Source organism: Ursus arctos, unplaced genomic scaffold (genome assembly GCF_023065955.2).
Source record: "Ursus arctos isolate Adak ecotype North America unplaced genomic scaffold, UrsArc2.0 scaffold_7, whole genome shotgun sequence".
Classification (NCBI taxonomy): domain Eukaryota; kingdom Metazoa; phylum Chordata; class Mammalia; order Carnivora; family Ursidae; genus Ursus; species Ursus arctos.
This window is the reverse complement of record NW_026623089.1, coordinates 78,066,918-78,211,096: the sequence shown is the minus strand read 5'-3', so window position 1 is coordinate 78,211,096 and position 144,179 is coordinate 78,066,918. Positions and strand designations below refer to the sequence as shown.

At 38.8% G+C, this 144,179-nt stretch overlaps 2 protein-coding genes across 3 annotated transcripts; one reads left to right on the top strand and one right to left on the bottom strand.

Annotated features, from left to right (window-relative positions):
• Positions 1-42,943: 42,943 nt before the first annotated feature.
• Positions 42,944-132,997, bottom strand: PTEN (phosphatase and tensin homolog). 2 transcript variants are annotated; one of them, XM_057308849.1, is made up of 8 exons: positions 132,220-132,996; positions 108,246-108,330; positions 76,575-76,618; positions 74,519-74,757; positions 57,151-57,292; positions 52,223-52,389; positions 48,986-49,210; positions 42,944-46,417 (listed from the first exon to the last, which is right to left on the bottom strand). In XM_057308849.1, the coding sequence occupies exons 1-8, from the start codon at positions 132,296-132,298 to the stop codon at positions 46,232-46,234; spliced, it is 1,167 nt and encodes a 388-aa protein (XP_057164832.1). In that variant the 5' UTR covers positions 132,299-132,996; the 3' UTR covers positions 42,944-46,231. The 2 variants fall into 2 exon arrangements, with proteins under 2 accessions (XP_057164832.1, XP_057164833.1); XM_057308850.1 differs by adding an exon at positions 82,422-82,466 and having other exon boundaries at positions 45,924-49,210; positions 132,220-132,997.
• A 1,222-nt stretch (positions 132,998-134,219) lies between these two features.
• Positions 134,220-135,791, top strand: KLLN (killin, p53 regulated DNA replication inhibitor; the record flags this gene model as incomplete). The annotated part of the gene is given in 4 exon segments (XM_057308831.1): positions 134,220-134,339; positions 134,342-134,441; positions 134,444-134,561; positions 134,563-135,791. Coding segments are annotated over 4 exon segments (768 nt in total), but the record flags the coding sequence as incomplete, so codon positions are not given.
• Between the last annotated feature and the right edge of the window lie 8,388 nt (positions 135,792-144,179).

The following is a 144,179-nucleotide window of genomic DNA, read 5'->3' as shown; positions in this document are numbered from 1 at the left end:
AACATACCAGAATCCTAGAACAAGTGTACATAGAATGTTCCCAGAGCAGAAATGTATGTTGATTTACTGCTAGATCGATGCATCATTATTTCTTGAGCTCCTAGTATGTATCTGATATTATAGATAACGTTGCAATGAACCATTTCAAGCACATAGCTTTTTTTTCTTTTTTTTCCTGAATAAATTCCATGGGATAAATTTCCAGGCATGGGATAAGCGTGTGGGGAAAAAAGAATAGGGGCGTCTTTATAGTTCTCGATGCTCGCTGCCATGCTGCTTTCTGAATGGCTTTGTCCTCAAATGATGCCATCTGTCCTGTGAGCGGGTGTTTCATCACCAACTTCCCCACGCAGGGCGCAACCTTCTATGTTTATGTGTTTAAAATATTGCCTCGAGGCGGCTCAATGTTACTTTCTTTGTTTTCTAATGAGGTCGTCGATTTTTCCCATGTGTTTCTTTAATAATTGCACTGTCTCTTGTCTGCGTCGTCTGTGGATGGTTTCTTGATTAGCAGAGATATCACTTGAACAAATACTCAAGAACTCCCTCGTAGACTCTGGGAACGGAACCATGTCCCAGGTTTGTTCTCAGCACATGAAAGCGTGGAGTTAAGCATCAGAAAGAATAAGGAATCCCTCATCTGAGCCATTGGTAGAGCTTCTGTAGAAGTCTCTGTTTGAGTTTTTCCCGGGCTGCTTCTAGCCCATATGGAGTATGTCTGCACGAATCAGAAAGAAAAGATGTCTCTTGCTGGGGTTGCAGTCCCACGGCCCCGGGGATGAGGCCTGATGCGCGGAGAGTTTCTGTCTTCACTGGCTCCCGAGCCCACATGCCCCTGTGTAGTGAACGGTCTGCTCAGCTTCATCCTACTGCCCTGGGTCTATCATCCCCTGTTCCTGTGCAGAACTCCTGATATTCTGAAAACCACAACAAAACAAGGAGAATTCTGCTAATTCCCCTCCTTTTATGGCCTAAGTTTTTTGCATGATGGTTTTCGGATTTGAGGATGGCCCCAGCACTTCCAGTTGTCTTTTCCATTGTTTGGAAGGAAGCCTTGGGCTTAAACAGGTGGGACCCTAAGAAGGACCCAGGAGTTGGAGGCCCTGTCCTGCCAGGGCTCGTGGAAGGAAGTGCTGTGTGTGCCACTGTTTCTTATTAGTGAGAAGGGGGGAGGGCATGTTGCTGAAGTCATTTTAGTGGCGTCTAAGGCAATTCCCTGCAGGACTCTCTCCCCATCGGCTTTGGCCTGTTCAAAGAACTTTCTGGCTCTACCTCGCCTTGGACCCGACCATTGAACTCTTAGAAACTCTCCTTGTTCTTCCATATGTTGACACTCATTTGCACCATCAGCATAATGCACTCAAGCCCTTCCCAGCTTACGAGAAAAATCCTTTGTTCCATGCAGTCCTTCCTCTAGCTACAGCACGTTCTCCTTCACTTGACAGCCCAACTTCTAAATGAATCCCTCACGAGAGTCTGTACTCCTTCACCTCCCATGCACCGCTGAGCCCATGGAGCCGGTCTGCACGCCAGCAAGCCCTCTAGAGCTGTTCTCGCAAGCCTACCAGCTTAACTCTTTACTTGACGAGCCCAATGGACATTATCCAGTCCTTATTGCCAGTGGCCTTGAAGTTCTCCCCTCAGTTTCCCTGACTGCAGTCTATAGACCTTAGTAGGAGTGTGGCTCAAATAACCAAATGATAAAATAAATATACATGTATATGTATGAACATTTACATGGCAATATACTCAATGGTCAAGGAAATGTTAATATTGGCCAGATTTGGGGTTCCGTTAAGAAAATACTGTTGATTTTTCAGGTGTGAAAATAGTCCTTATTTTTAGAAATATCTGTTGAAATGCTAAATACTAACATGGTGCAGTGTTGAGGATGTTTCAAAACAATCTAGGCAAGGGGCCATGGGCTGGGGATATAGAGGGAACAAGACTGGCTCTGAGCGATATGGTCACCAGCCTCCAAGATGGCCCCGGGGCAGGCACCTCTCAGTATTCATGTTCTTGTGTACTCTCCTCCCACGCGGAATAGAGTTGACCTGTGTCACCACAAGAAATAGTGGAAATAAAGGTGTCTGACTTCCAAGGATAGGTCACGTACATCTCTAAGAGCACTCACTTTGTGGAGGAGCCAGCTAACATGCCATGAAGACACTTGAGCAAATCTTTGGAGAGATCTACATGGAGAGAAAGTAAGACCTCTGCCAACGACCGGCACTAACTTGCCAAGCATGTGAGTGAACCACCTTGGAAGACGATCTTCAAGCCCCAGTCCAGCCTCTGATGACCACAGTTCTGAATCCACGTGGCTAAGCCACTCCTGGATTTATGACCCACCAAAATGGCATGCGATAATAAATGCTGTATCGAGTTGCTAAGTTTGGGGGTGGTTTGTTACCTGCAATAGATAACTGGTACGAGTGAAATCGCTGAAACATGGTAATAGGTGAGAACTTTGTGACACCATTCTCTCAATTTTACACATATCTGAAGTTCATTATCAAAATATTTGAAGGCCAATATTTTAAAAAATCGAGGTGTTTCATAGAATTCCATTATCTATCCTCTTCTCTACACTCTACATTGCTGCTTAAATGAATGATTTCGTACCTTCATAACTTTTTGCCGCCCAAATATCTATCTAACTCCCAGACCTCTTCACTAAGCCAGATCCACACACCTAACACCAAATATGTCCTCCCAAACCTGCTCCTCTTATGGGTCTATCGTGAATGTTACCATCATCCGACCAGTTACCCACGTCGGGAACCAGAAGTCATGTTGGACCGCTCTCACCCCCTAAGCCACCACTTTTCAGGTTCTGCTCTTTCCATCTGCTTACTTCCTCCCCATCCCCCTTGTCCACCCCCACTTCCATGGCCCTAGCCAAGACTCATTTTCTTCACACCAACCTCTGATGTCACTGTGTATGCGGAGGGTAGCGAAGCTGTGGAAATACATCCAAATACACAATGACTCAACACAATAAATGTTTATTTCTGGCTCACATAACGGTCCAGGGTGTGTTTCCAGAAAGGAGGAAGGTCTGTGCTGATGGCAGCACCAGGATCTTCCTGACTTGGTTTCCAACTCCGTTGGCCAGTAGGAGGAAAAGCATAAAGCCCAGCACAGGGGAGGTCTCAAAGGCCCCCGCTGGGATGGAGCACAATTCCCTTCTGCACACACTGTGTAGATTGGAATAAGGACACACGGCCACACGTAGCAGCAAGGCAGACAGAGAAATGCGCTCTAGCTCCGTATCCACGCAGAAGACGTACATTTTGGAAAACAGCTGGTGTTCTCTGCTAATCATCTTTTATTTGTTCATCCTTTAGCATGGAGTGGTCCAGCATGGAACTTGGGTAATATTTGGTGAGTGAGGGAGAGAATGGCATCTGTAAAGATTCTCCTCAAAGTTCCCCAATGTCTCCCCATCAGTTACAGGGCAAAGACCGTCACTTCCTATCATTGCCTCAAGGCCCTTCCTGCTCTGCCCCCGATTTCCTTCCCAGCTTCGTTTCACACATTCCCTCCTTCTCACACTAGCATTCGACTGCATTGGGCCATTTGCCGTTGCCCAAATTCACCATGTTCTCTCCTATGCTATGTCTTTACCCACTTTTCATCTTACTTTTCCACCCACAGAACTCCCACGCATCCCTCAAGCCTCAGTTCAAGAGTCGCTTCCTCTTGGAAGCCCTCACTAATGTCCAACCTCCACCCCCACCCAGGCAGAGTTAGAGGCTGGCTGCCCCCCTCGGCTCCTTAGCAGCTTGGACCCACCTCTAGCCCACAGCTATCAGATGATGTCATTCGTTATTCTGCACTGGCACACGTGTCTCTCCTGCAGGAACTGAGCTGGCTCTTGGGCTGTTCTATCTACTCTCTTCCTATCATCAATAGGGCAGCAATCCATCAGCCATCTTTAGCTTTCTCCATTTCAAATTCCACTAGCAGCCAAAAATAAGCATCAGCATATAGAGAAAATATCAGAGGGGTAAGTAAGAAGTTCCCTCCTGCTGTTGGGTAAAGGGTACCACCAGCGTCCGATGGGGCTTGCTTCATCTCCCCTCACCATTTACATTGAAATCACCAACTCCTATCCATTCCACATTCTTTTTTTTTTAAGATTTTATTTATTTATTTGACACAGAGACAGCCAGTGAGAGAGACAGCCAGCGAGAGAGGGGAGAGGGGAGACAGCAGGGGGAGTGGGAGAGGAAGAAGCAGGCTCCCAGCAGAGGATCCCGATGCGGGGCTTGATCCCAGAACGTGGGGATCACGCCCTGAACCGAAGGCAGACACTTCCATTCCACATTCTTAATGTCATTGGTCCCCCTTCTCGTGGTGCGCTCTGCCCCGGCCAGTCTGGCCCCCCCTCACTCTCTCCTCCTCCTAACTGACCTCCGTCTCCTCAGTCTCCCCCTTCCCCCACAGTCTCAAGCTGGTGCGGGTCCAGGAGGGAGCTCTCAGTGACACTCTCCCATCCCAGCACACAGAAGTCCGTACAACCTGCTCACATAGGATTTACCAGAGAGCTACTCCAGCGCCCAGCACATGACAGTCCTTGTTCATGCATCTTGCTCCCTGTGCCCCGCAGTGGCCCTGCTCGTCCCTGGCTTACTCTGTATTCTCAAGGATCTGTTCCCCTTTCCTCCAGTTCTAGACAGGGTTGGCCGGTGAAGAAAGACACCAGTGAAAGATTAGAAAGCTGGAAACCCAAAGGAGTCAACATCACTCTCCCCTCACCTCAGCTTCCAGTGATGCTCCTGACAATGTTTCTTGACACCCTTCTGTCCCCACCCCACCTCCACCCCCCCGCAGAAGACCAGCTCCCCGAGGTCAGGTGCCCCATGCTTCCTGCCCCCACCACACATCCGCAGCCCTGGGCAATGGCAGTTCCCTGCTCTTGCTAATCCCTGCGTTGCCCTACCATCCCCTTTGGCATCTGTTTTCCCCTCATCAGCTAACCAAGTCTCTGTATTAAATTCCCTCTGATTTAACATGTAGAGTGATTCTGTTTTACTGAGTGGGTCCCGACGCAGACATACCACCTCTAAATCAAGAGCCTCAAAGGCAGAAACCACGTATGCAACCAGTGCTTAATAAATGTTCATTTCGAGAACGAAAAGAGCCCTATTAAGCTCTCCCTTCAGTTAAGCAATGTAGAGGAAAAAAAGGAACCCTTTCTCTCGACGTGTGAACGGCTCCCGCAGGTAAGGAAACCTTCCAAGGAAACCTTCCAAGCCGGCCAAGAAAGAAGCGTCCATGAGGAGGGACCTCTACAGAAAGAGGCAGGAAATTCTCCCAAACTGACCCTGACCCCTGGCCTTCTTCACTAAAATCAACCAGTATTCCATTAAAAAGTTTCAGCCACAAAACGGGGCATTCTTTCCCTGTGATTCACATTACCCAGAAGTCTCTGGTTTCCCGGAATTTGTGTTAAGTAGTAGCTTTCAAAGATGACAATATTTGCCAACAGTCCCTGGGGCACCACTTTACATTTTCCTAAAACAAAAAGGGGATTATTTTGTCCGTATTTCTCATTTCTACAAGCTTTTGCATATAGTAGCTCTTCCCCGTCTGGCATTAAGTAGCAATACGCTCCCGTGAAATTATGAGAATTACGCTTTGTCTTTAAACATCAGTCGTCAATTAAGGTTGACAAACAAGCTTCCTGACATTCTCAGGAACATCTTGCCCAGCATGTGGTTACGAATTTCTCACTCCTTTTTTGAAACACTGGTCACAGGCAAGCAGGCAGAAATAAATATGTGAGCATTTGATTTTTACCAGCCTCCCGGCCCCACCTTCTCGATTCTCCGTGCCTGCATTGACCTCCCAACCAATGAGTTTTGAAGATTCATAGAAAAAACTGATTAGATGATCTGTCCAGTGCTGAGAGTAGAGTGTTAAAATCTTCTACTATTAATGTATTATTGTCGATCTGATTCTTTATTTTGGTTAACAGCTGGCTTATATAGTTGGCCGCTCCCATGTTAAGGGCATAGATATTTATAATTGCTAGATTTTTCTTGTTGGATAGACCCTTTAAGAATGACATAGTGTCCCTCTGGATCTGTTATTACAGCCTTTGGTTTAAATTCTCATTTGTCTGATATAAGAATTAGCTACCCCAGCTTTCTTTTGAGGTTCATTGGCATGAGAAATGGTTCTCCATCCCCTCACTTTCAGTCTGGTGGTGTCTTTAGGTTCAAAATGAGTCTCTTGTAGACAGCATATGGATGGGTCCTGTCATACGCAAACAATGAATCATGGAACACTACATCAAAAACTAATGATGGGGGCGCCTGGGTGGCACAGCGGTTAAGCATCTGCCCTCGGCTGAGGGCGTGATCCCGGCGTTGTGGGATCGAGCCCCACATCAGGCTCCTCCGCTGTGAGCCTGCTTCTTCCTCTCCCACTCCCCCTGCTTGTGTTCCCTCTCTCGCTGGCTGTCTCTATCTCTGTCAAATAAATAAATAAAATCTTTAAAAAAAAAAACTAATGATGTACTGTATGGTGACTAACATAGCACAATAAAAGGAAAAAAAAGAAAAAACTGAGGCTGTAATCATTGTTGATCAAGTCAAATCAAATAATTCTTTGTTGACAACTTGTTATTTTTCTCCTCTGGCTTTTTTCCATCTTTCTTCATAATGCAGGAGGTAGTTTTATCAGTCTTCCTCCTGCCTATGGATCTGTAGTCCAGATTTTGGCTTCCCTGTAAGGTCCAGCTCAAATGCCAGCATCTCTCTGAGATGCCCGTGATGCTCTCCTGTGCGACGTAATCTTTCTGTTCCCAGGGAAGTCCTTTCTCCACTGTCTTGTGCTACCGGGGTAGACATGCCGTCCGTAAGCTTTGTGAGGGCAGACAGGAGTTCTCTAGGCCCCTGTGCCCATTCTGCTAACGACTCAATATGTATATGCTGAATTAATTCTTCAAGATACAGCCCCATTTCTTCCACAAGCTTTTCCTAACCAACCCCAGATTCACTTACACCTGTTACTACATTCAGATGTGTATATATGCGTATATTCAGACATGCATATGTATATGTTTATCTATATATGTTCCCATACTTTCTCTGGATAATTCAATATAACAAGCATCCAAAGCAAGCATCCTTATCCCCACTTTATAGATGAGAAAACTGAGCATCAGAGACTTTTCAGTAATCAGGTTACAAGCTGGCTGAGTGGCAGACCTTGTCCTCAAATTCAAGAATGCCTAATTCTACCGAGTTTCTTTTACTACATTGCCGGGTTTCTTATCACTCCAAGAGTCTTGAAGTCTTCTTCACTTTCCAAAACCAACAGCAGAGTAATATAATCCTTCCAGGGTTACATTAATTTTAATATCTACATTCCTTTGAGAGTATTTCTCTTTCTGTTCTATACCTCGTGGTATGCTGAGCTTGGGAAAGCCTTCTGCCTGTGATGGGTGCTTGCAACCTTGGCTGCCTTTTCTGTATAGAGTGTATTTTGCTTGGATTTCTCTCAATTCTTATACTTTAATAAAGCTTCCCAAAACATACTCAAGGTTTTGTTTTCTGTATGCACATCTCCTCCTTCCTACGGTCACCCTTCTCTTATGGATGGACCATTTCTTTACTAAAAATATTTTATTTGAGCATGAATTGGTTAGCTTCCCCTTTCACTTTTTAAATTATCCAAGCAATACAACTTCATTGTAGAAAGGATAGAAAATTCATATAAATAAGAGGAAAATATTAATAATTAGAAATCCCACCCCCCAGGTGGGTCTTGAGGAAAGCACTTGCTGTGATGAGCACTGGGTGTTATATGGAAGCGATGAGTCACTGAATTCTACTCCTGAAACCAATATTGCACTGTACATTCAATAACTAGAATTTAAATAAAAATTAAAAAAAAAAAACAGAATGCCCCCCCAAAAAGAAATCCCACCACCCAGAGAAAACATTCTTACTACCGCAGTCTCCATCTTGCATTATTTTTACCCATAAAAAGTATTTGCGTACATGCACATAGATTTTTAAAAAATAAAATTATATTATGCACATTAGTTATTTTCAACTAAAAATTTGTCGTTTAGAGGTACCTGGGTGGCTCAGTCATTAAGCATCTGCCTTCAGCTCAGGTTATGATCCCAGGGTCCTGGGATGGAGCCCTGCATTGGGCTCCCTGCTCAGTGGGAAGCCTGCTTCCCCCTCTCCCTCTGCCCTTGTTTGTGTTCCCTCTCTCGCTGTCTCTCTCTCTCTCTGTCAAATAAATAAATAAAATCTTTTTTTAAAAAAAATTGTCATTTAGTGCTCCATGAACTTTAAAAAGAAGGGTTTTTTTTTTTACCAAGAATAGAATGTGTTATATATTTAAGTAAATCTATTAATTTGTATTATTCAATATATCTATAATCATAGGTACTTTAGTCTCTTAGGTAAAAACTCAAAGGAATTATGCTAATGTTTCCTCCACTATTGTCTTGATTCTTCTCTTCACAGATTACAAATAGGTTTTGTATTATGTACTTTGTTGTTCAGTGCATATCATTTTACTACAGTAATTTTACTGAAGTTTGTATATGTCAACAATAAAACAACAATCCTTCGTCCTATTTGTTGATTTTTACAGGAACATAAAAACTTTTTATGTTAAAATTGGCATGTATGTATTGAGTACCTACTGTGTACAAGATGCAGAGGACAGAGTGAGAAATGAGAGACAGAGCCCCTGCCCTCACGAAGCTTATGTTCCCATCACGAGTAGGACCATGCGAGGCAAAGTATAAGTGATTCCGTAAGCTTGAATTCAAGGAAGTCACCAAGATATTTCCAGGTGCTGTTAATTTTATGCACGGGCATATCTGGATCTTTCTTGTATTCAGAAACAGCCTTGCTCCCCTTTCTCCCTCCCTGTCAGGGTCACCATTTACCCACACGGCACCTTTCTTCTTTGTCTACGTGTTGCAGATCTGTGATGTTCCTTCCAGGTCTCTGCTCTCATTGTCCTTTTCCTCTGCGTTCTCAGACTACTTTATACTCGCCTTTCACTGAACTGACCTTGTTCTCTGCAGTGGCGACTGTGCTCCTTGTTGCTTCCAATGCCGTTGTAATTTCTGCCATGACCCTCCCATCCCTTGCATTTTAGTCTATGTTGCCCTTTCTCTCTCATTTCATTGTCTCACCGTAACATCATTTGTCTCTTCTGCAAATAATTCACAATTTCTTTCAGTGCCCTGAGAGCGCTAAGCAAATGCTCCCTAAAATTTCATTGTCTTTCCTGAAAGGCACTCATCCTCCGGTTTTGAAAGCTATGGCAATCATCTAATTCAATGTGGCAGATTCCATTTCTGTCTTTTTCTATTGCCGTTTGCTTATTTTTCAAATAATTCATTTAATTGAAGAATATATTAGTTGAGGATCTCCACAGGGTAGGCACTGGAAGGATAATGTTGAAAGGAAGAAAAAAAAATCCTAGCACTGGCTTACAGTCCCATTCCCTGCTGTGAAGGAGACTTTAAACAAGTAAGAAAACAAATATCTGGTATGAATTAGCGCAAGCTATTAAAGAAAAAGAAGGGAGTCCTACGAGAGAGAATACCAGAGAGGGGGGTGACCCTTCAATTGGGTGACCCTCTAGACCTCTTGGAAAGTGACATTTGGAAGACAAAAATGAGCAATCCATATGAAGAAAGAGGGTAGGCATGAGCCAGGTGGGTATGAAGCCCAGCATGTGCAAATGCCCTGAGGCCGGAAACCCTCTGGCTCTTCTCTGCCCTAATCACTCTGCAGGATCTAAAGTGAGAGAGGTGGACAAAACCAGGTCACTCCCAGGCTTGGATGTTCTTGGAGATGCTACGAGAAGTTACCAGGATCTTCAAGGAAAGGAGTGCATGGTCTGACTGATGCTTTCAATCTACTGTGGCTGCTCGTGGGAAGCATGAGGTAGAAAACACGTCTGTTAGGATGCAAACTCAGTGAGCTGATGAGAAGTCCTAGCAGTTGAGATATTGGCAAAAGGATTCAAGATGTATTTTGGAATTGAAATTTTGGATTAAGCCAACTGGATTAAATGTGGTTCATTAAACAAAAGGAAGAAATTGCCAGGCTTTAGGCTCGAGCAACAGGGTGGATTGTGCCACACTCCCTGACATGTGAAAGCTCAGCAGAGAAACAGGTTTAGGGCTGAGAATCAGGAGTTCCGTTTGGGACACGATAAGTTTGTGATTCATTTGAAAAAGAGACAAGATTGGGACTTTGAGGGGAAATCTTGGATAGAAATATAAATTTGGGAGTCCTCAGGTTACAGAAGGTATCTGACATCACATGAATGGATGAGGTCACCATGGGTAAAACCACAGAGAGAGAGGAGTAGATCCAGCTGGAGGGCTGATGTGTGTTCTCGTAACCATTCCAAAAGAAGTCTGCAGAAGACGAAAGAGCTGAGACCAGAGTCTGCCCCCGGGTCCCATTGTGCTGGGCTAGTTCGTCTTAGTTGGTTGACTTCCATATTTCATTCTCTGTCATAGGAAGGCAACTTTCCATGTCATTTACTGTTGGCTTGGTAACCACTCTTGGTACTTCCACTCATTTGAAACAGCCTCCCATCCTCTCGATGAGAAAGTAGATATTAATACCACTCCTGTTTGGGAAAGTCCTCATCTGCCTCCATGTGAAACTCTGAGTTACTGAGAAGATGGATCAGAGAAAATCCCCCACTTGTTTTTCATTGCTGTAAGCCATGTGTCATATTCTTATTTTAGCCTCACTCTCAGCCTTGATCCCTTTAACTTCAGGGGTGCTGATAGGGCTTTAGGATTTCCTTCCTTCTCTGTCACTTCTGTCTAGTCCCACTGCACAGTACTTAATCGAAATTCTTTGAATTTTGTGGAATGTGGTTGGCATCATTTCCCGGTTTCAAAACAAATTAGTTGGGGGTATTTTGTTTTTGTTTCTTTAATGTCTTTTGGCCATTTCCAATTCTGAGAAAAGCTTCAGAAATGTATACATAAGCTACCATCTTTGCCAAAAGTCTGTGGCAACTGGCATGGTTTCTTAATTCCTCTACATGTGCTTAATTCATATCTAAATATTCTCGGAAAATGTGTTAAAAATAGACCTTTTCAAATTCTCAGCCCAAAAAGGACTTGTATTTTAATGTATACCTGGTCCTGTGCTGATTCAATTACACATTGTAAACAAGGATGCTTAAGATTCCGATGCAAATGGAAAGTGGTATATCCACACGATGGAATAGTATTCAGCCACAGAAAGGAGTGAAGTATAACATGGATGAAACTCACAAACATTGCACTAAGTAAAAGCCAGACGCGAAAGACCACATGCTACATGGTTTCATTAATATGAAATGTCTACTATACAAATCTATAGACATAAAGTAGATCCGCGGTTACCAGGAGATGTGTGAAGGGAAATAGGGTGACTTCTAATGGAAACAGGGAATGGAAATGTTTTGGAATAAGCAAGGAGTGATGTTTGCACAACTTTCTGAATATATTAAAAACTACTGAAGCATACATCTGGGAAGTGTGGATTTTATAGTATGTGAACTATATCTCAATAAAAAAAAATTCTCATGCAACCTCCATAGGGCTTGAAGCCTGTTGAAATATTTCAAGCCATGCATGCAAAACTGAATAAAAAAAGGAATCCACATAACTATGGAGAAAATGCCAAGCCCTAAAGCTTACCTCATCTAGGATTTTATGTACCAACAATGGAATCAAAAATATTATTAAATGGTACCAAAAAAAATTCTGAAATGTGTACAGGTGGTACCATTTGTATAAAATGGAGGAAAAGTGGATACATAAATGTTTTATATATGCATAAAATATATTCAGGCAATACATAAGAATCGGTAACAGTGTTGCCTCCAAGGAGAACTGGCTAAGAGGGTGTGACAAGCTGGTGAGACTTTTCACCATATACTTTACGCTGTATATACCATATACACCATGTGTTTTTCACCTCTGATTTTAAACCAGGTGAATGGAAAAACCACTGAAAATATAGTAAAAGTAAATTTTTTTGCCTACCCACGGTTTAGTTCATATTCACAAATGCAATCGCTACCTGTAATTGCAGATTTGTCTGTTTCTCCTTTCTGTTCTATTGGCTTTTGTTTCATATATTTGAAACTCTGTTATTACATGTACACACATTTTTTAAAAGATTTATTTATAACTTTGGGGGGGGGGAAAGAGAGAGAAAGAGAGCAGGGGAAGGAGCAGAGGGAGAAGGAGAGAATCTCAAGCAGACTCCCTGCTGAGCAGGGAACCTGACTTGGGGCTCAATCTCACGACCCTGAGATCATGACCTGAGCTGAAACCAAGAGTCAGACACTCAATGGAATGAGCCACCCAGGCATCCTTACATGTACACACATTTAAAGTAGTGATGATTTCTTAATGAGCTGACCTTTCTTACATTAAGAAATGTCCCTCTTTATCCTTTGTAAGAGCCCTTGTGCTTAAGTTTATGGTGTGTGGTTTGCTTTGTATTAGAAATCAGTTATCCAACTCAACAATTGTGTTTTCTTCTACATCATTTAACATATTACAACGTTCATAATAAGTATCTTAGGATTATTTTCTATTAATTTTATTATCTCTGTTATTTCAGGGTCTGGTTCTCTTGGCGGATTTTTTAATAGCCTTTTTTAAAAAGTAGTTTTAGGTTCACAGCAAAATTGAATGGAAAGTTCCCAGATACCCCCTGCCTCCTCTACTATCAACATCCAACACTAGAGTGGAAGATTTGTTACTGTTGATGAACCTGTACTGGTACGTCATTGTCACCCAAAGTCCACAGTTCAAATGAGAGTTCACTCTTTGTGTTTACATTCTATGGGTTTGGACAAATGTATAATGACATGTATCTGCTGTTATAGTATCATACAAAATAGTTTCACTGCCCTAAAATTTTCCTTGCTCCATCTATTCATCCTTCTTTCCCCCATAACTCCTGGCAACCACTAATCATTTAACTGTCTCCATATTTTTGCCTTTTCCAGAATGTGATATGATTGGAATTACACAATACATAGCCTTTTCAGATTGGCTTCTTTCACTTGGCAATATGCATTTAAGGTTCTTCCATGCCTTTTCAAGGTTTTAGAGCTCATTTCTTTTTGCGCTGAATAACATTCCACTGTCTGATGGACCACAGTTTATTTATTTATTCACTGACCGAAGAGCATTTTGGTTGCCTCCATGTTTTAGCAATTAGGAATGAAGCTGCTATACACATTTGTGTGCAGGTTTTTGTGTGTGGATATAAGTTCTTGACTCCTTTGGGTAAATCCCAAGGAACCTAGCTGCTAGACCATATGGTAAGATTATCTTTAGCTTTGTAAAAAACGACCAAACTGTTCTCCAAAGCGGCTGCACCATTTCACATTCCCACCGGCAATGTGTGAGCGTTCCTGTTGCTCCACGACGTCACCAGCAGTTGGTGTTGTCAGTGTTTGGGATTTTCCCGGCTCCAGTGAGTGGGACTATCTCACTGTGGCTCTAAGTTGCGATTCCCTAGAAGCACATGACACGGAGCATCTTTTCATACGCTTATTTGCCATCTGAATATCTTCTTTGGTGAGGTGTCTCTTCGGACCTTTTGCCCAGTTGTATGTTTCCTTGTTCTTAAATTTTTTGTATTTTTTTTTATATTTTGCATAACAGTTCTTTATCAGATGTGACTTTTGCAAATATTTTCTCCCAGTTTGTGTCTCATCTCATTCTCTTGACAGTGCCTTTCACAGAGCCAAGGCTTTCATTTCATGGCGTCCGGCTGATCAAGTATTTCTTTCATGGATTGTGCTTTTGGTGTTCGACCTAAAATGTTGTCACCATGCCCACAGTCATCAAGATTTCTTCCTATGTTATTTTCTAGGAGGTTTACACTTTTACATTTTACATTTAGGTCTGTGAACCACTTTAAGGGAATTTTTATGAAGGGTGTGAGGTACGTATTTAGACTCACTTTTTACACATGGATATCCAGGGTTTCGGCACCGTTTGGTAAAAAGACTATCTTTTTTCCATTGTATTGCCTTTCTATCAGCTGATTATATTCATGGGGGGGTCTATTTCTGGGTTCTCTATTCTGCTCCACTGATATATTTGTTTATTCCTTCACCAACAGGACACTGTCTTGATTGCTGCAAATTTATAGTGAGTCTTCAAGTCAGGTAATGTCAGTCCTCTGATTTTGTTCTTTTCCTTCCATTTTAGGTTGGTAATTCTGGATCTTGTGCTTCTCCATATATATTTGAGAAGCATTTTGTCAATATGCCCATATTGGGATAGTGATTGGGATTGCATTGAATAGCTAGACATTTTAACAAGACTGAGTCATCCTGTCTTTGAACATGGAAAATTTCCCCATCGATGTATTTCTTCTTTGATTTGTCAAGTTTGTAATTTTCCTTGTACAGATCTTGTTACTATTTTTTTAGATTTATAAATAAGTATTTCACTTTGGGGGGTTGCTAATGTAAATGGTATCGTGTATTTAACTTCAATTCCACTGGCTCATTGCCAGTATATGGGAAAGCAATTGGCCTTTGTATATCAAACTTATATCCTGCAAACTTGCTATAATCAGTTATTAGTTCCAGGGGGGTTTTGTTGACTCTTTTGGATTTTCTGCATAGAAAATCATGTCATCTGCAAAAAAAGGACAGTTTTATTTCTTCCTTCCCAAACTGTATAAGTTCTATTTACTTTCTTGTCTAATTGCTCGGACTTCCAGGATGATGTTGAAAAGAAGTGACAGGGTTCCTCTTTGCCTTACCCCTGATCTTAGTGGGATCTTAGTGGGATCTTAGTGGGATCTTAGTGGGATCTAGTGGGATCTTAGTGGGATCTTAGTGGGATCTTAGTGGGATCTTAGTGGGATCTAGCTTCTAGCTTCTCACCAGTAGGGATAATGTCAGCTGCAGGTTTTTTGTAGATGTTCTTTACCAAGTTGAGGATGTTCCCCTCTATTCCCAGTTGGCTGAGGGCTTTTATCATGAATGGGTATTTGGTTGATTTTTCTCCTGGTTATGGGTCACATTTCTTTGCTTTTGGGGCACTGAAGCACAGGCCTGGACACATACAACAGAAGAGCTAGTTGGCAAGTAGCAAGTTGTCCAGGGTGACTGGAAAGTAGGATGTAGGAATGAAATGGAAAGATAACACCAGCCAAACCACGGCAGGATTTGTAAGCTGTGCTGAGGATTTAAGAGTTTTCCTTGAAGAAATTCCCAAGCTTGTTTGTATGGGCATGGGAATGATCAAGTACAAAAGGAAAAATCCCTGACCAAAGAAATAAGATGATTGAAGGAAAAAAGATTTGAAACCACTAGAAGAAATAGTATTCAGGCCAAGATGAAGAACTTGGTCTTTGAAATAAGCAAAGTTTTCCCTTTTACTGTAACAAGAAGAAATTCAGAGAGCATGGGTACTGATTCTGAGAGGTTATTCAATTCTGTGGTAGAGCTGCAAGTGTTAGCATACAATTACTTCAATGTTGTCCATAAAATATAAGTTTAGGACACTGATCAAGGTTATGGAGGTTTGATGAGTGAGAAGGTATGAAATAGTCGTCTTGGAGAATGAGAGAGTAAATTTGCCAGGAAAAAATAGAAAGACTGCTGGGTGGTGGTAATGTTTGATTGACGGGATTTGTGTTCCACTCTTCAATGTTCAGCCGCTGAGGTGCAGAAACATGGACAGATGATTGGGAATTTGCCAGGTAAATGACTGAGAAAGAAAGTGTCAAAGAAATAAGAATGTGCTACAAAAGAAAGATTATAATGAAGAACCATGAAATGGGTATGAATACACGTAAGGATATAAGGGAGAAATTAATAATAAAAATGTGGTAGGGTCAGTGGAGCGGAAGTCTTACGAAGCTGAAATCATGCTGGAGTAGGAGTGGCACAAGAAGAAGGGTGTGCAAATACTGGAGTCATACAGAGTAGGATGCTCAAAACCAGAGATTCGGGAGCCATTGGATGGTGAGAACCAACAGGACCAAGCCTATGATCACGGGAGCTACTGGTTGAGGTGAACAGAGGGAAACAGTGAGTGGAAATGACTGGGTCCGGGAAGTGGGGGTCCAAGGTATTGGATAGATAATCTACTGGAGACCAAAGCAGGAATAAGAAGAACAGATGAAGGAAAGTGGAGGCATGGTGGAATATTGGATTGTATGGTCTGATGGCAGAAACTTCAGAAGAGATAGACATGCACACGTGCATGAGTGTATGTTTTGCTCTTGTTTTTTTGGTTTTTTGGAAAAGGGAGGTAATAATGAGGAGCAAGACCCATGCCTATCCCATCATCCCACCCCTACAAAATCTCATAAAGGTAAGGTAAAGGTAAAATCAGCCTCCACTGGACAGGGCTACAGGGGAAGCTATGCCTTTGGGGGGCAGCCAGATATCGGTTGTAGAGTGCTAACAACGAATATCATGAAACAGAAGAAATCACCCAAGCAAGCTGTTGGTACAGAAGTAAGGAAGAGGGAGAAGATTCGAATCCTGGAGAACATGGACATCAACATCTCACCCATAATTTTTAAGTATTATGTGAAAAATAACACATGTACATAATTTTAAGCTTCAAATAATACTAAAAAGTTTATAACGAAAAAGAAAAATTTCTACCCCTACCCCCTCCGTGTTCTGCCTGCTCTGTCTGAAGGCAATGTCTCAAAACTATTCTCATGTACTCTTGTTTTCTCTGGTATCAGTCTCTGTATCTTTAACTGTATCTTTATCTTTAACTACTTCTATCTCTTTATTCAACAATTTTAGATATTAGGTATTAGCCATTGACTTCCTCATGATGGTGAATGAGGACTTAGCTCTTCCACAACTCACCCTTCTCATCCCAACACACCACCCAGTGTTGTTGTGGCTAACTCCTTAATCAGTGTTGACACTCTAATAATGTACAGTAATGCTTCTGAGGAACCTGGCAATCATTCGTAACATACCTCCTGTCTTGTTCAACACCCTTCATTTTTCCTAGAGTTGATAATTACCCCATGTTTTCATTTGTTTGATTTTCAATGCATCTCTAACACTCTAACATTTTTTCCAAGATTCTTCAGCATCTCTGTCACCGACCTACCGGTAACTTCTTGCCTGCACTTAAGAAACACTGGTTCCATTCTTCCTCCTGGAGACCTGAGCCCTCCCTGAGGACTCTACATTTCTCTTTCTATCTGGACTGGCTTTTCTCTAGGCCTGCTATGAAGTTTTATTTTTAGGACTTCCTTTTGCTGTTCTCCCTCCCCTTTCCCAGATCCCATGTCTTCCTCTTTCTTGGCTTACTTCTGCATTTTTGTGGAACATGTTCCCCCATACCTTGCCAAGAAAGGTTGCATAGGTGATAAAGATTCGGAATCCCTAAATATCTGAACATTTGTATATTCTACCTTTATACTTGACCGATAATTGGACGAGGTCTAGACAATTTCTAAATTGGTGTATTAGTCTATGGGGGATTCTAGAACAGGCATTTGTAATTAAATTAATAGGGTAAATAGTATAAATAGAAAAATGAGTGAATGAGATGTGAGGAAGTCAAGACAAGGGTAGATTCTTTTTTTAACTTGATTTTTTAGAAGCAAGAGAAGAGGGGGATGGGGGATGAGCAAAATGGGTGAAAGGGAGTGGGAGACACAGGCTTTCAGTCATGGAAGGAGTAAGTCACGGGAATACGAGGCAGAGCATAGGGAATATAGCCAATGACATTGTAATAGCACTGTATGGTGACAGATGGTAGTGACACGTGTGGTGAGCCCAGCATTGTGTATAGAGATGTCAAATCACTGTGTTGTATACTTGAAACTCATATTACATCGTGTGTCAACTCTACTTCAATAAGAAAATAAATTTTAAAAAATAAAAAATTAATACAAAATAGAGAGAGTGATACCTGAATAGAATGCAAGATAAAGAAGGTTTTCTTTTTCTCCCTTTATTTAAAAAAAAAAAAGAAGGGATTTAAGGATATTTAATAGACTCTAAGAAATGACCCAAAGGAGATTAAAATGTCAAAAATAAGATGAAAAAGAGATAATTCACTAAGACATGACCTAGGTCCCGGGAAAGAGAGGACAAAGAACACAGTAAACAAGTGGGCCATAAATAGGAGGAAGACTATTTTTCCTTTGACATCACTGGGAGGCGGATTGAAGGAGGGAGAGTGTGGGTTGATGATGGACCGACAGGAAGTCGGTCCTGTATGTACTCAGTAAAAGGCCAGGGTAGGTCTGGGCGAGAGAACGGGGAAGTGGGAGGGCCGGAGTGCTCAGGCCAAGAAGGGGTGTGGCGTGGGAGAGAGCTGGACCCAGGAGGAGGCTGGGGTTGCCAGGGAGCTCTGGGCGAGAAAAATAAGCTCTACTCATCGCCCAGGCCTCGGCGGCAGATCAACGCTTCACTTCCCCTTCACACGCTGGGCTCAAGAGGATGCGCCTCAGATCGCCTTGCACCCCACAGGTCCTCACCGAGTGGGACCCGTGTGCTTCCCGCAGGTGCTCGCCCACCGCGAGATGGGTCGTGAAGGGGATCCGGCAGCGTCCGGAGCTGCTTCAGCGACAGGCCCCGGGAGCTGCTTCAAAACATGCTGCCCGCGTGGTCAACGGAGGCGAGGAAGTGAGTGCATGCTTCACGGCTTTACATGCAAGACTTTGACTTATCAAAGTTTGCGGCGGTGTCCAGTTCTCCCGCGCAGGCGTGATCTACACAGTAGACGGCCAGATGCGATCTGGGGAAACGGGAGGGTCCTCTCCTAAAAATTGCACGTGCAGCCCTCGCACTTTACAGACGAAGAACTGGAGGCACCGAGAGGAGGAGTCAGGTCACAGAGCTCGTGAACAGTGGCGTTGGGAACCAGCCTCGCGGCCCGAGCTGGTCCAAAGCCTGAATCGTCATCATCCCCTTTACCTGAAATACCCACACAGATTCCCTTCACTCAGTCAATACACACTGACCAGTTTTCTGCTTGGATAAAGGAAAGGGAGAGAAAGTCCCCTGTGTCCCGTATCAGGCATCCCTTTGGAGCCTTACCCTGGCCTACCGCTGGCAAACCCTGGGAGCAGAGCTGGGGGGCCCCAGCATTCACCGAAGCCCAGGCTGAGCACACGATATAGACCAGATGGAGTCTTCCGTGAGCTCTCTTGTCAAAACTGTGGCCCGGGCTCTGCTTGCAAACCTCAAAAAGGAAACTTAAATGTAAATTTAGGTTCTTCTTCAAGTTATTATTCTTTTGTTGGAAACTGTTAGCTAGAACAGCACTGTCCAGTAGAAATATAATCCAAGCCGTATATGCAATTTTAAATTCTCTAGGAACGATATATTTTTAAAAATATAGGTGAAATGAATATGTTAATATAAACCAATATATCCAAAACTTACCTTTTTAACATCTAATTAATACAAAAAATTATTGATGAGATATTTTACGTTCTATTTTTCATACTGAGTCTTCAAAATCTGGGGTGTAACTTACACGTAGAGCAAATCTCGGTTTGGACTTGTCCTAGTTCAAGGGTCCAATAGCCACACGTGGCCGGTGGCTTCCGTAATGGGCAACACGGAGCCAGGAAGGCGAACTGTCCTCTCCAAAATTCCTCTCGCCAACCTGGTTATGCTCCACGGAGTAGGTGAGTATGACTCCGTCCCTTCCAGGGGCCTTACCCTCTACTATTACAGATACGGAACACAGGTCAAGAACTGAAGTCACTCGAGGCACCTGGGTGGCTCTGGCGGCTACGCCTCTGCCTTGGGCTCAGGTCATGATCCCAGGGTCCGTCATCAGCGGGGAGCCTGCTTCTCCCTCCCCGTCTGTCTGCTGCTACCTCTGCTTGTACTCTCTCTCTCTCTCTCTCTGTCAAATAAAGAAATATGATCTTTTTAAAAAATCCTTTAAAAAATAAAAGAATTGAAGTCACTTGCCCAAGGGCATCCACTGAGCTGGCAGAAACCAGGGTGTGCACATTTTCAAATATTCTGACTCCTAATGCTATGATCTTCCCATAAGGCCATGTGACTTCTTCTCATTAGGTGGACTTCGAGTATTTCACATTTGGTTTTTTTTTGTTTTTTTTTAATAATGATTTTTTATTATATTATGTTAGTCACCATACAGTACATCCCCGGTTTTCAATGTAAGGCTCGATGATTCATTAGTTGTGTATAACACCCAGTGCACCATGCAATATGTGCCCTCCTTACTACCCATCACCGGCCTATCCCATTCCCCCACCTCCTCCCCTCTGTAGCCCTCAGTTTGTTTCTCATAGTCCATAGTCTCTCATGTTTCATTCCCCCTTCTGATTACCCCCCCCTTTCTTTATCCCTTTCTTCCCCTACTGATCATTTTAGTTCTTATGTTCCATAGATGAGAGAAATCATATGATAGTTGTCTTTCTCTGCTTGACTTATTTCACTTAGCATTATCTCCTCCAGTGCCGTCCATGTTGCAGCAAATGTTGAGAACTCATTCTTTCTGATTGCTGAGTAATATTCCATTGTATATATGGACCACAACTTCTTAATCCAGTCATCTGTTGAAGGGCATCTCGGCTCCTTCCACGATTTAACTATTGTGGACATTGCTGCTATGAACATTGGGGTGCATATGGCCCTTCTCTTCACTACATCTGTATCTTTGGGGTAAACACCCAGTAGTGCAATGGCTGGATCATAAGGTAGCTCAATTTTTAACTTTTTAAGGGACCTCCACACTGTTTTCCAGAGTGGCTGTACCAACTTGCATTCCCACCAACAATGTAGGAGGGATCCCCTTTCTCCACATCCTCTCCAACAATTGTTGTCTCTTGCCTTGTCTATTTTTGCCATTCTAACTGGCGTAAGGTGGTATCTCAGTGTGGTTTTGATTTGAATTTCCTTGATGGCTAATGATTTTGAACATTTTTTCATGTGTCTGTTAGCCATTTGTATGTCTTCATTGGAAAAGTGTCTGCTCATATCTTCTGCCCATTTTTTGATTTGTTTATTTGTTTCTCGTGTATTGAGTTTGAGAAGTTCTTTGTAGATCTTGGATACCAGTCCTTTATCTGTAGTGTCATTTGCAAATATCTTCTCCCATTCCGTGGGCTGCCTCTTAGTTTTTCTGACTGTTTCCTTGGCTGTGCAGAAACTTTTAATCTTGATGAAGTCCCATAAGTTCATTTTATCTTTTGTTTCTCTTGCCTTTGGGGATGTGTCATGAAAAAGGTTGTTTTGGCCGATGTCGTAGAGGTTGCTGCCTATGTTCTCCTCTAGAATTTTGATGGATTCCTGTCTCACATCGAGGTCTTTCATCCATTTAGAGTTTATTTTTGTGTATGGTGTGAGATAGTGGTCAAGTTTCATTCTTTTGCATGTAGCTGTCCAATTTTCCCAGCACCATTTATTGAAGAGACTGTCTTTTTCCCACCGGATGTTTTTTCCTGCTTTATCAAATATTAGTTGCCCAAAGAGCTGAGGGTCCATTTCTGGGCTCTCTATTCTGTTCCATTGGTCTATGTGTCTGTTTTTGTGCCAGTACCATGCTGTCTTTGTGATTACAGCTTTGTAGTACAGCTCGAAATCCGGCATTGTGATGCCCCCAGCTTTGTTTTTCCTTTTCAACAGTTCCTTGGAGATTCGGGGTCTTTTCTGGTTCTATACAAATTTAAGGACTATTTGTTCCAGTTCTTTGAAAAACGTTCTCAGTATTTTGATCGGGATAGCATTGAAAGTGTAGATTGCTCTGGATAGCATGGACATTTTAACTATGTTAATTCTTCCGATCCATGAGCATGGAATATCTTTCCATCTTTTTATGTCTTCCTCAATGTCTTTTAAGAGTGATTTATAGTTTCTAGAATAAAGGTCCTTTACGTCTCTGGTTAAGTTAATTCCAAGGTAACGTATGGTTTTTGGTGCTATTGTAAATGGGATGGATTCCCTAATTTCTCTTTCTTCGTTCTCGTTATTCGTGTACAGAAATGCAACTGATTTCTGAGCATTGATTTTGTATCCCGCCACATTACTGAATTGCTCTACAACTTCTAATAGTTTGGGAGTGGCTTCTTTTGGGTTTTCCATATAGAGTATCATGTCATCTGCGAAGAGAGACATTTTGACTTCTTCTTTGCCAATTTGAATACCTTTGATCCCTTTTTGTTGTCTGATTGCTGTTGCAAGGACTTCTAGTACTATGTTGAATAATAGTGGCGAGAGTGGGCATCCTTGTCGTGTTCCTGATCTTAAGGGAAAGGCTTCCAGCTTTTCCCCATTGAGAATAATATTTGCTGTAGGCTTTTCATAGATGGCTTTTATGAGATTGAGAAATGTACCTTCTATTCCTACACTCTGAAGGGTTTTAATCAGGAAAGGATGCTGTATTTTCTCAAATGCTTTTTCGGCATCGATTGAGAGGATCATATGGTTCCTGAGTCTTTTCTTGTTGATATGATGTATCACGCTGATTGATTTGCGAATATTGAACCACGCTTGCATCCCAGGTATGAATCCCACTTGATCGTGGTGGATAATCCTTTTAATGAACTGTTGGATTCTATTAGCAAGTATCTTGTTGAGGATTTTGGTGTCCATATTCATTAGGGAAATCGGTCTGTAATTCTCCTTTTTGAGGGGGTCTTTGCCTGGTTTGGGGATCAATGTAATATTGGCCTGATAGAATGAGTTTGGTAGCTTTCCTTCTGTTTCTATTTTTTGAAATAGCTTTAGGAGAATAGGTATTATTTCTTCTTTGAATGTTTGGTAGAATTCCCCAGGAAAACCGTCCGGGCCTGGAGTTTTGTTATTTGGAAGGTTGTTTATCACTGACTCAATTTCTTCATAATTAATTGGCCTGTTTAAGAAATCAATTTCTTCCTGTTTCAATCTTGGTAGTTTATAGGTTTCCAGGAAGGATTCCATCTCTTCCAGATTGCTTAGTTTATTGGCATATAGCTGTTGATAAAAATTTCTAATAATCCTTCCAATTTCAATGGTGTTCGTCGTGACCTCTCCTTTTTCATTCATAATTTTAATAATCTGGGTCCTTTCTCTTTTCTTTTGGATAAGTCTTGCCAGTGGTCTGTCAATTTTATTGATTCTCTCCAAGAACCAGCTTCTAGTCCTGTTGATCTGCTCTACTGTACTTCTGGTTTCTGCTTGATTGATTTCAGCTCTAATTTTGGTCAACTGCTTCCTCGTGCGTGGATTAGGCCTGTCCCTCTGTTGCTGTTCCAGCTTCTTGAGGTGAGAATATAAAAACTGCATTTTAGATTTTTCTGTTCTTTTGAGTGAGGCTTGGATGGCTATGTATTTCCCCCTTAGGACCGCCTTTGCAGTATCCCATAGGTTTTGGACTGTTGTATTTTCATTCTCATTGGTCTCCATAAATTGTTTAATTTGATTTTTGATTTCCTGGTTTATCGAGTCATTCCTGAGCAGGATGGTTCTTAGTCTCCAAGTGTTTGAGTTTCTTCCAAATTTTTCCTTGTGGTTGAGTTCCAATTTCAGCGTGTTGTGGTCTGAGAATATGCAGGGGATAATTTCAGTCTTTTGGTATCGGTTGAGACCTGTTTTGTGTCCCAGAACATGGTCTATTCTTGAGAATGTTCCATGGGCATTAGAATAGAATGAGTATTCTTTGGTTCTGGGATGTAGTGTTCTATATATATCTAAGAGGTCCAACTCGTCGAGTATGGCATTCAAAGCCTTTGATTCTTTGTTTAGTTTTTGCCAGGGTGTTCTGTCTGTTTCTGATAGTGGAGGGTTGAGGTCCCCTACTATTAATGTACTTTTATCTAGATGTCTCTTTATTCTGGTTAAGAGTTGGCTTGTGTATCTTGCTGCTCCCCTGTTGGGGGCATATATATTTATAATTGTCATCTCCACTTGTTCAATACTTCCTTTAAGAATAATATAGTGCCCTTCTGCGTCTCTAACTATAGTTTGTAGTTTAAAATCCAGTTTATCTGATATGAGAATTGCTACCCCAGCTTTCTTTTGAGGTCCATTTGCGTGAAAGATGGTACTCCATCCCCTTACTCTCAGTCTGAATGCATCTTTGGGTTCGAAATGAGTCTCTTGTAGACAGCAAATGGATGGGTCATTTCTTATTATCCAATCTGCAACCCTGTGTCATTTTAAGCAAGAATTTAAACCATTAATATTAAGACTGAGTACTGAGAGATATGCTTTTAATTCTGCCATGTTGTCAGTAAAGTCTTTGTTTGTATTGGCTGTGACTTTCTGTTTTGTATCACTCTTGGGGCCTTTTTACTTTTATAGAACCCCCCGTAGGGGCGCCTGGGTAGCGCAGTCGTTAAGCGTCTGCCTTCGGCTCAGGGCGTGATCCCGGCGTTCCGGGATCGAGTCCCACGTCGGGCTCCTCCGCTGGGAGCCTGCTTCTTCCTCTCCCACTCCCCTGCTGTGTTCCCTCTCTCGCTGGCTGTCTCTCTGTCATATAAATAAATAAAAATCTTTAAAAAAAAAAAAAAAAGAAGAACCCCCCGTAATACCTCCTGTAGGGCTGGTTCCGTGGTTACGAAATTGGCTAGTGACTGTCGATTCTGAAATGTCTTTATTTCTCCATCCATTCTGAATGACAGCCTTGCTGGATAAAGGATCCTTGGCTGCATGTTTTTCTCTGAAAGAGCTTTAAAAATGCTCCCCCAACCCTTTCTCTCATTCCAGGTCTGTGTAGACAGGTCTGACGTGATTCTGATGCCTTTGCCTTGGTACGTGAGAAATTTCTTTGCCCTGGCCGCTTTCAATACTGTATCTTTGGATCTAATATTTGCGAATTGCACTATAACGTGACGTGGTGTAGGTCTGTCATGGTTGAGCTTGGGAGGGGTCCTCTCTGCCTCTTGGACACGAATTTTTGTTTTCCTTGCTAGATTAGGGAAGTTTTCAGCTACAATTTGTTCAAATATCTCTTCTAGACCTCTGTTTTTCTCCACCCCCTCAGGGATGCCGATGATTCTAACATTGGATCGTTTCATTGAGTCAGTAATCTCCCCTAACCTACATTCGTGGGCGTGGATTTTTTTTAAGACCAGCTTCTATTTTAATTTTTTCCTCTATTAACCCATCCTCCAATTCACTAACCCTTTCCTCTGCTTCAGTGACCCTGGCCGTCAGAGCCTCTAGTTTTGCCTGCATTTGGCTCATAGAATTTTTAATTTCTGTCAAATTCGCTCTCATTTCCGCCCTTAGGGATTCTATATTCTCAGTAACATTTTCCTTAATACTTTTTTCAAGTCTACTCATTATCTTGACCATTGTTACTCTGAATTCCATTTCTGATAATTCGGTTACATCCATATCCGTTACTTCTGTGGCAGAGGCCACAGACTCACTGTCTTTTCTTTGCTGGGGGGGGGGCTTCTCCTTCTTGTCATTCTGATGAGGAGAGGTTGCGGGGTTGTCCAGAGCCCAAATTATTGACTGGGTCCCAGTCCGTGCCCCTTGTTTTATAGGGATCTTAGAGATGTGGGCTTCTTCTTTAAAGATTTTATTTATTTACTTATCTGAGAGAGGGAGACAGACAGTCAGCAAGAACGGAACAGAAACAGGGGAGTGAGAGAGGAAGAAGCCGGCTCCCAGCGGAGGAGCCTGATGAGGGACTCCTTTCCAGAACGCTGGGATCACGCCCTAAGCCGGAGACAGGCGCTCAATGACTGCGCCACCCAGGCGCCTCGGGTTGTGGGCTTCTTGATTTTTCAGCCTGCCTTCTGTGTTCTGGGGAAGGGGCCTGCTGCGCTGATACTCAGGCAACCCTGTTTGGTTAGAGTCTCCGTGTCCCCTGCGAGGGAGGATGGGGATGGGCACTCTCTGGGCCGGTATTTCCAGGCTTTTGTTCTCTGACGGCTTTCCCTGGCAGCCGGCTATGCCTCTTCTGAGGGTCAGAGCAGCAGAGGCTGCATTGTCACAGAACAGAGGGATTGCGGCCCGTTCTCCACTGATGTTCTGGCCACTTTAACTCTATTACTGTTGGTGCTGCTCAACCCTGCAGCATCCCGGGATGTGCGCACCAACCCGGCATCCCTGCCCTCACTTCCAGGGCCGGCGCGTCTCTGTCCTTTGTGTTTCTAATGCCGCCAGCCACCGGCCGCCCCGCATGCTCCCGGGTCTCCCGGTCTCAGTCTATGCCCGGTGAGCACACCTCGATTCCAGAGTTTCGTGAGAAGCCTGGTGGCGTGCGCACCCGGTTCAGGGTCTCAGTCTGCTGTTTCGCGGGTGCCGACCGCGAGCCCGCACGCTCCCCCGTGCAGGTGGCTGCCGCTTCCAGGCGCCCAAACGCGGCGGCTCCCTCCCCCTTCCGTTTATCTTCCAATATCTGTGCACGGTTTACAGCTCCTCTCTTCGTACCTCAATACTCAGCGCTGGAGATGTTCATTTGTAGAGATCCAGATGCATCATCCTGCGTCTCAGGCTGATTCCATGGTTATTTAGGCTGGTCTGGTACCTATCCAGCTCAACTCAGGGGACCGGCAGAAAAAGGGGTCCCCTACTCCTCCGCCATCTTAACTCCCCCGTCCAAGTATTTCACATTTGAAAATACGCTCGGTACTTTCCATTCTCAAAGCAAATTCTTTTAGTTTTCCTCCTATGTGCCCCTCCAGATTACCACTTCCCTACCACGGCCTTCTGCACAGGGCAGGTACTCTATAAATGGTTTCTAATCGGATGAGATTTGTGCAGGTTGTACAAGCAGTACCCACACAGACTCTATTCAACTGTCTTTCTGTAGTTTTTCAAATACTTTCAGTGTCTACGCCATGTGAAGCACTGTGTCAGATGGTCATGCAGGAAAACGAAATTTAAGATGACCTTCTAGCCCTCACGACATCTGGCAATCGCTGAATTATTTTGTAATGTTCTTAGGCTACCTGCTATGGAATATCACGTAGCCTTTTTCTGGGAATCAGAGTTGGCCGGGATATAGCCCCCTGGAGAATGAGGGCAATCCTGTCTCATTCCTGCACGTCTGAACTCTCTCCCACTTCCCCCAATTTATCACAGATTACTGCTCGTGATTCTGAGACCATTTTCAAGTTCCTTCAGCACCCTAAAAATTAATTTGTTTGGACCTTTACGTAAATGTTCTCTTATTTACTTCTTCCCAGTCAAAGCTCTTCACCAGTGACCCTCAAAGTATGGCCTGTGGCCCCAGTGGGATATTGAGACCCTTTCAGGAAAACAATTAACGGTATTTGTTGTCAGGGATAAAATTCAAGCTTTCAAGTAAAAATTAATATTTTAAAAAACTTGAATCTGCCACTCTGAACTGGACAGCGTCCCAGTATTTAAAGACTTTTCCAATGAGCTCAGGGTGATATTAGCAAATGTGATTTCTTTTTCTTTTACATTTACAATGAAGTGTGTCAATATTTGGAAGATCTATACAAATCAATGAGCCACTATTTTCCAAATAATCCCTTCATAATGTTACAAAATTATACATGGATAAAAGATCATTGGAAGAACAAGATAAACCAACAGGTTCAAATCAAGCAGAGTACAAAAAGTTCATTGAGGGTTCCCAATCCCACACTTCGATGAACTTCTAAAAAACTACAACCTGAGTTTGGTAGTTTTAAGAATACCTACAATTATCTAAAAAGGCTCTTAAAAAACTTCTCCCTTTCTGACTACATATCGGTGTACAAAGGCCACACTTTCTTCAAATACTACAACCAAAACAACATCTCACAACTGATTAAATGCAGAAGCATATATGAAAATTTAGCTGTTTTCTATTAAGCCAAGTCTTACTAGATATCTGAAAAAAAATTTTTTTTAAACCACCCTTAATTGCTAAAGTTTTGTTTTGGAAAGCACAATTACCTTCATTAAAAACATTATTTATGTGAACATGTAATGAGTTTATTGTTATTTTTAATTAATAAATATTTCTCAGGTAATAATGTCTGAGATTTCATTTCCAATAGGGTAAAATACCAGTAGGTATACATACCCCACACACACAAAAGCTCTTTGAGGTCCTCAATAAATTTTAAGAGTTTAAAAGAATCTTGACACCAAAAAACGTGAGAACCACAGCTTACACCCTCGCTGCTTGAAGACTATGCCCTTAAAAAAAAGAAAGAAAGAAAGAACGTTCTCATTTAGTTGTTATAGGAAGTAACTATGTAACAGTAGCTAGTAGCCTAGGCTTGGCAACCAGACGGAGCGGAATTGAAATCCTGGCTCCGCCACTTACGAGTTTTTCTGTGCTGACCAGTGACTGAACGTCTGTCTCCCTCAATTCCTCACGCATAAGATGGACATAATTGTGCTTCGTATCTTATAGGAATTAAACGGCAACACTTGTTAAACTCTCAAATCCAGAATTATCATCACTATTACAAGAATTCACATTGCCTTTTAAGATTAATATGGTGCTAGTGTAACAATGGGAGGTATTCTAAAGACTTGAAATTGTCTCCTTTCATCAGAAAGTCATTTTCCCACATAATACCAGTTACATTTTTCTCCAGACTCACCTTAATGATTTCTCATAACAGATTTCTAAGTACTAGCAGCATTAAACATTGCATTTTTTTTTCTGTTACGAGATCGAAAAGCATGTATTGTGCCTACAAGAAAGGTCGATTTTCATGTGACATCCCTTTAATAACATCCATATTTGGGAAAAGGCCCTATTACAAAGGCTGATTCAAAGAGTTAACATGAGCAGGCCAGCAAAGCAATTTACCAGGCACGGACTCTGATGATGAGCTTGGCAATTATCTAGTGATGACTCTCTTAGGTTTCAAAATTGCTTTTACTGCAGGTACACAACTTAATGGACCCAATTAGGAAACTTTTCTTTGCCAACGCATGCATCAGCTTGGACTTTGTAAGTCGCAGAACCTATGTGACATGTTTTTACATATTAAGCCCGAATAAAACACGGTCATAGAAAGTATGCATAATCATCACGGTTGGACCTATGATAATGCTAATTCCATATTCCACATAATTGACAAACAGCAGGCACTCCTTCATATGTATCTCTGGGAGCCACATGAATGTACTTGGATTAATATCTTATCAAGGCTCCCTGTAGCTAATTACAGTCAGATACATTTTGCTTTTCAAAGCCTCATCCACCTTTAAGACCTTAGAGTCATCATTAAAATTGAACACTTATTAATTTACTTTCAAGTATGCTGACTCTTTCCTGTCATTTCCATTTTTCTATTGCCCATCTAGTGGTTTTTATTTTTAACTTTAGATATTGTATCTTTTGCCATAAAACTTCCATGTGGTTCTTCTTATAATTTGGTTCTCTGCTGAGAATGTCTTTCTGTTCAGTTCAAGTGTGTTTATCTCATACAGCATAATTATAATAGTTGCTTTTATGTCTGGTAATTCCAGCTTCTGGGTTATCTCAAGGCTGGTATCTCTTGATGGACCTTTTCCTTGGAAATTGTTCACGTTATCTTGGTTCTTCCTACTTAAGCAATTTTGGATACTGGGTTGTATCCACTTCGGGTCTTACTAAAATTTTCTGAGAAATATTTTATTTGTTCATTTGTTTAAGCAGGCAATCAGTTCAGTCAGGCTCAGACTGAAAATTCTCTGTCACCTTCTGTGAGCGGTGGCCCCATCTCGTTTCCATTTTTGTAGACTTTGCTATGGTTCTTTACTTCTGTCTCGTGCACGCCAGCTCCGGACCAAGCCCAGGACTTGGAGAAGTTCAAATACACAATGAGAGGGTCCCCCTTCCCAGCTCTCCCCTCTCCAGGATTTTCCTGGTGCCCTCAACCCATGCTCTCTGGCCAACAGGAGATGCTTTTCCTGGTTTCCTCTGGTCAGCAGCGGATTTCTCGTAGAGTTTCAGCTGCTTGTGTCTCCATGGCTGTGCAGCTCCGCAAGTGGGGCTAACCCCTGGCACAAGCCTGGAAGACGAAAGAAAAGAGAATGGGAAACATCCTCATATAGGGTGTTTTTCCGAGTTTTGAGTCTCCTTCACAATCTATCTGCTTGTGTTTACTTTTCAGAGTTCTTAGGTATTTCCTTCTTTGCATTTGGTCCAGAACTTTTTAGCTGTCGACCACAGCAGAAATGGGCTTGAGTGGTTCTATTCCACCTCGGCTGGAATCAGAAGTTCCCCCGCCTACTTCTCCAGATTTTATCTTCCACTGCTCTCCACACCACTCGCCATGCTCTAGCCTTTCTCCTCTTAGCCCTTCCTAAACGGCCAAATTTGTTCCCCCAACAAGCCATTGTGCTTGCTCTTCCCTCTGCCTAAACTCTGTTCCCCACTCTAAAATGTCCATGACCTTTTCTGACCTCTACCCCACCATAATTCCAAGTGGACACGGTAAGCATGCAGCATACACCTGACAGATGGCTGGTTGGCCTGCTTAACGGAGAACCGATTATTTTAAATAATGTATTTCTAAGTTCAGCCACAAATAAGGTATAAGTTTATTCAACAGATTTAAGACCAAACTAGCACATTTTGCTCTCGTTTTGAGTCTTGATATAAAAACATGTGCCAACACCTCACCATTGTACCTATCAAGAACTTTGCAAGAGGGATGTCTGGGTGGCTCAGTTGGTTAAGCGTCTGCCTTTGGCTCAGGTCATGATCTCAGGGCCCTGGGATCGAGTCCCGCATCAGGCTTCTTGCTCTGCAGGGAGTCTGCTTCTCCCTCAGCCTGCTCTGCCTGCCGCTCCCCCTACTTGCGCTCTTTCTCTTTCTCTCTGACAAATAAATAAATAAAATCTTTTTTTTAAAAAAAAGGGAACTTTGCAAGATACAGAGTTCTCTTTCATAGCTCGAACACCTGTTCAATATTTCTCTTCTTCATTCATTTTGCAGGACTTCAGCCTTGTAGTAAAATGTGCTTTTCTTTTGTCAGTAATAAAGGATATTGGCATGATCCCATTATTGATTAGTTGTTTATGCTTTTGTTGTTCACTTTGTAACTTTGATTATGCATAAGAGGTGGCATAGCGTCATGATAAAAACAACGGTTCAAATGGGCTCAACGTCAGTTCCCTACTTACTAGTTGTGAGTCCTGGGCAATTCGAATACTCTTTCAGGTTTTGTGTATAAACTGAGGTGAAAACACCTGCCTTGAAGGGTGGGTAAAGCGCGGCCAGGGTCTGCTACAGGGTCTGGTGGGTAGGGCCGGCACAGGGTGTTTCCCCAACGGCCTCCAGTACTAAGAGATAGCTGGAGGGGTTAAGATGGCGGAGAAGTAGGGAACCCCTTTTTCAGCCAGTCCCCTGAGTCGAGCTGGATAGGTACCAGACCACCCTGAGCATCCATGGAATCAGCCTGAGACGCAGGAAGATACATCCGGATCTCTACAAATGCACATCTCCAGCGCTGAGGATTAAGGTACGAAGCGGGGAGCCCTGAAACTGCGCACAGATATCTGAAGATAAACGGAAGGGAGAGGGAGCTGCCAAGATCGGGCGCCGGGAAGCGGTAGCCACCTGCAGAGGGGAGCGGACGGACTCGAGGACCGGCACCCGCGAAACAGCAGACTGAGACCATGAGCCAGGAGCTCACACCACCAGACAGAAACGGAGCTCCGGTGCACTCACTGGATCCAGACTGAGACCGGGAGCTCCCGGAGCATGCAGGGGCAGCGGGCGGCTGGCGGCATTAGAAACACAAAGGACAGAGATTCGTCGGCCCTGGAAGTGAGGGCTGGGACACCGGCTGTGGGGCGCACATCCCAGGATGCTGCAGGGTTCAGCAGCACCAACAGTAACAGAGTTAAAGTGGCCAGAACATCGGTGGAGAACGGCCGCGATCCCTCTGTTCTGTGACAGAGGCTGAGATTCGGCCGCTGCTGCTCTGACTCTCAGAAGAGGCACAGCAGACTGCCAGGGAAAGCCGCCAGAGAACAAAAGCCTGGAAATACCGGCTCAGAGAGTGCCCATTCCCACCCCCCTCACAGGGGACATGGAGACTCTACCCAAACAGGGTTGCCTGAGTATCGGCGCGGCAGGCCCCTCCCCCAGAAGGCAGGCTGAAAAATCAAGAAGCCCACATCCCTAAGATCCCTATAAAACAAGTGCGCACGGCCTGGGTCCCAGTCAATAGTTTGGGCTCTGGACAACCCCGCAACCTCTCCTCATCAGAATGATGGGAAGGAGAAATCCCCCCCCCCCAGCAAAGAAAAGACAATGAGTCTGTGGCCTCTGCCAAAGCACTAATGGATATGGATATAACCAAATTATCAGAAATGGAATTCAGAGTAACAATGGTCAAGATGATGTGTAGACTTGAAAAAAGTATTAACGAAAATGTTAATGAGAATATAGAATCTCTAAGGGTGGAAATGAGAGCGAATCTGGCAGAAATTAAAAATTCTATGAGCCAAATGCAGGCAAAACTAGAGGCTCTGACGGCCAGGGTGAATGAGGCAGAAGAACATATCCACGAATTGGAGGATGGGTTAGTAGAAGAAAAAGCTAAAATAGAATCGGGACTTAAAAAAATCCATGCCCAAGAATGTAGGTTATGGGAGATTACTGACTCAATGAAACGTTCCAATGTCAGAATCATCGGCATCCCCGAGGGGGTAGAGAAAAACAGAGGTCTAGAAGAGATATTTGAACAAATTGTAGCTGAAAACTTCCCTAATCTAGCAAGGGAAACAAAAATTCGTGTCCAAGAGGCAGAGAGGACCCCTCCCAAGCTCAACCATGACAAACCTACGCCACGTCACGTCATAGTGCATTTCGCAAATATTAGATCCAAGGATACAGTATTGAAAGCGGCCAGGGCAAAGAAATTTCTCACGTACCAAGGCAAACGTATCAGAATTACGTCAGACCTGTCTACACAGACCTGGAATGAGAGAAAGGGTTGGGGGGACATTTTTAAAGCTCTTTCAGAGAAAAACATGCAGCCAAGGATCCTTTATCCAGCAAGGCTGTCATTCAGAATTGATGGAGAAATAAAGACCTTCCAGAATCGCCAGTCATTAACCAATTTCATAACCACAAAACCAGCCCTACAGGAGATATTAAGGGGGGTTCTATAAAGGTAAAAAGGCCCCAAGGGTGATACAGAACAGAAAGTCACAACCGATACAAGCAAAGACTTTACTGGCAACATGGCATCATTAAAATCATATCTCTCAGTATTCAGTGTCAATGTGAATGGCTTAAATGCTCCCATAAAGCACCACAGGGTTGCAGATAGGATAAAAAGAAATGACCCATCCATTTGCTGTCTACAAGAGACTCATTTTGAACCTAAAGATACATTCAGACTGAAAGTAAAGGGATGGAATACCATCTTTCATGCCAATGGACCTCAAAAGAAAGCTGGGGTAGCAATTCTCATATCAGACAGATTGGATTTTAAACTAAAGACTATAGTTAGAGACGCAGAAGGGCACTATATTATTCTTAAAGGATGTATCCAACAAGTGGAGATGACAATTATAAATATATATGCCCCCAACAGGGAAGCAGCAAGATACACAAGCCAACTCTTAACCAGAATAAAGAGACATATAGATAAAAATACATTAATAGTAGGGGACCTCAACACCCCACTATCAGAAATAGACAGAACACCCATGCAAAAACTGGACAAAGAAACAAGGGCTTTGAATGCCATACTCAATGAGTTGGACCTCATAGACATATATAGAACACTACACCCCAGAACCAAAGAATACTCATTCTATTCTAATGCCCATGGAACATTCTCAAGAATAGACCATGTTCTGGGACACAAAACAGGTCTCAGCCGATACCAAAAGATTGAAATTATCCCCTGCATATTCTCAGACCACAATGCTCTGAAATTGGAACTCAACCACAAGGAAAAATTTGGAAGAAACTCAAACACTTGGAGACTAAGAACCATCCTGCTCAGGAATGACTCGATAAACCAGGAAATCAAAAATCAATTTAAACAATTTATGGAGACCAACGAGAATGAAAATACAACGGTCCAAAACCTATGGGATACTGCAAAGGCAGTCCTAAGGGGGAAATACATAGCCATCCAAGCCTCACTCAAAAGAATAGAAAAATCTAAAATGCAGTTTTTATATTCTCACCTCAAGAAGCTGGAACAGCAACAGAGGGACAGGCCTACTCCACGCATGAGGAAGCAGTCGACCAAGATTAGAGCAGAAATCAACGAATTAGAAACCAGGAGTACAGTAGAGCAGATCAACAGAACTAGAAGCTGGTTCTTTGAGAGAATTAATAAAATTGATAAACCTCTGGCAAGACTTATCCAAAAGAATAGAGAAAGGACCCAAATTAATAAAATTATGAATGAAAAAGGAGAGGTCACAACCAACACCAATGAAATTGGAAGGATTATTAGAAACTTTATCAACAGCTTTATGCCAATAAATTAAGCAATCTGGAAGAGACGGAATCCTTCCTGGAAACCTATAAACTACCAAGATTGAAAAAGGAAGAAATTGATTTCTTAAACAGGCCAATTAATTATGAAGAAATTGAGTCAGTGATAAAAAAAAACCTTCCAAAAAATAAAACTCCAGGCCCAGATGGTTTTCCTGGGGAATTCTACCAAACATTCAAAGAAGAAATAATACCTATTCTCCTAAAGCTATTTCAAAAATAGAAACAGAAGGAAAGCTACCAAACTCATTCTATGAGGCCAATATTACCTTGATCCCCAAACCAGGCAAAGACCCCATCAAAAAGGAGAATTACAGACCGATTTCCCTAATGAATATGGACACCAAAATCCTCAAAAAGATCCTGGCTAATAGAATCCAACAGTACATTAAAAGGATTATCCATCATGACCAAGTGGGATTCATCCCTGGGATGCAAGCGTGGTTCAACATTCGCAAATCTATCAGTGTCTTAGATTTTATCCAGAAACAAAAATTCAGAAATCATATGATCCTCTCAATAGATGCAGAAAAAGCATTTGACAAAATACAGCATCCTTTCCTGATTAAAACCCTTCAGAGTGTAGGAATAGAAGGTACATTCCTCAATCTCATAAAAACCATCTATGAAAAGCCTACAGCAAATATCATTCTCAATGGGGAAAAGCTGGAAGCCTTTCCCTTAAGATCAGGAACACGACAAGGATGCCCACTCTCGCCACTATTATTCAACATAGTACTAGAAGTCCTTGCAACAGCAATCAGACAACAAAAAGGGATCAAAGTATCCAAATCGGCAAAGAAGAAGTCAAACTGTCTCTCTTCACAGATGACATGATACTCTATATGGAAAACCCAAAAGAATCCACTTCCAAACTACCAGAAGTTATAGAGCAATTCAGTAATGTGGCGGGATATAAAATCAATGCTCAGAAATCAGTTGCATTTCTATACACGAATAATGAGACTGAAGAAAGAGAAATTAGGGAATCCATCCCATTTACAATACCACCAAAAATCATATGTTACCTTGGAATTAACCTAACCAGAGACATCAAGGACCTATATTCTAGAAACTATAAATCACTCTTGAAAGACATTGAGGAAGACACGAAAAGATGGAAAAATATTTCATGCTCATGGATCGGAAGAATTAACATAGTTAAAATGTCCATGTTATCCAGAGCAATCTACACTTTCAATGCTATCCCGATCAAAATACCGAGGACATTTTTCAAAGAACTGGAACAAATAGTCCTTAAATTTGTATAGAACCAGAAAAGGCCCCGAATCGCCAAGGAACTGTTGAAAAGGAAAAACAAAGCTGGGGGCATCACAATGCCGGATTTCGACCTGTACTACAAAGCTGTAATCACAAAGACAGCATGGTACTGGCACAAAAACAGACACATACCAATGGAACAGAATAGAGAACCCAGAAATGGACCCTCAGCTCTTTGGGCAACTAATCTTTGATAAAACAGGAAAGAACATCCAAGTGGAAAAAAGACAGTCTCTTCAATAAATGGTGCTGGGAAAATTGGACAGCTACATGCAAAAGAATGAAACTTGACCACTCTCTCACACCATACACAAAAATAAACTCCAAATGGTTGAAAGACCTCGATGTGAGACAGGAATCCATCAAAATCCTAGAGGAGAACATAGGCAGCAACCTCTACGACATCGGCCAAAGCAACCTTTTTCATGACACATCTCCAAAGGCAAGAGAAACAAAAGATAAAATGAACTTGTGGGACTTCATCAAGATAAAAAGCTTCTGCACAACCAAAGAAACAGTCAAAAAAACTAAGAGGCAGCCCACAGAATGGGAGAATATATTTGCAAATGATACTACAGATAAAAGACTGGTATCCAAGATCTACAAAGAACTTCTCAAACTCAATACATGAGAAACAAATAAACAAATCATAAAATGGGCAGAAGACATGAACAGACACTTTTCCAATGATGACATACAAATGGCTAACAGACACATGAAAAAATGTTCAAAATCATTAGCCATCAGGGAAATTCAAATCAAAACCACACTGAGATACCACCTTACGCCAGTTAGAATGGCAAAAATTAACAAGACAGGAAACAGCAATTGCTGGAGAGGATGTGGAGAAAGGGGATCCCTCCTACATTGTTGGTGGGAATGTAGGTTGGTGCAGCCACTCTGGAAAACAGTGTGGAGGTCCCTTAAAAAGTTAAAAATCGAGCTACCTTATGACCCAGCAATTGCACTATTGGGTGTTTACCCCAAAGATACAGATATAGTGAAGAGAAGGGCCATATGCACCCCAATGTTCATAGCAGCATTGTCCACAATAGCTAAATCGTGGAATGAACCGAGATGCCCTTCAACAGATGACTGGATTAAGAAGATGTGGTCCATATACACAATGGAATATTACTCAGCTGTCAGAAAGAATGAGTTCTCAACATTTGCTGCAACATGGACGGCACTGGAGGAGATAATGCTAAGTGAAATAAGTCAAGCAGAGAAAGACAATTATCATATGGTTTCTCTCATCTATGGAACATAAGAACTAGGAAGATCGGTAGGAGAAGAAAGGGATAAAGAAAGGGGGGTAATCAGAAGGGGGGAATGAAGCATGAGAAACTATGGACTCTGAGAAACAAACTGAGGGCTTCAGAGGGGAGGGGGATGGGGGAATGGGATAGGCTGGTGATGGATAGTAAGGAGGGCACGTATTGCATGGTGCACTGGGTGTTACACGCCGCATCTAATGAATCATCGAACTTTACATCAGAAACCAGGGATGTACTGTATGGTGACTAACATAATATAATAAAAAAAAAATTAAAAAAAAAAAGAGGTAGCTGGAGCGCCCCGAGGCCTCTTGTCTTCCCTTTTCCTGCTCTTCTCAATTCAACTTCCTACCTCCCTGCTCTGTGTTTTGGTCTCCAGGCAGGTGACTCATCACAGAACTCCTGTGAATTTTAAATCTGTATAATCAGGTTTTCTGATGTAGAACTGGGTAGAAACTTCCTTGGGAAAGATTCGAGCTGCCCAAGGTTTTTCCAAGTACGTCCTCGCCACGCTTTTACCTCCGTAGATCGTGTTCGTAGTGATACTTCGGTTTGAACCTTCCTGGCTTTTTCCATGGAAACAATGGCCTCGTGTCTTCTTCAAGGACCAGAAGACACATTCAATGGTGTCTGCCGAGTCTGGCAAAACGGAAATGCAATTCATGCCTACTCTTTCACCGAAGACTAAACATTCCAGAACGTTCATCCGATGCCCGGTACTGACAACCCTAAGACGCCCGTGCGTCATTGGCAGGCTCTGCGGCCGTTCTGCACCAGCGACAGAGGGCTTGCTGAGCGCCTGCAGCCCCCTTGCTGAGGAGAGCCATGTACAACGTTGGGCGTCCCTGCCAGTGAGAGCTTCACTGAAACACTGACTAGAAGGAAGGAACTGGCTAATTTTCACATTCACCTGTAAAGTTTAAATACATCTCTCTTCTTTGCAGATAAGAAGGTCGGCAAAATCATGAGATCTGTAATTTCAAAAACAGGACTTTAGCTGAAAAGAGAAGCACAAACGTGACTCTAATTTGTGATTTTCCCTAATTGACGTGTTACATGTTCCAGTATCAGTTAATTGGACTACTTCAGCTGACTTTTAATATGTAGACAGCATTGTCATACTTATGACAGATTATATTTTTACAGATTATATTTTTGAGATGTTTCACGATCTCTACATGTCACATTTAACTGAATATTATTAAATAGAAAAAGATAACTACATTTTTTCAAAGTCTCGGGTATTTCAAGAAGAGTAAAAACATGGTTTATTTTCTTGAAAATTAAGTTTGAGGCGTATTTATCATTACTATTGGAATGTACTTTCAAATTCCAGTGACGTAGGTTTAAGGAGACATGCCCAGTATGTAATGTTCAACCTTTAGGCCAAGAATAAAGGATGGGTGCAATATTTTTTCTAAATTTACATGACAATTTTTGTCACGTTGGGGAAACCCATTCCACTACCTTAATTTCTTCTAAAGCAAAATAAAATGTAAACAAACAAACAAACAAAAACTCAACAGACCCAGAATAAAAACAAAATGCAAAACTGCCAATGTGTCTTTAAAATCACTTGGAATTGTATTTTAAAATTAAAATTTTAAAGTAATTAAAATTATTAGCAAAAGCTATTAGCTGATATTTTCTTCCAAAATTTGCTCCTGATGGGAGGAAGAAAGTGACCAATAGCAAATACCAGATAATAAAGCCACAATAAATAAAAATTTGCAAGTTTCTAGCATATCAAATTAACTCAATTTTACTATTTGCCCTTTACCACAAAGTTAAATTTCTTGGATCTTGAACTGTGTGTGTGGGGGGGGGGGTGTTCCCCCCTTGTGAAAAAACTTTCTTTTACTACTTAGATATTGGTGCTTTTCAAGAAGTTTTTGCTCATATGAGTTAAGAATTAAAGTATACAGCACTAGGCCATAAATTTCACCCCTTTGATTTCTCGAGTAACTCAAAATTTATAACTTGTTTCCCATCGATAAATCATAAATGACATTTCCTTTCAGCTTTACAGAAATGTTTAAGGCCATAACAGAACTTTAACTTCTACTGAAAAGCCATATTAAGTATTTTACACACACACACACACACACACACACACACACACACACACACACAGAAAATTTTTTAAATGAACTCAACTCTGGGAATGAAGAGGAACATACTGTTTATATAGATTTTGTCAAATCAATCTAGAAAACAAAATGATTTAGAACACAATGACTACTTTGGGTGGCATTCTCAAAAATTATCCCTAGATATACTGGTAAAAATCTTAAAAACTCAGGAACCATATACAGGGAGTTGTAAAAGGTGAGAATGAAATTTTATAAAGGATAATGAATGCCTCTTGTTGCCCGATAGGATGAAAGAACATTCTAATGCCGCTGATTCGGGGGTCTGCTCAGTTCTCACCTTCCCAGGGAGGATGATTCCAGACTACCCTCTTCAGCCCTGCGGTCTCATCTCTCCACACCCGACCTACCTGACTCTCTTCCACAATCACCCCGCAGGAGCCCTTCTCACCTTACAGATGCTATGTTTGGTGTTTACCATCTGGTGTCCCTTGCTAGAACGCGAGCCCCATGAGAGCTGGGATCTGCTGTTCGCCTATTTCTATCTCAAGGATCTAGAACAGTGCCTGACAGATAGATCACAAGCAACTCATATTTTACAGCACCTGTCACAGTTTAGTTTAATAAAATCTACTTCCTCTCCTGGAGTGGGAACTCCTTAAGGGCAATAGAGGGTATGTCTGTTTTGATCACTAATATATTCCAAATATCTGTTATACATAGCAGGGACTTGATAAGTACTTGTGGAACAAAATATTTAAAACCAAATATTCAAAATAATTAACTTTTTAATTTTTTAAAGAAAAAATACTCTCCATAGGAAAGCATTTCTGTTTTTATGTCCAACAGTAGCCAAATGGAACTTGATATAAACATTTCCAACACACCAACTTTGGTTAAATGCACAAGTTTGAAAATAACTCATTAATGCACACATCAAGAAGCTACTAACAAATTCATTAATATCCAAGAGTCATTTCTGTATGTCAAAGGTCATCCAAGGTTGACATTAGTTTCATTACAATGAACTGTGAGATTCCAGTGAGAACTGTTTGCCTGAATCGAACTATTTAATCTCTGAAGTTGGAGTCTAGCACTCAAAAATTTAATTCATCCACCCACCCATCCAACACACATTTATAAACTGCCCTATAGGGCAATTTAATGAGAGAGGAAAGTAAAAACTGAAAGGCATTTGTAAACACGGGATATCATTTGGACAACTGGATAGAGCGGGCAGAAAATCCTAAAGGTGCACATCAATTAACGCCAGTAAATGACAGGCTACAGGAAGCCACACCTGAACCTTTTCAGAATTCCACTGCGGTGAACAGTTGACAACCTACAACACTACAGCCTCGATCCATTCCAAACAAAACCACTACCATTTCAAGAAAAGATGAGAAACCACATGCAACAAGAGATATAAATTATTTTTAATTAAAAAAATGAAAAAATATAAATCCTTGTTAAACACTTCATTTAAAAATACGCTTTATTTTAAAACCTGGTAATGCTCAAAGATGACAGTGGACTTCACTCGTATACGTAAAAATGTTCTTTAAATATCAATCAATACATTGCTAAGTGACACGTTGCCCTGCCGCTGAATTTTTTTCCACCAAAATCCTCGAATAACTATCAAAGAAGAGTTGCATGTTTTGTTATAAGCCCATTATACTAAACATGGTAAGTTCCAGAGCCAAAGGTGAACAACTCATGAAATACTGTCTTTGAGATGCTGGAAGTCATACCAGTACAGAGATTTCAAGACAATTAGCTGATAAACAGGCAGTAGCTTTTCCCTTTTTTGCAGGTGTCAAGTCAACTCACTCCAAACTGAACACCTGTTTGGGAACTGTAAAGACTGAGAAACTCATCCTTCTTCACCAACCTCCAAGGACATGGAAAGGCGATAGTGAAATGAACTATTGCATGGTGTCTCACAGGTTCTGTTTAACCACCTAACACGCAATTCCCAAATGCACGTTTAAAATGGCTTTTGAGGAGACAGATCTACAATGTAAAGCTTGTCTGTGCTAAATAAACATAACTATCTTATTTACTTAGACACTTATTCTGGTGCTAACAACATCTACACATCCTAATGAACCCACGGACCCGGAGAGGGGTTTTTTTTTTGGTTTTTTTTGACTCAACACCCTACAAATCCATGTCGCACATACTAAACTTACAGGTTTTGAGAGTATACATAGTACAAATTTCATTTCTTGAAGAAAATATATACATGGAAGATACAGGAAAGAATGATTGCATAGTCACAAAAAGTACCCATAATGGCCATGTCTCCACGTGGAGGAATTATGAGTGATCATTTCATTGTTGCTGTTATGGGAAAGGATTCTCAAAAGAGCTCACTTAAGAACCAGAGGGTATCACCACCAATGAACTTGTTCATCCTTTCCTGTCTTCACATAACCTACTTTTAAAGCCACCAACCAACATGAATTTGCCAATAGTGGCTACCCACATTCTGATACACTTGTAAGAAGGAAACTCCCTTGCAGGATGGAAAAAACAGCAAGATCATGGTTATAAGGGAATCAACTTGCTCCAAAACAAAAAGCAAACCAAAAAACCCCAAAAAACTGGTAAGCAACTTAATCATTAGGCTTCCTATGGCTGTACAAGCCTATAGAAAAATCAGTCTCTAACATTTCATCTTTAAAATTTTTAAAATACTGTACTTAAACCAATTTGGACTGATTATTTCTGTCTCCATTCCAGAAACTTTTCTCTCCGGGCTAGTTAACAGCACTGCCAATCAAAACTTACAGTTAAGTCATTTAAGACTAAGTTTTAGATGTGTGGCTAGTTATCTGGCAGGAATAAAAGAACAAAAAGAATTGGATGTTAGCAGCAAATTCATGAGATTTAAGGGTTTTGGTGTTTTGTCTGCCTTTGGAAGTGTGCAGGTTAAACACGGGTGATTTTAACTTCTCAGTGGACATGGCGGTGGCATTCACCAGAGCGCAAGAGCTCAAAAGACAGTGTGCTAAAACACGCAAGAACGAAGCTGCCGCTGAAGTCCTACGTTTCAGACATCGCCAAGATCTTCTTATGAAACACGGGAACTTAAACCTCATGATACAAATAGAAGTGCGTGCATACCCACACACTTTGCATACTTCTTTAGATGATTATACATTACTCACATACACTGTTTTTAAAAAGTCACACAACACAATGTAAACCTGTAATGACATTCAATCTCACTGTTACATACATGGTCTGCTTTATTCTCTTTCAAATTCTCCAAACACCGTACAAGCTACACTGTCACTTACTAGACCTTACTATGTTCCGTTGAAAGGAGGATACGCCTTAGTCTTTACACTTCGACGGACGCTAGAAATCACAAGATTGATTCAAGTACACAGAGTCTTTTAGACTACTCAGGACTATCAATTTTGAAAAGGCACAAGTCACAATGAGTAGATGAGGCTTCCCATATATGTTGATGGCAGGCTACGGAATCGAAAAGAATGGAAAAGTCACCAAGTTGAAATCTGAAGTATCAAATCCATGCTGGGGACTTACCTTTCAGACATCTGGCTTAGTGCGGGGGCAGGGTGGGGGGGGCAGTTTTTCAAGAATCTTGAACTTTTTCAGGATTAGAATGTTATTTAATGCGCATGAAACAATTTATTAAGTGTTGACTAAGGCCCTAAAAAAGCGCCTCTCTTAAACACGGGCAGATAGATACTCTATCCCAAGCTGACAAAGGCCCATGTTTTTATCACTGCAGGCTTTGAAGGACACAGTGGGGGGTAGGGGACGTTACAGAGAATCACATCTGGCTGGCTGTTATTTAAAAAGTCAATAATTTTAAACAATTTAAATGATAAATACTCTCATTTAATAAAACACCCACACAATGACAAGAATGAGACTTTAATCAGTTTTAAGTGGAGTTTATAACACTAAGAGATAAAGGGTTGTTAACAAACACCATAACAAATGGACATCTGATTGGTATGAGGCATTATCCTGTACACATCATATGTTTTTGTGTATCCTCAGTGCATAGCATTTACACACAGAGCCACTGCTGCACAGCACAAGAGTATCTGAAGAGGCTGAATCAGAGTAAGGCTGTTTAACAGACTGAAATGTTTAGTATATATATTCTCTATGAAAACAGATTGAACTTTTGAACCGGCAGGGTGGAAGGCAACGCTGCCGGACACTGCGGTTAGAGCCCCCACTTCCGTGCACAGTCCCACCCCTTCCGTCTGCATGCATGACACATTAACAGTATGTAAAGGTACACGAGGCACTTTGTGGCGACCACAGCCATCGTTATGAACATATTGCACACATTTTTCTAGAACTAAACATGTAACTTGTACCCTACTTTTTATTTTTTAAAGCTGAAACATTTGATGCTGCCGGTAAACTCCACTTAAGTTTATAACCTGTGCCACAGCAAAGAATGGGGATGCTATTTATTCAACTGCCCTGTAATAATTATGGCAAAAAAAAAAAAAAATGTTCGCAAGGAGCTACGGAGGACTTGGGATGGCACAGGGCCCAACTGTAAGCTTTCTTAAAAGTGATGCCTTCAAGTAACTTCAGACATGTAAGCGGCTGCACATCCAAAAAGTCTAAGTAAGAAAACATTCCAGAAACTCAAAGAGATTACCTACAGAATGCATTTCAGGCTAATTATGAATACTGTCATAAATAAAGTTTTAATCAGGACTCAAAAACCTTTCAGTCATAGCAATTCTTGTCAAATTCTATGGGGATGGTAACTGAAATAAAGGAGAGTAGTATGTATAATATATATTTATATATATATAATATATATATAATGCCATTTTTCCATTTCCAATGACTACACCATAAAATGTAAGCAAGGCTTCTCAAAAACATTGAAACATTCAAAATCAAAACCCTCATTCAGACCTTCACATTCCAAAGGAAAAATAATAACAGTGCAAAAGCCCATTATAATGTCATTATTTATGACCTGGCCCTCCATGTTACATATTGGAACAACACAAGTTATGTTTTAATATTCTGTGCCCAAAACTGTAACAAATAACAGTATTAATAACTATCTTCAAAACATGAATAGTTGATTTTCATTTAGGTCAATAATTTTCAGCTTTTATGAAAGTAAGGTGGTATATAAATTTCCATGCTGAGATCTTAGGAATAGTTGTCTCTTTACCAACTTAACTTATGAGCAGTCAATCAATTCTCTATATATCAATGTTTAAATACAAATGTGTAAATCCTAAGAGCTGTGTTAAAAATTTAAAAATTTTATTTGTTGAATGAAACTGATGAGGTATGGAAAACATGTCAAGATTATTTACTAAGAATATTTTAGATGAAGTTCTGCCTAATCTATTTAATCATCAAACTCTATAAATGCTGCTCTAGTTGGGTCCTATGCAATCTGTATTTGTAAATTAACTCGGTCAGACCACAGCTAGTGAACAATTTCAGCACCAATAAGTTATTGAAAATGAGATTTTACACCATTAAGAAATAAACTGGCTGGATATTTAAATGTTTCAAGGTCAAGGTATAATTTGAAAGACACCAAATTTCTGGGGGGAAAAAAACTTTTTAAATAGTATCTTCACATTAGCTTTACAATAGTAGTTGTACTCTGCTTAGAATCATATGCAGTCTGGGCATATCAAATATATGATATTTAAGAAGTGAAATTGAAGCCCTAGTCCTAAGTCTAGCACTATGAAGAAATGATTCAACACTGCACATTTAAAAAAAAATCTATTCTTTCAATAAAACATCGATGAAAGCGTTATGTGGGACAATTTCTACTGAAAAAGTAAATGCCTTATTATTTGTGCAGTGCTGAAAATTTACTGCAACTCTAATTTCCTTTTTAACACAAATAATGTCCTTTTAAATATAAACATTATATGTATTCAGTATTCAAGTAAAATTCCCTAACAGTTAATGACATTTAAAAAATGTGCAAAACTGCAAAACTCATTGTAATAGAATGTGTAAGGTCAAAAGGGCGGAACGGCTGACAGCTATTGGATTGAATTAAGTGCATCATAAATCTTTAAAGAAAAAAACGCTTACTGTAGAATCTCAAATTGAAATTTCCTGTGCAGCATTACAAAATATTTTATATTCAATGAGAAAAAAGAAGCTTGCAGGCAGCACGTGAAGCATCCACAGCAGGTATATGATTGAAAACTCATAAAGAAGTGTATGTGGTTGACTGATGTAGGTTCTAATAGCATCTGACTTTTCGCACTGGCCTTGATTACACACGGGAGATGGAGAAGGTGTTACAACTGAGAAAATGTATTTAATACATTGTCAATTTTCATCATGTTTCAAGCCCATTCTTTGTTGATAGCCTCCACATTTGTATGGTTAAGTCATGGTTGCTGTGTTTCTTATCTACGACCACATTATGTTTGTATCCCTTCACTTGTGGATTCGTAAGAAGTTGTGGAAGGTTCATTCCTGTCCCCCAATACAATTCACTCCCTCTAGCTGCCTTTTCTAGCACCAATATGCTTTAAAAAAAATAAAATGCACAAAACGACAAGCAGTGACAGCGGCCAATCCCTCACACGTCCCGATGAAACCGCAGCGTGCTGCAGAGAGGTGCGCAAGACAGCTGGACGTGGTGTGCGGTCCAGAGCCCAGCACTCCCTCCACTCCCCTAGCCCGAACACATGCAGTACAATGTAGCTAAACCCTTGAGAAACTCCTCTGAGCCAACTGCAAACTCATCTGTGCCACAAGTGCAGAGGGGTAGGATGTGAACCTGTGTATCACAACACTCTTTAGCCACTTCAGTTGGTGACAGAACACAAAATGAGAAATTCCTACGTATACACATCAGTCTGTCTCCACTTTTTATAAAACTGGAATAAAATGGGAAAGTGCCATCTTTATTTATCCTAATTGAATTTTAAATGTCCTTTTGACACAAAAAGGTATATACATGACACAGCTACACAACCTTTTTTCAACTGGACAACAAGTGTCAAAACCCTGTGGATGTATAGGGTAAAACAAGATTGGTCGGGAAAAGAGAATTGTTCCTATAACTGGTAATCTGACACAATGTCCTATTGCCATTAAAAAAAAAAGGTCCAATTGCAGTTTATTCAAGTTTGTTTTCATGGTGTTTTATCCCTCTTGATTAAAAAAAAAATTCAGACTTTTGTAATCTGTGTATGCTGATCTTCATCAAAAGGTTCATTCTCTGGATCAGAGTCAGTGGTGTCAGAATATCGATAATGGTCAGGTTCATTGTCACTAACATCTGGTGTTACAGAAGTTGAACTGCTAGCCTCGGGATTTGATGGCTCCTCTACTGTTTTCGTGAAGTACAGCTTCACCTAGAGAAAAAAGAGAGAGTTTAAGTGGAAAATCCATAAATCTGACTACTCTTAAATGACTTAGTAAAGATAGGTATTTTTAGCAGATTCGTTTTTTATAAAAATGCGATGACAAATAGGATCTTCAAAAGGCAGCTGTCTTTTAAATGACCCTCTTCTTTGGATTTCCTATGTCTTCTTACACACTGAAAAGATACACTGGGATGTTAATATACTAATCTTTAATAAGCACAAGCTGCAAGCATTAACTAAATAATTCTACAAAAGAAATGCACTGACACTGAAGTTCATCGATCGTTTACAAAATGTATTTTCAATCACAAAATTCTACAAATAGCTGAGTTCCAAAAGAATGCTGCACCTAATACCTGTCTAAACCTCAGTGTATTTTCTGATACAAATATAATACTAAACAAATACAAGCACTGTATTACAAAAACACTGACCAACAGCAATGTTTGGGATCCCATTAGTTCTAAAGGTTACGAACAACAGACAGCGATTTAACAGTGAACGAAGGGCTCACAGGCAGTGGCAAGAGAATCGTCAAGCAACTCAAGGAGGCAGGTATTTCCATCTCCAAGGAGAGGAAGCTAAGGCCCAGAAGGGCAAGCAGGCAGGAGAGGTGAGGCTTCAATTGGATCTGTCGTGAAATCCCTTGCTCCTTCTGTTTTATCTACAACCCCTCCCCATTATCCAAGAGTCATCATCACTTCTCCTCTCACATCCAACATCTCTTCCATCAGCAAATCCTTTCGGGTCCACCTGCATGACACCATCTCTACCTCCTCTCCACATGCCCACTGCCACCACGCTAGTCCAAGCAGCCACCACCTCACACCTGCACTAAACCCCGAGGCAGCATCTCACCTCACCTCCCTGCTCCGTTCTTGCCTCTTCTCCCTACTTCCTCTCCAGTCTACATTTTAAAGACAAAATTCAGATGACATCCTTCCTGTGCTGAAAACACACCAATATCTTCACACTCGGACTAATGTGCTTTAGTCAAAGTGACTGCTTATCTACTGCTCCTCAAACACAGGAGAGTCATTCTTGTCTCAGGGCTTCTGTATCTGCCCTTCTGTCCTGTCCCTGATATTTGTACAGCTCACTCATTTCGTTTAGGCCTCTGATTAAATGTCACCTGCTAGAGAGGCCTTAACTATCCAGCTAAAACACACCAAGATCCTTCTCTATCCCACCTCTGCTTCATTTGTTGATAAGCACTTACCATGATATTTGTTTACTGATAACTGAAATAGTTTTTCTTTGTAATCACAAATATATATTCTTGTAATATTAAAACAGGAAACAATAAAACTCAAGGAAGTCACAGCATAAAAGCTAATAAATAAGGAAAATGCAGACTTAGGTAAAAGATGGTCAGTGGAAACCCATGGATTCTAAAAGACCTTCTAACCACTTAAAAGAAATGTAAGATCTAAAGGCACTTAATAGTGGATTTACTTTCACTTAAAATATGTTATTTTTAGGATTATTCGTAATATTCTTACACTTACCAGCTATCGGTAGGCCTGCTGCATATTATAAAAATGGAATGAGGCAAAACGAGAGAAGTTTTGAAAAGAGAAAGGAGGGTATGGTGAAAGGAAGGGGGAAAATCAGGTAGAAGGAGAAACAGGAAAGGGGAAGGAAAAAAGGGCAAACTACCACTTGGAAATATTGACAAATCAGATTTTTTAACCTGGAAAATTTTTATCAATGCACAGGAATAGAAATATGCACACACATCACATATAGATATAAGTAATGACCCAAATAATTCCATAATATGAGGAAGTAGAGCTTCAGAAAGGGAGTAACAGAAGAGGATGATTGGAGAAGGCCTTCAGAGCACCAAGACTGAAGCAAAGGCTACAACATGGAAGGGTAGCCAAATGTGGGAAAGGCAGGGAAAGGCAGAAGGTGGAGAGGCACAGGGAGAGAAAAAGAACTGAAGAGACTGGAGGCAGGAGGAGCTTAGCATTTGGAAGAACTGAGAGACCAGAATGGGTGAATCTCGAAGCAGGAGGAGAATGTGGCTAGAGCTCATGCAGGAGGTAGGCCTGTGCTGAAATTATGTAGGTCCTTGTAGGTCGTATCAAAAAACCACAGGACTTTAAAAAGTATAAACAGGAATGACACAGTCACGTCTGTTTTAAGATCTCTCTGAGGAGTTGAGAATAAATTGGAAGGGGACAAAAGCAGGAACAGTTCAGAATATTCCATATGAATCATTCCCAAATGATTGAGTTCCCTTTTACTTCTTTGTTCCCCCATTCCTACTTCATATCCCATAAACTGACTTCCCCTTCCCAACCCCTGCCCCAAATTTCACCAAACAACAAAGGCAGGGGGGAGAAGCAGTTTTTGACTGTGTGCATCCATGTTAGAAACTCACATTACTGATACCTAAATATTGCTTCTAAATAATACTTAATTTAAAACTTAGACACACAAGTCCTTCACCAGCTATACACTTAAAACACACACATACATACACACACACACACACACACACACACACACACAGCCACACACTAATTCCTCAAAATGTTTTTAACTGACCTTAAAATTTGGAGAAAAGTATCGGTTGGCCTTGTCTTTATTTGCTTTGTCGAGATCATTTTTTGTTAAAGTGAGTACTAGATATTCCTTGTCATTATCTGCACGCTCTATACTGCAAATACTATCAATTTCTTGATCACATAGACTTCCATTTTCTACTTTTTCTGAGGTTTCCTCTGGTCCTGGTATGAAGAATGTGTTTACCCAAAAGTGAAACATTTTGTCCTTTTAAAAAAAAAAAAAGACAAATTTTAAATTTTTCTTAAAGAAGAAAATATACCACCTATATTCAACATTTGCCCCAAGAAGTCAATAAAATAAGCCACACGTCATTTGATAGTTTGGATGAAGACAAACATACAGACTAATATTTGGCAAGCTCTGGGTTATTGTTGCATCCAATTCACATACACTTATTCATTCTTTTGTTCAAATTTTAGACCAAAAATGTAATTCCGGAAGTTCTAAGATAATTTACTTTTGTTTTAAAACGTTAGGTAAAATATTTCCTTTCTTGTCTAATGTTAGCTTTAAAAAAAATGTTTGAGTTTGTATGTATGTGCGTATTAAATAATCAGAAATGGGTTTAATGTTCTGTTTCAACGAGTTATCCATTACATGGGAGCCTGGGTGGCTCAGTCAGTTAAGCGTCTGCCTTTGGTTCGGGTCATGATCCCCAAGTCCTGGGATAGAGTCCCACATCGGACTCCCTGCTCAGCGGGGAGTCTGCTTCTCCCTCTGCAACCTTCACCCCAAATCCTTCTCTGTCTCTCAAATAAATAAATAAAATCTTTAAAAAGTTATCCATTACAAAATTTGCTTTAACAAAAGTTCTTGGAATGTCAGCACAACTTCCTGATGAAGCAAGGCAGATAGAAGCAATACAAACACTAAGTGCCTCCAGTTTCTTACACAACAATATGTGTGTCTGAAAACGTTCAGAATATGGTGGAAGGAAGACAAGCAATTCTGACTTTTTATGTTTTAAAATGCCTATTTTTAAAAATTACTACTTACAAATAATACGAGGTCCTGTTGATCAAAAAAACACGTCAGAAGTTCATCACTTCAAACATTTCTTGATCAACATAGAAAATGTTCTCTCTCTCTCTCAGTGACTGGAATTTGGCCTACATCGGTCACGTGGCAGTTAACGATGTGCAGCTTTGTGACATCTTAGCTGGTGCCTTAAATTGCCATTAAATCTCTTATTCTAATTTACCTTCGAGTTTTGCTATTTTCCCAGGAAGATGGTAAGACCCTTAAGTTTCTTACATTTAACTGTCCTTTTATCTATTAACAGTACCTAGCAATCTCATATGTAAGTCTTTAAAAAATATATTTGTTAACTTTAATTATTTTAGCAAAGTTATTGAGTTAGTAACTGTATACATATTTTACTTAGAGTCAAAAGAACATAAGCTAGTAATATTTAAATCTCCAAAAATGTGGATTCAGTATAGGTACTGATTATATTAAACCTGTTTTTGTTTAAATCACAGCAACATATAACAGGCAGGGAAAATCACATAACATGGAAATATATGTAAAGTAATCCCAGATACAGAAATATTACAGATCTTAATCTAATCTTCAATTTTACATGTAAAAATTAGAGTAATGTACAGATGATAAGTGAAAGTAAGAACTTAATGCAATCCTAAAGGAATAGGGAGACAGTGATGCAGGTACCTATTTTTTAAATTAAAAAATAAAATTTTAGGGGCACCTCGCTGGCTCAGTTGGTACAATGTGTGACTCTTGATCTCAGGGCCGTAAGTTCAAGCCCCACGTTGGGCGTGGAGCCTACTTTAAATAAATAAATAGTATTTTACATGTACCAGTCTTAGAATGAATACAAAGGAAAAAATACTTCATTGTAAACAGCTGCTAACACTTCCTGGACTACTGAAAAATAATTTTCCAAAGTTATCGAGATATATATAACTTTTATTTATATAGAATAGGTAGGAAATGGGTTTCTGGTGAAAAAACCAGTTTAACATTTTGTCATTTCCAAGCCATGTGGATTCTGGATATAGGAAATTGTATTTCTTCAGATAAGTCAAGGTAGAGTGTAAAATTTTTGTAATAAATGAAACTTCCTCTTATTTTCTTTCTTTTTTTAAAGCTAAATATCAGGAAAACTAAATCAGTCCTATTACTAAGAATGTCTAAAGATTAGCTGCACTATGTGGTATGTATAATGAGGCAGTAACAACATACAAAGCTAGTATTTTTGTTCATTACTACCCCAAAATTTTGCACCTTAGGTGCACTCACCTTAAATATTCACTTAATATTTTAAACCAAGATAGTTTAAGAATGAGCTCTTGAATTCCCTAACTATGGCTCAGTAAGATGCAAACTTCACTAACTTTCTTTTTTTTTTTTTTTTAAAGATTTTTTTTTATTTATTTGACAGAGATAGAGACAGCCAGCGAGAGAGGGAACACAAGCAGGGGGAGTGGGAGAGGAAGAAGTAGGCTCATACCAGAAGAGCCTGATGTGGGGCTCGATCCCAGATCGCCGGGATCACGCCCTGAGCCGAAGGCAGAAGCTTAACCGCTGTGCCACCCAGGCGCCCCAAACTTCACTAACTTTCTAAACCTGCATATTTAATATCACATTTTTTTCATTCTTTATTACTTCTTTTGCATACTTATCGCTCTCCTAACTAAAATTCGAAATATTCCATAACTTTGAGAAAGCTAAACATAAAATGATGTAGTCTTAGGAAAAATAAACCAAAATGGGGGAAAAGTGGTATCATTACACAAGACCATGGAACAGATCTTATTTATACCTATAGACAAATTTTTTTTTACACTCATGGCCCATGGCCCCTTGCTAACTTTTTCCTCAGTAATTGATCATCCTGTCTAAAAGGACTATAACTGACTTAATGGGGTATGCAATCTTTAATATTTTTACAAAGTTTCTCTGAATAACCCAGCTTAAAGAAAATTTATTTCAAATTACAATGACATAAGGGCTCTTCCTCTAATAAGACTTTTTACCATTATGACGGCTCATCAGTGCTATAGTAAGCAAAGCATGTGCAGACCCAACAGAAAACCAATTATAATTCATTAGATGGTCAGTCACAAAATACCCTGTAATCTCTCCTAACGGAATGAATTCTGCCTAACCAAATATTTTAAACAAAAGATCTGAGGTTACTGTTCAAAGTATGGCGATTTTGGATATTCTTCCCAAAAAAGGTAAGGTGCAAACCTTTTTTAGCATCTTGTTCTGTTTGTGGAAGAACTCTACTTTGATGTCACCACACACAGGTAACGGCTGAGGGAACTCGAAGTACATGAACTTGTCTTCCCGTCGTGTGGGTCCTGAATTGGAGGAATAGATCTTCACCTTTAGCTGGCAGACCACAAACTGAGGATCTGCATGGTTAAATACATGTTAGCATCATTTCACAGGAAATGCCTTCACATGTCAAACTGTCAAAAACCATTTTAATGGTTAATATTAGCAATACACCCAAAGCAGTAATTCTGCATCTGTAACCCAGATCGAAAACAAATCAATATTTTAAAAAAATGTCAAATAGTATAATCAGTACAAAAGTTTCCCTAATTTGAAGCTTCAACACAAGGTTCTATTCACTGGTTCTATTTCACAAATACTAAGTCCCAACAGCACTACAATAACTGCAAGACTTTAACATTAAAAGTAAGAATCTAATATAAATTAGATTTATAATTAAAATGCTAAAATAATTTTCTGGCACATTATGAACTGCGTAAAAAGTAACTTTAAAAATAGATCTTTGCCACAGTATTTGAATGTCTCCACCATGTAACAAAACCCACAATACACAAATCATTACATGTTCACAAGACGCATGAGAATCTATAACAAAGTTATAATAAATTCCCTAAACACAAGACTCAATATTTATAAAAATATTAAGCATTATTTATTTTACCTATAGCTCACATTTTATTTCTTAAAGGGATATAAAGCCATCATCATGAGAAACAGGAAGAAAAAGATTTGAAATGTCTGCAAAGAAATACAACAGACTCAAGCACAAACTGCAGCAAAATCCCCCTCCCTCCAAAACACACTCCATTTTCATTGACAAGTATTTTTGGCTTTGGCCCCTGTCTGTTTTAAAATAAAGTAAAGGATTATATGTTTTAGCGATTAACCTTACAAATAAGAAGTGGGTCTTGAAGGAAATATGCCAAGACAATCAAGAAATAAAATCCTAAGCTTGCAAAAAGTACATGAAAATATACACACATATAAAAACAGGCATAAAATCCTCAACACTAAAAGGCATCATCCTTAAAGGTGCAAAAAGAAATATCACATTGTTCATCAATGTGACCAACAAGTGAGAAAAGGCAAAAGGCTGACCCAAGCAGGATGCGTGTTCCAGTTTACTGAACAGGCACTGGCTCATCTGGGCGGCATCAGCACGCACACAGTACACAGGAGGTCTGAGAACGGCCTGGTGGGTTTCTCTAATATGAATCTGTGAGGCAGTTATCACAAGAAAAACGGCACTCCAAAAAGGGGAAACGTTACACTAACAATCGGTCAATAATTTTCACTTCCTTCACTAAAGGTTCAAAGTACAGCAAGCCATTTTACAAGACTACGTGATTCTGAAAATTTCACTACAAAGTCTAGCTTGAAAAAGCAAACAAAAAGGTATGATTTCAAAGCTGTGATAAAAATCAGCCAGGACAAAAACGCCTTGTAATCTTATTAAGACTCTACCAGTTCAGAATCTGATAAGCCTGATTTTAGGACCTTAAGAAGCATATTAACGGTATAAGCCAGATTTCAATTAAACTACATCTAAAATGTGCATCTTCAGAATTCTAGAACTGTATAATCCATTCATAAACTAATTACAAATCAGCGTTACTTAGGATTTACCCCAAAAACTAAGTTAAAAGGTTTTAATAAAAAGAAGTGGAAAAGATTTCCTCAAATCACTAAAGAAAATAATTTCCTTTACAATATGAATTTTCCATCTTGGATCTCTAATACCTAACTTATCAGAAGCACAACATCAGTCCAGTTCTCTGCTGACTTCTAAGACACAAGTCGGGTATTTGCTCTTTGATACGACTGTGTTCTAAAGACATGACAAGTCAATCCCTGGTGAACAAAATTCAGGATTAAATTGTTCTGACATACGCATATTGATATACTGTATTGTGTACTGACAGGAAATCACACTGATCATCTTTTACTAACATTTTAACCACTTTAGATGTAAAGAGTATAGTAACTTTTCCCTTTTTTAGGAATATCAGGACAATAATCCAATAAGAAAACAGCTGCTGACCCCTGACAACTTCGTTTTCCTCAAAGTTAAGTCCCAACCTAACTCCTGAACCCAAACTCGCAACTCGCCCGTCTCAGTCCTCCCACTCCATTGCCCTGAGCCTTCCCATCCTCTAGCCCTGTACCACATTTACCCAGAAGGCTACTTAATAACTACTATGTCTGTTGCCTGATGCTTCCCAAAATACCAAATCTAGCTCTCACCTAAGATCCAAACCAACACTTTCAAAAACCCACTGAGGATCCTCATGTAAACAGCTCACCATGGGCCTGACTAAAACATGTTTAAAAACCAAAAACATTCATGTCTCCAAGTCTCAGTGAGATTCATTTTTTTTTCTTCCCTTTTCTGTGAATTATTCACATGGCCAGAATCAAAACTGACAAATTATTTAGATATAAACGGCAAAGGAAAGAGCAATCAAATCCCATTTGATTGCCTTAGCAAAGCACATCTGGCTTACAGCAAGTCCCGTAACTGGCTTCCTTTCCCCCACAGGCTCCCCATCCTGTAGTCACGACTTCCTACACAGCCAGACTTCAAACAGAGCCTAAGCCTCTCCAATTGTCACTGATGCCACAGCATCTATCAAATCAAGTCTGATGGACCCATTCAGGGTCCTCTGACAGTTGGCCGCACAGCCCACCCTGCTCTCTTCCCGAGGTCCCATGCATGTCCTACTGCTGTGCCTCAAGTCAGGCCTGCAATGCTTCCTTCAGTTTTAATGCTAATCACAGGGCATGCTTTCTCCACGCTCAAGGAAGAGCTGGACTTCCTCCATGAAACTGACAACCCTCAGAACTTTCATTTTTCTGAATAAACCATTTATAATTTATACATATAACCTCCCATTCAATTATGTATTACGTATAGTACAGTTTCAATACATAGTATGAAATCACAGGGCATACATGGAGAACTAGAAAATTAGTAAAGATTAAAAAGTTTTCAGTAGTCAGTAATTTTTAAAAGTTTAAATGTAATACTGAAAAAAGACAAAGAACAAAAATCCACTACAATGTTTAAGTGTCAGCAGGCAGAGCAGAACTGATAGGAGATTTTTGCTAGATAAGCCAATGTGAAAAAAATTACACTAGATAGGAAGATTCTTGAACTGAATGTTCTCTTTCCCTTATTATCTCCCTAATAAGTTATACCTTTCTTTTGGCCCTTACACCTGATATTTATCCTATAGGAAGAGCAGGAATTTTTTCTTCCTTTTTCCTTCTCCTCTATGAATGTGTTAAGTTCCTATGTCAATGATCTCTGACAGTTCAGTGCCTTGCATTTAGAAGTTTTTTTTGGTTTGTCAAAAACTTTTTTACTTTGACGTAGAGTTGCCACACAGTGTGGCATTAGTTTTAGGTGTACAACACAGTCATTCCACAAGTGTGCACACTGTGCTGCACTCCGCCCAGCGGAGCCACCACCGGTCACCACGGAGCACTACTGCAGTGCCCGTAACCACATTCCCTGTGCTGTGCCTTTTACCAGCACTTTAAAAAACTACTGAGATGATGACAGCACCAGAGGTCTCTGAGAAGCCTGCACCACGCCCTATTAATAAATCTGTGGCCTATGATAAAGTTGCCCCGCTCTAAGAATACAGGAAAGATACGATGAAGGTGATGACACCTAACTGAAAAAGACAAACACCACCAAGAAATTTAATTTCCTTGGTTTAGGTTAATTTAGGGATAGAAATTTTTTGATTACATAAATATTTTCAAGAAGCAAAACTTAAAACTAAAAACTGAAATCCCTAACAAACTACAAAATCTCACTGAAATATTATTAGAGGTATTCAAAGAAATACTGTAGTGGTCTCTTATCTACAAACTACAAAACTGCACTCTCAATAAATGAAACATATTTCTTAAACACGAAAACATGACTGATCACTGCCAAGGCAGAAACTAATATAAAATTCTGTTACAGAAAAAAGCAGCAATAGTCTGGTCTTTTACAGGGCTGGATATTACTTCCTTCCACGCGTTCTCTCTTGACTAACTGCTTTGGGTCTGGGTATTAAGTATTAAGGCTCCTACCAGTCTAGCTAAGAACTCCAGCCAAGAATAGCAGAGAAGCAGAACAGGATCGGGATGACTGAGGGAAGCTCACAGAGGTTAGGGTAAGGGAGAAATCAATGCGAGGCAGACATCACCGACATGATCTCTATTTAGTACGTCACGCATCTAGAAAAATTTCAGATTTCAAAATATCTTCATTTTACTGACGAGCAAACATAAAGACAGGTAGACGGGGTGCCTGGGGTTACAGTCCAGGAATGACAGAGCTAGGATTGGAACTTGGATCTAAATCCAGGTTATCTCTAATACTCCACACACTTTGACTCAACCCTATTCACTCAACATATTTCAGCTGGTCACCATGTCTTATAATTTTTTTCCTTTCCTTCTATTGTCCCTGTCACCATTATTACCAATATCTAGTCTTCCTAAGATAGGAAGGAGTTGGTCCTGCCCCCACACCAGGAAACTAAGGAATCCCACTGCTACTCTGACGCTGGATCTCTACTGGGATAGGGTTTTAGTCATCTGGTCACAATTTAGGCTGCATTTGGTAGATGCAGCAAAGAATATTTCTTTCATAAATATAATTTGGCTTCTAAGACATTAAAACCCATTGCTCTTGGCTTCCTTAGACCAATGTGCTGAACAAGTGAGCTGCTTATTTAGTTTGGATACTGCAGAAATCTATACCCCTGCATAAATTGTAAGTGTGGTAAATTTCTTTCTAGATTTTTATGTAAACATCTAGATATGTTCAGAAAACTGTTCCAATACATGGAAGGATGAGAATTTAGAGCACTTACTGCAAGTTCCGCCACTGAACATTGGAATAGTTTCAAACATCATCTTGTGAAACAACAGTGCCACTGGTCTATAATCCAGATGATTCTTTAACAGGTAGCTATAATAATACACATAGCGCCTCTGACTGGGAATAGTTACTCCCTGGTGGACAGAAAAAAAAAAAAAAAAAGAAAAGCCAAATTCAAAAGAAAAATTCCATTATAGTTATTTTACTAAATTGTTATGGTAACTGGGTTGTACCCACTGAAGAACATATATACATTAGAAATTTGACCTTAAATGATTAATATTTAAATCCAGCTCAACAACAGAGTAAATCAGAGCAACATCAGTACAAAGGAAAATATGAGAATAACTTTTCTCCCTTAAATATAATTATCATAATACCCTCATTTATTCAACGGTCACATCGGTGCTCCAGCCCACGAACCCAACAAGCACGGGCCTCTGTGCACCCAAAATAACTGTCAAAGGCACCCGCACTGCAGCTGTGCTCGTCACACGCAGGGCTCCCCACAAAAGTGTATGCACTTGTACTGAACATACAATTCCTCAAAAGCTTGGTGACTTATGTTTTAGGCAAAAGTGTATCAGAATCAGCAGAACACATAGAGGCACAGTGCCTGTAAGAGGCAGAAAGAGCAGCAGCAACAGATGATGGGCTCAGACCCCCAATAAACACAGGAATCTGTGGCTGGCACAGATGGATGCAAGACTTCGGTAACAGGTACTTAAGAGATGTCCCTGAGCTACGTACCTCTCTTTGCAGAAGAAACCAGGGATGTGCAGAATGTTCGAGAAAATTTAAGTGTTACAAATGCTAAAATATATATATAGTTCATGTGTTTATCTGAAGGAAACAATCTAGTGTGTGCAGCCAGGCACCCACTAATGCTGCTGAATACACGAGGTCTGAGGGCTCCTTTCCTAGGACACGTGTAGCTTCACCAAAGTCCAAGCGCTTAACTTACGAAGAGAAGGCAAACAGTAACATGAAGATGTCTGACCGTTAAAAGTGGCTTGCAGAAAACTTAAAAAGTATATTCAAGAGAAAAAAGAATTTGCAGTATTTTTATTATTGGCATCTGAATCTCCCCATGTGTTAAACACTCTGGACACAAATTCTTTTCTTCCCTCTAATGGAAAGTATAAAGTACGTGAATGTGAGTTTAAAGACAGATACACAGAAGGGCAGGTAAACAGGTATTCACTCTAGTATTCTCAGGTTTGTTTTTTAAAAAGCTTAGCATGATTTCATTACAATTAAAAAATACATAAAATGTCAAAAAAACGGATAAAAGCCATTTCCAATAAGGACAAATGATTTAAGATTCTGGCTATAGTGCAAAGACCATGCAATCAGAAGACTTGGATTTGAAAGCTGACAGTCAAAACACCAACTCTGATTTGTTTCCTCAGGAAAATGAAGACAATACCTACCCTGTCTTCTTCACAGGATTCTCATGAGGAGTAAACACTAAATGCAGTTACACAAAAGCACGCTAAACCTACAAAATGTTACACAAATCCTAATTAGCAGTTTTAGAAATCCTATCTACATTTGAAGTATAATTTTGGAAGAACTGGAATTTTGGTTCTGTGTATTTTCTTAAAGTAGTAAAATAGTATTACCGTGAAAAGCTCCTACAAAAAACTAATGTTAAAAATCATTATAAATAAAAAGTGTTTAAATGTAAAATGGTTTACTATATCACATTATTTAATGCTACTTCAATAAACAACTTATTCATATTTATCAAGATAAAAAAACAGAACTGCAAAGCAGGTGGGGGGAGAATAGCAGATAGACGATGGCTGGGCAGGAAGGAATCTTTTTTGAACCATGTGAATTTATGACTTAGTCTAAAAATTAAATAAAATTATATTTAAATTCAAAAAATTAAATCAATGGGAGTGTATAAGACAACCAAGCTGTCAAGTCACTTGTTGGGGTTTAGTGGAATTATAGATGAGATTTTCCTCTTTACCTTCTTGGTGTAAGTTTGTATGAATAATTAAAAGGTTTTCAAAGCTTTCATTTTTCTCAAGTAGCAAGTGACTGGCAGCACAACTATAATGCAGCTTTTTATATACGGAGTTAATCCTTACCAAAAGGGCGAGGCAAATGTACAGAGAAAGAATGTATGAATCTACTAGATGTCAACAATGGATGAGTAATTTGTGTATAAATATAAGCTGAACAAAATTACTGACAAAATTCAAAGAAAAACACTGAAAAGGACCATTTAATTAATTAATCCTTTTGCTATCAAATCATGCATAATTTGGCTTCTATAGCTTAACTTTGCAATTCCTACCTAGCAGCACCCTCAAATTCAATGCATTCAGATTAGCAGAAATAACAGAATTGGAAGGCTCAAATAGGTACGGATGACAGCATTATAGTGTGTCCTTCCCTCCAGTCTCATCTCTCATGGCCACGATGCACACTTTCTCAAATTTTATTAACGATACAATGAACCATACTGTAATCTAGATTTTGAAATAAAATGAATACAACTTCCATACTAAATTGACAATGCAATTTTTAACACACTTCAAATATTTTATTTCCTGGATGCATATACTGAAAACAAGGGCTTATGTGCATGTTTTACCTATAGCATTTTGACAATAAAGACTAAAATCTCTTTTAAAATCTAAGAAATGAACATTTTACGATCTTCAAAAATTTATTTTATAGGGGCGCCTGGGTGGCTCAGTCGTTAAGCATCTGCCTTCGGCTCAGGGCGTGATCCCGGCGTTCTGGGATCGAGCCCCACATCGGGCCCCTCCACTGGGAGCCTGCTTCTTCCTCTCCCACTCCTCTGCTGTGTTCCCTCTCTCGCTGGCTGTCTCTCTCTCCGCTAAATAAATAAATAAAATCTGTAAAAAAAATTTATTTTATACCTATTTAAAGAGGGCTGAACTTCACTCTTGGAGATTAAAAAATACCTACATGTTTTCAAAATTTCCATTTTTCATTTAAATTAACCAAGAACATTTAAGTTAAACTGGTCTATAACCACATCCCCGAAGTACCCACCCTCTACCACTAATGACTCTTCTTTTCCACTCTAAATGCAAAGAATGTTACTTATATTCTTAACCTTTTTTTCCCAAAGATAATTTTTAAAACATTCTAATTTAGCTACACTTGGCATTCTTCAGGTCAACTTCATACCACATTCCCAGCCATCATCTCAAAGGCCACCATTGCTTCTTCCATTCCCTTATGTTCATGGACCAGAAAGATGGCCGGGGAAGATGTGTGGTGTTCCTCTCAATATCTGCGGCCTTTACTCACCCTCACCTATGACTCCCAATCTCTATCATTCCAGTACCTTGTTCTTCTGGTACACATTTACTAAACTGAGCAATGACTCCAGCACTCTGTTCAACCCACCTCTCTTTTTTTTTTTTTTTTTTTAAAGATTTTATTTATTTATTTAACAGAGACAGCCAGCGAGAGAGGGAACACAAGCAGGGGAGGTGGGAGAGAAAGAAGCAGGCTCCTAGTGGAGGAGCCTGATGTGGGGCTTGATCCCAGAACACTGGGATCACGCCCTGAGCCGAAGGCAGACGCTTAACGACTGCGCCACCCAGGCGCCCCCCCACCTCTCTTTCTATCCTGTCCCAGACATCACCCTTAATGAGTGTAGCTCCTGCTTTACTGGGAACCCTGAGGTCATCCAGTGTGGGCACTCTCAAAATTCCCTTCTCCCACCTTAACATTTTTTCACTCCTGATATTTTAAAAAAGTGCCTCTGCATGTTCACCTGGCTTCCATTCTGGCAACTGCTCTATTAATTACCCCCTCTCTGGCATTTGTCTTTGATTTACCTGTCTCCTCCTAATAATCAGCTCAGGTAACCCTTGTCCTTTACCCAAACCAATTCAAGGACTGAAAATGCACACTCTCCCCAAATCTTGTATCTCTCTCAAACTGTCACCCTCCTTCTCTATATAAACTCTCAAAGGTAAGCCTCTGCTCCTTACTTCATAGGAATCTGTTATCATCATGAGGCTGATTTCTTAATGGTCGTTAGTTCTTAATAGTCACTAACAGTCATTTCCTACTATTTTCTTAGTTCCACCCTATATCATTTTTTGTTGCCACTTTGAAAATTCTCTGCCTCTATCCTAGAATACACTCTCGAAGGTTTTCTCCTACCCTTACTGGCTATCTCTTCTCTTCTTTCCCTAAATGTAAGCATACCTTGAAAATCTGATCTGAGTGAGCCCCTCTTTGTCAATCCTCTCTGTTGTAGTAGTTTAATTATCAGTCTAACACATTAACTCCAAAACTTGTGTCTCTCAATATGGCTTTATTCCCAACTCCTGGTCCAGAATTTCTAATACTTGGCTGGACATTTCTACTTGAAAATTTCGGAAGTACTTAGAACATAACATATTCAAAAATTGAAGCTTTCCTCTTTTTTTTTTTTTTTTAAAGATTTTTATTTATTTATGTGACAGAGAGACAGCCAGCGAGAGAGGGAACACAGCAGGGGAGTGGGAGAGGAAGAAGCAGGCTCCCAGTGGAGGAGCCCAATGTGGGACTCGATCCCGGAATGCCGGGATCACGCCCTGAGCCGAAGGCAGACGCTTAACGACTACGCTACCCAGGCGCCCCTGAAGCTTTCCTCTTCTTGCACGGACCAACCTCTGTTATTTCTATTAATGATATTCACTATTTTTCCCAGCACCTGAGCCCAAAACCTCTTCTAGTACCATCACTGCTGCTGTTTATTGAACTGTTACCATGTTCTTTGCATTCTTCTAAGTATTTTCATAAATATAATTTAGTACTCATGAAGTGGGTATTATTGGTAGCAGCAGTCTATAGATGAGGTAAGGTCACACATCTTGTAAGTAATGGAACTAAGTTTCACCCTAGTACTCCAACTCCAGAGTTTACACTCAACCACTGATGATGCCATCTTCTTCCTGCTAGAGTAAAGGAAACAATCTGAGAGGGAGTAGTGATCCACACAGGGTTACAGAAGAGCGGAGTAAGGAAATCCCAGCACTAAGCAAAGGCCCAGGCCGCAGAGTAAAGGCAGAGATTGGTCAGCAGATCAACTACCTGTACATACAGTACATACATACATACATAGACATACATACATACATACATACATACATACATACATAGACAAACACACACACACACTGTCCACACAACATGGAAAGCACACCAGCGGTTAAGTTCATTAGGATACTCTTAGTAGATTTCTACATTCAGATGCCAAAATCCAGACTTTGTGACATACCTCTCAAAATATCAGTTCTAGTTTTCTGTGGTCATTCTAGCTCAATCACCTCCTGCAATTTTGCAATAGCCAAATGATTACCAGCCTCTGATTTATCTATTCTCCAACCTATTTTTATACCCACTCTTTGATTAACTTTATAAAAGTGTCAGATGAATCAGACTAACAATTCAAAATGCTAAATGGTTTCCCAGTGACTACCCAAATAAGAAAACTTATCACACACTGGAATTCCACAACAAAATAAAAATACAGCCCAACCTCTTTTCCACTCTTATCTCTCACAACTCCCTTGAATGTGCTTTTCCTTTTGGCCAAACTGAATTACTTAATTTCTCCCATATTATACTTGCTGTTTTTTAAAGTATGCTATCTTTATCAGATTAAGGACATTAATCTGCAAGCAGTCATCTGGGAAGTTTCACATATATTCTAACACCTAGACCAACTTAGATAACAGAATCATCTGACACTTCCAGGGTTGACAGCAGCCACCTGAAACGCAATTCAGATTAGGTACATCTTGAGGGCTCCCACACATTTTCATTCTTATGGTCTGTTCAAATTTTGGATTTCACCTTCAAGTAATGATATTCATTGAAAATTGCTTATTTCCCATTGAAATTTTCAAATTCATTAGCAGGGACCCAAATATAATTTTTAATTACCTCCACAGTGAAGTTTTATCACCTTTCTCAAACTTAATATATTTGTGTTTCCCCTTTCTCTTTTTCTTTGAAAAGAGCTTTAAAAGAGATGTATTGGTTTTATAGGCAACTTCATACAACCAGTGTTTGAAATTATTAGTTCAAATGGTTTACTGCTTGCTAATTCACAATTTATATTTTCATCTCTATTAATCCCTCCCTCCTACTGGTTATTATCTTAATAATCTCTAAAGTATATTTGTATTTCCCCATGGACCCAAAATTATTTAAGTAACCAGTTTTAAATTTCCAAATGGTTGATCTGATTTGATTAAACATTTTAAAAAAATCTCTAGCTGGAGGCTCCTGGGTGGCTCAGTCAGTTCAGCATCCAACTCTTGGTTTTGGCTCAGGTCGTGATCTCAGGGTTGTGAGATCAAGCCCTGCGTCAGGCTCCACACTCAGTGCAGGGTCTACCTGAGATTCTCTCTCCCTCTCCCTTCTGCTCCTCCCCCACTTGTACACACTCTCACTCTCAAATAAAATCTTTAAAAAATGGGAAAAAACAAAACTACATATTTAAAAAGTCTCTAGCATACTGAATTATAATCAAGGAACGGGGTTTATATATTTCTACTTGGAGATGAGATTTTCTTTGTAGTTGGCCTAATGAATTACCAATCTTGGTAACTGTTTTGTGGATGACAAAAAAAGAAAAAAGATACATTATATGGGCTACTTTTTATTATATTATTTGAGTCATCTATATATCTTCTTATTTTGTACCTTCTTGATCTTCAAGTATATTAAAGATTCCTATTACTGTTGCTTTTCTATCAATTTTTTTCTTCACTTCTTCCAGCTTTTCTTACTGTATTTGATGTTAGGTTTAGCACATAAGAGTTCATACCTGTTAAGTCTTCTTTGTGGGGTGTACCCTGTGTTAATATAAAATGACATTCTTGATCTAGTTTTATACATTTTGTTGTAAATGCACTCTGATAATGATATCCTGTCATCTGCTTTTGAAACTTACATTTGCCTGATGTATCTTTAATGAACCACTTATTTTTCTAACCTGAGTTGTTTTATATAAGTCTCTTGTATATGATTAATCTCTTAAAAAACAGAAATTTAGAAGTATGGTTACACACATCTTACAAACCGAGGAGACCATCATAGTACTTCCAGGCCAGAATTCCACCTGGATCCCACAACACAAGATATGTAATGTTTTGCTCATGTTCTGTGCATCAGTACCCTCAGACTGTCTTCTCTAAGAAGAATTCACAGTCTAGATTCCTCAGTTAAAAAAGTAATTTTCTATTTCAGTAAACTTTTCACCGGCACTTCTAAACTGAGAAATAATGTTGATGTTCTAAAATAATAGTGTCTGCTTGAAGCTTGAAAATCTATGTTTCAGAATGTTCACAACAAGATTATTACAGGAAAGTAATTTAACAAAGGGAGAAATATAGCTCCTAGGAATGGTTATTATTACAGTGATGCCATACAGAAGTAGTTATTGTATATCAAGCTAAGTGCCAGACACTTTACACATATCCCCAATACTACCACAACTTCGTAAGACAGATACTATCACCTCTATTTCAAGGATAAGAAGACAGTCCCACGGCACATAGTTATCCTGTTCAAAATCAGGACCCGAACCTAAACAGGACTCTGATTCTAGAACTTTATACTCCCATGTCCTGGGTTTTACTAACAGCACACAAACTAAGAAGGTAATATGAAAGAAGTCACAACATGTTTCAGCACGATATTTCCCATCTGTGAAGAACCTCCAAAGTTTAGAGCGTTATAGTGCTTTGGTTCCATGAAACTAACTGTAAGTAATGTATCAACAATAGTGCAGCATGAATCGCAGAACCCTTCAGAATAATATGAAGTACACAACTGGCACGGTTCTCTCTGCACAGCAGCCTTTCCCCTTTGGGCAGCTATCATTCCCCCTGTGGTTTTATGGAGATGGGATGGGCTCTCTTCTTCAGCATCAGATATACGTCCCAAGCCTCTGGCCAGAATGTTTGGTTCAGGGATGGGTACATGCCCTAATCCAGTTAAATCAAAACCTAATGTAGGATGTTTGCTCAAACTGTAGCTCTCTTCCTCCTGCAGTTGCTAATGGAGCCAGGATGTAACCCTGGGTCTGCTAGGAGTCATACCTGTCTATTATTTGCAAGCAGCCTGCCTGAAAAGAAAGGACATACAAAGCAAAGGAGAGAGCTGAGAGAGAGATACCGACACTTATTAAGCATCTAAGCCCGGGCCAGAGCTTTTAAGGTTATATAAGGCAATATAAATGTCTCCTTGTGTTTGCGCTCTTTTGAGTTGGGCTTTTGTGAGTGGAAGCTGTTCTAATATATTGTAAGATAGCTACTTTTTTTTTTCTAAGTTTCCATTTCTACTTTGGGGAACAAAATAATATAGAAGAATAATTTGGACAGGAGAACACAGTACTGTAGAAAGAATACTAGATTTGAGGTTAGGAGACAGTTTTGAGTCAGTACACGGGCAGATGAAATGACCTAGGATAGACAGATCTTTACAGATTTATTTGATCATTTATATTAGAACAGGTCTGAACTAAATCATTGCTAAAGTTCTTCAAGGCATAAAAACCTTATAACTTTATGAATACATAGAGTGTATAACAGGCTTAAATACCATGTATTAGAGGAACACAGTTTAGCCCAGAAGAATTAATGTGTTAGAAAAAAAAAGAATTTTATATTAGGAGTTCTTTTTGGTTTGTTTTTCCTGAAAATGAGAAGAATCACAGTTTATTTTAAGTGAGGAGAAAAATTTAAAAATTTTATTAGGTTTCCATATGGGGAACTTTAGTAAGTAACTAGAAAAAAGTAACCTGACTATATGATTAGGACATAAAAATTCATTCCTCAGAGAGACTGGAAAATTTCCTCTTCTTGGGATCACTCAGAATAAGTTAATATTTATTATTTCTAGCAAGTTTAAGTCTTCATTACACATAAGCTAATGAACTCATGTACCGAGATAATATGTATGAATTTTATCTCTAATAAATTGCTTTGAAAGCAAAACAAAAAAGAAATGAAAAGCTCAGATTTTTTTTTCTAAAAGTTTAATCAAAGAAAATAACGATTAATGCTTACTTTACCTGCCACCATTCTAGAAGGGAGAAGGCAAGGAAAGAGAGAGAAGTAGCAAAAATTCTGGGTAAGTTTGTCATGTAACAAAAGTTTGCCTTTGAATTCAGAAATCTGGGAAATCTTTCCAAAATATATACTTACCAATATTAGTAGGATGTTTTAACTCTATTCACAGCTTACAATAAATGCTGTGAGTTAATTCTCGTTCAGATACATTAAGTGTTAAGTGCCGACAGCGTGAAGCGCAGGACCAGACAGGAACCAGCCCTGAGAGTTAACCTGCACCAGGCTCTCTTGGGGGTGGGACAGGGAAGTGCTGACAGCTTGTTTTACTCATGAAGTAAAAGGACCAAATCTGCAAAGGAGTGACTCTTAGGGAACTGTTAACATAGTTAGTTGTCTTCTAAATTACTGAGTAAAAGAAGGACTCTCCTTCCCTCAAGTAGTTATCCTGCTCTCAGCAAGCACGTTTCTTGAGAGGAGGTATCAGTTGTACTGTGACTTCTCTGCACCACTCAAAGCCTCAAGTATTGTTGGGCATCACCAACACAACAGCACACAGTACGGTCCGCGGGCACCCACCTCCCTGCCGTCTATTGTGCACCGAGCCGGCTGAGGCAACGGCAAGACTGCACCAGATTATGCTGAGGAGGGTCCCTGCCAAGTCCATAAATTCTTCACTAAAACATGACACCTGGCTCTTCTTTCTTCAAAACAAAGGGGGATGGATAGGAATGGGGGAGAGAGGGGGAGAAAAAGGAGACGGGGGGAGGAAGGAGGGAAGAAGAGAAAGAGGAGGAGAAGAAACAGTATCCTCCCACAGAAATGTCACCAGAACATAACTTTCTTCTAAATGTTTCCCTACAACTGAAATTAAGGATACAAGTTTTAATAAAATTAATGCTATATAAGCTGAAAAACTGATAAAATATATGTATCTCCTGTAATAATAGTTCACAGGTACAAAAATGGAAATCCATAGATTCAACCTAAAAGGAAAGACTGGCAAGAAAATAAATTTTCAGCAGGTATTCCAAGAATAAAACTACTTTGGATAATCAATCATATTTACTATAAGATATTTACTTCCCTGGAAGAATTCCATAATTGTATAACAACAGCTTCACCATGTTCAGCTTAGCTCATTTCTCATGATGAAATTATACTTACTAAAAGCTAAAAATATATTATTTCACTAGCACCCTAACCATTAGTTAAACATGTGACATATCTGAAAATTTCTGGACAACTAAACTTCAAAGATTTAAAGGCAGCCTTCAGCATATTTGTAAGACTAATAACGTCAAGCTGCATTTTAGGTAGTTAAGTCAGGGGCCACTAAATGCCTGAGCATCAGTAAAAAAGGGTATAAACTGAGGACCTTGTCAAAATAGGCCCATTTCAGGAAAGCTGGTTCCCATACAGAGATTAATTCTGAACAGCCTCAAAGTTCTTTTGCAGTTCCAGGATAGTAAAAAAAAAAAGTTCAACAATGTTCAGGGGACTCAAATTTTACTCTGAGAGCTCTCATTTAACTGTTTGAATAATCTTTTTTTTTAATTTTTTATTTCATTTTTTTTATGTAAAGTTCAATGATTCATTAGTTGTGTGTAACACCCAGTGCACCATGCAATACGTGCCCTCCTTACTACCCATCACCGGTCTATCCCATTCCCCCACCGCCCTCCCCTCTGAAGCCCTCAGTTTGTTTCTCAGAGTCCATAGTCTCTCATGCTTCATTCCCCCTTCTGATTACCCCCCCTTTCTTTATCCCCTTCTTCTCCTACCGATCTTCCTAGTTCTTATGTTCCATAGATGAGAGAAACCATATGATAATTGTCTTTCTCTGCTTGACTTATTTCACTTAGCATTATCTCCTCCAGTGCCGTCCATGTTGCAGCAAATGTTGAGAACTCGTTCTTTCTGATAGCTGAGTAATATTCCATTGTATATATGGACCACATCTTCTTAATCCAGTCATCTGTTGAAGGGCATCTCGGCTCCTTCCATGACTTAGCTATTGTGGACAATGCTGCTATGAACATTGGGGTGCATATGGCCCTTCTCTTCACTACGTCTGCATCTTTGGGGGTAAATACCCAGTAGTGCAATGGCTGGATCATAGGGGAGCTCAATTTTTAACTTTTTAAGGGACCTCCACACTGTTTTCCAGAGTGGCTGCACCAACTTGCATTCCCACCAACAATGTAGGAGGGATCCCCTTTCTCCACATCCTCTCCAACAATTGTTGTCTCTTGCCTTGTCAATTTTTGCCATTCTAACTGGCGTAAGGTGGTATCTCAGTGTGCTTTTGATTTGAATTTCCCTGATGGCTAATGATTTTGAACATTTTTTCATGTGTCTGTTAGCCATTTGTATGTCTTCATTGGAAAAGTGTCTGTTCATATCTTCTGCCCATTTTATGATTTGTTTATTTGTTTCTCGTGTATTGAGTTTGAGAAGTTCTTTGTAGATCTTGGATACTAGTCTTTTATCTGTTGTATCATTTGCAAATATATTCTCCCATTCCGTGGGCTGCCTCTTAGTTTTTTTGACTGTTTCCTTGGCTGTGCAGAAGCTTTTTATCTTGATGAAGTCCCACAAGTTCATTTTATCTTTTGTTTCTCTTGCCTTTGGAGATGTGCCATGAAAAAGGTTGCTGTGGCCGATTACCTTGATCCCCAAACCAGGCAAAGACCCCATCAAAAAGGAGAATTACAGACCGATTTCCCTAATGAATATGGACACCAAAATTCTCAACAAGATCCTTGCTAATAGAATCCAACAGTACATTAAAAGGATTATCCATCATGACCAAGTGGGATTCATCCCTGGGATGCAAGCGTGGTTCAACACTCGCAAATCTATCAGTGTCATAGACTTTATTAACAAGAAAAAAGCCAAAAATCATATGATCCTCTCAATAGATGCAGAAAAAGCATTTGACAAAATACAGCATCCTTTCCTGATTAAAACCCTTCAGAGTGTAGGGATAGAGGGTACATTCCTCAATCTCATAAAAAACATCTATGAAAAGCCTACAGCGAATATCATTCTCAATGGGGAAAAGCTGGAAGCCTTTCCCTTAAGATTAGGAACACGACAAGGATGCCCACTCTCGCCATTACTATTCAACATAGTACTAGAAGTACTTGCAACAGCAATCAGACAACAAAAAGGGATAAAAGGTATCCAAATCGGCAAAGAAGTCAAACTGTCTCTCTTCACAGATGACGTGATACTCTATCTGGAAAACCCAAAAGAATCCACTCCCAAACTACCAGAAGTTATAGAGCAATTCAGTAATGTGGTGGGATACAAAATCAATCCTCAGAAATCAGTTGCATTTCTATACACGAACGATGAGACTGAAGAAGAGAAATTAGGGAATCCATCCCATTTACAATAGCATCAAAAATCATACGTTACCTTGGAATTAACTTAAGCAGAGACATAAAGGATCTATATTCTAGAAACTACAAATCACTCTTAAAAGACATCAAAGAAGACACAAAAAGATGGAAAAATATTCCATGCTCATGGATCGGAAGAATTAACATAGTTAAAATGTCCATGCTACCCAGAGCAATCTACACTTTCAATGCTATCCCAATCAAAATACCAATGACATTTTTCAAAGAACTGGAACAAATAGCCCTTAAATTTGTGTGGAACCAGAAAAGGCCCCGAATCGCCAAGGAAATGTTGAAAGGGAAAAACAAAGCTGGGGGCATCACAATGCCAGATTTCAAGCTGTACTACAAAGCTGTGATCACAAAGACAGCATGGTACTGGCACAAAAACAGACACGCAGACCAATGGAACAGAATAGAGAACACAGAAATGGACCCTCGGCTCTTTGGGCAACTAATCTTTGATAAAGCAGGAAAAAACATCCAGTGGAAAAAAGATAGTCTCTTCAATAAATGGTGCTGGGAAAATTGGACAGCTACATGCAAAAGAATGAAACTTGACCACTCTCTCACACCATACACAAAGATAAACTCCAAATGGATGAAAGACCTCAATGTGAGACAGGAATCCATCAAAATCCCAGAGGACAGCATAGGCAGCAACCTCTACAACTGTTTGAATAATCTTAATCAGAACTTTACTTCACTTTTCTGGGCCTCCACTTTATCATTTTTAAAGTAAGAAAAATGCCTGCCAAAAAAGGTTCATAATGTTATGCCCAAATCTTTATCCCTTTAATCTAAATTTCTAACCGTTTCAACGTAAAATGCAAATGGAACCATTAGTAAAATACAGCTTCATCAACAGCATCTGATCGTAAATTTCTTTTTGCCTTTTTAAATATACAGAGAAGGCAGGAGCACATTAGGGTACTGCTTTACACCACAGCCGTGAATAATTCATCCAAAAATTGTCTGGGTATATTAATCAATCATGAACCAAGCACAACAGATCTCCATGATTTATTTTGACTCCAAGATGCTAAAAGTGATCAATTTTGGCTAAATTACTTAACTCTGAATCTTGATACAATGTAACAGCTAAACATAACAATTTTACCGAGTACACCCTTAAGAGTACACACAGAACTCCATCCTCTATTAGCCCGTTACCTTCCATTTGGGGGAGATTCAAACCTGTAAGAGGAAGAAGAGAGCGGTGTGCCTGGAGCACTGACGGCTGATGCTGATGCAGGGATGCTCACATCCTACAATACACTGCATTTTATTTTCATAAACACTTCTCTTGCTATCTTTTCACTCTGGCCCCTATTCACAACAACATCCCATGGGCCTTGCCAGTTTACCAAATCTCTCTTCACCTTCACAGAGAAACAGAATGGACAATATTTTTAGACTGTGAGGAATACAGTATCTTCCCAATGACAAATTAAAATACGTCTTCACTTTTTTGTTATGAAGACTTCTCTTGGATCTAACTTAAACTGTTTAAGGATCCTTGGGTTTTATTTGTGTCCCTGAGTATGATGTGAAAGACTATCCCAAGTGCTTCTTATACGGCTGGTTCTCACTATTAGAAGCATTTAGCCAACTCTCCTGAAGAAGCACCTACATCAGACAGAATGGATATGTGTGTGGGTGAGTGTGTTTAAGAGGGGGAAAGAGAGCACGTGTGACAGCACAGCTTAGTTAGGATAGGTTAGACTACTACAAAAAACTTTAATTACTCCCCAGCTCAAAATCCTGAGTAAAGCACCCTACAAGTCTGTTGGTTGTAAGGCCAAACAAAAAAGTTGCAGTTGAATGCAGTGAAGGCAACTACTTTAGAAATGGTCAAACGTGTTTGTAGCTTGCAACAGAAAAGTTAAGACTGTTGCAGTATCTCTAGCAAACAATTCTGTCCATTCCAGAAAAACCGACCTCTTTTTTCTAAAACTATGAAGCAGGTCACGAAAGGACTGGAAATACCACTTCCCTTCAGTATATGATGACGACTTCTCAGTTTAGCCAGCTACTAGTTTTCACCAAATACACACATGGTAACACAATCAAAGAATGATACTTATTTTGGAGTCCTCTTTGGAAACATCAGAGAACATTAACATTTTCAAAATGCCCCCAAAAAACTTTCTCCTGAAGAAATCTCAGTATTCTGTAGATGGACGGTACACCTTAATGCTGGGCAAAACATCTGGCTTTCTTGCTTTGGTGAAGACAGAGCTTTCCGTGTTCCTGTGACGACTGCTTTATTCATCATTGTGCACTGGGGTGCAAGACTCTATCCTCAATCTGAGAGAACTCTTAGCATTGTTGTGGAAGTATTCTACTGCTTCAGGAGTGCCAAGCCTTGCATCACAGCCTGTACGAGACGATTTGTCATGAAAAATCTACTGTTATGAAAATTGCCAAATTCAGGAAAGCCAAGACTTTCAATCAAGGGCTTCTCAAGAGGTTTTGTCAAGAAGTGGGAGCAATTATGAAATGCTTTGCTACACATAAGTTCACTGGTTTCAGAAGGCAAATGCTACAGCCAGGATTTTAACCACTGTTAACTGGATAAAATACAAACTCGTTTACACAGTTTAACTCCTCAAACTTAAAACTAAAATGCGAAGTCATAATCCTTTCCTTCCTAACATAGTGTTATGCCAGAATCTTGCCAAAAATGATCTCATTAACCAACTGCAAAGAAAATGATGCAACATGAATTTTTCTGAAGAATCTTAGAGAATTATTTTTTGACACAAGCCTACTTTCATCCAACAAAAGAATCTACAGATTCCATTTGCTCTTTCGTTCTTTCGTGAGATAGGGTTTTAAGCACTTGTTTTCACCAAAAACAAAGTCAAAATTGATTGGATATCAAAATGACATAAAAGTTGTCAAGTCAAAGACAACGGCATAGTTAATGTATTATTTAAAAATCTAAATACTAGCAGCTCTTTCATTAAAGCTTACTACTGGGCAGAACTAAAGCTTAATTCTGATTAATCTGCAACCATTTAGATTTATTCATTATCCTCAAGTAGTGGCCACTGCTTTTTCCATTAAAAAAGGGGACATAATTCTTATGAAGACTCATTTTCCATGTTAAAAAAATTTCAGTGTAATTAAAAACTATGAGCAAAATTTTATGTTCCTGTATATCATGCACAATTTTAGTGAGAGACTATAGCTTTCATCATATTTTTAGAAGGTAGGTAACATAAACACTTTAAGAGTCGCGAGCTTAAATCTAGTGCTCTGGTTCCATATGACACAGCTTCTCTATTTTCATTTGAAATTCTTTTTACTTGATTTCTTTCCCTTAACTACAATGTCTACTGCTCATCCACCCTGCTTGCTCTAAACTTCTACCACTGCTTCGGCTACTGTACTTTGACTGGACCCGTTTCTCTATGTTTTTCTTCCCATTCATTCTCTTTCCCCTGTGCTGCCCTGTACTTAGTCACTAAAATGTAGAATAATTTACCTCCTAAATTTTTAATCAGTAAAAGCAACTAGTTGTTTCCCTCTAGATGATGAAAAAATGAACCAAAGTCGACACCTCAGGCCCTCCATTCTAGAATTCACTCCATACACATCCCAATTGTGTATATTATACACAATACAAAGAAATGTAAGGCAATCTATCATAATCAATATTCACTAAAATCAAGCACTAATATAAGATTCAGTTTTATAAACTATCACCAATACATAGCACTTCAGCATCCTTAGATGTAATTTTAAAAAATCACAAAGATAAATAAAACAAGAAATGAGGAAGGAGAAAAGGAGCCAGGAATCAATGCAACCACCGGCTAAAATGGTGGAAATGATCATGTTTCTGTTTTGAAGTTGAATTAAAAAGAAATCAGCTTAGGGGCACCCGGGTAGCTCAGTCAGTTAAGGGTCCGACTCCTGACCTCAGTTCCAGTCTTGATCTCAGGGTCATGAGTTCAAGCCCCACATTGGGCTCCACACTGGGCATGGAGCCTACTTAAAAAATAAGTAAATAAAGGAAGGAAGGAAAAAAGGAAGGAAGGAAGGAAGGAAAGAAGGCAGGCAGGCAAGCAAATTAAACAGGAACAGAACCTTCCTGATTGTAAATGTTATTTAAACTAGAATAAATTTTTTACATAAAGTTGTGATGTTTCCCTCAATAGAGTTCTTTCTCTAGGTGAGTTTCTCCCTCTATTTGGAGTGGTTTGGGTTTTTCCTTCCCAGAGACAGAGAAATGTACAAAATCTCTTTAAAAGGAACATAAACATATTTTGTCACACTTACCATCCAAAGAAATGAATCCCTTGGAAATTACTGTGAACGTTCTCCCAAGAGTTTACGTTCTCCCCTCAAACATACTACACAGATTAAGTTTGTCATTGATTTTCAACATAGTCTTCATTAGTCTTCTGAATAAGAGAAGAACCTTTGACTAATCTTAATTATAACTATATTCATGAATATTCATATCAAAGAATAATTTGCATGTACTTATAAAAGTAAAGATCACACTTTACTAGGAAACGGCATCCAAGTTATTATCTAAAGACCTCTTATTCTCAAGCAAGGTTCAGAAATATCAAGCTACTTTTGTTCAATGTACTGCTTCTTTAAATGCTTTGTCAGGATTTTATGAGACCAAATATGCCATACAGTTAATAGGTAAGATTTACTAGCATGAAATGAAAATGCTAGCATGAACAGAAAAACTGAAAGAATCAGTCATTTGCACATATGACAGTTAAGGTAGTAACTGATTTAAATGTTCAGAATAAAGAAATAAGGGTTACCAATTATCTTTCCAAAAACCTGTTTTCCAATAAATGCTCAGATCGAGATAGAAGAAAGAAAACAAACATCAAATACAACTTACCTTTTTGTCTCTGGTCCTTACTTCCCCATAGAAATCTAGGGCCTCTTGTGCCTTTAAAAATTTGCCCCGATGTAATAAATATGCACAAATCATTACACCAGTTCGTCCCTTTCCAGCTTTACAGTGAATTGCTGCAACATGATTGTCATCTTCACTTAGCCATTGGTCAAGATCTTCACAAAAGGGTTTGATAAGTTCTAGCTGTGGTGGATTATGGTCTTCAAAAGGATACTGTGCAACTGTGGTAAAAGGATAACCTCAGAATTAGAAAAAAGTCTTTCCTGAATTGTTTATTAAAGAAGGTTAACTTTAGAAATGTTGCATATAAGCTTAACAGATGTTTAAAAGAAAAACTAAACTCCAGAGAAAAATAATTTGCTGCCTGATAATTTACGAATTTTTGAATAGAAAACAGTCTCTCATTAATTCTTAAACCCACCCACAAGACAGAGGCCAAGCATTATGTTCCCCACTTAACCGAAGAGGAAAGAAACTTTGCTATGGAGAGGTAGCACAAGTCAACATATCAGAGGGAGAGGCAAATTCAAAATGAAATGTCACGTAGGTAGGTTTCCTGTAAGGGCTCTCAATGCATTTTTCTGACAAAAGGAGTCGTAATATATATTACATCACCACAAAACATACATTCCAGAGAAGGTATAAATTACCAATAAATCAACAATGGAAAGGACTGATTTTTACACTTTATATAATAAAAATCCTAAGCATGTTATCTAAAGATGGTCTTGCAAATGTTAGTGTTGTATGCTACACATGATTTTAAAGTCATTTACAAAAGAAACTGAAAAAACTACTTATAAAAATGTACACAGTTGTAGTAAAGTGTACCTAATGAAGTTTCAGGTCTTTTCACCTGGGTTATAAAAACCCAAAATTTGTCTGTTCCCTATAGTCAGAGTTGAGGTGGTTGTTTTTTTTGTTTTTGTTTTTAACTTGCCTAGAAATAGGAGTTATCGCTATTAAATTTTTTCTTACTGGTCCCTGCCTCGGTTCCATTCTATTAAAATCCTTAAAAATCCTGACTGACATCTAACGTATATAATTATCCTCTGTGTCATCTAAATATGTGAAAAGTATGCCTTCTATCTTCAATCAAGTCATGAATACTGTGGAACAGGATCCCGTGTGTTGGGTGAGTCGTCCTGGGAGACAATGACTACCATTACAGACAGTCGCTGGGACGGCTTTCACCTGGGCCTCGGCATCTTCATCTCCCCAGTGGCACACAAAAACATCCAGGGCACTCTGTTAAACGTCTATTTACAGATAGATAAACCTTGACTAAAACACGCTTTGCCTAGTAAGCAGGAGCCTAAATTCACGAAAAAGGAAAAATTCTTAGTGAATCTGTATGGGCTCTCATTAGTGCCTCTGAATTCTCAAACCAGCTGTTTGAATGTCCGTTCTAGATTTTCAGAAGGGACCCGTGGCAAACACATCAATATGAAGCTCATGGCATTCACCTTCTCCTTCTATCATGGCAGCATCTGCAAGCTTCTCCACTCTCCAGCTCTCTTGAGGCTCAAGGCTCCACGAACACAGATGGAAGGTTTTCGTGGGCTCTCAGAAAAATTCACTACACCTGGAGAAGAACTCACTTAAAGCGGCTCCTGCTCTCATCTACCAGGCTCCTCTTATCCATATCTGTCATACCCTTCTCCCCTCTTTCAGGTCACGGCTCCACAGTTATAAAGTTGCTCCCTTTCTCCCTAGAATCTCTTACTGTTACACCAAATGCCTCCAACAGTAGACACAGCCCTCTATTTTATTGCTAGTCTAGAAATCTTTCCTCATTCTTAGAGTCTACTCTGCGTTTTAGTATTCGTACTAGTACTGGCAGGTTTATATGATAACTGCTTCCTAAAACACAACAGCAATATTAAATTAGTTTTCCAAAGTGTCTAAGACCATCTTTAAGATAAATATTTACTTCACTTAATAATTGAGATTATTCATTACTGCTATGATAGTAAGATTTGGTCTACTGGTTTTAAGTTATACAACATAAATACATTACTTGGCAGTTTTTACCTACCTCTGCAGTTAAATTTGGCGGTATCATAATGTCTTTCAGCACACCTAGAAGAAAAGTTTAGATGTGATCTAAAGTTATCTTTTGTGCTGGCAAAAAAAAAAAGTATAGTAATACACATTTTCTGAACTTTTATACTGCACCAGGCATCATGCTGTTTTGTATTAACTGTTTCTTTCAATCCTAACAATCCTATGAAGTAGGTAGTGTCATTATCCCCATTTTACCATTAAGGAAACTGACGTTAGGTGCTATGCACTACGGCTTACACACTTGCTCACAAAACCTGTGATGCCGCTCGGGCACACACCTCCCACCCAGCTGCATGTGTACCCTCGAATTTCCTGTATGGACACTCGGCGCGCTGAGGGGGTGTATGTGTGATTTCACGAAGAATGTACAAACAACTAACGAGTTATGGCATGGTCTTTATCTCAGAGTTGAGCATACATCGTTTTCTCAAACTATTATTTAAAAAGATTTATTTTTAAAATAGTAAAATTATAAGGGCAAAGAAAAAGTAAAAAAAAAAAAAAAAAGGTGAATGATGCTAATCTACTCAAAAACAACACCTGCTAAAAAAAGTTTAAGCCAGACCTTTCTTTAGAGAAGCCAAAGGTCATCTTTTTCAATAATCTCTCAGGTTACGAGTTTTAATTAAAGTCTGAGAGTAATGAAGGAGTAATAAGTAAAATAAATACAGAAGAGTAAAATGTTGACATAGCATTACTTAGGGTACACTAAAATTTGTCTTTTTAATAGTAGTGATGTTTGTCATCACGCACTGGCTTACTCATGAAACAGGTGTGTTTATAAACATTAATAAGGCTCCGAAATGGATCCCGTACTTTAGTTTGTGGTCAGCAGAATCATGGTAACTACAGCTACCAACCAAATGAGATTTTTTAAAAAATTATTTAAAATAAAAACTTAGCATTTTAAAATAAATCAAGGTCTACAAACCCTTAATCTCCAATTCTGAAATCCCAAAAGTTTGTAACATCTAACATTTTCTGTTAAACTTATGGCAGACTCAACTGTAGCAGAATCTGATCTGAGTTCATGAAACTGCATGCACTCTCTAACTAATACACTTAGAGTAAAGAGTCAAACACTTCATGCTAGGGACTGCTCCAGACTCCAGGGGGGTGTTACATAATACTAATAAGTATTTGCTTCCACGTTACCTTTCTGCAAAGGGAAAAGTTCTGAATGCTGAAACACAACTGGCCCCAAGAGTTTCAATAAGTGATTGTGGACATGTATTTCACTTTTAAGAAGTCCTAAAAATATCTGTATAGTTCCTCTACTTTAAACAGTTTTAAATCCTAATCCACATGAAAGTTGAACTAATTAGAAATTAGAATTCACTAGTTTCTAAATGGTCAGACCTGAAATAAATGGACTTTCATACTACTGCTTAAAACAAAGCTTTTCCCCTTTTTTTGCATACAATTTCATATACTGAGTTTTGCTCAAAAAATTTATTTAGTAATGCCATATGCATATTTATGTATCCTTGCTAAATAATTTCATACTTACTCCTATACAAAACATGACAGGTAGGAGGAAGACTGAGCAAGAGAATAGTCACATTTTATACGTTCTTTAGTACAGATTAAAGAAGAGGTCTGGTAAATAGTGAAGATTCCATAACAGAATATTTTATAAGGACTCATGTAAAGATAGGACTTAGAAGGTGAGGGAGAAGGAATAGGCTAGGAAACAATTCTAAGAAGCTGGTCTCATGGCAGCACAAAAAATAAACATTTTGAGCTTCATACAGCTTTAGTCCTCTAAAATTCTCATGCTTTTTCAGAAGCTCACATGTTTGGTTTGACAAATACCGCTTAATACTACCATCATAAACTGATTCTCAAATATTACTGTTAAGAGGCAGAAATGAAGGAGAAGTGGAAATAATGAACTATTACATGTCTACCAGATGTACACACTTTACAAAGGAGTTTCCATGTTTTTTTAACTCATAGTCATAACCACATAATAATAGAAAATATAATCTCCATCTTCTATATGAGAAAGCTAAGATTTAGGAAGAGCATTAAAAAAAAAAAAACTTGCCCCAAACTGCAATATGCAAATGGAAGAGCCAGGACTCAAGGCCAGGACCTCTGGTTACAAAAGTCAAACTTCTTCCAGCAGGGGTCCATACTTCCATTTTAATACAAAATAGAGAACAGTTTAAAAACAAAAGCAATAACAAATTTTACTCAAAATCAGCCTTCCTACAAGAGCAGTATTTGGCATAAAAGATAGAACCAACAAAAAGACATCATGAAAACATGAAAAAGTTATGATAATCTCTACAGGTATGGATGAGGAGTGCATGAGAACATATACTGGGGCCGGAAGTGATAGAAGTGATCTGGAGGAGGGGTTGCTAGGGTAAGAATGATGACTCTCTTCTTAATTAAGACCTTCTCTAATTACTGTGCACACGCACACACATGTGCAAACACACACATACACACACACACACGCATGCACAAACCCAGCTCCTTATAACTTTTGTGTGGTATGTTAGTTGATCAGTCTCTCAACAAACCAAAACTGAAGATAAATAAATGGAAAATGGAATTTGAGACAAGTATTAGGTAAATCTGACCATGTATACTTCCTTATAATTAAAATTCAACTTAAAACATACCATTTTTAAACATCTTCACCTTATATTGGCTTATATGAGACAAGATAGATGAAGAAGCACTGCAAGAGTTTTTAATGAAGCAGTAGACAGAAAGTGAAGGAAGAGATAAGACTAATAGGAAAAGCTTCCAGAGAAGTGAGACTTGCTGAAGAGTCTGTAACTCTCTTCAACATCACTATCCCTAGCTTACGAAAGAAAACTTAACAGATAAAAATTAACAACAATTAAAGGTTCACCACCAAATGATGGAGAGTTGTATGTCAAACAGAATACACAATGAAATACAGTAACCCTTTTAAAAACGAGGATCCAGTGAACACTTAAGGTCCTCAAAGGCAAAGTGTATTATTCCTCTAGCCCAATCTTCCTCCGTCCTCCTCTTACCCCTACCAGCCTACAGGTATACAGAGGAACAGACAAAAATGAAATACACACACTTGCACAAAACAAATTTACTAAGCATCATCATACCTGAATTTGATTAACGATATGAACCTAATTTTGTCCTTTCTTAAAATAATTTATTGAATGCTTCATAATATAGAGATATAAACAGATACTGTCAATCATTAAAAAGTCCATATTAAGAACTGTTCTTCATCCACACGTCATAACTGCCATAAAAAGTTTATAATATACCATTAAATACATGTGTCTAGTGTTAAATATTTTAGAAACTTTCAGTTTCTATGTGTTTGCAAAGATATACATCACATGTAATTAACATCCCCAAAATATAAGAAATAAAATAGAAACATCTGCTGCTTCCCAGACTCACTTGCCCAGAGCCAGAAATAGAAAGAGGGGTAGAGAGAAGGTGAAGAATGAAAAGTGACATCAGAAATCAAAACATGCTACAACCTGGTAGTTCTAGAAACTTCTGAAGTAAAATTTGGGGAGGTAAAAACAAACAACGACAACAACAAAACCAGAAAGGGAAGACCGGCATAAACGGTGGGTGGTCTGCTACCATATGTACCTGTGTGACCTTGTTCAACTCACTTAACTTCTCTAGGCCTCAGACTCCCCATCTGTAAAATGAGAAGGTTGGACTAAATGATCTCTTTCAGGTACTTTTCAGTTCTGAAAGTCTATGACTCCGTTAAATGGAGTGGGAAAGGGGAGCTGAAATATATATACCAAAAGCTACTCTTATATATAACGAGACAGTTCATTAACTCTGGGGTCCAGTGTTTAGAAACACAAAAGCAAATGGGCAGCCAAGTTCCCAGACAAGCTCCCAATGCCATCTTTAACCATAATAATGTTAAGTGATCCAAAGTACTGACAGTGCAAGCCTAGGTCCTAAATTCTGGAAGCAGGAAGCCACTGAACACAGGAATGGAAAGAATTTCCTTCCTTTCCTTTGGATATAATGTTAAACTCGAATGAAATTTTGAAAACGGCAGAATTTGTCTTTGGTACCTTCCTACCTTCCTTCTGGGACTCTAAATGCCTCATCTTGAGAGTCTAAACCTAAGTGACTCACTTAATGGACTGCAGCTTTTGACACTTCTTGTCCTGTGTTTGCTTTTCTTTTTTTAAACACAGCTTCCGAATCTAGTTATTCAAAAAGTATAAAGCTTTGTGGTTTTTATTTCCCTCCACAGAACCATTCTGGCATCTGCAACAAGGCTTATTAATGGAGGTGAATCAGGGCGAGAGGAAGATGTATGCACACCTGCAAGCTGGGGTCTACGAACACTCAAGTCTCTACAGCACCTTTGTCTTTCACCTTGTTACCTGTCACCCCACACCCTCCACAGCCCCTCCATAATCTGACCATAAGGGATTACCCACCATATTCTAAACACTGCTACACCGACCAGCTTCTTCCATGCCATCCTCTCTGCCCTCAATGCCATTTTCCCCACCCGGAGGCCTGCAGGGGAGCCTCTGCAGATGCTTCACCCCACCTCAAACAGGCCTTTCTTTATGAAAACTTTCCTACAGGGTACAAGTACTATTTCCACAGTACTCTACACAGCTCTCTCTGTACAACAGTTACCTCTTCTGCAATACTATGTACCTATCCCATTAGACTGTAAACTACCAGAGACTAAAACTGTATCTTGTTCACCTCTGTACTGCCAACAAGTTTTACAAGGTCTAACACGGCAAGTACGGCATTAATGTCCGCTTCTTTGTGAATCCGAGGAAAATAATGAAAACTCACTAGGAGAAAACAATAATGGTGTCTACTTCACTCTCATGTCTTCTGAGGTCTAATCACAACAGAAAGATCACTAAATTAAAGATAGAAAAGCAACATCCCACAAGTCGACAAGGCACATAGAATCTTTCATCCTTTTTGGTGATGATTTAAAAGCCCACTGAAGGCAGAAAAGAATCTTGCTCTTACATTTGAGAAATAAATTCTACAGAAATTGTGACAGTCAATCAGGAAACATAACTTCAGATTAAAATTTTTCCTGTTGCATAAGTTACAGACATCACATAGGAAAAATAAAAACCAGGTAGAAAAGAACAAATTTTATATACCATTTTTTAAAAGGTAGGAAACGGGTCAATATTTTGGGAAGGAATAACAGTCTTCAAGGGCAAAAATGATAAAATATTTTCTTCTAATTTTTTTTGTTCTTTTTTTCCTTTTCACATCCCTACTCACAAAGTCAAAAAGAAATACAAAAGGTTAAAGATAAGCTAGCTGTACCAAGCAAGCAATCCTTACATCCCTGCCCCAAACAAGAGAAACCACCCAACTCAACAATGTCAGGTAACTTATTTATGTGATATACAGTTAGAGAATACCCTAACAGCTGTTTCAATCAAATGACCTAAAGACACAAAATAAATACGACGACACCCACTCTGAAGCATACCTCCATGGAAGATGTTATTAATGCTTTAACAGAAAAGCTCTGCTGTGAATTACACTTCAAGTTACCACATGGTTATTGGCTCAAAGATGGGCTAGACGCCAAGTCATTTAAATCAGATCAAGTAAAGTGAATGTGTGCCAACATTGTTTTGACCTCATCACAACACTTTCTGAATGACCTAACAATGCTCTTTATCAGACGTCTTGGACTAATTGTTTTAGGAACACAATTCTGTTAAAATATATCTTTTACTCTACCTGATTCTAACAAGGAAAGAACTTTCACTTAATAGCTATTTTAGAAGATATTTGCAAGCATACAAATAAAAAACATACTTACAGATTGTATATCTTGTAATGGTTTTTATGCTTTGAATCCAAAAACCTTAAAACAAAACAAACAAACAAAAAGCCACCATTAAACAAATGAGCTAACATTTGAAATTACATTTATACTATTGAGAAAGCCTAAAAGACAGATTCCATTTTTCCTAACCTCAAATACCATTTAAGAAAAATAAATAAATAAATTCCAATAAATATTCCCTTCATGGGTTTAAGCTAGTAATCAGGTCATTCTTAAATAATTATTACATTACACAGATTTATACAATCTGAAGTAAAGCCATAGCTTTTCATAGAATAAATATTTTCATAATCTTCTCTCTCCAGCCTAACATTATGAGGTTGAGTATTAAATAAGTTATTTAAAAGGCAGCATTAGCACTTAGCTCAAGTTCACCTAGCTCATTCAGATGTGCAAGAAATAGTCACGTCTAATCGATGAATCCTAAAAATAACCCTGAAAATTCAGCCATCATTTTCTTTCAAACGAGAAACTTTTCATATTTGAAAGATGCAAGTAGTAACTATTAACTCCATACAAAGTTTATTAAGTATTTTCACATATATATTCTCAGTTGACACAAACATCTGAGAGGTAGAGTTTATTCACATTTTACAAATGAGGAAAATAGGTGTCAAAGAAATTACAAAACTTGCTGAAGGTCATATAGCTAATAAGCCAAAGAATCAAGACCAAGGACCTCTCCCTCCAAACAGTTACAAAACTAAACAACAGCAACAATTAACAGCCAATAAAAGCACTTGCCATGTGTTTTTACCACATTTAAGTACTTTATGCGTACAAATGTGTTTACTCTTATGAGGTAGGTAATAGGGGAGAAGGGTTAGAAAAGTATAAGCTGAGGAAATAGCAGGATAAACAGAATAAATAACAAATGGAAAACAAAAGAGAAGATTTAAAAAGATTTAAAGTCTAGGAGTTTCAACATATGAGTAGGAGTTCTAGAGAAAAGAACAGAAAACACAAGGAGAAGAAATCCGAGATACAATTCAAGAATAATACCCCAAACTGAAGGACAGGAATTTCCAAAATCAAAGGATACGATGAGTATTCAGCAAAAATGATGAAAATAGACCCAAATACAGGCATATATAGTTCAGTGAAATTTCTGAATACTGAAGAGATAAATGTAGGATCCTAGAAGCTGCCCAAGAGGAAACAGGTTCATAAAAAGTATCTGGAATCAGAATTACACCACCCTTTTTAATGCAAACTAGCAGCTAGAAAACAACTGGGCAAAACCTTCTGACTTGGAGGGAAAACTATTCCCAGCCTAGAATTCCATACCAAAAGAGACATTAAATCAAGTGTGAATATATAATAACGGCATTTTTAAACAAGAGAAATCTCAAATAATTTTGCTGCCCACATATTCTCTTTCAGGAAGTTACTAGAAGATGCGTTTCACCAAAACAAGGGTGGGAAACCATGAAAGAGAACGATACCAAGAACTGAAGAATCCAACTCATGAGAAGGGAAAAGGGAATCCTCAGAATGATGGTGAAGGAATATCCTAAGTAGACAGCTATAAGCAAACCTAGTGAGCAACTGACCCAGATCAGGGTAGCTCAGAAGGCTCCTGAAGAAGATAAAATCAATATAATACCAAATGTGCTTGAACATGTTAAGAGATGTATATAGTTTAGGGATAAATTAAAGTTAAGAACATAGAAACTAAAGGAGCTAAAAGAGAGGAGAATTTTAACTCTAGGAAAAATAGAATGTTCAGGAAAAAACAGTTACAGTACTTAACTGTAAATTGCATTATCTAGTCATAATCACATAAAAACCCAAAATTGATACAACCAAAATTAAAATTTAGCTACTAGAAGGAGGGCTGAAAATATGTGTGTGGTTGGGTAGAGGGGAAAAAGAGTTCATAAATTCGGATGTGAAAAATCATGCTACACAGTAAGAGCATTACTTGTAACTTTGTCACTAACTGAAATATTTGTATGTCACACTAGGAGTGTGCAAAGGTCAAAATATCATTTACAACCAACACTTAAAAATTAAGTCATTAGACTATAAATGGATTTTATATGCTGTGTTAACTATAGTATTCTAGCAAACATTTGGTTTTTTAATATTTTTTGAGCTATTATATCAAAACGAATGTAACAATGACTTTCTCCAATACCAACAAAATACTCTCTAATGGACTTAGTATGACAAGATGGGTTCCTCTTATTTCTGCAGAGTCAGGCCCTCATTCCATAAACCACTCAGCAGTTTCTAGACCAGGCTCTTTCCTTGCATGACCAGTGTTTCATCAAGGGTTCCGGGTCACTATATATTTTTTTTAATGGTATGCTTTCATGTTTTCATTCCTTGATACCCATTCCTATCAATATTATCTTTTACTTAAATGTATTGAGAGAACATGTATTAAGAACCTGAAACTGCTTGTTTCCCTGGAATAAAATTATTTATGAACTATTTATTGTCCCTGCCGTCAAAAAAATACTATCAGTGAGAATAAGGTTTAGCTGTGAGAAACCCAAGAAGAGGGGCAGGAGCTCATAAATAAATATGCTGATTATATTAAATACACTACTCTCCCACATAGGATTAGTAGTCTATAACTGGTTGGGGAGATTTGTTTCATAAAGCACTGGAGCCCAGGACCCTTCCATCATATGCTCAGCCAACATGATGAGCAGCCCAAGGTCCAAGATGGTGTGCCATCATATTTGTAGTAGGAACAGACTGGAGAAGGGAAAGAAGGAGAGGCCTCTCCTTTAAGAACTCATCATTTCTACTTAAAAACAATAGATCTTAAGTTATCATATTATCAAATCTAGCCACAGGGGAGGCTGGAATTACCATGGCATTCTGGGAAAACACGTACACAGCAAACAAGCAAGTGTTCTATTAATGAAGGGAAAGGTAAAGATGATCACTGATTTTCTCTATGGTTGTTCTATTCTATAATTTCAATTATCTCTAATCTTTATTTCCTTCTGCAAAACAAATACAAATGACTAATATTAAGTAACAGATATATCTGTATTCCTAATTTAAAATCACTCTAAGAAGGGGTCCATAAACTCCACCAGACTGCCAAAAAGGTACTTGGCATAAAAAAAGACTAAGAACTCTTGCCAAGGGGCAAAGGGAAACAAAGAAAAATTACTACTTTGTGGTTCTGGTGCTGGTGGTTAATAAGCCATAGAGAACAATATTTCATTCTAACATTTCATGTGTACTTTTCTTTAAATATTTAAGGTATAAGTCACTTTTTATGATCCTTCGGTTTAGCCCACTTCTTCAACTAACCCAGGAAGCACTGGTTCTGCTAAGATGACTTCTACTCAACTATGAATATACTACAGAAAAAAGTGGTGTTACACACCTTTCACTCTTGTCTCTCGTACCCTCTTTATCTTCTCTATTCCTATAACCTTTCTCGATTTGTACTTCTGGATTTTTTCTTTAAACTGAGATAAAATTTAAATACAGCGAAACAGATCTTAGGTGTATGAACATCTCAATAAAAATACAGAATACTTCCACCACTCCAGAAAATTTCCTTATGCCCATTTGCAGTCAAACCCCATTAAGCTCCCAGGCAGCTAATATTACCACAAATTAATATGTCCTTGTTCTAGAACTCCATATAAACGTAATCATACAATGTGTAGTCTTTTGTAACTGGCTTCTTTCATTTAATCTAATGTTTTACAGATTTATCCATGTTACATGTATCAATAGTTCATTGCTTCTATTCGGAGTAAGATTCCACTGCATGACTACATCATCATTTGTTTATCCATCCTCCTTTGATGGATATTTACGATGGTTACAGTTTGGGGTTATTATGAATAAGTACATAAACATTCTTGGGCAAGAATTTTGGGGACACAAGCTTTTATTTTCCTTGAGTAAATCAGTAATAACTAGAAGTAGAGTTGCTGGGTCGTAAGGCAGATACTACTAAACAGTTTTCCAAAAGTTATACCATTTTACAATCCTATCTGTATTTTAAAAGAGTTTCAGTTGCTCCACAGTCTCATCAACATTTGGTGCTGTCAGTTTTAAGCATAGCTTTTCCAATGGGTATAAAGTGGTACCTTATTGTGGTTTTAAATTTCCTTTCCCTGATGACTAATGATATTAGGCATATTTTCATTTGTTTATTAGCCATTTTTATACCTTCTTTGAAAATGTCTGTTCAAGTCACTGGCTCATTCCCCAGCCCCCCAGTTGAATTAACTGGCTTTTTATTACTGATTTACAGAAGTTTTATATATTCTGGGTAAAAGTTTTTTATCAGATATACATATTGACATGAATATTTGCTCCTTATCTATGACTTGCCTTTTCATTTCCTTAATAATGTGTTTTGATAATCAACTACTTAAAATTCTGATAAAGGGCGCCTGGATGGCCCAGTCAGTTAAGTGTCTGCCTTCAGCTCAGGCCATGACCCAGGGTCGTGGGATCGAGTTGCATGTCAGGCTCCCTGCTCCACAAGAAGTCTGCTTCTCCTTCTGCCCCTCCTCCCACTCGTTCTTTCAATCTCTCTCTCTCAAATAATAAATAAAATCTTAAAATAAAATTCTGATAAAAATCCAATATATCGAATGCTTTTGTTTAGACCTTTGTACCCTGAGAAATCTTTCCGTACCCCAAAGTTCAGAAAGATACTCTCTACGCTTTCTTCCAGAAACTTTATACTTTTAGCTTTTTCTCAGTTTGCATTTTAATATGGTTGGAAATTTAGATAAATGCTAAGGATAATTGGGATAGCCAAAACAAAAACAAATTATTTGAAGGACAGTGACTATAAAATTTAGAAAACAACAACTCATTGCTATCTGCCATATCTTTTCCTTCAAGGTTTTGTTTTGTTTTGAAAGAAAATGAATAAGCAGGAAATGATCTGCAAAATACAATTTTCTCACAGAAAGCCTACAATTTAAATGTGAGCAGAGAAAAAGGTATTTTGGAGGATTAACAATTCACTTTTAGTTCATTCTGGGTCTGGTAAATTAAGTTTTGAATCCAAATCCATAAACCAATACTGTATAAATATCACTCATCTTACAGCCCAAATCCAGGGAACACGATTCACATGCGGCTGCCCTGCACACACACTCAGGTGCAGTCGAAATACCAAAATGGTCAGAGCAGTTACCGAAGTTTTCAGGGAGAGATGGAGGTTTTCACTATTCACTTTCAACACCTCCACAACTGTGTTGGTAAAACATAAGCATATACTACTTTCAAAAGAAAAAAAAAAAGTTTCCTGTCCTACTGTATTTTCCAAAAAAGTATAGAATTGACAAAGTTATATAACACTATTTTACCTCCAGAAAGTGAGCTTGATGAGCTTAGAAATCCAACTGCTTTTGAACAGTATATTTGAGTTTACATAAAATAAATATTTCCATATACCATTTGTGAATTAGAAAAAAGTGGAAACCAGGTTTTTTTTTTAATGTGACAACAGTCCTCCTTGAGAAACTTCTTTTTTTTCTTTTTTAAGATTTTATTTATTTATTTGACAGAGAGAGAGCACAAGCAGGGGGAGCAGGAGAGGGAGAAGCAGGCTCTCCTCTGAGCAGGAAGCCCAATGTAGAGCTTGATCCCAGGAGCCAAAGGCAGATGCTTAACCAACTGAGCCACCTAGGCACCCCCAGAAATAGTTTTAATGAGATTCATGCAACTCCTGTTTATAAAAACTCATGAGGCTTTTTAAAATTGTATCTTCATTCATACTCAGCCTGTCTTGAGGACATTTTTAAAAAAAATTATTAGCATACACTATCACAAAATTGCAAATCTGATCTCAGTGAAAAACAACAATTAACTAACAAAACACAAACAATTTGTTAAAATGCTGGTAACTGCTCTTTAAATCCCTCCTAGAGGCACAGTCATAGAAAGCCCAATCTTTAATTTCATCAAGACACTTCCTGTGTTACTCTAGCTAAGTGCCTACAACGTATATTCAAAACCAGGTTTTTTAATTCTCTTAAATTTCAAGTATTACTTATCAGAGGCACAAGTGCTGAGAATTTCTGTTTCCCATCTTACATTTTCCTACGTTTCACTCAGGAAGTACTGAGAACGTACTAAATAAATAGCCTTAATGACTCCTTTTAACATGCATTTTTTAAAAAAAAAAATCACTTCAGTTCTTCACTTCTAGAAAAGAAAACAATCTACCGGGGTAACCTTTCATAAAATTAAATATCCCACAAAATAACAGTGACTGGGCTAGTAAAATGGAAATACACTAAAATGGCAAATAGGCATTGAGCTGGTGGTGGCTTGTTGGTGTGCAGTATTAAGGTTATTAAAACAACATCCAGATTGGAGACTGGGGAAGAATATCATTAATGATTAGCAATGTCTATCATCAGTCGGGAACAGAGAATAATACAAAAATTTTCACTGTATTTGCCATTTCTGGAAAAAAAAATACAAATTTATGGGTAAAATTCAATAAAATGCAGAATTAGAACATTATAAATTATTTTATAGTAGTAAGGTTATTGTAACCAAATTACAGGCCTTAAATAAGTTTGTTCTTAAGATCTTTTTATATTGGTATTCAATATAAAGGGGTCGTCTATTATAAGTTTTCTTACAGTAGCATGACCATTATAGAGTATCTGGTACAAGAATTATCCTCTTGCTATAAGCAAATGTAAAACTGGGCAAAATGTATGAGGTAACCATTTTAGGCACTAAACAAAAGGCAGCACAGGCTTACAATACTTCAGAAAAAAGAATCATGAGGTAACTCCCATGACTGCCTTGCTTTCAGCTTGGAGGCTCTCTTCTGGCACAGCAGAAGGAAAGAGAACAGATGGAACAGAGGTCTCACTGAGGTAAAAGGCAAAGATTTGAGTTCAGGGATGCTAAGGCAGCTAAAGTTTGTGGAACAGAACAGCAGAGAAAAGGGACTGAACAGGAAAGCCTCAGAAGTCTGTACTGAACTTCACCTTTGGTCCTTGGCCAAGGGTTGGGCTGCATATGTGCAGGATCTGAAAGCATAATGGAGATGACACCAGAGATGGCACAGCCAAGAGGAGGAGTTCCGGCCCAGCCAGAATAGAGAGACTTCATTTAAGTACACTAGGTATTCAGCTGAGACCCCAGAAAGGCCACACCTCAGAACTGAGGACCATGCCCTAAGACAAAAGACAAAACTGAAAGGCCTGCCTTAACAAGGAAAACCAAGCCTGACAATACCAGAAGATTAATCGTCAATTTAAATGCCTGCCAAAATGAAACTCAACACCCTTAAAGAAAGTAACAAACCAGACTCCCTACAACATATCATTCACAACATTCAACATACAATTAAAATTTATTAGACATGCAAAGCAGAAAAATATGACCCATGACCAACAGAAAAAAGCAGTCAATACAAACCAATTCCAAGATGAATCAGACGTTGGAACTAGCAGATATGGACTTCAAAGCAGATACTATAAATACATAAACGAATGTAAAGGAAGATGATTACAATAAGCAAAAGAATGAAAAGTCTCAAGAAAGATACAGAAAACCATAAAAGACAGAAATTCTAGGCCTCAAAAGCTCAGTATCTGGAAAGAAAAATCTCTTAAGAAGACTGAAAACTACAGAAGAAAGTTGTGGCAGACTGCATTTTTCAAGAATAACTGCATCACCCATCCCACATGGCTCTCCTTTCAACCTAACTTTAACACGTCTCCCATCAACTGGTAAAGTCTATGGTTCCTCCCCCTAGAACTTGGGCACACCTTTGTGACTGCCTAAATCGAGAGAGTACAGCAGAGGTGACATTAAGCGATTTCTAAGACTAGATCATAAAAATGTCATGCACTTTCACCTTGGACTCTGGATTCTCACTCTTGGCATCAAACTAACAAACACAATATGATGAAGCATGAACTAACCCACATGAAGAGACCACTTGGAAAGGCCAAGTAGAGGGGTGCTGGCCAATAGCCAGGCTGAAGACCTGGATAACAGCCAGCATTTACAAGACATGTCAGTGAAAACACCTGTAGATGATTCAGTCCCCAATGTGCCAACTCATTTCTAGTCACTGAGTCTTCCCAACTAAGCCCCTAGATATTGTGGAGCAGAGACAAGCCATCTCCACCATGCCTCATCTGAATTCCTAACTCACTGAATCTGTGAGTATAAAATGAATAAATGCTCTAGGTCATATATATGTGTAGAGGCAGTTTGTTATGCATAAATATTAGCTGGAACACAAAGATAATGAATTTGACAACAGATTAGTAGTAATTATCTAATCTGAAGAACAGAAAAAAGAAATGGAAAAAATGAACAGCTCATCAGTGACCTGTGGAACAATACGAAGTACTTTATCACATATGTTACTGGAGACTCAGAAGGACAGATGAAAGACAATGGACGAGTGGCTCAGCTGGATAAGCATCCAACTCTTGGCTTCAGCTCAGGTCATGATCTTGGCTTTGGGCTCTGCACTCAGGACAGAGACAGCCTGAAGATTTTCTCGCTCTCCTTCTCCCTTTGCCTCTCCCCCCACGCTCTCTCTCAAATAAATAAATAAATCTTTTAAAAAAATGATCAACAAAAAATGAGAAAACTTGTTGCCATCAGACCTGCCCCTTAGGCTGAGGGGAACTAATGGGAATAAATATAAAAGAACATTTTCTCCTTCCCTTTCTCTGAAAGACAACTGTTTAAAGCAAATAAAATAACAATGTATTCTGGGATTTAATACATATGTAGATATAAAATATATGACAATAATCATATAAAAGAAATGGAGGAATACAGAATTTTACTTTTGTAAGATTCTTACATTTTAATGCTCACAATATTAACTCTAAAAGGACTATAATAAGCTAAGAATGCATTTTCTAATCCTTATTGCACAACCTCTAAAATATATATATATACATATACATATATATACACATACATATATATGTGTGTGTATATATATATACATAAATATATATTTAGGAACAGCTAAAAAGTCAACAGAATTAAAATGGAATACCTAAAATTATTTTATTAACCGCAAAGAGGTTAATAAAGGAAAGGAAAGAGGAATGAGAATAAGAATGAATGAATGAACAAAGGAATATTGGACAACTAAACACAAACAGAAAAATGGTAAATAAAACATTTTGATAATTATACTAAATGTAAATGGACTAAATACTACAATTAAGAGAGTCAGTAATTATAAAGCAACTTTAAATTTGATCTTATTTATAATATTTCTTTATGAAATATAGCACATATATGTTTACATATATTTGCTATACGAATTAGAGCACTCTACAGGCAAATTAATACACAATGTTCAATTTTGAAGATGCAAGATTATATAAATCAAATGAAAAACTCAATCTAGCTGCTCTACATACTTATACCATACTATTAAACTCGTTCCAATAGAGGGGGGGAAAGTATCTGGGTTGCAAGATAAACTTTCTTTATAGGCCTCAGAAATTCTGTTATTACTTTGGTGAAGTTTCTGTGACGGTCCAGGGTCTGATCCTCTACCTTCTGGGTGAGCCCTGATCCTGTCAGTATATTGAGCAGTACTTTTTTTCAGGAACATATTCAAACTCATGTCATATGACTGATATATAAATATCATAAAGACTATAACAGCAATATATTAATTTCCTTGAAAAGTCCAACTGCCACAGGAACTAAATTATCCACATCTTTATGAGAAGTCCAATGCCTTGCCATAAGCAGACCCATTGAAAAGTGAAAGTATAATGCTGCTGAATAAATGTGGAATCAAACAAAAGAAGCTAGTGAAAGCAATTTCTAACAAAGACATTCTGATGTCTCCATCTTTACAACAGGAATTATCTTGCCAAAAATATGAGGTTCATTGGCTAAAGCTTCCTTTCCCCTGGCCATGCTTTTTCCATGTTTCAACAGCTAACTGATGGATCCACTGAAGGGCTTTATGTGGACTAAATCTATTTTAGCCAATTAAATTCAAGTCTTACTGTAAAGTCTGAGGGTCATTCGTGAACTGGTATATCTCTGCTTGGTGCCAATACATATTGATACTAAAGTTAATTTTATTAGAGCATTAGATCATTTCAAATGCTTGGAGAATTGATAAAAATTCATCTTAAAATATTTATTGACTTACCTCCTCTGTGACAAGTACTACTTTATTTACAGGGTACCAGTACTGACAACCACAATCATAATAACATATGCTCCCAGAATTTTGAGAGAAACCCAGAAGCAAACACTCTTTTAAGGTATCCCATTCAGAAAAGACCCTAAGAACACTGGACAGTCCCCACACATCCAAAAATAGGTAAAAAAGAAAAATTCATATCTGAAAAGAAAAAAAACAAAACAACTACTTATCTGCTACATTTTTCTATAGCTAACTCACTATTTGGCACCATATTCACTTCTGCTGTATTCATGTTTTTAAAATTTGCTCTTAGAACTCTAATACACCTATAGCTGCCACTGCTACTACTAAAACATGAAATTGGATTGTTGTTTTTTCTTTTTCACATATAATCATCTCTGCCTTAATCCCATTAACACAGGGAAGCTCCAAACATTCTAATCCTTAACTATTTTCTCCTAGTCATCTTCAGGTTGTCAAACTTAAAATCAGTCATACATCCAATACAAGTAAAGTATCCTGTTAAAAGTGCACTCTTAACACTTGCCTGCACTGTACTGCCTTCTCCTGTATTACCTTCAGTTAAACAGAAAAGCAAAACTAAGAGTTTTATATTAAAGTCTGATCAAAGATAATGATCCTCAGTAAGAAAGAAAATCTACTCTCTCAAAAGAGGAATAAAACTAGAGGGAAAAGAAACAGCAGAGGAAGTGAACTACAACCCACTGAAAAAATTCAGAAAGCTGTTATTATGAATAAAAAACCGCCAAGCATTTCTCCAAAGAAGTTGTATCATTTTGCACTTTTACCAACATGGATTAGAGTTCCAGCTGATCTACATTCTTGCCAACCCACTATTAGCCCTTTAAGTTTTAGCCATCCCATTAAATATGAAACAGTGCCTCATGATCTTTTAATTTTCATTTCACTGATGATTGATTTTGAATATATTTTAATATGCTTACTTATCATTTCAGTACTTTCTTTTATAAGGTTCCTGTTCAAATGTTTTGTCCTTTTCTTAATAGGGCTGTCCTCTTTGAATTTGCAAAATCATCTCTATATTGCATTGAGTTCAAGTTCTTTGTCAGACATATGCATTGTATTTCTCCCACCAAACTTGCTGTTTTTTTTATTTTATTAATGGTGTCTTTCAAACAACAGAAGTTTTTAAGGCTGATCAAGTTCAACGTGAACTTTTTCTTACCTGGTTAACTTCCTACGTACTAAGAAATCTTTGACTAAACCGAAGGTCACAAAGATTTTCTTCTCTGTTTTTATCTATTAGTTTTATAGTTTTACATTTTACTTTTATGCTTCTATCTACAATATCCATTTGAATGTAATATGAGATTTTTGTGTATTGCGACAAGTAGTCGAGGTTCATTTTATTTTTCATACTGACATTCAGTTGTTCCTAAACCACTTGTTAATATGAGTATCCTGTCCCCAGTGAATTCTCTTGGCATCTTTGTCTAACAACGTATGTCTGAGTTTTCCTGTAATCTCTATTCTGTTCCATTAACCTAAATATATGTACATTTTTTTCTTTTAGTAATTCTATTGTATGACCTAGCAATTCTTTTCATGGATATTAACCAAAAGACATAACAATATACGTCCACAAAAGTCTTGGACATGAATGCTCCCAGCAGCTTTGTTCGTAACAGGCCCAAATTTACAACAACCCAAATGCCCATTACAGGTGAATGGATAATAAATCATATCATAACCATACAGTGGAATACTACTCAGCAATAAAAACACACAAGTTAATGACACAAGCAGCAACCAGCGTAATTATGCTAAGATTAAGAAACCAGACCCAAAAAAGTACATACTATGTAACTGCATTTATGCAAAATATTAACACAGGCAAAACTTAACTACAGTTAAGATTTAGAAACAGCCTATAACCAGCGCTGGGGAACTGACTGCAGAGGGGCATGAAGAAAACTTTTATGGCAATAAAAATGATCTAAATCTTGACTGCGGTGATGTTTACATGGATGTATATACATGTCAAAACTCACTGAACTGTACACTTAGTGAGTACATTTTACTGCATGTAAATTATAACTCAATAAAGTTGATTTTAAAAGTAATCTGACTTATGACTACCAATATGTAAAATGCAACCCACCTCAAAATATCTCAAATGTATTTTGCTTAATACCAGAGATAGCAATAGAAGGAGTATATCATCTTCAGGAATGAAAACTTTTTAGAATGAAAAGCAAAATGGCACTAAGAATAGCATTGTCAAATAGAACTTTACACAAGGATGAAAATGTTCTGTATCTGTTGTCCAGCACAGTAGCCACTAACCACACGTAGCTATTGAACACTAGTGCAAATGAAAATGAATGAGTAAATTTATCTTAACTAATTTATATTTAAACATAAGTAGCTATATGTGGCTAATGGTTAACATACTGGATAGCACAAGTCTAAAATACAGAGATCTTTGAAAAAATCCAATAGACCATAATACGTATACCTTAGTAAGGTAGTGCAAATGGGTACATTCTTGGAACAGAGCATAAAACTGAAACAGGAAAGCTACAGTAATAAATGGGACTTCATAACTGTCAAAATACCTACTGAAAAAGTATTTTCAACCATATGCAGTTTTCTAACAAATTCCTGATATGTTTGATTAATGTTATCAGTAGATTAATAAAATAAAGAAGAAAACTAAAATTCTGGACCTATTTCTAGCCAAGAATGAGGAACAAGTTTGAGTGGAAATGCCAGGAAACAGGGAGAAAGTGTTCATATAATTTTAGAGTTCACGTCAGACAAGGAAGGAAATACTGGCATGGTTAGATATGATACAGATCAGTAAAACGGATTTCAAAAGCTTCATTTAAATTTAAATAACAGGCTATGAATTCATAACTCAAAATCTAAAAGGAAAAACTACAGAGAGACTTTAAAAACTAAATTCTGTATAAACAATCACAAATGATACTAGTTTAAAAAAGGCAAATGAATAGAAATTATCTTAGAAAACCAATCAATACAGCTGCAGAGAATTTACTCACAATGTTCAGATTTAAAAGGTTTACAACCAGGAAAAAAAAGGGGGGGAATAATCCTAGATGAATACAAAAAAGCATTATATAAAGGAATGGTTAAAACAAAAGAAAAGGCTTGGAGTAAGGAAATGTTTGGATCAAAAAACAACAATTTTAAATAAGGTAGAACCCCACAGGTTAGACAGCTGTATGACACTAGAGCCAGAGAACAAGCAGAATTCCTTAAAAAAAAAGTTTCAGGAGCCACTGAATTCCCTTTCGCTTCCATGTCTGTCCAAGAGAATGTTGCTCTGATTCAGTAACTCAAGAGTGGTGGATGCATGACATTTTTCTAGATTAAAAGGGTTTTCAATTTGCTATTTAAGTAAGGTTATTTCTTAAAGAATATTCCTTAACAAACAACTATCAACAACAAAATCTTTGACATTCCATGATTTTATATATATATTAGTAAAGCAGACAGCAATAATTTGAAACAGAGATAATCCATCAAGCTCTTTGTAACAGCTTCACCTGAATCTTGCAGTCATAAAATTCAAAAGACCAGCAAGGTGGGGCATTATAAAATTGTCTGAACAAAGAATACCACTAACTTCCTTATTTTTTGAAGAGTTCATAAAAATTATTAGGGAAAAAATTTTTAAAAATAAGTTGAAGATAGGGTCAGTATACAGGTACAAACCAAAGGAAAGAAATATGACCAATAAACACCACAAAGCTGCTTACTCTCACAATTAAAGAAATGCAATAAAAACTCAAATTACCAACAAATGGCAAAAAGTTTAAGTTTGATAATACTTGTCCTACATGTTGGTGAGAATACAATGACACTGTTTTTAAGGGTAAAAGTTTAATCCACCAGTCTCAGCAATTCCACTGTTCCACTGCTAAGAATTTACCTTCAGTAAATACTTGCAAAAGGACACCAAGGTACATCTGTGAAAATGTTTATTAGAGGGTGGCTTTCAATAGTAATAAACAAGAAGTAACCTAAATGTGCATCAGAGGGGATTGTTTATTATGGAATGATCATAAAATGGAATAAAAGCCAATAACAAAATCAGTTCCGTCTCCATGCCAGTATGGAAAATTCCTAAGTATGTTAAATGAAAAAAAAAGCAAGATGCAGAAGAGTAGGCAGTATGTTCCCATCTATTTTTCTTAAAAAGTGGATATAAGAGGAAAACAATTTCTTAAAGAATACCTGAAAGTTTTAATTGTAGGTATATTTGGGAAGAGAGTCTGAGGATAGGACGTGTAAAATAAGAGAAATTTGTAGGAGGTATTAGTCTTCCTTAGACTGCTCAACATCCAAGCCATTCTAATCTAGAGAGAATTTCAAGAGGTGAGAAGCAAATACTCCTTTCCCCACCTTTCTTGTCATGTGTGCAAGCCCAAGACCAGTGAGGTCCTCCCGCTCTGGCCACTGACTGCTAGGTGGTGAGAGCAAGGTGTAGAGGAGTCAGATCTCTGAAAGAGAGCTCCGGTGGAGCTGAAAGCTTAGGAGCACAGTCACCCACATCGAGTCGCAGCAGCACTACTTGGGACAGCAAGTGTCCAAGCAGCAATGCCCGAAGCAGAGACTGCCCTCATTGTAACCTCCTGACCATGCCTTGCTTCCCTCAGCTTCAACAAAATTTCCAAGCCTGGTTCTCTAAGCTATGAGCTATCTAACATTTTTCAAATAATTCTTTTCTGTTTAAGTGAATAAGAGCTACTTTCTGTCACGTGCAATGAAGAACCCTGACTCTCTTCTTTCATGTATTTTCCTATAGTTGTTCTGTTTTATTTTGGGGTTTTTTGTTGTTGTTATTGTTGTTTTTTAGTGAGGGTTGGTAAAATACTTTGTGTGCTCCCTTTAATATGTGAACTTCACAATTTCTTATCTAGCATTTTGGGCAATAGTGAGACTGGCAGGAGAATAAACAATCTATTTAAAAGAAAGTATCACAGCATTTTTAAAAGGGGGGGAGGATAAGTTCTCTCAAAGAACTTGAATATTACTTAGGAAAACATTCACCATGGCTGCCCCTCCCACTTCCTCCTCTCTCCTCCCAAGGATTTCATGCCCACAATTGGCTCATTGCCTTATAAATTTGATACAATGGAAAAGCGGAAAAAAAGCAAGAAAACAGCACTTTCCAAAGGGAAATGGGAAAATTTAACCGTAGATACTTGGAAAGTAGACTAAAAACTTACACAAGAACAAAGAGATAATACCCTCAAAATGTGGAAAATCTAGAATGCCAATCTTTCTAAGACAAACTATACCTTACTTCAAATAATTTCAGTATATAAAAATCTGAATTCATTAAAGACAGCTGTGAGAATGAAATCTTTAGTTTCTAGAAGTCTTTACTTTCCTCACAGAATTCCTATGAACTAGTCCTAAATCAGCTGCCAAAGTGCATTTTTAAATTATTTTTGTCAAAAGAATATATTAACATAAATTTCAAAAGATATAAAAAAACCTGTAATAAGAAATCAGTTGAGGGAAGATGGCAGAGGGAGCCACCAGGAATCCACCTCCCCACCTAAACAAAAACTGTACTAGCATAATCTGACTAGTGTAACTATTTTGGAACCCTGGAGAATCTATTCAAAAGCCTGCAGCTTCTAGGGGAAGGCTTAAGACAGTAAATCACAGTTAATTTCAGTCAATTTCAACTCTTAATATGGTAGCAGCTACCCAACCCCTGCACCCCTCACCTCCCAGCAGGCAGCCATGCATATATTCCTAGCACAGCCTACACCAGCTTATGGGACCTTGTCCTCCAACTATCAGACATCTGTGTTCCGATCATTGCTGCTTCTGATTACAGACCTGCAGACACAGAAGCCAGCCACCATTGCTGAAATCCCCACTGATGGAAAAGGTTTTCAGGGGCCTTACAGATCCAGAGCCTATTTTTATCCTTAATTTCCCCCCTTTTTCCTCTTTTGGGAGCCATGTCTTAAAAGACATGACATCCATGCTTGTGTGAATATAAGTTTTCAACTCTTTTGGGTAACTACCCAGAGGGATTCAACTGCTTGATTTTATGGAGTATATTTAGTTTTGTAAGAAAGCACCAACTGTCTTCCAAAGGGGCCATACCATTTTGCATGCTGTGAGTTTTTCATATATTGCCATATTGTATAGTACCAGAGTTTCTGTATGCTACATACTCAATGATTTCACCTATATGACAGTCTAGAAAAGTCAAAAGTATGGAAACAGTCAAAAATCAGCAGTGGCCAGCGGATGGTGGGGGTGGGGCAGTGGAGAGGGATGAATAGATGACTGTTAGAGCAGTGACACTACTCCATATGTTACTATAATGGTGGATACGTGTCATTAAAATTTGTCCAAGACCATATGATGTACAACACCAAGAGTGAACCCTAATAGAAATTATGGATTTTGTATGATAATGATATGTTAGTACAGGTTCATCAATTATAACAAATATACCACTCTGGTAGACAGCAATGATAATGAAGGAGACTATACACGTGTGAGGGCAGGGGGCATATGGGAAACTTCTGTACCTTCTAGTGAATGTAGCTGTGAAGGGAAAATAGCTCTAAAAACTAAAGTCGATTTAAAAAGAAAAAATCCATACCACAGCTAATATGATATGCGATGATAAAAGACAAAAATTGTCTTCTAAGGTCAATAACAAAACAGGAAGTCTGTTTTTGCTACTTCTATCCAAAAAGGCCTCCATATTGGAAAGGAAGAAATAAAATTATCTGTTTGCAGATGACATGTTCTTGTATGTATGAAACCTTAAAGAGTCCACAAAAAAATTGTTAGAACAAATTAAGCAAAGCAGCAGCATATAAAATTAACACGCAAAAATCAGTTGTATTTCTATATACTAACAATGAACAATCCAAAAAGGAAAATTCCATCCATGGTAACAAGAGTATCTATGAAAGAACTTTATCAAGGAGATGATATACAGAGAAAACTACAAAACACTGTTGAAAAAAAATTAAAGACCTAAAAAAATGGAAAGACATCCCACATTCATGAACTGGAAGATTTGATACTGTTAAGATTTCAATACCACCCAACAAAATCTACAGATTAATGCCATTCAAAAATTCCCAAAACTTTTTTTTTTTTTAAGAAATAGAAAATTCCATCCTAAAATTCATATGGCCTCTCAAAGAACCCTCAATGGCCAAAACAATCTTGAAATAGAGGAACAAAGCTGTACGACTCAAAATTCCTGATTCCAAAATTTACCATAAAGATACAAAGTGTGGTACTGGCATGAAGACAGACATATAGGACAATGGACTAGAATAGAGAGCCCAGAAATAAACTCCTGTATATATGGTCTAATAATTTTTTGACAAGTGTGCCAAGACCATTCAATGAGGAAAGGATAGTCTTTTTAACAAATGGTGCTGGGAAAAGATGAATATCCATCCACATGTAAAAGCATTAAGTTGGACCTTTATCTTACATCATATACAAAAATTACTCAAATGCATCAATGATCTAAACAAAAAAGACCAAACACTATTAAACTCTTAAAAGGAAGCATAAGAGAAAAGCTGCACAATGCCAGTTTAGCAATGATTTCTTGGACGTGTCACCAAAGGCAGTCAATAAAAAACAGCTAAACTGGACTACGTCAAACTTTTAACTTTTTGTCCATTAAAGGGCACTATCCACAAAGCAAAAAAGCAATCCATAGAATGGGAGAAAATACTTGCAAATCATGTGTCTGATGAGGGATTAATTTCCAGAATATGTAAAGAAATCCTAGAACTCAACAACAAAAACACAAACCATAAGACAGTTCTCCAAAGAAGATATACAAATGGTCAATAAGCACATGAAAAGATGTTCAACATCACTAATCATTATGGAAACGCAAATTAAAACCACACTGAGGTATACCTTACAACTGCCAAAATGTCTAGAATCCAAAAGACAAGAAACAAGTATTGGTAAGGATGTGGAGAAAAAGGAACCCTTATGTACTGTTAGTGGGAATGTGAATTGGTGCAGCCACTGTGGAAAACAGCATGGAGGTTCCTCAAAAAATTAAAAGTACAACTGCCCTATGATCCAGTAATTCCACCACTAGGTATAGCTGGCCGAAGAAAACAAAAACATTAATTCAAAATGATACATGCACCCCTATGTTTACTGCAGCATTATTTACAATATCCAAATTATGGAAGCAGCCCAAGTGTCCACTGATAGATGAATAAAGAGATGACTGATACACACACAGACAGTGGAATATAACTCAGTCATTAAAAAGAAATAAGATCTTGCCATTTGCAACATGGATGGATGTAAAGAGTATTATGCTAAGTGAGATAAGTCAGTCAGAGAAAGACAAATACCGTATGATTTCGCTTATATGTAGAATCTGAAAAACAAATTAATACACACAAAAAGGAAAAACAGACCCATAAATACAAAGGGAAGCGGGTAGGGGTATGGACAGAACGGATGACAGGGAGCAGAAAATACAGGTTTTAGTTATGGAATGAATAAGTCATGATGAAAGGTACAGCACAGGGAATATAATCATAGTATTCTACGGTGACAGATGGTAGTTACACTTGAAAGCATAACATAATGCACAGAGTTGTCCAATCACTATGTTATAAACCTGAAACTAATATAACATGTGTGTTGACTATACTTCAATTAAAAAAAAAAAAGATCATGTGGCAAATATACACAAAATTGGAATCACAGAGACTGAAAATCGATGGTCATTTTCCTGGTTCCTCTGGAACTTGAGCTATACTGTCTAGACTCAAACTTAAAAGAGGAACAGAAGAAGGGAGGGATGGAAGGCCTCCTATTAGGTGGTCAAAAATGTGAGACTGAATCTACTAGATGCTTAAATAGGCCTTCCAAGAAAGGAGACCATAAGGCCTCAAATTTAGACTCTGGAAGTTGTCTCAAGATAATTACAGTCATTTTAAGTGTGTACACTAAAAGTACTGATGTGTCCAGTGTGCACATTTTAAATACCTCTGTTTCTAAAATCCTCTTTTAGCATTTCTTCATTTTTTAAAACACTGGGCCAGGGTACATGAGAGTGGCCAAGTGGCTAACATGGATTTCCTAGAGCTCTGATTCCCAGCAAATGAAACAATTATCAGCTATCATACCCCAGAAGTAAAAAGAATCGGAAAATCTTGGAAAGATTGTAGCTAAAATAAGGGTTCTTTATACTTCGTCCTCTTCCTCTTGCTTTTGGGGAAGGGGCTTTGCAAGAGAGATCAGTTACCAAGGGTCATAGGGAGGGGGAGGTTTCTCAGGTCTCTGCTTCTGTAGCTGACGTGTGATTTCTCCAAGTTATGGTGGTTTAAAATAAAGACAGGGAGAAAAACCACAATGACATACCACTTCACACCCATTAGGATAGCTCGATTAAATTAAAAAAATTAAAAAAATTAAAATAAAAAGCCCAGAAAATAACAAGTGCTGGCAAGGATGTAGAGAAATTGGAACATTTGTACTTGCTGGTGAGAATGAAAAATGATGCAGCTTGTGTGGAAACAATATGGCAGTTCCTCAAAAAATTAAACACAGAATCACCATTTGACCCAGCCACTCCATTTCTGGGTGTATAACCAAATGAAATGAAAGCAGGGACATGCACAGATACTGGTACACCTATTCATACCAGCATTATTGACAACAGTTAAAAGGCAGAAGCAACCCAAGTGTTCATCCATGGATGAATAAACAGAATGTGGTATACAGGTACAATGGAGGAAAATGTGGCCTGTCCACAGGCCACAACATGAGTGCACCTGGAAGACATTATGCTAAATGAAGTCACATGCTATGCTAAGTCAGTCACAAAAAGGCAAATACTGCAAGACTCCATTTACATAAGGTGCCCAGAATAGTTACATACGCAGAGGCAGAAAGTAGAACAGTGGTTGCCAAGAGCTCAGAGTAGGGAGAATGCGGAGTTACTATTTAATGGATACAACATTTCAGTGTGATAGGAGAAAAAAAAGTTTTAGATGATGACAGCTGCATGATGTGAATGTACATAATGCTACTGAAGTATACACACAAAAATGGTTAAAATGGTCAATTTTAGGGGCGCTTGGGTGGCTTAGCTGGTTAAGCATCTGACTCTGGATTTCAGCTCAAGTCATGATCTCAGGGTTGTTAGATCGAGCCCTGCATTAGGCTCCGCGTTGGGCACGGAGCCTGCTTAAGACTCTCTCTCTCCCTTTGCCCCCCTCCCTGCCCCATCTCTTACAAAAAAATTTTTAAAAAGGTAAATTTTATTGTATATATTTTATATGTGTACATATTACATATTTTTTACAATAAAAAAATAATTCATCTGCAGCTCTATTCATCCTCAAACCCATATTCCTGTTTCTTCCCCAAAAGTAGACATCCACAACTACCCATATTCTTTTTCCTGATATTTAATGCAGCATTTCTATGGTATATACATAACATTGCCTCTTGTAGATTTGTCAATTACCTACATATCTGCTGCCACCGAAGCACCCCCACATTTCACTTCTCTTAATCCCAACCTTCAATGGCAATGTGATAATTCTGGGTTAAGCCACCCAACAGATGTTAATATTTGCTTCCTATTCTAATTCACCTATTTTTCTAAGAATCTATTATTTCCCCCAAACATTTCAATATCCACCTACTAGTTCTACTGCTTCTTTTTTTCCTGAAGCCCTCGTCCTCCTGCTACAGTGAGAACCGGCTGCTCTTCAGCTTGGGGCACAGCTGTCATCCCTGGACTTTGCTGCTTCTGAGCTGGACCCTCTGTTTACCCAAAGCCCCTTTCTTTTCTTTCATGGTTTATTCTCTTATTTTGTTAGGGTGCACAATCTAGTAATTTCCTAAGAAATGTTGCATGGATATTTTGTTGTTCTTGAGGGTCATTCCTTCCTTCTCTTGACTGATGGTTTGGCTGGATACAGAACTCTAGGCTGAATGCAGAACCTGTAAAGCGCTGTTCCTCCATCTTCCATCTTTAATTCTTAGATGCTGAGAAGTTAGATGTCATATATATTCCTAATCCCTCCTAAATGATCCCGAAAGCTTTTGAGATATTCTCATTATTTCTTGCGTTCTTAAAGAAATTTCATAATAACTGCCTGGTATTGGCCTGTTTTCATTCATTGTACTTGGCACTATACAGTTCTTTTCAATATGGGAACTGAAATCCTAAATAAATTTTCTGGAATATGTCTATATAGGGTGTGTACCTCTGGTGTATATATGTATGTGGTAAAACATTTCATCCTCTGATATGGCTACTAAGAAAATCAGCTTTGGAAGGTGACAGACTGGACTCGACCCTCAGCTCACTACTTACCAGCTGTGGCACTTGGGGAAGTTAACTTCTTTTAAACCATATATGAAATGGGGACAGGTTAACTGTAGAGATTTTTAATAAAATGACACGTGTAAACTGCTTATACAAGAGCAACACATGTATGTAAATAAATGTACAATAAACGTTACCTATTATTAAAATATCAACAACTAGATTGGTACAGATACTATAAACACTGTCAAATCCATCAAGGCTCTGCTATTTGTAAGGAAATAAGACTAACAAAAGAAGTGGGAAGCAGCCAATGGGTACAGGGTTTTCTTTTGGGGTGATAAAAATGTTTTGGGACTTGAGAGACGTGGGGTTACAAAATATTGGGAAGGTACTAAATGTCACTGATTTACTTTAAAATGATTAAGCTTATGTTACATAATTTTAGCCTTCATAAAGAAAAAAAAGGAAACAGGAAAAAGAAAGGCAGTATGAAGGAAGAAGTCAAAAGTTGTTGAAAAGGGAGAATGGAATTGATACTCTTTCCTCTAAATTACTGTGAAACTTTCCTCTATATACTCTCTTTCTTTGAACTGAATAGCCAATAATAATGTTGGGAAGACAAGCACTTCCTTTTTTATCGAATATCAACACACAAATAAGGTTGGCTGAGAGATCAACATATAATTAAGAGAAGATTATTTGAAATTTCTTTGGGAAGAAAATGTATAAAACAGGAAAGTTGGAGCTGATAGTATAGGAGACAATGGATTAAGTCTCTTTTTTTTTAGTCACTATATATCAGAACACTTAGCTCTTGCATTTCCTTACAATAAATATGGCAATCTACCCTCATCTAAGAATTTTTCCAATAAAAGGGGAAGTAAATTACTTCCTACTGATTTCAGACTAGGAGGGAAATACTATTATATGCATCTTTTTTCATTTTCAACATTTCCCAAATTGTGATCCAAGAAACACTGTTTAGAGAGATCTTATTTAATACAGTACAAAAGAAAAGAGAGAAGGGGGAAGGAAGGGAGGGGTAGAGAAAGAAAAAAAAGGAAAAGGAACGCAGCATATTCGAATTTCACTCTTGGGAGATTTACAAGGCATAGTTGTGTATTAAAGGTTCTGCAGTAAGAAAGCCAGTTCACCTCTACTAAACCTACATTTGTCTGATTTATTAAGTACAGAACAGTTCTTAAGCTATGTCTGTTAAACACATAATGCATCATTTTGTTAAAGACTGCTTAGATTTATACCAAATAACATATAAATTAGGGTAACTTCAATATTAGCCCGAGGGATAGGATTACCACACATATCCAAGGATAATCAATTATCTGAATAAAACTTTATTTCAAATTACCAGCTAGTCAGAGCAAGAGCTTAGTGGCAGTAAAGGAGGGAGAGAGAAGGTGGGAATAAGAGGAAAAGAAGAAAAAACAATCTGGGAAGAATTAGCTCTTCAACTTCCCTTGTTGAGATGTCCTTGTCCTGCCCTGTCAATTCTGATTAAACCAAACATTTGCAGTTAAGACAGTAAAAAATTCCAGCTTGGTTCACTTCTCCCCCACTTTTTATTTTTTTACATTAATTCCTAATACTAGGAAGTAACCTCAAAAAGAGAAATATTTGTCACTTGAGCACCTCAAGTATAAAATTTCACGTTGCCATAACAATCCATATCCCAAACAGTTAAATACTGCATAATTTAAGCATAAAGGCATTTGCAATTTCAGTTTCTTTTACTCAGAGCACAGACGTACAACACCAACAAAATCTGAACCTGGCACAGTATTTCTTATTTGGGGGAATATCACAGAAAAAAGCATGGATTTAGAGAAGAAAATTAATTTTAAATATTCTTTAGATATCCCAATAAATAGGGCAAAGGAAAATCCAAATGGAAATACGTTTAAGAGAAAACTTGTAAGAAAATAAAGACATGATTTTCACTGAGACGTTATCATCTTTGAACCAAAAAGGAATCACTACTGATTATTACTACTGTCTCCAATACTGTGGGAACCAATCAAGGGAATCAATCATTGGCTGTCTAGAGACAGCCAATCCCTTGGAGAGGTTAATCCTCACAGGCAAATTACTTGGAAGTTATTTTACTTCATAGGGAAAAAGCTACAGCTACCTTCCTGGTCACTGTTCGTCCTTTTTCTCATAAAAGAAGTGAAGTGGAGTGAGCAACTGAAGCCAAGGAAAGCTTCACTAGCCATATACCCGTCCCGCCCCCCCCATCAAAAAATGGGGGAGGGCAAGACAAACTAGGCACAGCATAGCTGTTCTACTTGGTGCATAGTTCTTCATTACTTACATGCTACCACCACTGCCATCACCATAGGGGTGACAAGATCAGTTGGCTAAAGCAAGTATTGGCTAAATAATAAACCATACATATAAACCTTTTTTAAGGAATAACAGATTTGAAAAAGACAAAAGCTAAACTAGATACATTAAAGCAGACAGAATAAACTTCAACCTTGGTTACCGATTACAAATTAAATGTGTGAATCTTAACTCAGTGGCATAAAGCTGGGTTACAAAGTCAGAAGATGAAGATCAAAACACTCTCAGCTTGGTGAAATTATTACAATCTAAGGTCTGAAAATGAAATATGTAGATCCAGAAACCAAGCTTCATCAGTAACTTAAAGATGATCGATCAGCTTCAGTGACTTATTCACAGTCAGAAGAGAGCAGAGAGACCAGGCAATGCAAAACTAGCACCCCAAGTAAATTTACCACAAGGAGGCCCTTACAGTGACCAGAAAACCTGTCCTTCACCCAGAGTATTCATACTCTTTTTCCACAGAAGTACTAATCTGATTTGAATTAGTACTTGGCTGAATATAGAATTTTATAGCAGTGATATAAAACAGATCAACCTGCAAGATATTTCATCTAGGTCATAAGAGGCTTGATAAACTCTCCTGCACTACAGGAGAGAATACATGTCTGGTGACTGCACTGCTCATTTTCCAGATTCTCCGTCTCTCTCGATGCAAAATTTACACCCGTCATTCTGTTTCCCATCACCCACTGCATTTTCTGTAGATGTGTATTATCACTGACTAAGCCGCATCAAGCTGCTGCTCTCGTGGATCTGTGATATTACACATCCTTCCAACTGTGTCCTGTCCAAGCATGAGAAGACACATTTATTTCCCTATTTTCAAGTTCTTTCCTTAAATAGTACTTCTGACAGCCCCCATGTACCTATAATTGTAATAGAAACTACAAAGAAGTAGTCTGGTTTTTCCGTACTTTTTGTAGATACTGATACTGATTTAATAATTCTGAACAGAATAAACACTACAACAGTCCAACTGTACACAACTCGATACAGCAAAATGTAAATATATACATCGTTTCAAAGCAAATTGCTAAAAATGAACCACTTAGAAAAACAACTTATGGCTAGCTCATATAAGGACACAGATAGGCAACTATTATAAAAGGATTCTACATCTGCATAACCCTTTATAAAGTGCTCTCCCATTCATGCTAACATTAATTCTCATCAAATATTTAAATTGAAAGTCTCCAAGAAAGAGATTTCTATAAGAGAATGAAAGAAATAATCCAAAATTTTAAATTTTAAAAGCTATTAAATTTTCTACTGACGTTTACAGTTAATTTTTCACATTTTTTTGCTTTGAAATGAGAAAATATATTAAGACTATACAACAGACACAAATTCCTTCTCTCACAAAATATATCATGTACTCTAAGGTTATGCATGTATTAAAATTATTTAAATCAGCCATTAGAAATACAGTTTTGAGCTGAATAATTACACTTAGAAAATTATACAAATTTATAAAAGAGACAAAGTCAGGCTTTGGTTGGCCCAGTGATTCCTGTCCAGATCCTCTGTACCAAATACTTCTTCAAATTATTTATGCCCCACTATAAACTATTCTATGTAAAAAAATACATGGTATCAGTTATCTCTACCTTAGGATGAATAAATCTAAGTGAATGAATCCACTCGAGGACCTAAACCTAATCCCCAATTGTGAAATAAAAGACAAAAACCATAGTGTAACGGAATACAGGAATTAACCTGGTAAGAAGCATTAAAAAGAGTCCATGAAATCCTATCACATACACCTGATCATGTCAAAGGTTCTTATCAAATGAGTTGTATCTCACTGAGGTCCGTTAAACAAACAAAAAGCAGTTACAGAGCACCAACATAATAAAAATAAGAGTTTATATCACAAAGCACATCATTTTCTATGATTTATAAATCTTCTCTAAATGAAAATACAGCATGAATACATCAATATTTGAAACAGAAAATTAAGAGTTCTTACCTTACTACATCATCAATATTGTTCCTGTATACGCCTTCAAGTCTTTCTGCAGGAAACCCCATAGCAATAATGTTGGGATAAATATCTGAGTACTTAAGTTAAGGAAATATCTGAAATATACAACAATGCAAACTACATGTACATGTTGTAAAACATCAGCTGATTATAAAAATTACTATACCTATGCTAGTAAAAGGTTGTCAATGTATTTATTTATAAACCATCATGTGTAATTAAGAGACAGAGGTAAATACATTAATTCCAAAAAAAATCCTCAAAATAATTATATGGCAAAATAATTTTCAAATCCCTCTACCTAGTACATTAAAAGGGCCCTCAAGGAAAAAAGTAACTTCTACATTTACAGTATTTAGGCATGCATACATGAAAAACAAAAACCACAGACTTTATAAATCTGACCTGAAGTTACCTCGGGACAAAAACCAAGTATCAAAATAAAAACAAAAATAGCTACACAACTTCTCATTTTTCATGGTTATAAAAGGCACCACAGCATAGAAAAAAGTAGATAAAATTAAGAATTAGGAAGCCAGATTTAAAACCTGGCTATGCCTCCATCTAGTTATATAATTTGGACATGTGACTTAACCTTTTCAGGAAACCTTCATTTCCTATTCCACAGGATTAGGTTGAGACAACGAACAGAGATCTCTTCCAAGTCCTTGGTTATTTGTGACTTGGTAATACCTAACTAAAGTAGAAACTCATTCTCATTTACCATCAAGGTAGTCAACATTTAGCATGCCATTTTATTCACTTACGTTACATACTACAGTTGGCATAAAAACAAACTTCTGCGCTCCAGAAGACTCTGTATCAAACTAACTAAAAAAAAACAAAACACCAACCAATCTACATTTCCATGCATTTGTCGATCATGGCAGCTCTCATTTCTTCTTGAATGCCATGCCATTATTCCTCTCTCTAATCCCATGATTTTTCTGTCATGGACCTTCCAAAACAGCCAAGCTAATCTGCCTCAAGCCTCCCTTCAACACCATCCCTGAAGTTCTCCGCCTGCCTACTCCTGGACCCCATTCGTTCTTCAAGTACAATCCAAAATTCACCAAATCCAGTGCCTTTTCCTGCATCTTTTTTCTTCACTTTTTGCTACTTTCACCTTACTGAGCTGATTTCAGTATTATTTTCAATCCAAAAATAATTATCAAGTTACTAAAAGCTTTTATTTTAGTAGTATTTTTTAAAAGGTTGTATCCACAGTTTTACCACACACTGATTGGACAGACCGAAAAATATTTTAAGGGAAAAAGAAAACAAAACAAAACCACAGGGGTGCCTGGGTAGCTCAGTCAGTTAAGCATCTGCCTTTGGTTCAGGTCATGGTCCCAGAGTCCTGGGATCGAGCCCCACATCGGGCTCCTTGCTCAGTCAAGAGTCTGCTTGTCCCTCTCCCTCTGCCCCGCTCATGCTCTTTCACTCTCAGTCTCGATCTCTCTCTCAAATAAATAAAATTCAAAAAATAAAAATAAAAACCTTTAATTTAAAAAAAAGATCACACACAAGGGCATATACAGTATGCTGCTACCTTTTGTATAAAAAATATTTTCTTTTTGGATAAAATAAATAACATTTACACATATACTTGCTTGAATTTGAACTTCTCAACACACATGCATTTGCACACACACACAAATGATAACTGAGGAACTAATAAAAATGTTTGCTAAATAGAGAAGGGGTGGGGAAGGGGAGAAACATACACTAAAAACAGCAACAAACAAATAAACCCAATTAAGTATCAAACTGATAACCAGGAGATAGGGTTTATTTCACAGGGGTTATTTGGACATTCCAAGATTACTGTACTTCTTGGTAGGAAGCACTCTAAGAACAAAAAGGACTACAAAGAGGGGCGTCTGGGTGGCTCAGCTGGTACTCAAGGTCCCAAGATCGCCAAACCCCACCACCCTGCTGCCCCCCACACCCCTCCCACCACCGCACTGGGCTCCCTGCTCAGCGGGGAGCCTGCTTCTTCCACTCCCCCTGCTCATGCTCTCTCTCATGCTCACTCCCTCTTTCAAATAAATAAACTCTTAAAAAAAAAAAAAAAACTACAACGAAATTTTAAACTTCTTCTGAGAGTTCGTTTTTACCAGTATCAGTATTGACATCCTCAAGCTTTTTCCTTTACACTGTAGGAAAAAACAATGAAATTTTACTAAAGATTTTAAGATTCATGATTACAGGTATAAAATCAAGAAATCAAGTAAAAACATTAATTAAAAATATCAATATGAACTTATGTTGATAAAAATCTATGTTCTCTAGGTCTTTTCACTGAAATGGCCTAAAAGCGTATCAATCTTAGCAGCAAACAATCCCTGAATGGACCCAGATTTCATCTCTAATATATAATACATTAAAAGATACTAAACTCATTGGAACAACAGGTGATGCCAGGTTTGGAGCAGAAAGGTACAAGATGAGTCTGGGATATCTTTCTGTGCCAGAAGACAAGGAAGGTATCTGGCGATTAATGGTCTCTATCAGACAGACACAGGAGCTAAAATGAAGGACATCCCAGGGCCTAAAGTTGTTACAATCTAAGCATCAAAGAAAAAATTTAAATGGCAGTAAATTAGAACACCCTAAATAAAATTAAAACCCTTGAGTCTATATAAAGACACGCAAAAGAAAAAAAGAACAACAAAATCTTTTCCATTAATCACCTTTTGAAGTAGCTATTAGAATACTTCTTTCTTTACTTTGAAAGTATGTAAAGGGGGAGATTAAATATTTATGCTACTTTTCCTGTAGGTTCTGTATTTCAGGGCAGCCAAATAGCCCCATTTCATACAGTAAAGATCTACTTTACAGAAAAACACCAGTTAATAAACACAAAAGAACAGAATTTTAAAAACCATATTTTGCAAACTCTAATAAATTTATTGACTTAGGCAAGGACAACAACTGGTTCTAACCCAACAGATGAATGGATGATGAAAAACTGAACTTTCTCAGAGAGCCAAATAACACCACACAAAACACTTTCTGATGTGAGGAGACCAATACAATTGAACAGCAGGCAGAAAAGACTGCCACCACTCAACTTCAGTGGTCAATCTAAGCACCACCAAAAAAGTGAAGTAGAGATCCTATAACTCTCGATGTGATACAATATGAAGGACATAGCGTCATCTGTGATAGCCAAGGTACCTTCAACCTGAGAATCCACCAAGTATTTAGATATAAATTTTAATTTACAATAAATACAAGAGATAAAAAAACAAACTAAATGACATGAGAAAATAAACTGGACAAATTCAAAAGGTCTGAAGCACATGACCCAGTTTCTGCTCAAATGTCTTTTTAAAAGACAAGGAGGGGAGGGATGGATAGCTATCCTTGATTCAAGAAGACTTAAGGGTTCTAAGACCCAAGTTCATAGGTACAATGCTATTCGGGATATCGTTCTAGACAAACCAGCCATAAAGAACATTTTTGAGTCAACCAGAGAAATTTGAATATGATCTGGGCATTATAGGAGATGAAAATTTACTGAAATGGAAAAGCAGACATTATTGACTAAAAAAAAAAGGTTTCAAGAGAGAATAGATAGCATTATGCCATACTGGCATAAGAATGCACATATACCCACATAGACATATGTAGACAAAAAGATTACAAACTAATCATCTCTAGGTAGTGGGAATATATATTTTTCTCATTTTTGTTTTATATTTTGTTGTTGACATAATGCACCTGCACTACTTCTATAACATATTTTTTAATTGTTTGTTTTATAATTATCTCCAAGTCATGACAAAATATTGTCTTGTCCTGTGCGACTTAAATTCAGCTTTGTATGTAGTTTAAAAAATGCTGAATTTCTATCAAAATGTATATATGCATATACACCTATATATACACACATATATACTGAAAGACTTAAGTAGCATTTACTATGTGACGATTTTTGTCACTTTAAGAATATAAAAATTCACCCCCAACTTCAAAGCGTTGTTCTTTTACTATAGAGTCTCCAAAACTATTAGACTATCATTTTTAACATTACAAATAATAGCTGTCATCTATTATTCGCACATAAGAAAGTAGTTCCACCTAAAAACATAGCTCAATTCAAAGAGCTATGTTCAATCATCAAGATGTTTTAGGTATTACGTCCATTCATGAGGAAAAAAAAAAAGAGACTGGAGGCTCAAATCAAGCCTGTAGCAGTATTAATTCCTGAAAGTGAATAATCTTTACTTTGTAACCCTGTCTTGGGAGAACCAACATATAGAAAATAATACTCAGAAAATAAATGAGGCGGCAGTAGGGACCCAAAGCAGTGGCAACTGCCACCAATCCAGAATTCCTACCTAAAAAATTATAAATAGATGTCAGTCAAAAATATAAATTGAATTTTTCTGAGCAATGCAACAGAAAAATATTTTTTATTCAAAGAAATAATAATTACTGCTACTAAGAAACTTTCCAACTGAATCCTTAATTTCAGTTAAGATGCTAGTAAGATTTTTAGTCTTACAGAAAAGCACAATAGTACAGAGCCCCTTGAAATGCAGTCATTTTAACCAGGACTAAACTCAAATGCATCCTTGCACTATGAATACTAACTAATAAAGTAGTAAATAAGTTTGCAAAGGACTTGGTTAACTTACTTAAACAAAACCATTTGTCTCTAATTATGCATACATGGGGATGTTATATACTCATTAATGTAAACTCAGTTGGCCCCCCTTTGATTCACTTAATTATTCAAACACATAGTGAACATTCTGTGCAAGGGGCACTGAGAGCAGAAGGCTAAGTAAGCAAACACTGCTGCACTGAAGAGTCCCTACTCTATCAGGGAAGACAGACACACGGACGTGCAACGGTGCCACAGACTCTACTGAATATAAGACCAAGATATTTTCAGAGATAAAGACAGAGGGATTAATTCTGCAGGGGCACAGATAAAGCTTCAAGAAGTAGGTGATATGTTAGATAACGCTGAAGAAGTCAGTCAGACATCAGGAGACAGAAGAACGAACAAGAGCAGTTAGAACACTCCAGGCAGAGGACACAACAGGATTATGGAAATACATAAAACATCGGGGAAAAGCAAGCAGTCAAGTGTGGCTCACACACAGAGCTGTATGGAGAAAGCAGGACAGAAGACTGGAGTTAGTTTCAAGGATGGTGTGAAAGGGAGTTAATTTAAGCAGACACATAGGGAGTCAAAGGCTGGAATCAGTGTGATGGTCTCTTACAGAACAACAATCCAATCCTTCCTTTACGTAGAATCTAGGCATTCAGTCTTTTGAAGGTTTCATTTTCCACAGATTCTCACCTTCCTTATTCATAGTTTGAGATTTTATCCCAGACTTTAGCATCCATCATAAGTTAGAAGATGCAGAGAACATGTGCCACAGCATGGGAAATACATTCCCATTTAATCCTAATGACCCTACAGAGTAATATTCCCATTTCATGAATGACAAAATTGAGGGTCAAAAAGACTGGGTAATTTGCACTAAGTCCCACAGCCAGTAAGTACTGAGTTATGATTCAAACCGGCTAGTTACATAACCCAAAGCCCAGCTTCTTATACCATGCTGCCTCATAAAAGATTAAGATTTCTTATATTTTCAAATCAATAATAAAAACATAAAATTTTCAAAAGAAGCAGGTTCAAATGAAAGTGAATTTACTAATCTAATGTTAAAACTGAAAAACTTCTAAAATTAGACAATACAAAAATCACTGGCATTTCCAAAACTGGTGTCGGCAATTAATGAGTACTGAATTATAAGACAAATATTTCTTATGCCAAGAATTATACCAATACATATCTAATATGACTTTTTTGCTTCCCAATGTTAAAATTTCTGACACACTTTAGACAATTTAAACCAAATAAAAATAACTGAGAAAACTATATATGATTTCTAATACAGAATAGCCTTAACCTGCGCTTATCAGATATATTTTTGAATAACAAGTAAAGGGTTTAATATGAAATTCTCACCTAACGACTTATAAATGCAGCGCATAAAGAATTATACTAACTAGGTCACTGAAGGAAGCCAAATATTTTTGCCATCTAGTGCTCTACTTGCAGGCAATGTGGCACCATGGTTAAGAACATACACTCCAGAGCCAAGGTGCCTGGGTTTGAACTCAAGCTTCACTTACTAAGTAATCTTTTGCAAGTTACCTATCTTCAGTTTCCTGTGTAAAATGGGACTGGTAAAAGTACTTATCACATAGGGTTGTTATAAGGATTAAATGCATTAATATATAGAAAATGACTAGAACACAGTGACAGTTGTCTATCAGTTGAACAAATGGGACAGACCTAGACCATAAGGGCTCACCGTAACTATTTGGGATTTTTTTTCCAATGACACTGATTACTGAATAACCTAATCCTTCTAAAGAGCATCAAAGCCTAAAAGAAACCTTAACTCTTTGAAATCTTGACTATATCAATTTGCCTTTTAAGTGTTTAACTTAAGAACAAATGTAAAATATTCCCAAATTTCCCAAAGGGAAGAAAACAAACTATTATCAGTGGCTACATGCAGTAAGCAGAGAGGGAGAAGAAAGGCATACGTGCATGCACGGGACTTTCTGTTGTGCCTAAGCTGGAGAGCCACCACTGCTACAGCGGACCTGCAGATGTGACACATGACGTTCAGTAGACACACATACATGAATACATGACTCTCACCCCACCTTTGAGCAAACATGTTCAAATTTTTCTGTTTTAATTAAGGTATATTTTACATACAATAAAATACAAGACCTTAAGTGATTCACTGGTGAGTTTTGATAATCATATATATCATGCTGGACAGTCTTGATTCAAGAGCTGCAACAATCACATCTCAACCGCAAGAAAGAAAATAATAAATGGTAATTAAATTCTAAAGCCTGTGCACAGAAGTCAATTTCACCAATAATATAACTGACACACTATAAAATAATGTGGCTACTATATGAGCTAAATAAATTTTTACTGGTTGTTCTAAGCATCCAATCCTGACTTAAAACACTAAAAGTATATTCTAGGTTACACTGAATTAACAAAACACCTTTAGAAAAACAATATGTAAGCTGAGATTTCATATTTACCTTGTCTCAAAATTTTACTTGAACCTAAATTAATGTGGTTTACATGACAAATTTAACTATAATTTTCAAATAGGGGATAATAACCAAAAATAGCTCCTTAAGTCTTATTTTATGTGTTCCTGAATATAGACAGTCTTAAGTATAATTATTGAAAATAAAGCAGTTCTAAAGTTTCTCTGTAGTACTACTCAACATAAATATATAGATATGCTTATCCCCAAACAACTTATAAACTAAAATACCAGTATACAGTACTAGTATTCAAACCAGTAACACTTTTTTCCTGCCATAATTATTTTAAGAAAAATTATTTCCACAGATCACATATAAGCTGTTTTAAAAATTCTAGTTAGCTGGAAGTTAACAATATGAAGCTATATAACATACATGGAACATGGATGGCAAATAGAAAGTGACATATAGATTTACAGAGCCAGTGATCAAAAAGCATCAAAAGCAAACCTGAAGTTGCCTGGCTCATGAGAGGAATGGACACTAAGCTAATTCAGAGGCATGAGTGAAGGAATAAAGTCAGACTAACGAGAAGACAAAAAGAATCGAAAGCTAGTTAGCAAGTACCAGGGCTTCACCATTTAATTCTATTTTCCAGGAATTTCTGGAGCTTTTCCCCTGCTTTCTATCAGTACTATCAACCAATAGATGTTTAAGGATCAGGTAAGAGGGAAAAAAATTCAGCCACTGATTCATAAGCTACATCAGGTCTACATTTTTTTTCCAACAAATTTTAACAAGTGTAACTTTAACAAATAGTTTTCATGTATGTCACAGTTATATCCATATTATCAACTTTACTAACCAAATTATGCTTTAAATAACTGCTACTCTCATAGACTTATATGAGAGTCTCATCTAATGAAAGATTTTATATTTCTTATTAGATTTTTTCTCTATTAACTGTGTAAAATGTTTGTATCTGGTTTCTAAATTGAAGATTCATATTGGTAGAAAAGCAGAAATAGGAGTTCCCTGAATTTTCCAGTTGACAAAGTGCTAATTGCTCATTATTTCAGAACATATAAATTTGTCCTAACATATAAAGCATATAATCATTCCTGTACAGAGCAAATTAATGCAGCCAAAAATCTTATTTTCTAAAGTGAAAAAGGTGCAATAAGTACCAAAGCGTGAACTACAGAAATATTAAAAATATTTCTCCAAAAGTACAGAATTATTAAAAATACTGCACAAAAAAATGGGGATTTTTAAGAATAAAGTATAGTGGTCAGAAACAGCACAGGACACAGGAACATTTAAATATTTCCTAGGTGCCAGGCCATGCATTAAAATACTTAATGCATAAGGTCATTTAACATATAGAAGATCAAAGTTCCCTTCTCAGCTTTGCAACTTAAAAGCCTATGGCTGCAGATAACTTACTAAATCTCTGGGCCTCAAATATTTTTGTTTCTTTTTTCTGCAAAATAATGGTCCTAACACCTGCTGTAACTTCTTCACTGGTTATTTCAAGGATTAAATGAGATAACTGGACATATCTTTAAATCTACAAATTGCAAAGGGCTATTACAATTCTAGTAAGAAGTTGTTATGATTTGAGGTTGCATGGGCTAGAAATGTCCTGTTATTTAATTTTAGTTTAAGTGTCTCATTACAAGGCAACTCAATATGATGTTTTTATAAACAAATTATAAAAGAAAAGAATTCCAATGCATTCATTTAAATTCACTTTAGCATAAATTTTAGGTTCCTTTTAACACTTCTAAATTAACTGCTCACAGTGCCAAACCAGAAAGGAAAACTGACTGCCAAGTAATTTATGAGCCCTGCCGGAGCTTTCTACTCCTCCAACAAGGACCTCACAACTCTCTCCCAAATTGTTACATTATATCAACTTGCCTTGACTAAAAAGTTTACACATATTTTTGCTTTGAAATGAAGTTTAGCTCTCACTTTCTAGAGTTCTTTTGTTGTTGTTGTTTTTGTTTTAAGTAGGTTCCATGCCCAGCGTGGGACTTGAACTCACAACCCTGAGTTTAAGGGTCCCATGCTCTACCAACTGAGCCAGTCAGGCGCCCCTAGATCTCACTTTCTAAAGGAAAATACCACATTCTTCAAAGGTAACATCAAGAATTGCTAGTATTTTTCTACTTAGTAGCAATACCATAAATCGGCTCATTTGGCAAGAAATCTACAATCTATAACAAAGAGCTATGAAACTGTTTTACCTTTTGTGCCAGAAACCCCACTCTAACAATGTACTCTAAGAAAACAAAGTAAACTATAGAAAGATATTCAGGATAGTGCTGTATATAAAGGGAAAAAATGGAAATAATCCTAACACAGTACAGTGAGCAATCCATGATATTTAGCTGGATGAAATGTTAACTATATAGATTTAAAAAATGGCAAGTACCCACTGACAGATAAAAATTAAGTTGTGAACAAATACCTAAGTATGTAATTATGAGCATATGTACATTAACAAAGAGGGAAAAGCAATTTCCAGTGACGAACACCTGACACAGAATTAACTATTTCTAATGCTTAAACTGAAGATTACACAATTTTAAACAAATCCTTTTTAAAGGAACAATCAAGGCCCTCTGAACTCTATTTAAATGTAAGCAAATTAGAACCACAGAAAAATATCTTATCAAGTCACTGATAATGCTAGCAATACTCTAAAATCCAAAGTACAACTTTGTGTATTAGCTGAGGGATAATTCCCCTCAACAAATTTAATCAATTTTTCTTCAGAGCTGTTACGAAATAATGTATCTACAACTGTTCAAACCTACATCTGTGAACCTCTAAAAATTTAAGTTGCCCAACTAACTGGTTTTAACGAGCATAAGAAACAATTACCTTCTTCCTAGGTCTCTGGATGAATACGATAAGGCTGATTTCCTGTTTCAGAACTCTGCTGCTGTTAAAATGCACACACGCACACCCCCCCCCACCATGGTTTTGCTCCCACTAACAAACATCTAAGACTGACTACCAATGACGAATCAAATAAAATATGGTTGTAACTTACAGAACAACTTTCAAAAGACTGTCATTTCAACAAGCATTAGACATACTTGTCCGCCTTACATACCTGAACTAAGACAAATGCTAACTCTCATTTTCTACAGCAAACTCATAATCAAGTATATGAAAAATTAGAAAAGTTAAAATTATAACATTGATTCAGCATTACTATAAAGTACATAAGAGTATCTTTTATGCTCTAATCTTTATATTCAGTGTTAGGTTTATGTTACTTCTGTAATTCATTTCATTATAAAAGCCATGCTTTTTATCATTTACCAAAGATAACTATCTAAAACAGTAGGTTCGGTCTGCTCTGTAAGGCCATTAACTTTTACGGAAAAAAAGACATTCAAACAGGTAAGACACAGAAGATGACAAGGGATGTGTCAATAGTTTGAGAACAAAGACCTAGTAATATTTAGTGCAAATTCACTCAATATTAGTAACCTGCATTAAAAAAAAAACAGATTCCAACATTTCCAACTGTATTATCTTTTAGATACAACCGTGCACTAATTTCCTAATACTCAAAAATAACTACAGACACAAGGTACTAAGAAAAAAAAGTTCTAATACAAAATGTGTCTCCAGCAAGTGGGTTTTCATTTTCCTACTAACATGGCTAAAACTGTAAAATTTTTAAATCTACTTTTAACAATCAAATTTACCTTTCCATGAAAGCACTGCTAATTTGAACCATTTTAATGGAGGAAAGTGCCAAACAAGTGTGTGCTAGACTGCTTCATTTTATATTTGGCTTTAATATAATAAAACTAAGTCTTTATTTTATATCTAAGCCAGGAAATCATTTAGAAATGACTTGCTTTTTTTTTTCCAACAGGCAAAAATAGTTTTGCCTAACTGCTGTATTTTAATCCTGGATCAGAATAATATAAACTAGAAGTACAGGTCTATTTTAAAATATGAAGGCACACATATTGGCATTCATTACTACATTAGTAAGAATCATATTACTGATTTTATGATAATTGCCTTGTTCTAATACTGAAAAATATGATTCATATTCACAGAGTGTATTTTTATCATTATATCAGCATTACAATCATTTGAATAAGTGGATTATTAAAAAAACCGTTGAAATTACATATACTAAAATACTAGTCAAAATTCATATTTCAAATTTTAATAATATGCAATCTTTAAATATACTAAAAAATATGAGAGCAAGTCTACATTGCTTGGTTTGAAAAGGTAATACTTTTAATTTTAGTCAGCTACCCATAAATGCTTGTTCCTGAAGCAATATAATTTTAGTATAAATCCAATTATTACGATTGGAAAAAAGCACAATTACTGATCAAAATTAGTTGTGAAATCTTCATATGCAAAGGAGAACACACTAAAAATCTTGGAAATAATTAAGCTGAAACATGAAAGATAAAATTGAGTCAACTCTGTCAACCAATAAACAAACTTTAAAAACATAAAGTTCAACATATAGAAAAACAAAAATACCAACAGTTAGATGGGAGAGACAGAAATGAAAACAAAGGAAAGGAGCTCTTAACACCTCACACCCTTTAAATACAATTAGGTAAACAAAACAGGTAAAGACGTTAAGTATTTGGATAAAAATCTCACCTACATATGTGCTGCCACACTTAATGTAAGAGAGATAATTTATGTACACATTATCTGTCTATCCAAAAAGGCACCATTCTTTTCACGGCCTGAACAAATTCTATAAAGTGATGCTAGTAAAATAATCTATTTTCATCAGACATGAATTTGAAATTGGCAAGATGTTTCTTACACAAAAAATAGAGGCCCTAAACACAAAGTTAGATGTGAGAACATAAATTCAAAATCATATCTAAACTGAAATACTATGCCTGATCATATTAATCATTTGGCATGATAACAAACTTCTCAATAAAAAACAAAGTCAATATAATAAATTTTTAAAAAGTAGATTAAAACTAATCAGACCCTGTTAAGCCCAATATGTAATTTGAAGACATCTATGCAACCTGGCAACACCCAGCTCTTGGGGGGTGAAAAGGAATTATGTTACAGAAACAACTTATAGGGATGCCTGGGTGGCTCAGTCAGTTAAGCGGCTGTCTTCGGCTCACATCATGATCCCAGGGTTCTGGGATCAAGTCCCACATTGGGCACTTTGCTCAGCAGGGAGCATGCTTCTCCAACTCTGACTCCTCTGCCTGCCATTCCCCCTGCTTGTGCTCTCTCTCTCTGACAAATTAATAAAATCTTTAAAACAAACAAACAAACAACTTATATATGGTGGCTTAAAATGAAAAAGCCAAATTTTAAATGGGGAAACTCATTTACTAGCAGAAAGACAAGAACTGAGTTGTACAAGAAAGCAGAGGACCTGAAAAATATTTAAAGCAAATATTTAAGAAATACATATTAAATCAGTACCCTGAAGTTCTGTAATAATGAATTCCTATATATCAACTGCTAGGAACATTACAGTTTAAAAATATCAAAAGCTCATATAACTTAATATCTCAAGTTAAAACATGATGCTTTCACTTAAATATCCAAATAATGTTGTAAAACTAAATGACTAAAAGCCAGACTTCCATTACATAGGCTTTAGTTCTCAACCAGTATCTTTGTATTTTAGAAGAAAAATATAAACACTGGTATAACCAGTAAGTTTTATTTTTGCAAAAGCTTAAATTTTGATATTAGTCCTTAAAGACTATAATTAATAGATTCCAAAATTCAGAAATGTCAAAACCACTCATATCACTAGATTATCTTAACTTTTTCCTATATTTGAGTAACAGATGGCGAGCCTTAGTTCTTGGACACTACACAATAATCACAATCTGCGTGACCTTTTCAGTATTAAAAAGAATCCAAATAGCCTTAATAACCAGCACCTCAGTGTATTTCACAGTATTACCTATAATCCTGATCATAATGAACAGAAACTAGATATGCAAAACTGCATCATACTTTCAGTGTACTGTATTTATTTTACATAAATTTCCTACAACTAGTCCGTGAAAACTACCCAGATGTCAGATTGCTTCTTCAGTTCTCAAAAAACGTATATGCATACATTTACAAAGTATTTTTACCATTACTTTGTTTTCATAAGCACCAAAAAGGTATATACCATACCTAGATCAAAATTTCCTTATGTTTAAGTATTGAAACAATTTTATCTCATTTAGAAAAATGTTACTGTAACAAGTAATTTTGTTTAAAAAAGAGAAGAGTTTGTTTCTTCCTCAATATTTTTGTTCTAAGTACATGAATTAATACATTTGCTGAGAAAGACATCATTTAGCTAATAAGGTTACAATTATCTCCCTATTTTAATATCTGACACTTTAAAATCTGACACTAACAAATGCAATTTTTGATTATAAGTGAAATGCACAGCAAACCTTCATCAATAAATATCACCAATTACCGAGGCAACTATGCAAATATAAACTGTATCATTCAAAATACGTTTCAGGGAACAGTATCATCATGATAGGGTTATATCCACTTTGGTGTAAAATGATGTGAAGGTTTATTCAAATCACTTCTATACCCACTTTAATTGCAATACAATTTAATATTCCTACAACAGAAAAAGGAAATTTGACAGATCCAAAGTGTTTAGATAAATTTTATTTTGTCTTTCTCAAATGAGTAAAATATGCTTAAATTTTAAATACGTAATAGCTTTCCTGGAAATAACTAAGGGGAAAAAAGTTTCAAGAGTCCAACACTTCAGCTTTTTTAGTGTGTAACAGATTATGATTTTGTGGATCAAAATCATGAAACTCTTTCTCACTATTTAGGTCATCTTAAATCCACTCTAAAGAAAAATCAGAAAGTAACAGAAAAAAGTATTAGCCAAATACTGGAAACAAGTTTAATGTGTAACTAACTACAGGAAAACAAATATTTCTGATTTGACTTCACCATTTAAAATAACTAAGGCAATTATGAGGGGCTCCAGAAATTGTTTAAAAATGCACATACACCTTTTAAGTTCACTACGATGAATTACATTTTAAAATACACGCATACGAACAAAACTAGAAGCTAGAGGGAAACATGAAGTTTCAGAGAAGTAGGACAATAGACACTTCTTAAAAATTCTCTTTAGTTGTATTTGTATAAAACAAATTTTTTAGAAGAAATTTTCTTAAGTATAGCAAGCAAATGAAGTTTATTATTCATATACTAAAATAAATACCATAAGCTTTACTCAATTACATTACAGCAATAAATGCCATCTGTTTTTCTTAACAAATCTGAAGCTATCATAAATTAGCAATCCTGGTTTAAAAATATTTATCAGTATCTCTGGATATCTAATTTAATTTCAAAAAGAAATCACAACACTCAGTCAAAACTTAAATTTCATAAGAATTTTTAAGATAGGCCTGACATTTTATTCTGCTTGGGCAAAGTGAGAGGCAAAGTAAATTGTAAAATCAAGCAAACAGAAAAAAAAAAAAAATCACAGCAAACAATCTATTCCTAGAACACTTTCGTAATTACGTTTGTCTACCCTAAAAACAAAACAAAACAAAATTCAGAATCCCCTAAGCTAACTCCCCTGACATTTTCTCGTCTCTGAACTAATCTAAAGCTCCATCCTAATTTTTTCTAAAAACTTCACATTAATGCAAGTTTTTAAATCAGATAAATAAAGCACTTCAATTCAACAGGCTGACATAGCAAAGTTAGGATCTAGAAAAGATTAACACATGTACCAGAGAACCTCAGAGTCAGCCCTACTTTCTTTATCTGGAAAGACAGAAGTTTTTTATAACTTGTCAGAAATTTGCCATTTTACATCAACACATTTAACTCCATGAGATCTGAGTATAACAAAGCAGCTTTACAATAAAGTGTAACACTAAAAAAATGCATTAAATAGCAAAAACCAAGTACACTGGGGGCAAAGTATCTCTCCACAACTCAACAACTACATAATTAAAGGAAATAAGCTAAAAGATTACTTTAAAAACTATTGCCAATATAAAAATTCTTTTAAAGTTGTTATTTTTTTGATAAAGCATATCCATCCTGTTAGAGCAGTTCTATGTAACATCCTTCTGAATACCTCTGAAGGTGCATTACACTTACACGTGTATTGAAAACATCTTCAGCCTTCTCTAAAAGAAGTTCAAAGCAACACTTTTCACAACCAGCCAAGTTACAGATGAGCCTTCTTCAAATAAGCCTTTTTGGTTACTAGTGGTATCTTTTGTGGACAAAGTTCCTATTATAAAGAATACTGGCCTAGCAGCAGTCAGAAAACCTAGATATTAAAAGCCTCACTCCACCATGTATTAGCAAACTGACCTTCTTAAATACCACAGCCTAAGGGCAAAGGTACGGACTTCTATCAAATATTATACTTCTCTTATTACTTATTACTATGTACCAGACACTTTATACCTTTAAAGTAGAGTTTCTTGGGATGCCTGGGTGGCTCAGTCAGGTAAGCATCTGCCTTCGGCTCAGGTCATGATCCCAGTGTCCTGGGATCAAGTCCCCTAGAGTCTCCCCCAGAGTCCTTCCTACCTGGGCTCCTTGCTCAGCAGAGAGCCTGCTTCTCCCTCTGCCTGCTTCTCCCTCCTCCCTGCTTGTGCTCACTCTCTCTGACAAATAAATAAAATCTTTTAAAAAAAGTTATAGAGTTTCTCAACCTCACATTACTGGCAATTTGGGCCAGACAATTCTTTGCTGTGGGAGAGACTGTCCTCTACACTGTAGGATGTACAGCAGCATCCCTGGGCTGTGACCCAGATCTCCCAGGTGTGACCACCAACAATGTCTCCAGACACTGCCAAATGCCCAGACAAGGTGGGAGGAGGTCACTCCCAGTTGGCAACCAATATTTGGAAAACACCTCACCCGTACTTCTAACAAACCTAAAAACTACCCTATGAGGATTTTTACCACCATGTTAGAGATGTGGAAAATAGGGTTCACTAACGTTAGGCAGCATATCTTTTATTACACAACTGATACGTGGCTGAGCAAGGAGTTATGCTAGACTTTTACTAGCTGACTCCCAAGTCCACACTCTATCTACCCCACCATGCTGCTTTTCTAAACTTACTACCTCATCTACATAACCAGAATAATATTTGCCATGTTGAGCTATTTAGGGTTTACAGATCAAATGATACTGTATGTATAAATTCTATTAACCTAAAGGAAATAACACATTAAGGATTTGTCTGATTGAAGATAACATAATACAGTGGTTCACAAAGTGGGATCCCCAGACCACCAGTGTCAGCATCACTTGGGAACTTGTTACAAATGCAAATTCTCAGGCCCCAAACCAGACCTAATGAATCACAAATTCTCAGGGTGGGACAAGTAATCTAAGGTCTTAACAAGTCCTCCAGGTTATTCTGATGCCCTCTCAAGTTTGAAAACCACTGATATAATGGGGGAAATACTGCAACAAGTGCCAAAAAACCCTACATCTTTCTTTGGAATCAATCTCTACTAGCCCTTAACAAGTTACTGATTCTTATTGGAGCTATGATTCCTACACTATAAAAGAAAAATAATAATAATAATAATAATAATAATAATAATAATAATGACAGACAGTAGTCCTTGCTCTATCTTTTAGGCTTTTTTCTTCTATGCAAAACCAAATGAGCTAAAGATTAAGAAAAGGCTTTGATAATTTAAAAAATAAAAAAATGCACACACTAAACAAATTTAAGACAGTGTTAGGATATATGTCAGCTAACTCCACTACATTAATTAAACAGAAAAAAAAAAAACCCTCCTGACTCAAGTCCTCATTTTTCTATTTCATATTTCATGAATGATTAAGAATGTTAAATAAATTTTACATCATGGCTAAATAAAGCCTGGCAAAACAGTTTTCACATTATGAAAAAACAAAACAAAACAGGAAAAGCCCAAGCATTCCATTTGATCTCTAACAGACTCAGAATAAAGTAATTCCTAAGTACACATTTTAAAGTAAACACGTAAAAATCAAGCTTAATTAAAACCCCCCAAACTTCATTTTAAAAGTAGAAAAAAGTTTTCAGTTCTATTTATTTAATCTCCAATCAGTTCAGGATGACTAGAATACTCAAAAGAAGTCTCACTAATTCATGAGAGCAAAGGTATTTTAAATGGAAAAAAATTGCATACATTTTAAAACAGAGTTGTTTCCAACTCTGAACATGTATGCTCTATTTATAAATCGCTTCAAGAATACATGATTTAAAGAATATGTGATTCAAATCACAATGCATTTCGTAACACCTTAAACAATTAGATATTCTTTTTCAAAGGTCAAAAATATTAACCATACAAAATTGGCAGAATGCAATCCTTGCAATTACTAGTAAGAAGAAAACCTGGTATTTTAGCCCGAAAATCTACAAAAATCAAAGGAAATAAAATTCAAAACTATTCTGAAGAGTCTTAATAATATTAAATCAACTGTTTTCAGTAGAACATAGATGGCATGTGACAGGAAAGAGTTTTAGACAATGCAATTTTCCTAGAAGATGTCAAAATGTTCAATTCTACAATGGAGACTTAGACCAAAAATACAGTTAGTTTATACAACACATAACAAAATATATAAAAATCACATCAGATGGTCACATATATAATGAGACAGAGCACCATTCATTCTGCAATGCAAAGCAAATAAGCAAAAAAAACTCACTGGAAATCAAGTGCTTCACTATTGACAGCACTGGGAAACAGCTGGGAGACCACCAAAGGTAAAGGGAAAAAAAAGAATCATCATCCCTAGGCAAACTAAATGGCCTTTACCAGGTAGGTCTTAAGCTTAATCCATCCTTCCTCATACCTGGCAAAAATAAATGTTTTCTTCCCGTTTCCAAGACCTAAAATTATACTGAGACTCTTGATCAAATGTAAAATGGGATGCAGTAATACAAAGGTTTAACACTAAATTAAAATCCCTCTGTTATATGAATGCATTGTCAGATTACATTAAGTGTAAATTGCATAGTAATAAGTGTAACCTGGCACTCAAAGTTGCATACCTCTCCCAAAAATGAACTTGAAAAGATATGCTTATATACCTTTATGGATTAACAATGACATACTTTTGTATCATACATTAAAAGTTTCCTTTGAGAAGATCACTCTTTGTGAATAAAATATATTTAAGTTGACCTATCTCTAACACTAAAGAAAATTTATTATAACAAATTTTTATTTTAAAACGTCTACTTCATTATGCAATCATAATAGGAAGTTTTCATCTTACCTCAATATCTTAAAGCAAACACTTTTTGATTAGCATGATTAATTTTCTCTGGTCAATAGTATGAGTGAGCAGACCTTTATATTCCATTTGTGATGAAACAATAAAATCACACACGTTATACTCAGAGCTCCTAAAGGAATACCCTTATTTCAAAAAATACTCACAGTTTGAACCAATTAAAATTCTAACATGTCCAAAACTGAGGAAATTCAGTTACAATCACTGCTCCTCCCGTAAATGAAAATACAAATACTTTCTCATACATGGGTAATCTGAAATTATAATTTTTAAGAGCAGCAGTTACCACGTAGGTATTCACAGTGTGGCAGGTAGTATGCTAAGCAAATTACTCATATTATCTAATTTATTCTTTAAGATAAATTTTACAGATGAAACAGCTTGAGAAAGAGTGAGTAACCTACTCAAAGTCACCCAGCTGCTAGTGGGAGAGCCAGGATTCCAACACAGGCAAGTCTGGCTTCAGAGCCTACACTGCCACCCTAACATCTACAATGAAACAACGTACACACAATGTGCAGATAAAATTAATACCCAACATTTTAATGCCTTTTAAAATAAATTTAACCTTATGTGAAAATGATAAAATAATATACACCAAGGTAACCTTGTTTTTAGAAATATTACGATACTTTGCTAACTTTGTACTTACTTACACATATACACTGAATATTCACACACTATGTTAGATTCACTGTCCCTATCTGAAGTGATGAGTATGGATGACAAAGCGCATAACCACCTAAAATATAACACATCAACAGTCTTCTTGTCCACACCATGTACACGGTAAGAATATTCTTTTGCTGTCAGGTACAGCCACAGTATCCATCTCTCACTATTCTCAGTACAACCAAGCGTATACCTCACACCCTGAAGATATCCACCTAGCTCTTAATGCAAACTGCTGCAAATGAAGAGAATATGCCTGAACTATACTGAACTGAACTAAAACTTCCCCTCTAAAATTAATTCACACCTAAATAATGTTTATTCTTCTTATATTAATATTTTCCCAAAAGCCTTTATTCCAGTGCAAATTACCTTAAAAGAGCCAAATTGCTAATACCTTTTCTGTAACCAATGAAAAAATTTCAAAAACTTAGAGGATAGGTGAAGAGTCAAATTCAATATACTAACTTCACCTTTCCTGACAAACAAAAGTATTTTACATTAGTAGGTACACATGTCCAATGCTTAGAAAGACAATCATTACTGGCAGACTACAACACTTTTGACCACCTAGCAAAGAATGCATGTGGCAGTAAGTGGCCTTTATAAAACAATTAAGGATATCAGTTCGCTCAGCAAATCCTTACCAACTTAAGGTTATGCAGTCTAACCTCAACATTACTGACAGCTCTGATAGCAAATGCATTAATTTCAAAGCTACCAGACAGAAAGCAACTGTAAAACAGAAGTGAATATTTACTGAAATCATTACTGACCCCTACCTCAGAAGTTGATACAAATGTCTTAAGTCACTATCCTTAGAACAAATTCTAACACATTTCTTAATGAATTCCGGTCACAAAAGAATTCTCCAATACTCACTTCACTTAAAATCAAAGTTTATCTTAAAAAAAAGAGAGGGAGAAAGAGAAGCAAGGAAGAGTGAGGCCTCTACAAAATAGAAATAAAACTTCATAACTCATAATCTCTATAGGAAAAAAATATGGTATCAAATAAATATTTTATACAATCATTAATGACATTGCTACTGGAAGCTAAATCCTTGGATCACGACCAAGGCCAAACACTTCAAGTAAGTGAAACACCATCACGTGCATGCACACTTCTAAATTTCTTTACAAACTTCATTTCACATACACTGTTTTAATATAAAAACATTTCCTACACATTTGTCTTACTAAAAAGGCTGAGGTCAAAATTTAAAAGCAAAATGTTTACTGAGAGTGAATTCATGTTGAAACTTTGTGCATGGATTTTCCCATAATAAGTATTACTCCATTAAAAGTCCCGGAAGTAATTACTTAAGTGGCTTAAAAAATATTAAGCTATCACCAAATGAACAAACAGCAAATGAAAATCTCAAAATGTGAACATGTGAAAATAAGAATTAACATTAAGAAGTTTGTGTATTTTACTTAAGTGGTTATTAGGAAAAAACATCTACTGTTCCACACAAAAACTAAAATATCGATAGCTGCCTTTCTCATGTTGTTAAAATTCTAAAAGGAAGGAACACCAATGCATCTTTCTTTTTCCACAGTTTCTAAAACTAAATTTTAAACGAAGGTGGTTATAAGTCACCATATTTTATGACGTCTATTCATCTAATATTCACTAAGTTCACCATATGCAACGTGAATCCACAGATAGCTGCTGTACTGCGCAAACCTTGACAACACACAGCAATGAAAGCCCTTTTTTCTTCTATTTAGTCAGATAAACTTGAAGTTATTCTCCTTTCAGCTGCACTTCATTCTTGAATAATCTTTATGAAAATGAAGTTTGTAAACTGTTATACAGCAATTAGAATGCCCGGTTATGCTGTTCAGAAAAGAAATGCAACGTAGCAGATATGAAACAGTGTAAAATAAATATTGTGAATAGAATCTTTAAAAAAAACACACAAAAAACCCCCCACAGCTCACAATATGGTCATTTCAGTAATCAGTAATCTTAAAAGAAAATACAGTTAACTTCAATAGTCCCTGTACCCTCTACAAGTTAAAAATACTCCCTATGGTTAACGTTTGAAGACACAAACTTATCAAAAATAAAAATACATGCAACCAAAGCCTAAAGTTTCCATGAAATCTAAAGACACTAAATTTTTTATAGTCTCATGGTTAGCACTACTTTCCAGACTAACAGATACCAAGAAATTATTTTTAGAATAACTCGATTTTGCAAATAATATTGCAAAACTTGCAAACAATCGTCCTCAATTTTCCTCTGAAAAATCACTACATTCTTAATCTTTCTTATCCGATAGAAATACTCCAATCACTACTTTCATAAAGGAATTTAACTTCTCACAGGCTAGCTGCTGAAACAGATACTACAACCTGCCAGAGACAAAGTCTTCAATGGCCATTTTAATTTTCCCCCCACAATAAACACAGAACCCTAAAGTGAAACCAAGCAAACCAAAGTGCTTTGGTGTATAAAAAATCATTGGAAGTGCAACTATCAAAGAAGAGCCCTTCACTGACTTTTTCCTAAGTGATTTTTTTTTCATATCAATATTTGGCTCAATAAAACCACAACTCTAGAAATTAAGTGTTATTAGTCATTTGATGCAATATTTGACACTGCTTTCCATGCATACCATAACTAAAAGCACAGTGGTAGAGAAAGTTTTAAGTCACATAAATTTCATGTATAGAAAGAGGCACACCTCTGAAATCAAAGGAGAACTCGCCAATCATCTTACTACTCACGTGAAAGAACCTGGTAGAATAATTTTAAACTTAAAACCCTTCTAAATTTTAAAGCAAATGGGTAAAGTAAAAATAGTATAAACGCACTCTGAATAATAAAAGCAATCTACCAAACAGTATTACAGACATTTTTTTTGCATGGGGACTTTTCTTAAAAAGTTAAAGAAACATTTAATCAATTTGTTCCTATACATCCAGATGGCTGTCAGTTCACGCCAACAGTAGACCGCTTTTGGAATAAATTACAAATCAGAAGTTCCTCCATAATTAATTACCTTCTAGGCAAGCGGGTCAAGTTCAGCCTGAGTAGTTTTGCAATTAATACAGACTCCAGAACTTCTAAATATTCTTTAAAAATATTATTTTTTTAACTTAACAGAAAACTTACGTTTTGTGTGTTATAAAGCTCCTTCTTCAGTAACTTTTACCTTCATCTCAAAACAAACACTTGGGCAAAATTAGTTGTACACATTTACGTGCAGCTATATAATCCAAAGGAATAAAACCTCTTCAGACATAAAACATTTTCTTCAAAAAACAAATCTTCCCCACAGTGTTCAGCAGGATATATGGACACTTTAGCGCCCCTCAACCTTTAGGCAAAATGTTTACTGATATTTGCTAAGACATAATTTTTACTAAGAATACTCTAGTAACACTGATGCAATTACATAATTTTAACTAAATATTGTCTACTGTTATAATTCACATCACCAAATTTTTGGTCTTAATAGCAGCCTTAATAAGATGCTTCAGACCAACAACTTAATTCTGTTTTTTCATGCCTTAGACACCGGCCTACCAGGAACTCTGAACGTCTGTGATACTTTCCATTCTGCAAACCAGGAGAGCTCTATCCCCATCCCTTGATCAAAACCAGTTCATTATACCTGAAACTGCAAAGATCAATGCCTTTTGATAACCACTATCTTTTGAGGTACAAAGGCCTAACTTTTAGACAACCAAAACGATACGCCTGTTAAAATTCCTTGGTTTCTGTCTTATTCAACAATCTGAGTCAGTAAATTTAAGACACTGGGTGAAAAACAGCTAATATACCTCCATAATCTGAAACTGGAGTAATCCCCTCTTGCCAGCGTTTCTGGTTATGAGCTGGTAAATTACACATGACATTATACACAAGTCAAAGTACAATTAATGGACCCCCAAGGTGTCAGAGGACCTGCAACTTGAATTAGGTGAGCAGCAATTCTGGCTTGAATTTCAAGGAAGAACTGAAGCTTAATCTCTGCAATCACAATTTGCTGCACACAATACCCTTAGAACCCACACAACAGTATCATCTGGGATCAAAAAACACTCAATCTCCATTCTATTGCGTGTGACAAGACCACTGAATATAAAATGCTACTCAGCTGCAAATTTCATGCCCTATCCTATATCACCCCATCAGGAGGAAAAAAAAAAAAAACGCAAATTTAACAAAGATCTAGTAAGAGCGCCTTATGAGGTATATTACCTATGACACTATCAATTTCAAACTACGAAACTTCTAAATGCAGTTCGAAGTTGCAATTAAACTTAGCTTAAATATACAAACCTACTTTTGCCCTCCAATGAACACCATATATGCTGAAAATGATTCTGCTTCCAAAGTTATGCAAATCAGTTCACAACTCACATTAAAAAAAAAAGTCTATCAATGCAACCCAGGAAACTAAAAACAATCACTGCAAGATTCTGATGCAATATGCATACGTGCAACACTAATTTTCATTTTAATCTAATCTATACCCTTGATCTAGGGCCTAAAGCCAAGATTTAATCGAAATATGCTCAACCTCAAAGCGTCTACTTTTCTGTTCATTTAGCAGACCGGATTACCGAGCTCACTAATCCACCAACAGTGTACTACTGTATTGTGTATTAACGGACAATAGCCCTTCGGAAGAGACCCCGTAGACAGACCCGAGAAACCAATCGGTGCCTTGACACTTGCAAGCAGGCAACAGTTCCATGTAGCCGAACACACCCTAGGTTGAACGCATTCAAGAGCGACACCAAATAGACACGATCTAGAAATTCGAGCAGGGTTAGCTGCTATAGTCACCCAAACTATAGAAAATTTTTCGCCTCCGTCTGCTCCCACGTTCTAAGAGAGAGTGACAGAAAGGCAGAGAGGGGCAGCGGCAGAAATGGATACAGGTCAAGTCTAAGTCGAATCCATCCTCTTGATATCTCCTTTTGTTTCTGCTAACGATCTCTTTGATGATGGCTGTCATGTCTGGGAGCCTGTGGCTGAAGAAAAAGGAGGAGAGAGATGGCAGAAGCTGCTGGTGGCGGGGCTTCTTCTGCAGGATGGAAATGGCTCTGGACTTGGCGGTAGCGGATGCCCCTCGCTCTGCCGCCGACTGGCTCTGGACCGCAGCCGGGTAATGGCTGCTGCGGCGGCTGCTGGATGGTTGCAGCGACTGGGCCTGCTTCTCCTCAGCAGCCAGAGGCCTGGCCGCGGCGGCCGCGGGACGGGAAGGAGACGCCGAATCCTCGGGACGGCCGCTGCCTCCGCCGGCGGCCTCCGGAGCCCGGGCCGGGAGGGGTGCGGCGGCGGCGGAGGGGAGGTTTACAGCGGGCCCGGGTCCCTGGACGTGCCGCCGCCGCCGCCGCCGTGTTGGAGGCAGTAGGAGGGGAGAGACCAACTCTCCGGCGGCCCCAGCCCTGGAAATGGTGACAGGCGACTCCGGCCCCCTCCCCGGAGCTGCAGCCGCCGCGGCCGCCGCCGCCGCCGCTTCTCCCCCCCGCTCCAGGAGCGGGAGGTGCCGCCGCCGCCGCCGCGCCTCAGCCGGCTCCCGCCCGGGCCCGCGGCTTCCACCGTCCCTTGCACGAGAAGCCGAACGAGAGGCTGCACGGTTAGAAGAGAGGACGAGGACGAGGCGAGAGACGCCGCCGCTGCCGCCGCCGCCGGCCGGCCGGCTCCCCGAGGGCGCTGCCCCCGCGGCTGCTCACGGGCGCTGAGAGGGGCTCTGGGCCGCGGCCGCCGCCGTCTCTCATCTCCCTCGCCTGAGCCCGGCCTCGCCTCACAGCGGCTCAACTCTCAAACTTCCATCATGGCTGCAGCTTCCGAGAGGAGAGAGCCGAGCGCAGCCGCGGCTGGGCGCCTCGGCACGTATCCTGCCGCAGTGCACAAAGAGTCCCGCCACATCACCGCCCGCCGGCCCGTCCGCCCCCTCCGCCGCCGCCGCGCCGGGAGCCCGGCGCCTGGGAGCCCGAGGGGAGGCGGGAGGCGGGTGAGACCGCGCCGGGGGAGGAAGGGCGCGGCGGAGCAGGGGCTACAGCTCCAGAGGCGATCGCCGAGCCCCCGGCCTGCGGGCGCCACTGAGCATGCCCAGTACGAGCGCCCGGGCTCGCTCGGGCTTGTGCGAGGCGCCCGCCAGGAGCTGCACTTGCCGCGGCTGCTTCTGCAGCAGAGCGGGGCGGGGGGTTGGGGGGGAGCGAGCCAAGCCTCGGCCTGTGCGCATAAACCCTGTCGGAGACAGGGAGGGCCGAAGGGGAGAGCTGAGGGGTGCATTGAGCGGTGTCACTGACTCGAATCTGAGGTTACCTGTGCACAGCACTGACCAAGTGACTCGCGCTGGTCGGGGTACTGAGAACCGCGGGAACGCTCCCCGCCGCGAGGGCACCCCTCCCCGCCCCAGCCCCCAGATTTCCCCGGCCCGCCCCGCAGCCTCATTCTCCTTTTGCACCGCTGTCGGATCACTGTCGCTCGCAGGGACTCGCCCGCAGCAGCCTTTGCCGAGAAAGCCTACCTCTCTGTCCACCCCCCGCCCGTGTCCTCAAGGTGTCAGTCTTAGCACAAAGAACAACCCCCTATTGTGTCTCCGTGTGTATCACCTCATCCGGCTCCCTCTCACCGCCCCACCTCCCGCTTCCCCAGCAGCTCGGCTCCTTCGCCCTAAAATTGAGAGCTCGCAGCCGAGCGCGCTGCGTGTGAGCACATCGCCCCTGGAAGTCTAGGTCCCCAAGGACCACTGCCCACCTTGCACGGAAAGCGGACCCCGGACGACGGGACCCACCCCGCAGCCCCCTGCATTGCCCCCTGGAGAGCCAAGCATCCCTCCCCTTGGGGCTCCAGCTCGGTTCACCACGCAGAACTCCGGCTCGGGGCTCCTAGACAGCCTCGCCCCGCCCCTTTTCGGGCCGCTGTGAAAACCCGGCCGGGTGGATCGCCGCGGGCCGGCTTCCGCGCTCCCCCAGCCGGGTTGCGCACGCCGACGGCCGGCGCTGCCCAGGCCCGAGTGTGAAATACGGAACGGTAGGAAGCGGCAGCCCCTGCTAGTAGGCGGGGCCGGGGAAACAGAGGAGGGTTCAAAAGGAGGTGGAGGGATACGCGGGCCACAGTCGGAACTACTTTCAGGAGGAGGTCACGTGTGTCCTAGTTGGGGAACTTTCCAAATTCCCACTCCCCTATGATGGCTCGGGAGGCAAGTGCTTCGCGTCCTTCGCCCGGGGTGCCGCTGTCGTGAGTCGGCAGCGGGATCCCGAGCCTCCGGGTCGCGGCGGAAAAACAGGCTCTGACGAGCCTCCGGCGGGAGCACTGTTGGTGCTGGCGCCTGGGGAGCTGGTTACACAAGCACCCACATTCAAGCACGTGCCCCCGCCTCCCTGCACCGCTGGTCGCGGTCGCGGCTTCTCGCGGACCATGGAGGGAGAGCTCCCAAGCTGGTCTTACCCATTCGCGTGCTACCTACCGAGCCAGCTATAGCGCCAAGACTTGGAGCTGCGGCTCGGCCGACAGTGCTGATGTACAACCGTGGGAGAAGGGGCAGGGCCTCGGGGATCTGGCATCTCCCTCGCTAGTGCCCTGCCCCTTGGGGCGAACCTTTCTGGTGCTGTGTACCCGGGGCAAAAGGGTATCTCCCACAGCAGCCTGCTACTTGAATTCACCAGCGTTGCAACAAACTTCCAGTCGCTACCCCTGAGCTGGTGAGCGCGCCCCACCTACCGTAGACTCAGCCAAGTGACTTATCTGTTCAGAGAACCTAGTCAATGGCCATCAGCCCAGAACAAACCTGTCAAGTCTGCTAACAGCCCGGATTGGTTGACCTATCCCCGTGAGATAGCTGGTTCAGAAATTCTAAGAACTGGAGCGCATTTACCCTGACATTGATCAGCTGCAAAGCGAGTTGTCCACTTTCTGCTTGAAGAGAATGAACACCAATCAACACCAATATAGGAATTTCTTCCTTTTCTTACCCCTGGGAAGTAGAACTCAAGGAGACAATTGGAGTCCAAAGTATCTGAGTTGAGACCTGAGCTAAGGCACTGGCTCATTTTCTTTCTTTTCTTTCTTTCTTTCTTTCTTTCTTTTTTCAGATCTGGGAGAATGGGATCAATTTGCATGTGTATTGCAGTGATTTTGAGTAGGTGCCTAGTAAGGTCTAAAAGGATTTATATAGTGTCGGTGTCGGAGAGAAAAGACTGTGTATGAGCACATCATGGTTGCAGACAGCCCCTTGAAGACTAGAAACCCCAAGAGGGCTTGCTTAGAAGCCACAGGCCGTTATGTAATTCCACGACACTACTAATTAAACCAAGGGTATTTACAGTGTTCTTAGAGATCTCCCAGGCTCCATAACACTTTGCATTTATATACAACACCATTTTAAGAGAAGACCTGCAGAAGTTAGCAACCTGATGAATCTTCAGTGTTGATATTCACTGAAGGCTGGCTTTGTGCACGGTCCTGGTCAGCCTGTGGGAGGTAGAGGCCACCAAGTGGAAAAGGAAATGGGGAGGTAGGGTGCGGGGGACCAATCTGGAAAAAGTAGGAGAAAGGCCTCCATTTGGTTTCCAAAAATGAAAATCCTATCCACACAGCCTAGGGTAAACCAGAGATTTCTTTATTTTACAAATAACCAATGATAAGAAGTCCCTGACTTGTAGGTGTTCCACTGGACTGCATGGTAAGAAAAGCAAATACTACTTGGTGGGTAAAGGGGAGATGAAGAGGAAGTTAAATGAAGGGGGGGTAGATTGGTAAGGGGTAAAATGTCCCCCCCCACCTTTGTTTCTCAGGTTGCTGATCTTGTCTCCAGAGTCCCTGCTATTAGCACAGCCCTACTCTGCCCCCCCTCCGCCCCCGGAGCCTACCCCATTCTGAAATCCACTTCCTGGGAAGGAAATGGGTTCATGAGGAGACAGGATGCTTTTCCACTCCCATGGCACACAGTTCTCGTGGAGCAGAGAGGCCACACACCACCAGCACTAAAGTGCTGGAATGGGAGATTAGCCCACAGGACTTCCATTGGCAGAGGGAAGAAAATGGGACATGAGTTTTGCTGCTTCTCTGAACATGAGCTCCCTCTGCTTCTCTCTAGCAGTGAACGAAAGGCTCACCAACGTTGACAGACGTTTGGCCAGCCAGACAGTAATATCAGGTAGTTATTAGGAATTACCGAATAAAAACCTCCTCCCCTCCCCAGTGTTAAATAGGTTCCTGCAGGAAATGTCAGATTTCCATTTTTGTTTACCTTCACCTCTTCCTTGTACCCAAGGGATCTCCTTACCCAAGTGGTAGAGCTGAAACCTCTAAATAGCTGACTGTATCGAATGTTCAGGAAGTTTAAAATCTGTATATTGTTTTTCAACTTCAACTGCAGATATCTGCTTGGCTGTACAGATGTTACAATACGTAGGTTTCCAGGCACTCCAGTTCTTTACCTGTCTGGATTCAGCCTGCCCTAGGGAGAAACAGAAGCTTGTAACAAAGGGAGAATTATATAAAGCTTCTGGGAGACGAACTATGCAGAATAATTAGTAAACATGATAACCAGCTTTAATTATAGTTTCTAACAGCAGATTCCAAAACTGTATTGTTACTACACTCAAAGAATGTCCAAAGAAAATAGCTTTCTTATTTTCTTTGATAAATGAAATGACCAGCAACTTGATGTGGGTGATATAAATAGTTGATGTGCTCTTTGTAGGTTCTGCTGCTAAAATGTCTTTTGTTGAACACTGATCGCTGTAATGCCTTTCTCATCTCCCACACACTGACCTTTCAAATAGAGATCTAAATCAATGGCTTTAATTTTTAAGCAATCTTTTCTATTTTTATCTGTTTAACCACTGTTTTCTAAATAATACAGAATAGAAAAATATAATAATTATAGGTTTGAATTTAAACCACCCAATTCTTCCAAGGGTCCAAGGCTTTTCCCCTTATTTCACTTATCCTAATTACAAATACTGCTGTTCTTTTAAATAAAAATGTTTTGCCCAAGACATGTCTCCAGAAGGCACTTCTCCAGAAGGCACTTCTCCAGAAGGCACTGCAAGTAACCATACCCTAAAAAAGAACTTTCTCTTCTTGTCTCTAAGTTCTCCTGCAGCTATTGCACATGGCACTTGGGTCTCCTTTCACATCCCATTAGAGAGGTGTGCTATATGAAATTATCACTCTCAAAGAAGTGGGGGTGGAGCCGGGTATTCCTGGGAGAACCACAGACCAGAACAGGCACGCGCTGGGTCCAAGTTGCGTTCAGAAATCGTGACTTGGACCAGAGAGTGATGGGAAAGAAAAAACCTAACATGACAAATCAGCTTTGTCTGTTTTACTCTCCAACCTAACACTGGCTATTGGATATTCTACTCTGCTCCTTTTGGTATTAACTCTTAACTATAGTTCTATGGAACACATATTCTGCTTTTAGCTCTTCCAAGAATACAAAAAGATAATAATTTGTATCTACCAGCAGGTGTTGGGGCATTTGCCAGGTGCTTCCCAGAGTGTCCCTCTTTTGTCTAGCTGTAGGAGGGACAAGGAGAAGGAGTCAAGGTTGCCCTATGCCTCACTCCTACAAATGTTTCCCTTCAGAACATCCTTCTGGCTTCCGAGGCACCACTGTTTCTGAAAATGAAGAGCACTTTTTTGAAAGAAAAAAAAGGAATGAGACAAACTCTGTTTAAAGTATCTTTTTTGTCTTTCTTTTTCATGGCATGGCGTCTTGTATCTCCATTCATTCATTTAATTGTCCAATTAATAGATATCTGGGCATCTATTACGTGTTCGTTCTGTGCAACGCTCTGTGGACAGAGCAGTGACTGTGGCATATAGGGTCTAGCCTTTGTGGAACTGAGTCTCCTTGAAACTTGGCTTCTTTATCTGACACTGTTAAACCTCTTCATAGCCCACGGAGTGAAGTTAAAGCAGTCGAAAGAATCCTGACATTTGGTAACGGCTTCCATGATCTATTGCTACATAAGAAACCACCATAAGCTCGGTGGCTTAAGAGGGTCACCACCACTTCTTTGCTCACGATTCTACAGTTTGGAAAGGGCACAGCTAGGCAGTTCTTCTGCCTTCCCAGGACGGGGGCTGGGGTCGGACATGTGGTCACCTCTAGCTGTGAGTTTGGCGGGGCTGGAATGGCCGAGATGGCTTCCCCAGCGTTGGACACTTCCTCTGGGGCAGCTGAAGTGGCTGGCGGTCCCCTCTCCTCAGGTGATCGCTCATCATTCAGTGGGCCAGCCCGAACTTCTTTATCCTTTCTTTACAGCCTGGATCCCAAGAAAGAGAAAGCGGAAGCTACAAGGCCAGTGAAAGCCAGGGCTCGGAAGTCCCAGAACATCACTTTCACTGTATTCTCCTGGCCAAAGCCTGTCACAGGGCCAGCCTAGACCCAAGGGGACAGGAAAGAGACCACACTTCTTAACGGAAGGAGTGCCTGGAATGGGAGGAACTGCTGGCAGTCATATTGGGAAACACTCTATCATAACCCACCCTTTGGCCACAACAATTCACACATACACACACACACACCCCCACATGCAGACTTGCAAAATACACTCCCTCCCTCCCCCCAAATTGTCATTCTGTGCAGCACTGGCTCTCAGGGCCAGGATCGAATGATAGACACTAGGCCCAAGTACAGCTGAGGCATTTTAGGTGCCACTCCTCTACCTCTGGAGGCCTGTGAACAGAAAGGACAAGTTACAGACACAACATACGAAGCTGAGGCAGGGAGAAGTTAACTACGATAGACACTCGTGTTCAAAGCGGGGGAAGCAGAAGGCACAAAGTGGCCTCCATCCCCAGCAGTTCTGAAAGCCAGCTGAGTACTGCCACCCTCACTCTGGGGACCCAGACCACCGTCAGGTCTGGTTCTTCTCCCTGGGAGCCGCTTCCACACCATTGTTCCGGCTCCCTGCTCCGGGCCGCAGGCTCCGACCTTTGAGGCTTCCTCTTCCATAAGCAACTGCCTGCCCTTCACAGTCCAACAGCTCTCTCAGCCTGGGTCCTAACCACACAAAGTTGGGGGCCCAATGGCTTTTTTTTACATTTTGAACTGTCTCTTTTTTCTTTAATTCAGGCTAGTGGTGGTTCATCAGTATAATAGCCTTCAACATTTTGTGGGTTTCCTGTGATTCTTAACGGAGTTTATTTCTTGCCCACAGCAACTGCGCCCACAAAGCAACATCTATAATTCTTCCAAAAACAAACTTCTGTCTACTTTGGGCCTTGTCGCAGTAGCTGCTGGTGGACTCCCCTGAAGCTTCTTCTTGGAAGCCCCTTTGGCCAGATGAGAGGGTCTATGAGACAACATCTTAACCTGTGTACAGGCTTTAACATAGAGTCTTCATTGGATTTCTACCTTGAGGCCACATTTGACAGGCAGGGCCCTGAGGCCATTTTTTCTTTTGAAACTATTGCAGACTACAGAGAATCTCTGAGGTCCAGTCTATTTCCTCTACATTCTGCTTGAAAACTGAATAGTTCCTTTTTTAACACATCTCTCTCTTGTAACACCATCACACATCACTAAAAGAAGCCAACTGATACTCTGAACGTGCAGCCTGAAACTCCCTTTTGCCAGATCTACAAGTTCATTAGGTACATTTTCTGTCTTCTGTGTTCTACCACACACAAGGGCTGCCAAACATTTTGCCACTGCATAGCACCACTTCTCCAGCTTGCAATGCAATTTCCTCGTGACCCTCAGAGCCTCCACTAAGAGTCTTCTTCCCAGACTAAGGAGATACATCAACTAAATGCAAACGCAGGATCCTGGATTGGATTCTGAAAAGGGAAAAGAACATCACCAGAAAAACTGGCGAAGTTCCTACAGGGTCTGTGGTTTATGTTAATTTCCTGGTTTTGATCATTATTCTCTGGCTATGCAATTTATCACTATTTGGGCAGCTGGGTGAAGAACATGTATGAACTCCGTGCCAGTTTTGCAACTTTTGTATAAGTCTAAAACTGTTTCAAAATAGAAATTTAAAAAATTAGTGAATTAAAAAAAAAAAGAAAAGAGTTAGAGTTCCTTCATCCCCTCTCCAATCTCTACCCAATGCTTGGTCCCAAAGCCAAGGCCACGACTCTTAGATTTTTGTTAAGCCAACACCCAACTTTCAGACATCCATTTTCCGTTATTTATTATACACAACACACTACCCCAAAATGTGGCAGCTTAGAACAGCATCAACCATTTTCTTGCTCACCATTCTGCACTATGGACGGAACACAATGGTGACAGCTTGTCTTTCCTTCATGTACTGTTGGCTGGGGCAGCTTGACTGGGGCTGGAGAACCCGAGATGACTTCGAGCACAGGACCAGTGGTTCAGCAAAAACTAAAGTTGCCAGGTCTTGGCCCAAAACAGGAATATCCCCATTTTTGCCTTGTTCTATTGACCAAAGCAAGTAACAGAGGTTGTCAAGAGGGGAAAGAGACTCTACCTCTTAGTAGTAAGCATGGAGAGAAATGGAGGAATTGCTGGTGGGCCTCTACCACGTGACCCCAGCCCACTTCCCTAGAAACTTCTCCTCAAAACAGACAATGCTCATGGTCAATTCTTCCGAGAACCTCTATCATTTAAGAGTCATTGCTATCGGGGTGCCTGGGGGGCACAGTCAGTTAAGCATTTGACTCTTGATTTTGGCTCAGGTTATGATCTCGGGGTCCTGAGACCCAGCCCTGTTTTGGGCTCCACACTCAGCGGGGAATCTGCTTGGGATTCTCTTTCTCCCTCTCCCTCTGTCCCTCTCCCCGCTTGTGCTCTTTCTCTCTCTCTGATAAATAAATCTTTTTTTTTAAAGAATTATCGCTATCAGTTGACAATTTGATTAGCAACTATTTTCTGTTTGTTATCCATCTTGTTCCCTAATCTTGTAATTTCTTCAGTGGCTCTCTCATCTGTGTTACATGCATATTTCTACTCTAGGATTAATACATGCCACAAAATTATTCATCAAAATTCAGTGAAATAAAACGGAAGTGATAATGCATATATCTGCGTTTGCATAAATCCCTGGAAAATATCCGGAAGAATAAACAAGAGAGAAGATAACACTGTTTATCTCCGGCTATAGGATGGGGAGGGAGGGCTTCCCAGGGAGATCTTCTCTTTCCATTTATTTCTTTCTGTATGGGTTGAAGGTTCTTTGCAATGATCATTTAGTGCTTTCATAGGGTAAAATAGTGACCTCGCCCAAAAGAATAGATCCCAACTCTGATTTCATTTTTAAATAAATGAGCACACTAAGGGAGTTCCATCATTTAAGACTGAATGCCTGTTTGGGACCCCCTGAACCACAGGAATACTTAAGAATATCTGTCATAAGTGGTGTCAAGTGTAGCCAACGTGTTGCACCTTGCCCTGAGTACCCTCTTTCCCTAGATCAACTGCCTCCCCTAAATCTACTCTGATTCTTCATGCTATTGAGTAACTTTTGCTGCTCAAAGAAAATATCAGAAACACTCATCCAGTATCACAGTACAACCACTGTTCAAGGCAGTGGCAGATGACTTTTGGATCCAGGAGTATAAGACTAGGAGAAACCTCAAAAGTCTTTTAGTTCACCAATCCCGTTTTACAAATGATGAACTGAAGCCCAAAGGGTTTATATGCCCAGATTACGTAGCTACTCAGTGAGGGACCCTGGATTGCAGCCTGGGAAAATTCCTGCTATTCCATCCGCGAATAAAGATAGGAAGAAAACCTCATTTTGATAAAAACCCAAACAAGTTAATTAGAGAGAAATTTGGCTACAGATAGCTTTTAATAGCATTTTCAAGCCTTGGACGGGGATGAATGAAGGGAACAAGAAGACTGCCTGAGGACCCTAAATAGGGCCTAGAATGGGGAAGACAGGGATAAGTAAGCAGTATGATTACTGATACTCACTCTCTTGCCCTGAAGTGGGGCAATTTATTAGACCAGGAGATTAGGGCTCTAAAGGTCAAACGTGAAAACACGAATTGCTACATGTTCCTAATTTGCTTCTCTTCCTCAGCGCTAGGATCATTGGGAGAGTATTTCCCAAGGACATTAAAGAGGCAGCCCTTCTATGTGGCCCGAAAAAGAAGGAAGGGAGTGCTGAACACCGACCGCAGTCGGGAACAGGGGAAACACTGCCACCTGCTGAGCAGCCGGAGTCGGTGTAAATGGTGCACCGCGTACTCAACGGAGCATGTTCCCCCGGACTGAACACCACAGAACGGAGCTCTTTGCAGTCTGAACAGGCCATTGCAGAGAGACCGTTCTATTCTGGATTTCACCAGGCTAGTTTGCGCCGAAGAAGGTTAGTTTGTTTCTGGTATGAGGGTAAGAGAGGCTGTATGCCTGCTTGCCTCTCTTCCATGAATTTTTATGCCTATTAGTTCTGAAACTTTCCCCTAAAACCTAAGCCTCAAAATAATAAAATACACTTGGCTGAGACTAGATATAAGAGATAGGAGAGGAAAAAGCAATACAGAGAAGTTTATTCCAGTAACACATTCATGTGGGTAAGAATTCCCAGTGGCTCACTAATACACTTCCCAGATAAAGGTCTTTTTTTTTCTCCTTTTTTTTTCTTCCTCTTCTTTTCTCTTAAAGATTTTATTTCATTTTTAAAAGATTCTATTGATTTTAGAGAGACAGAGACAGAGAGAGAGCAAGCTGGGGGAGGGGCAAGAGGGAGAGGGAGAATCTCAAGCCGACTTGGCATCCCATTGAGTGCAGAGCTGACAAGGGGCTTGATCTCACGACCCATGAGATCATGACCTGATGAGCCGAAACCAAGAGTCGGATGCTGAACCAACTGAGCCACCCGGGTACCCCAAGGTTTTATTTTTTTAAGCAATCTCTACACCCAGTATGGTGCTTGCACCTACAACCCTGAGATCAAGAGTTGCATGCTCCACTGACCGAGCCAGCCAGGCTCCCCTTCCTCTTCTATTCTCATGCAAATACACGTACACTGAAAGGACTGCTGCAAGAGAGGGCTGGGAAAGGTGCTCATTCCGTTGCATGCAGCCTTGGTTTTTCCACGCTGCCACGGACTGAATGTGTGTGCCCCCACCCCAGAAATCTTAGGTTGAAACTCACCCCCAGGTAATGGTGTTGGGAGGTGGGCCTTTGGGAGGCGACTGGGTCGTGAGGGTGGAGCCCTTATGAGTGGGACTCTAGTGCCCTTAGGAAAGAAGCCTGTCAGAGCTCCCTCCCCTTTCCACCACACCAAGTGAGGTCACCTGTGGAAGACCGCCATCTATGAATCAGGAAACTCGCCATCATGAGACACAGAATCCGATCCTGCAGGCAGGCTGATCTGGGACTTTCAGCTTCCCAAACGGCGAGAAGTAGATTTCCATCACCTAGAAGCCACCCAGGCTACCGTGCGTAGCTGTAGCAGCCCAAACGGACTAACACATCCTCTTCCTTCCATCCTCCTCCTCTCCTTACCCTGCCCACTTTCTTGCCATTCTCTTTCGTCCTACTACCATTTTCCTCCTACTCACCTCTACGTTTCAAGATTCTCCTTATTGAGGCCCCTGGGTGGCTCAGGCGGTTGAGCTTCCAACTGTTGATTCCGGCTCAGGTCATGATCTCAGGGTCGTGAGATTGAGCCCGGCGTCGGTGCAGAGCTTAAAATTCTCTCTCTCCTTCTGCCCCCCCACTCCACCACACACTGTCTCTCTCTCTCAAAAAAAAATTCTCCTTATTAACATACAGATATGGCTAGGAGACAGGTAGGAAGGTGACATTTACGGCACTGCCCAGTTACACAGCTCCAAGGGCCTAGTATGTTACTTCCCATGGTATGTTATGCTAATGCCCGGTGTCTTTTGATTTTTCAACCACATGAATATAGTATCCTTAATTTACATTTAATTTTTTAAAC

Excerpts from the sequence above, each read along its gene's own strand:
- PTEN (XM_057308849.1), bottom strand. The coding sequence starts at position 132,298 with ATGACAGCCATCATCAAAGAGATCGTTAGCAGAAACAAAAGGAGATAT. Across the intron at positions 108,331-132,219 it reads ATTCGACTTAGACTTGACCT|ATATTTATCCCAACATTATT; the intron begins GTATCCATTTCT and ends TTAAGTACTCAG. Across the intron at positions 74,758-76,574 it reads CGCCAAATTTAACTGCAGAG|TTGCACAGTATCCTTTTGAA; the intron begins GTAGGTAAAAAC and ends CTTTTACCACAG.